The following is a 124,827-nucleotide window of genomic DNA, read 5'->3' on the forward strand; positions in this document are numbered from 1 at the left end:
CATATCATTAAAGTCTCTGTGTGTGTTTGAGGTCTTCAAAGCAGCTTGATTTTCCAGTTAATGACTATTCACTTCAAAAAGATCACACAAACTGTCCCCATCTGTGTTGCATCGCTTCTGCTTCTAAAACACTGTGTGTTTGAGCATGTGTGTGCGCGTATGTTTATGTTTGCATGCATATGGAAAAAAAGTAAGTTCATGTGTTTGTGTGTTTCACAGCGATAGAGCAAAAATCAGAGCAAGACAGCTGCAGATGTTGCAGGACTGCTGAATCCACAATTTAAACACGCATGCACACATGCACGCACGCACGCACACACACACACACACACACACACTTGGTGTACAAGAAGAATAAGTAATTCGAAGGGATAAAGCAGATGTATGGGTGTGTGTAGCTGGTGTGTGTTTATGTGTGTTTGGGAGATTACTGTGAGCTCCTTTTCTTAGTTTAAACTGTCAACAGACTGATGAGCAAATTCTCACTTCTAAATATAGGAAATGTATATATGTTAGCCATAATTTTCTTCTAATGTGGAAAAAATGGAGGGGAGGATTAAAGAAAGGCAAACCAAACAGGAGAGAGGAGGAGAGGAAACGGTCTTTGCTGCTTTATTTTCTCGTTCTTTTTAGAATTTCTGCTTTCTAACTCATAGCCTCAGGGCCAGAGTGCTTTCTCTCACACTCAGACACACACACACAAACACATTCACTCATTAAAATACACACGTACTGACAGACTGGCACTTCCCCTCATTGTCGTGCCATGAATTATTAACTGATTGTCCTGGTTATGAGTGCTATATGATGCAGCATATGTTGGACTTATTGTCTGGCTAATGTTAATGCTTCAAAGCAGTCTTAAAATTCAATTCAATGAGCTCAGGCTCCCTTTGTAGCCTCCCAGTTTGGTAATATCAGTCTTTGCTCTGTTGCAAATGATGCTTTTGTGTGACACAGCTTTATGTTTCAAAACAATAGATGCATAAAATATATTTTACAAAAAAGAAAAGAAAAAGGGGAAGCATTCCACAAAGGAAGGAATATCTTCAGCAATAATTTCTGAAAGAAGCTGGCAAATTTGCCAAGTTTCCCAACCCACATGTCACTTTAGACTCTCAATAAATTTTGGCCGGTCTAATTGCTTCTGTGGTGTGCAGACAGGTGCAGGTTTATGGCACCTGCAAGCTAACCAGCTAGCTTGCACAGAATGGAACAAAAAAATGAAAGTTGATCAAGAAGGTAGGTGATTTCAAGAGAGGTGAAAGTACTTCTTTTATCTGCTTTTATTTGCAACAAGTCAAAATAATATTTATTAATAATAATAGTTATTGGAGAACCACAGTTTGTTATCTGCAAAGATTGTATAAAAATGTTTAGGTTTTTATGTGTTAACGGTTTCAGACCAGAAAACTGGGTAGCTCTGGGACAGGAGACTGTCATCTTGGGGGCTTTGGTGTAGCATAAATTGTATAAGCTGCTTCGTGACTGGGTAACTGAATAGACAACTTCCACTGCATATGATGACCACAAAAATCTCACTGGGTGATGGATATCACATATAATTCAAATAACCCTCTTCTACAAAGGGGTACTTTTCATTCAGCTAATTATGCTACTTCTTGTCCTCGCCCCTCCAGCCCATGACCCAGGAATCAGCTGGGGTCCGCAATAATCGAGGATTTTCCAGGAACTTAAATGTGTTTCATAAGAGAAGAGGAGTGAGGACACTTCCAGTAGAATGTGGAGGCTGAAGTTTTTGGGGAAAAAAAGATAGCACCCAAACCTGATTCCTTCTTCAGCTTGACGGCTCATACAATGTTTGAACTGACTGAGCAATTGTCAGCTTAACTTGTATAAAGAAGTACAGTGCAACTGCAGAAACTAGCAGTACAGTCATTATAAAATAATTTCATGATCGGAATACTACATACTGGACCAACTACCTGTGGAAAGTGGAAAAACAGCACCAATGAAACATTTAGAATTATTAGTGTTTATTTATAAATTAATAACCTTCAGATGTCCAGTAACCAAGAAGAATTAAAAAGCATCAGCTGCTGCTTTTTCTTCAGTAGCCAAAAGGAAATTTCTTGTTTTCTTCTGTTATTATTTTCAGATCAAATTCAAGAAAAGCCTGTCCAGATATATATTTACACACAGTCATGGTTATTTTACCCATCAGTCTCAAGGTACTAACTGTCAACACAGCCTTAAGCTAAAAAATTTGGTAATTTCACCATTTCCATTTACAGTAAATAAAATAGTCATATTAGCAGTGAACTTTATTTTTATTGCTCCTTTTAGTAATAAAGCTGTAAGGTGCTTTACATAATTAACACAAAAAGTGCATTTAATCCATAGTTAAGAGATGTGAGCGTGGGAAACGTTCCTTTGCCTCTTCAAACTCACTGATTATTGCTGGCTGCCATCTCTGTATCTGAGCCCCCATTTTTGTTAAAGCTCCATCTTCCAGTGGCAGATAGTTTAGAGAGCAAACTGCAAAAATATTTAACCAAATGCCAGGTCAGGTCTTAGGACACTACTAATGAGCTGCATATCGCATGTCTTCTCTATAATAATCCCTTTGGGTTTCATGTACATCTATGAAGCCAATTTGATACTTTGTTGATGTTTTGGACTCTAAAACAGTGTCAGTACAGAAGGCAGGAACTTTAAGTAGCCATAAGTTCTTCATCTATATGTCTATTTAAAACTGTTACTTTTACCAGTTTGTACTACAAGTTGCACATTGATATTGAGCACACTAAGTAAGATTTAATTCATCTTCATTCTAACCACAACTTAATGAAGTAGACTTATTAACAATCCACATCACACAGTTTATGCCTTTGCTGACTTTCAAACCTGTTTTTTTTTTCCCTCTTTCCAGTAATAAAAATGAAAGATGTTTAAAACAGTCTAAACAAGAATGCCGGGCAATAACTGTAAACAACACACATACTGTATCATTTCTTCCTGTAGTACTCCATAAGCAATGACATGGCTGAAAGAAAGTTTCTACTGGGACACTAACTGAAGCTTAGGTTGGTCATAAGTGATCCTGCATGAATATTACATTTCCTGCTCTATATTTTCCAATCTGCCCTTTAATCCTTAGGCCAGAAAATGTGTTAGCACAAAGTCTATCTCCATATTTTCCATGTCATAATTTTATTAATTCGTCTAATTTGGTTTCCTACCACCAACACAAGAAAACAAAACAATTCAAACAGCTTCTGAATTGCTTTAAATTATATAGATAATCTAAAAATATCATCTATTACATACAATCTAAAGTACATAAAATTACAACAGTATATTGAATTACATTTTGGTCTCTTCAACCTTCATCGGGTATTTGATCATTTGACTCATGAACATCTTGCATACATTTTCATCAGCAGTCAACCAAAACTATTTTCAGGATACCAACCAAAATCTAAAAGTTTACATCATTTAAAACCTACCAAAATAAAACTCATCTTTCTCTTTATAACTCTTCTGTTCCATAAAGGATCTCACGTTGCCTTTTTGCTTCCATCCTGTTAATTACTGCCATCTTGTGCCCACTGTTGGCCGTTGCCTCTGGAAGCTAGCTCGACTACAAGCTATTGGAAACTACTTGCATAGTTTCAGTCATTTTCATGGGCCTGTCCATGTCCCTCTAACAAATGCTGTCACTGTGCAAGGCACTTTTTTGGTTTGATTGTGCATGTAACTGTGCATAAATCTGTGGGAGACCAGTGTATTAGATAAGCTACTCCTGGCTTAGCTTTCACTGTTAGGATAGACACGTCATGCAAATTAGGCTATGATTTAAAATTAGGTCCAGAAATATTTGGACAATGGCGCCATTTTGTTTTCTTTTTAAAGTTTTTTTTTTTTCTTTGAACATCACCACAGTGGATTTTTTGACTGAAGTGAAGACTTTCAGCTTAAATTCACGGGGCTTAACAAATGTATTGCATACATGGGAATTTCAGTCCCCTATTTTTAGGGACTCACACAGAAATCCCCCACCTGACAGTAGTCACATGAACAAACAGATGACTTTACAGAATATGATGCATTAAACTGATAGATTAAACTGTTCTGTCTGCTTGGCTTGACCTTCTTTAAAAGTCACCACACACCAATGATTCATACTATAGACAATTCAAGAAACTAAGAATTGAGCCTTTATGCACTAAAATACCAGGAGAATGAAGGTAAATCAGGGAGTTAAAACAGTGACATTTGTTTAACTGAAAACAGAGCATCCTCATCTGCACTTACTCTATTTAGAAACTCATCTTATGTCATTTCTTCCTGTTATGTCTTGAATTGTCTAACGTCATCTTTACAAACATTTGAGCAGTCATTTATGGAAACTAGGTTTTTCCGTCCTTGAATAGTGTTCCTTACTGTCCAATTGATTATTTCTATGAATTGATAGCATAGAAAGCACTGCTACTGCTTCCCTGCTCTACACCCCTCTGTTCTTTCCACATTCCCTTCTCTGTCTGCCAGACTTTTCATGCATAACAATGAGAGGACCACGTTTCTGTTCCCACCACTAACCCCTTTCTAAAATTTATGCAGACTTTTTTTCCCCCCCTTTTCTTTGCTTCTCATTCACCAAATCCCCACACTGTATGGATATTAAAATATTCGTTACAAGAATGAAAGAAAGCAAGAGAAAGACAGGGAATGAGGGAAAGAAAGGGAATGACACAAGAATGTGTGCATGCTTATGACTGTGTGCAAGAAACGAGGAGTGTGTTGAAGAGTGAAAAGAAGAGGAGAGAGAGATGGTACGTGCTTGAGATGGCCTGTTGGAGACAGGATGTTTGAGTCGAGGAGGCAGAGGGGGAGAGGTAGACAGCAGACTCAAACCGAGCTCAGTCCTCCCTTGCTAGCTTGTTAATCTCCCTAGACTTGACATTTGAAAGCCTCCACCCCTCTCTCCTCCCTCTTCTCCTCTTCATCGCCCCTTATGTCCCCACACCCTCCATACTCTCAGCGCACTGATGTGTGTAAATCCAGCACTACCACTGAATACACTAAACTTCTCCTTGGCTCTAAATCCCTTTTGAAACCTGGTAGGACAACTATTTCTCAGTGGTAAAATTCACCTTGAACAAATGACTCTGGCTTTACATGGAGACTATGATATTATAATAGGACAAATTATGGGCCATGGCACATAGGTAATTTTTGGACATGAGCGGTGTTGCCTCCAGTCCAATGTCCCTAAGACACATTCATACTGCGGGTTCTGCATGATGTAGTCTGCAGTTTACATAGCAAGACAGAAAGAAAGGATGTGGAGGATGGGAACGTTTCATAATAGCTTTCACGCTGAAGATCAGAGTTCTCCTCCACCAATAAAGCAAACCACTAACTAACTTTGTTCATCTCTTTAATGAAAACTTTCCATAGATTTGTAACATCTAAATAAACATTTAAGACATCCTAACTTGCTGCCTGCTTTTCTCAGGAAGGTCATTTTAAAATCATAAAACTTTTATTTGATGGACAGTGATGGATGATGTCTACAAGCTAATAAGAAGAATCGGTTATTGAAAACCAGGTTTAATTATGGTAAAGATGAACCTGTTGTCTAGTGCTAACAGAAACATTAGAAGTCAGTGAACCACAGTGTGTCAGCAGAAGCTGTTACAACCATGAATTATAGATTTTTAAAAATAATGAAGCCACTATAATATTGGCTGTTGGTTTTGCTCTTGCCACATTGGGTGAGTTATGATGGAGCTCATGAGCTAACACTATCACGCTGAGAAAGATGCTTTATTCACTGTGATCTTTATTGGGATTTGGCAAGTGTTGGACACTGAACAAATGAGGCGTGTGTGCTTCTTCTTCTTCCCCTCCTCCTCCTCCTCTTCTTCCTTAAGGGTCACCACAGTGGATCATCTGCCTCCATCTGACCCTATCTCTACCATCCTCTTCTGTCAGCCCAACCATCACTACATCCACGAACCTTCCCTGTTGTCTTCCTTGTATTTTCTTTTCTTTGTCTCCACACTGCTCAACCTGAGCTGTCCCTCTGATGCATTCATTTCCAGTCCTGTCCCTCCATCTTCAACTCTGCTGTCTCCAGCTCCACCTCCTTTTTGTCACTTCCGCTGTCTCCAAACCATACATACATCTTGTAAACCTTCCTTTTCTACATACACTACATACACAGGTATATATAAATTTTCCACTGTCAGTGCTAAAACTGCTGAACGCTGACGTGTGTGTGTGTGTGTGTGTGTGTGTGTGTGTGTGTGTGTGTGTGTGTGTGTGTATACAATGCTTTTCAGCAACAAATAATTGGGCAGAATGACTAAAGACTGCTAAGCTTCACCTGCTTGTTATTAAGTGCTTTGGGTTTTTAGAGGTTAATTATTTACCACGTCAGAGTCTCAACACCACAAACTCTTAAATAGCCAACATATTCTTCCAGTTGTCTAACACCAGTCCACAGAGACCTAAACCACAAAGCACACTGTGTTTTACTTACACTTAGTAGCATCTCTATTGAAAATATCTTTCTGATTCCACATCATTATCAATATGTAACCAATATATTCTCGTATTACTTTGCACTGATCAACTAAAGCTAGACATTATATAGAACAGAGGGTGGACACACACACACAAAAAGGATTATAATATAAAAAATTTAATCTCAGCACTTGAAATATGGATGTAGTCTATCATCAAAGATTATACTCCCTCCTCAAGCTCATTTCCTTTTAACTATGACAGTGATTCTGTAACAGACACAGTCTGATCTCTGCAGTCAAGGACAAATTACAATCACCCTTTTTAACTTGCACTTCATCAATGTTTGGTGTCACTGACATTTCTTTTTTTTAAATGCTGGCTGTCTAATTTGAAATTAAAAGCTGTCATGTGTTGTCAGTGTATTGCTCATTACTCCTGAATTAATTTACAGAATCAATTGCTGTTAGTCTGTTGGCACAGTTAAATTAACAGACTCTGAACATCTCCTGCCCAGAAGTTTAAAAATGCTTTGCATAGTGCTGAGGTATAAGACTCTGGGAAAAGTTCAATTGTAAACAAATTATGATAAAGGAAAATACTGATATGCAACTTTAAAAATTTGAATCTATTGTTCAGGCTTTTATTATACAGTAGTTACTGGCTTAGCTTGGCCTTAAGATATAACAATATTGCTTTTTTTGTCCCAATACAAACCTAGTATCCCTATTCAGAATTAAGACTGTGAACTTTGTGCACAATTCTGCTCACATGTAATGTTTTTTCCTTATGCCAAAGGTCTTCTGTGCGGGAATAGCATGAATGGCTTGTGTGATTGGAATTTAAAGAACTAGTGATCAGAATCCTGCTGTACATTCAATCAGCTCAGTGCTGTGGTGTGCTGGAAGAAGTGGCATTCAGACTGAAATGGTCCCATAGGTTTTATTTACGTGTGTGTGTGTGTGTGTGTGTGTGTGTGTGTGTGTGTGTGTGTGTGTGTGTGTGTGTGTGTGTGTGTGTGTGTGTGTGTGTGTGTCAGTCATCTTCAGCTTACAGTGACCTGGTTATATAAGCACATGTAACCGATATGGTAGAGACTGTCTGAATGTCTACAATGTGACTGCACTCACACGACAAGACACACACACAGACACACACGGATTCCAGATGTTATTCAGGAGTCAACCATATAATTTTAGAATCCATCCCAAAAAATTGGCACTGCTGTTTCTGAAGTTACAGACTGGATCTCATTTACATGTGTATTCCAAGCTTAGCTTCTGCTGTGATTTGAACCTCCCCCTGTCAGCTCAAAGCACTCTGGCCATTCTCTTCTCACCTCTGACATCAGCAAAGCATGTTCACCCAGAGGACTGGTGCTCACTGGATATTTTCTTTTTTTTTTTTTTTTTTGGGACCATTCTCTGTAAACCCTAGAGATGGTTGTGTGGGAAAATCCCAGGAGAGCAGCAGTTTCTGAAATACTCCTGTCTGTCTGGCACCAACAACCATGCCACATTCAAAGTCACTTAAATCACCTTTTCTCCCCATGATGATGCTCGCTTTGAATTTCAGCAGGTCGTGACACAGATAATGTAGTCTAAAGCGCTTAGTAAGAGTAGAAATATGCTATATAAATGTCAGTTCATTTATTTAATGCTAAAATAAAAAAGATTTTAAAAAGTTACAAGCGCTAGAAAGCAATGGCCATAAAGAACCACAGATATGTACCATTTTATCTACAATTGTTTAACTGATACCCATTATTATATGGAACTAAATAAAGTAGGCTAAAAGTTTCGGCATGAAAACGAGAAAAGTTTCAGCATGAACAGATGACCCAAAAGCACCTGATGCGTTTCTCTCTTGCTCTCTCCTCTTATGAACAGCAGTGTGTCTGAGCAGGAGAGAGCTGCACTTACGCTGTTCAATAGTGTGATGTACATCAAACACCCGACCCTACCTCTGCATGCCTGGCTGCAGCCACTGGTTCTAACCCTCAGAAGTCCTTTAAATTGAAAAATAATTTTAGCTTCCCTCAATTTTTCTGAACATGGAGTATTATATTTCCCCAACTTGCAGGCACCGATAGCATTAACATATACATTGTTGGCTGCATCAGTAGGTGACTGCACAAATACTCTTCATCCTCCAGATTTAACACCATTACTGCTACATGTAGCACTAATATATAGAGCCGAATATTGCTGATTTGCACTGTGTGTCTTTCTGTCTCTCACAGTCTGTATGTGGTTTTTATCTAAGGCAGCTGGATGCCAGCTGTCATTCACTTAGATAACTGGCCTGGCCACAAACACACACAAACACAGGACCACCCAGGGCCGATCTTTTAGTGTGTGTGTGTGTGTCCCTGTCTGTGTGTCTGTGTGAGTGAGAGAGAGACAAGCCAGTTGTTTTCCATCCAGCTGAAGTCACTGGCCCTCACCCTGAGCCATCCATCACTAGACAGATAAAGATAGAGATCTGGCCAAACATAGAAAGAGACATAAAGAGAGTCAAGGGCTACTAAATGCTTGGACAGAAGGAGGGTGTAAAAAGAGGCAGGGGAGTGAGCCAGAATATGAAACAGAGACACAAAGCCAAAGAGTGAGAGTGAAGTTACTCAATGGTTTAGCAAGGAGGACAGTAAGAGAGGAGACTGAGGCGGACATACCAAGAGAAAACTGTGTGTTTACACAACCCTTCTTCAATTTGGGGACATGCCACTGAGCATCAAGCATGTTTGTTTTATAATTAAGAAGTCAAATGCCAAGAATTCCACAAAGCTATAATATAACCCTCATTCGTGTGTTATGTTCCAGCTGGTGACTGCAAAAATAAAATCCAATGTTGTAGGTGAAAAAAATAAAAAACTGTCTTCAGCATTTGTGACTGTATTAGAGTTTCTTTTCTTCAAATTTATTTATATTATAGATTATACATTCCAGAAGATGACAATGGCTTAGCTGCTGTTTTCTCTTGTAATGGCTCTCCTGTGTATGGGCTACATTGTAGCAATGGTGTTATCAATTACAGCAACATAGCTGAGAATCTAAATTCTGAGCCAGAGAGAGGCAGGCAGCAGGATAAGCCTCTGAACATGTAGATGTGAGACTGATGAAAACGTCAGTCATTTCAGGATTTCGGCAGGTGAGCCAAAGTGACAAATGTGTTGCAACAACATCTGATTATAATGTGATACAGCACTGCTGAATTTCTTTTAAGCAGTCATTTTACCCAGGATATGCCCCCATAATAAAAAAGTACCTCAATCCAGACCAAAAACATTTCCCTGGTCTTAATAAATTACTTACCGTACGACACCAAAAGCCTTCATTCACCCAACACTCACCTCACTCACCAGATTTAATTCATCCATCCTTTTCCCTAAAACAAAATTCTGCTTTGAAGGGCAGCCATACATCCTGGGCACAGAACAGGACTTCCAGGAAGCAATCTAAAATTAGCAGCCGCACTGAAAAGTTTCAGGTGTGCAGAAGAAGATAACCTTGAAAGGGGCACTGGCCAGATCTAAATCAGGTAATGCTTGTAATTTTTACCATACAAGTCTTGGAATTTTGTAATCGCTGCATGCTTTTACTGAAAACCACACTGCTCTGCAGCGTCCTGCATGTCCCTTCTTCAGAGATCACTCACTGTAGCACCAAAGCCCTGGTGGAACCATGTTACTTACAAACAACAGTGATATACTCTCAGTTATCTAACTGACCCATTTTCAGCTATAGAGAAGGAACCACTTTCAAACAAATGCAAGACTTTTTCCTGAAAAATAAGGTCTGAAAAAAATGGGGTGGGGGTATCTTTTATATGAGGAATATACAATTACATTCTTACAACCTACAGAGAGTGTTGAATTATGTATTGTAGCCTTATTGTTGCTAGGCAAATGAGTGCTTTCAAGTCCATTTACAGTGGGCCTTTCATAGTTAGTCAGCCATAGAAGCATTTCATTAGCCTAGTTGAACCTTCAGGAGTTTCTGAAGGTCTGAAACTTTTTTCCTCCTTTTTTTTGCCTGCTACAACCAAGGAAATAAGTTCATGACGAATGAAAATTACTTCACGTAATCTCCGGTCATCTGTGCTGCAGAAAAGAACAAAGGGTAAAATCTTTGAAACAGACCAGAATTACATCTGTCATTGATCGCAATCAGGAGGGACCGTCAGTATGAAAAGCTAAAAATTACTAAAAGATTATTTCTCAAAAGTCACATGGTTTTCTTACTTTTTAATTTTATTGAATAACATATAAAGTTTCTTTTTTGTTTCCTTTTCCTGGACACTTTATGATAACATATCCACTCTTAATATAATGTGTTTGCCATAGAAATTGTCTCTTGTTCTGTTTCTAGTCCTAAGACGTGTCCAAATCCGGACCTTTATCTGCTAATTGTTATCAGTGGTAATCTGAAAAAAGATACCACTATGCACAACTTTATTTTGATGTGTTTAGTTGTCCTGCTTTGGTATTTCCACGGTCTGCAAACAAGCAGCCCTACAGTGGTTAGTAAGCCCAACAAATTACATGTTAACTGCATGTTCTGAAATTTGTGTTTAATTATAGATTTTAATGAATAAAAAAAATACCCTCAAAGCCTATTTTAATCTGGCTCATGTTATATTTAAATGAGTGGGTCTTTGTCAAAATAAATGATGCAACTTTTCTGGGGCACTTTCTTCACCCATCTGTTGCTGGTGATGCTGTTGTTGAGAAGCAGACAGCAGCCAGCCATGGTTGGAGACACATGTTTAAAACTGCTTACTGAAGAGACGCACAAAGCTGTCAGACAAAAACACTTCAGGTAAATGGGAGACATGCACATCGCTGCTTCTATCACACCTCATGAAGCTTGAAAACAATATCAACTTCTGATTCGATTTTCCAATTGACACCCATGCAATTCTGGCATTTTTCCTTTAGCTGTGGCTGTCTGACATTTTCTCACAGTCACTGAGTGCAGTGAGAGGGATGAATGCTAATCATTTCAACACTGCACTGGGATAGTCTGTGTCTTAGACAAAATGTCGACACAAAGATGAATTCTAATGGATTAAAATGAATAAAAACGGCTGACTCACTCCTACAGCCTACATTCTTCTTTTCATTTTTTTATACTTAAAGCTTTCTTGAGGGTCTGAGCTTTTGTACAGAGGCGTGCTCTAATGATTTCACATTGTCCTGTCATCTGATCAGTGGCCTGTGGCAGGCTCATGTACTCAACATGCCACTTTTATTTATATACTTATTTGTGGATATGTGTGTGTCAGAGGGAGAGAGTGTGACTTCTTATGGGGTTCTACACAGCAGCTTCATAACTCAACCAATTCCAGTGGGTGGCTGTGTTATGCTATTGTGTTACAAACATGACAAATCGCAAACGCACTGCTCGCTAATTGTCCCTTGAGCCTGGAATACAAGTGCTTGTTGTGAGCTAATTGTCACCCAAAGGGAATGCACAAATCCGCTGAAGTGAGTTGAAACAATAAGCACATGGCTAAAACACTGTTATTAAAGGTAAATCTATAATAGATTACTTATCACCTGCAAACAAATTTCAACCATTAATGCACAGGAGATCTCATAGATTTTTCAAAGCTCTTAATGTAATGCAGCTGGTTTGATTGTACTGACCCTCAAAAATTAATTGAAGTAAAGTTCAGCTGAACAGTTTCATCTAATTTGCACTCTCATTCTAGTCATCTAAAGTGGCAATTAAGTGCTGCCCATTGGGAGATGCCTCATTGGAAGTAGGAACGGTTGACTTCAACACTTTATTCAAACAAAAGCATCTTATCTTTAACATAACCCTTAAAATACTGGATCCATGCACAAATCTACATACAGTATCTTCAATTTTGGTTCCTATCACAAAGTGGAATTCAGTATAAACTGGAGGTTGCTAAGTAATGCCAACCTATTCTAATTCTTCAAGATCACAATGGGTTATTGTGCATAGAAGTTCAACTAATTTTTTAATTATAACCTTTCTGCTTATCTAAACTTTCACCTGGATGCATCCATGAGTGGCTATTACAAGTCCCTTCTTCATCTTCATCAATTAAATAATCAATAAATCACACATAAGCACAAACACATTGAGGCACACATAGAAACATGCTAACAGAGTGCAATATCCTTAAACTTTGAAACAAAACAAAAACAAAAAAGAGGTTTTACTGGCAGTTTTTAATTCATGGCTGTTTTTAAGGTTTCTGACAGTCTTTCTCACACTAATGCAGTCCATACTTCTCTCTCATCCATCCATTTTCTTCTGCTTATCTGGGGCCAGGTCATGGGGGCAGCAGCCTAAGCAGAGAAACCCAGATCTACATTTGCCCAGCCACCTTCTTCAGTTTATCTAGGGGAACACAGAGACCTTCCCAGGTTCCCAGATATAATCTCTCCAGTGTGTCCTGGGTCTACCCTGGGGCCTCCTCCCAGTAGGACATGCTCAGATCCCCTCAACCAGGAGGCACCCGCGGGGCATCCTAGTCAGATGCCCAAACCACTTCAAATACCTTTTGATGTAGAGGAGTAGCACCTCCTCCCTTGAACGCCGACCGACACACACTACACCCAACTCCTATGGCACCTCCTGAGCCCCTCTCGAATGAGTGCACCCTTCACCCTATCTCTAAGCGAGAAGCTAGCCACCCTTTGGAGAAACCACTGCTTGTATCCACGACCTTGTTCTTTTGGTCACTACACACAGCTCATGACCAAAAGTGACAGCAGGGCTGTAGATCGACCGGTAAATCACCAGCTGACACGGACCGGTACAGCATTCAGATCACGCAGCTGCTGCAGTCAATCTGTAAATCTCCCACTCACCTCTCCCCTCACTCGTAAACAGGACCTCGAGATACTTAGACTCCTCCACTTGGAGCAGCAACTCAGATCCAGAGTGGGCACCGCACCTTTTTACAGTTGAGGACCATGGCCTCGGAAATGGAGGTGCTAATTCTCATTCCCATTGCTTCACACTCAACTGCAAACTGTAGGCCACAAGCCGATGAAGTCAACAGGACTATATCATCTGCAAAAAGCAGAGATGACATTTTGAGGCCAAAAAGGTGGAACCCTTCTGCCACCTGGCTACACTTAGAAATTCTGTCCATATAACAATTATGAACAGAATCGGGGAGAAAGGGCAGCCCTGGCGGAGTCCAACATCCACCAGAAACGAGTTCAACTTATCGCCGGCAATGTGCAGCTGCAGTTGTACAGGCTCATAACAATGGGGGCAGACACCCCATGCTCCCAAGAGACATACTCAAATGCATTCTCCCAGTCCCACAAATGTAGACTCTCACGCACACAATCAGGACAAAAACTGCACTGTTCCTCCTGAATCGGAGGTTCAACAGGTTTCCCAGTAAGGCTGAGTAGGGTGATCCCTCTATAGTTGGAACACATCCTCTGGTCCCCCACCCAGCAACTCCAAGAGGGCTGGGTAACAACCTGAAGGCACAGCAAAACAACCGTTTTGTCCACTGCTGAAAACTCCAACGTACAGGCAGCAAGCCGAGGTCATATAAGGATACCCATCCCAGCCTGCCCACTCTCACCAAGGGCAACTCCAGCCTGAAACAGTATCCAGCCCCTCACCAAGAGACTGGTTCCAGAGCCCAAACCATGCATTGAGGCCCGACCATATCTATCTGGTCTATTTCAGCCTCACAATCTGGCTCAGGTTCCTTGGACATCAGAAAGGTGATATTCCATCGCCAGCCTCGATAGCTGAGGATAGGTCCACCAAGGCCTCCACCCTTGAACACTGCCCGACACACATTGCGCCTGACCCCTACAGCACCTAAAGGAGGGTGGGCCCCTGTCTCCTCTTTAGGCTGCGCCTGACTGAGCCCCATAGGATAAGGACCGGCCAAGAGCACCTGGTGGCCTCCTCTCTCATCTGAATGTAAATGTTGATTTCATCCCAGAGATCTCTTATTGTTTGTTGTTCTTAATAAGTGTTATTGCCTATTTATGCATGTGTGAGTGTATGATTGTGTGTACGGTTTGATGGTTTCTTGCTGTAATTGCTCTAGATGTGAAAATCAGAAGGTCTGTGTTATTTATCACTTCATTAATAATTCTTTGCCACACAGATGTCCATCTTGGTAAAAGTGTGATTCTCAAATTAAAAAATAAAACCAAACCACGGGGCTGGACTGAGAAGATTTCTGAGGGTGCAAACAAAGCTTTCAGTGGATATCACACTAACCTATCCATCACTTTATATGTGGAGAAAACCTTCTCAATCTAAATCAGTGCCACATTATTATTCAGATACAAGGCCAAAAAAAGTTCATGACATGGTCCTACATAATCCTTTCATAATATTCAGGCCCCAAGACACGAGGCACTGTGACCATAGGCGGTGCTATAATCATCAAATTTGCATTTTAGCTCATACAATTAGGTCCAAATTTTTTGGACAAAGACACCATTGTTGTAGTTTAGCCTCTACACACAGAAGTTTTTAAAGGCTAAATTTTTGTGAAACCCCTTAAATTAAAGCTAAAAGTCTGCACATCAATCACATATTGATTGTTTGTGTATTTCTCCAACAAATTATGAACCTAACTGTATCCTTTTCATTGAAATGTACTTAAGATTTGAGTTTACTGAAGTTGGTTTTACTGCCTATACTAATATGTATAAACTGTGTGATACAATGGGCCAAGCATCTGTAGCTTTAAAGTGATATTTACCTACAGAGATGAAATAATACTCATAATGATTTAGATGAAGCAGTCTGTGGTCTGTGGCCAAAGACTCAGGGCTGAACTCTTTATGAGTTTCTCTGTTTGTCTTTTAACCATTAAGAGAATTCTGCCTAACCACAGGTATTAGAATTATCTGGCTGAGAAAAATGTGGGTGGGAAAAATGAACAATTAACATCTAAGTGCGCTTGAGCAAGGCAACACACCAGTGCAGTTGCTTAGAGGCCAATAGGAGTAGGCGGTAGTTGCACTGAACAGCCCATAGGGCAGTGATCTGTAACTTTACTCTCTGCCAGGAAAAGGAACTGTGTGGTAGAGAAGAAAAGGCATAAATGGGCTTTAAACTAAGTGTTCATGAAGTGAGACAGTCAGACAAACAGAGAAGCAGACAGTTTAAAGGAGGAAGTGTAGCAGCTCTGATGGATTTTAGGGAGAGGGATCAGGGTGCCTGTGTTTACTCATTCATTTCTTCTTTATCAGCCTCTCTCACACATATGCAAGAATGCGCCACTCAACCATCAGTGAGGCATAAGATAATGACAGGAGATGGACAAGAGAGGAGTCCTGCTGTGAGAGGAGATGCAGGAAAAACACAGGAGATTCTGTGTGAGTGTCTGCCCTGTTGGGCCTGTGCTCAGCAGGAGGTTACATCTAAAGAAAACAGAAATGGTTTTCACACATTAGCCGGTAACGTACAACACACGCACAAGGAAGCACAAGGAGCCTTCACATGTTAACTAGCCTAGCGGAAAATCTGATTTAAAGGGACAATCTGATGTGTAAAAAGGTAAGAAATGCAGACTTTGCCATCTTTTAAGTATACAGTGATCTCAATGGAGGGGGGAAAAAAAACGTGCTAGATGTCTATACTAATGTGGACTGGCTAATGTGTTAGGAATGAAAGGATGCCACATGGTTTCATGGAAATTAAAATTATCAACCTATAGAGGACTGAATTCAAGGACATCCCAAAAATCAAGGTGAAAAAATGATGTGGCAGGCTAGTCCATTTTGCCAAAATTTAATTGCAGCAACTCAGAATGGTACTCAGTAGTATGTAGGGCCTGTATGCATGCTTGACAACATCAGGGCATGCTCTTAATGAGACGACTGATGGTGTCCTGGAGGATCGCCTCCCAGATCTGGACCAGGGCATCACTGAGCTCCTTCACAGTCTGAGGTGCAATCTGGTGGCACTGGATGGTCCAATACAATAATGTCCAGAGGTGTTCTGTTAGATTTAGGTTAGCCAAGTGTGGGGACAGTCAATGTCAGTAAATTCTTTATACACTAAGATTAATTTTATACATATATATATATATATATATATATATATATATATATATATACTGATTAATTAAAGTTTATTTCTGAATTAGTTTTGCTGTTTTTTTTAGAGAATCTAAAATTACAACATCAACAAATTGCCGCCCCCCCACTGAAAACCAAAACACAGCTTTCACACCCTCAAACTGATTGACAGAGAGTGATAAAAGACCTGCTGGTGTGTGTGACAGCTTAAAGGTGTGTCTTCTATATTTCAAAGCTAGCTCACCAGTGTTGGCAAACACTGTAAAGTTTGATTTTAGCTGCTTGTTATTTATTGATGAAGGTAAAGAAAACCTCCCCTGAAGGGAAGAGTGTCTGGGCCTTAGCATGAACCTCTTTGTCTCCAGGCTATTTGTGATGGTGGGATTCATAAATACTGACTTGCACTTATGTGTGGTGATTTACAGTGTCAGCTGAATGCCTGAAAAGCAAATTTGCTTACCATCAGCTTAAGCCTCGGCTTGAACAGTAAGCTATACACTTGTGCCCTAAAAGTTGTAGCTTGCATTGCACTGTGCAAAACTTAATGGAATGCTTAGCAGTATTCTATTATTATTTTTGAACCACACATAACAGTTAAATTATTTTATCTGCCGGTGAATCACATACTAGGGTAAAGCAATGCCTGTCTTAATGTATTCAAACATACACTCAACACAGATCTTTTATCATGTTATGTCAAAGTGAGGAATAAGTTGGTATTCGTGCTGGCATTAAGGCACTGGCAAAAGTTTCTTTTTTCAAGGTTATGCAGAGTATCAGCAGGAATGAGCATTTCCACAGGAATTAGGAGTTGCCAACTGTGGCTCGATCAATTTTGGAAAACATTTACATCTAGTTTGTTTTTGGATCCCCATTGACTCCCACTAGAAAAGTGCCAGCCTCCTGCTGAAAGCTAGTATCCTTTAAATAAGTTAACCTTTGTTGGAGAAATGGAACAACTGAAGAGAAACCAAAGAGTGTAAATGAAACAGCTTGCATGCGGCTTCAAGAGCGAAACACTTTGGTTCCCTATCGACAGTGACTACCAAATGCAAATTGTCCACTGCTGCCAACATCTCAAGCACAACAGCGTGAAAATATTTTGTATGTCTAGAAGAGAAGACTGGATTTAGTGAGGGCGGGAGTCAACATGGGTAGAGATCTTTTTACATGGACTTCTAAACATACCCCCAACCCATTGCATAATTCCAGTGCGCATCAGCAGCAAGCCCCTGTCAATATTTTCTAATTGGGATGAATTGAGGTATAAAATGGTAAAGGTCATGCTGTGTCTGTGAATGTGAGAGGAGCAAAGGGGGAGAAAAAGTCAAAGGCAGACAGACAGAGAGAACGACAGAGCAAGCCGAGGAGAGAAGGAGGGATTAAGAAGGGAAAGAGAGTTGCTATGCAGAGAATGATACTTAAACTGTGAAATCCAATTGCCAATATTTTGTCAGAAGTCTAATCTCCCATGTCTGGTGAACATGTGAGGATCTCCTTTTTTGGGTAGTGTGGTGTGTTTTGCTTGCTGTGTGTTTTTCTATGTGTTTGAATGCGTGTAAAGAGGGGGGGGGGGTTGTTTATTATGTCTATGCTTCTGCTCTCCCTCTAGGATTTTAGTTGTATGTTGTAAGAAAGCCAGCTCTTGTTATAACCCCTTAGAAGGGAAAAATCTTGTAAGAAATTTTATTTTATACATATTAATTAAATTAACCATATTAAAAGTGTGAGATTTGCACTGTGCAATACTTTTATCTGTGCAAATGTGTTAGAATTTAGAAGTATAGCATATTGTTGTTTGCTGCATCAGAAATCACTGGCCTCATTCTCACCACTGTCTAACAAGCCATTACAATAAGAAGACAAGAGTAGAGAAGAAACCGACTGATGAAAACAAAGCAAGTGTACCCACTGACAATTTCCACAGGAATTAGGAGTTAGCAACCGTGGCTCGCTCAGATTTTTGTGCAGAACAAAGCAAATTTGCTTGCTGAGGTGCGCGAGTTAAAGAACGCATTCCAGAGAGTTGAATGAGAGCTGAAATGCATTGAAACTGTTTGAGTTTATTGGCACTTAGACTGTAAACAAATAGCTCCTGCTGACTCACACTCTCAGCAATAAAGTCATGGTGACATTGACCTTTGACCTCCAAAATCCCATCATTTCATACTCGAGTCCAAGTGAACATTTCTGCCAAATTTGAAGAAAATTGTCCGCGGTGTTCAAGAGATGTTGGTTGAAGAATGGTTTGGAGAAACAGGCATAAAAATGCTAAAAACAGGTCAAAATTGTCAAAGATTGTAATCAGATTTGTGTAATCAGACTTATAAGGGCTTAAACATTACACTCCTGTATCATGAACACAGGCTGGAATTTAGAGTGGGTGACTTAAGCCGGGTAATGTGTGTTAATACAGCTTTAAAGATTAGCCAGAGATACTGTATGGCACTTAACAATTGAAGAGGAAAATATATCTGTCAAAAGGTGATAGAGACCAAAAACAGAACTCTGTCCTTTAAAAGCCCCATTTAACAGTTTTAATCTGTATTATGTATTATAACCAGTATTTAGAAATTGTGTTTATTAACTCTTCCCACTGCTATGGCCATTTGGTTCCTTCTGTTTATGTATTCTTCCTTCACTTCACTTTAAAGTCAGCCCCTCATTCAACTAGTAGATATGTTTTAGTAAAGAAGAGCAACAAGTCTTTTCTCTCTGCCCGTCCTTTTCATTTTTTTTTAACACATGTCCCTTGAAATCCCACTTCTCTCCTGCCCTTTCACTTCTGCAGGCACTGATAAAAAAGACTTACACACAGTTAAAGTTCTTATTAAAAGAGTCTAGAGTGTAGGAGGAGAGTTAATGTTTAGCGTTGTCTGTCTGATTAAAGCATAGCGAACAAGTGATTGCTATGCAGCTCTGCTCCTCACTGCTAACTCATACACAAGGCTTCTCTCTGTTCTCTCTCTCCACATCTCTCCATCTCTTCATCTCTGTCTTTAATTCTCTATGTTTGCTCCTCTGCCTGGCTGATTCTCTTTGTCACTATGATTTGCTATCCCTAAAAAGAAAGATTCATTTCCATTTGTCCATCGCTGTTTGCTTTTTTTCTGGGGATGAGATGGAGCCTCTATGAACTTGAATAGAAATTTTTTAAAGCATATAGACTATGGAGGGGTGGCTCTTTTTCCCCCTCACCTTCTCTGTTACTACTCTGTGTCTTCCTTCTTTGACTATCTCCAAATGAAACTCCATCTCTCTCCATTGCTCTGTCTGCTGACAGTCCCAGCTCCCTCAATTTCCCAAGCTCAGTTACCATGCTGGCAGCCCAAATTCAATTACTGCAAACTGTGTGATAATCCCAGGCTACTGATTGGTCACTGCAGGCCTCCATTAAGTTAACACAGGAGGGGATAGAGGGTTAACTGAAAGAAATTGTAAGTAAGTAAAATGTGAAATTTGACAGAGAAGGAAATAAGGAAGGGCAGAAGAAGGGAAAGGGTTAGAGTTAAGACATTGGTTAAAGGAAGAAAAAAAGATGCATGTTCCAGTCTTTTGTTTTTATCCCCTAAAGCTCCTGGTATCCTTCAGGCTCAAGCTAAAACAAACAGCCTTGCCCTTAAAAGCCCAGTCCATAATCCCTCTGTAATCACTCAGGTGGCCTCAACATACATAACCAAAACATAAGAATAATAGAAAACACAGCCATACATCTGTGTTTTTGTTTCAAATAAACTGGCTAGATTCTACATCAAAGACAGAAAAGCTGAAACATGAACATTGGATGCAAATGCAATTAAAAAGCTGCAGTTTCTTTTTGCCTGTAGCATTTACAAAAAAAATCAAAAGAAGAAAAAAATCTGAAAAAAAAGTTATTTAAACTATAAAGTTGTAAGAAAAAAATACAAAAGCTTCCATCTATGGGAAAGTCCATAAATGGATAAGGGCATCATCGGACCTACTTCTAAACTGGGAGCACACCATTACTATCCTTCACAATGTGGTCACATTTAACAAGACAAAACTCTGATTTTTATATAAATTATAATTAAAAAAAATGTGGTTTTCATCCATGTCACGGAACACTGGATCAGCTCTTTACCCTCTTAATGACATTCGAGTGTGCCTGGGAGTTCGCCCATCCAGATTACATGCGTTTTGGGGATCTGGAGGACTCATTCGTCCGTGTCCCTTGGGCTATCCTGTAGGAGGTGGTGCAGGAGTATGGGGTGTCTGACCTGTTGTTATGGGCTATTCAGTCCCTGTACATCCACAGTCAGAACTTGGTCTGCATTCCTGGCAATGAGTCAGACTTGTTTCTGATGGGCATTGGACTCCACCAGGGCTGCCCTTAGTCACAGATTCTGTTCATAATTCAACATAAGTATTCATAAGTGAATGTCTAGACGGAGCCAAGTGGTGGAAGTCTTCTGCCTTGGTGGCCTCTGAATCTCATCTCTTCTTTTTGTGGATGATGTGTTCCTGTTGGATTCATCAGTTGGTGGCCTTGATCTCCCACTGGAGTGGTTCACAGCTGAGTGTGAAGCAGCAGGTATGAGAATTAGCGCCTCTAAGTCTTAAGCCATAGTAGCTGCTACTCCTCCGGATTGAAAAGAGCCAGTTGAGGTGATTCGGGTATCTAACTAGGATGCCTTCTGGGTGCCTCTTGGGTGAGGTGTTCCAGGTATGTCCTACTGAAAGGAGGCTCCGGGGCAGACCCAGCTGGCCAAGGAATGCATCGGTGTTCCCCTAGATAAGCCAGAGGAGGTGGCTGTGGAGAGGGAGGTCTGGGTTTCTCTGCTTAGGTTGCTGCCCCTGAAACCTGACCCCAGATAAGTGGATGGATGGATGGATGGATGGATGGATGGATGGATATTGTTATGTTGTTTTTAGGTTAAATTGTGTTTACAGAAACCACTCAGCACTACTGACTAAGTTTTTATTCAAAGAAACTGAAGTAACACAGATAACTTTGAATCTAATTCCAACCCAAGACAAAAATTTGATGAAGCTGGAGGAGAAAAGAAGTAGCAAACTTAAAAACCTCATTAGAAATGGTCTCAGTGGGAGGTTATCTGTCAAGAAGCCATTCTTAAGGAAGGGAAATGAGGAGAAAAAGCATAAGTATGCAAAATACCACCTGGGCTGAAAATCAGGTCTTATTGAGTGACAAATCCAAATTTGAAATCATTGGTTCAAACTGTTATCAGTATGTACGGAGGAGGTCAAGAAAGAGGTACAACAATGAGTGTCTACAGCCATCTGTGAAACCCAGTGGAGCTTCTGAGTTGGGGCTGCATTTCAGTCAGAAGTCTTGGGTATCTGTTAATTTCTGACCCATCATGCAATACCATCTGGGAAGCTTCTGGTTGGCAACAGATTCATTTTTTTAGCATGAGAATGATCCCAATGATCCTAGTTTAAGCTCTGTTGAAGAATAAAGGTAGTCATACCAAATTCTGACTTTCAAGCTCATTGTAAAAACTGTATTTGCCTTATGTACTGTATTTCCATGTATGTTTGCACATGTTACAAAAAATCACTGCACCAAAAAACAAGGGGTGACTCAAAACTTTTGCACAGTACTGTGTATGCTCGTGCCATTGCATTTGTAAAGTTATTTCAGTAGTCATTCTCTGCAGCAGTGCAATTAAAACTCACTTGTCCTTGAACAGTACACATATTTTTGAAAGTAAGCTGCATGTCCAAAAATTATCAGGACTGTATTAGCAAGACTGAGGCTTAAATATACAGACATGACAGAGTCAGGCCTTTCCACATAAACATACATCAACCATATTGCTGTTTAATACTTAATACTCCTTGTTTATTATTTCACAGCAAGATAACACATACACACCTGCCGTCAAACACACAAGCACACGAGCATTTACTGGCTCTATTGTGCTATCTATGGGTGAGAAATTAAACTAGAAGACAGCATAAAGTGGTGGGCCAGCTGTGAGACAGCTTCAGTGCACCTTTCACACATCTGTGAAAGTCTTCCAGAGGAATGATTCACTATTCTTCCTTATGATATTCCCTCATTTTAATGATTGCAATAGAGAGTGCTGTCTAACACAGCAATTTATCCTGTTCAGCATACCCAGGGTAATAATAATACTGCATTTCCTTATAGGAAACCCTGATTACACTAAAATCGGCAATCAGGCTAAGCTGTCACACGACGAAGGTTAAGTCAACCCAGGGTTTCCTAATCTAACTATGAGCGAATTCACCTGAACAGAAGATAAAATTATAATAGTGTAGGTTCTCACTGGGTAAAAAAAAAAAAAAGGAATTTTTACTGATGCTCATCAATGTACTGCTCACATTCTGAGGGATCTTCCAGAAACAGTGATCCTAATTTTCTAGAAAAGGAATATTTTACCTGGTAATCTGTTATCTCAAACATAACTTGCTCTGGAGCAGGTTAGGTCTGTGGCATCTGTTACCGTGGCGATATACTCTGGTAAGAAGTAACCCACCTTCATAACACTGAGGGCTAGATTTGAAGTTACCTCACTAAGCCCCTAATCCTGCTTCATAGTACGGGGCTCCCATGACTGCAAAGGCCATAACATATGTTTCACATCATTTTCACACTCATCAAATGAGTCAGTGACCCCTGGTGCCCTTTGGATTGGGGAATTTTCATCCTTGAAGAGACCACTGCCATCAAGATAGAAATGTTCCATGATAGGATAAAGGTGATAACTCAAAACAACTTTGTATTGATTTGCAGTGAACTGTTCCTCTAAGGCAGGGGTAGGGAACTCCAGGCCTCGAAAGCCTGTGTCCTGCAGGTTTTACATGTGTCCCTGATCCAGCACACCTGAATCACATATAGAAGTCATTAGCAGGACTCTGGAGAACTTGACTGCAGACTAAGGAGGTAATTCAGTCATTTGAGTCAGGTGTGCTGGATCAGGGACACATCTAAAACCTGCAGGACACCAGCTCTCGAGGCCTGGAGTTCCCTACCCCTGCTCTAAGGGAAACAACTGCACCCAAACCATGCCAGCAAAAAGGCCCCAGTGTTGCCTTACTGTAGGGGTCAAACATTCATGTTTTTCATTTAACTTACTGGGCTGCAGCTCTGTGTTTTAGTGTGTCACCCATTTGTGTCCTCTGTGTTTATTTTGCCTGCTCTTGCATTATTTCCTTGTGTCTAGATTGATTTTTTCTTGTGTTTCTGTTATTTTCCATAAGTCCAAGTGTCTGTTTATTTATATGCATCTTTGCATGCATGCATGCGGGTGTGTGTGTGTGTGTGTGTGTGTGTGTGTGTGTGTGTGTGTGTGTGTGTGTGTGTGTGTGTGTGTGTGTGTGTGTGTGTGTTCATCCTGAGGGTGGCCCAGCTCACAGTGAATAATCCCTTACTGTTTGGGGTTTGTGGGTCGGCACGTACAACAACACACATCTTTTCGTCGCCAGACCTCTCAGAAGTGCTGCCTCAGCTGAATGTTTGCAGCACAAGACTACAGGCTCTCATTGTGGCCACTTACATATAGCATCACTGTACTTATGAGCAATTTGTTCATAAGTTTTAATTAAGTTGCTCTTCATGACAATCATTTAACATAAGCACCATGCCTGCTTAGAATCAGCAGTCACTTAACAAACAAGCTTGCAGACTAAAGGTGATATTGAATTTCCAGGTAGATGTGAAATTCTATTTCATCCATGTAACCATCGGTCTGATTTCTTGGATTGAAAAGACACTGATTAGAAAATCAGTTCTATCAGTAGAGTTATTTTACAAAATGCTTGCCATTGTCCATCACTCCATTATGAAAATCTGGTAAGCAGAGGCTCTAGAAAATCAGGCCTAAAGGCAATCAACATTTTTTTTCCACACAATGATACTCTAACAAGTCAGGTTTTTATTTAATGACAGTTTACCCCTGATCCGACAGCCCTCACTATATATTGCATTATTTTTACTCTGCTGTGCGTGTTGACAGCTGGCTGAAAGCCACTGAGTAAACAACTACATGTCAAAGTCACACTGAACGATGCCTTAAAACTGTATGAGAAACATGTATGTGTCATGGTAAGGTGAAAATCCGGTGTGACAAATTGATGATGAGCTGATTTTGGTTAGAAGCAGTAATTTTGATGATAAGGTTCAGAAAAGGAAATGCAGAGACTGAAACTCTAAAACACTGGGACCATATTTAAGCTTTGCTTTCATTTGCTGTTTTCTTTTTTTTTCCAGTTTGGTTAAGTTTAGACAACAAAACTAATTAATAAAAGATAAGAAATGACCATAATTTGCACTGAAGCCATCCATACTCCATCCATCCATTATCTACTTGCACTCATCCAGTTCAGAGCTGGAGGGGGGCCTGGAGGATATCCAAGCTGTTCTCAAGACAAAATTGTGACTTCTTCTAACCCCACCCCTCTAACCACCTTATAATAGACTTCAAAAGCAGAGCATCTAATATTGCTGTGGTCAATAATTAAAGGTCAGATTTCAAAAACTGCATTTTTTTCATTACAACGACGATTTCTGACAGAATGGCAGTATTTGAAACACCAGGATAAGAATGTGTTAGATAAAAATATAACATTTTATGATGTTAAACGCATGTTATAAAAGTCTGTTTTCTCTGTTTCCAGGGTGACAAGTTCGTCCTCATCTACCACGATCGTCCCCTCATTAGAGGTGGGAATTAATGAGTACAAATACTTCATTGCTGCACTTAAGTAGAATTTTTAGGTATCTGTACTTGGGTATTTATTTTTCTGACAACTTTTTACTTTTACATTTTCAAAACAAGCTCATTACTTTAGGTTTAAGACATCTGAGAGAAGTTTTTATTTCACATCACTGCGCGCCTTCAAACATCAAACCCATCTGAGTCTAAATGGAAGGAACAATAACACATGAAAGACAATCCTATTGATGTATCCATCACTGGGGCTTATCGCATACAAAGAGATGAAAGAGGCAAAAGCATATCATTTATGGATAATTTATAGAACTGTATTGGGGGTTAAATTGGGCCAGAACGCTCTGGAACAGTGTTTTTGGTGCAGATGTCCGTAAGCTGTGGCCGCATTACTTTAGCATCTAGCTAGCATAAAGGGAGTAATATATTTTAAGTGATAGGTCATTTAAAATGCAACGCTTATACGAGCTCAACAACTATCAGCTAACACACACTGTATGCGTGCAGTTTGTCACACAGTGTGTCTGTCTGCTAACTGAAGGTGCAGCTGCTGTATTTCCCGGGGAGAGAAAAGAGTGAGAGATAACTTCACTCAGAGATGGAGGTAGATATAAGAAAGAAGAGAAAATAAGGACTGCTCAGTGACTGGAAATTTAAAGCATACATATAATATCCTAATTTTCTAAATCAGATATTGGATCTGTATAGGATGTGATGTTTATATATATATATATATATATATATATATATATATATATATATATATATATATATATATATATATATATATATATATATATATATATATATATATATATATATATATATATAAATTTCCTGCACCACAAATTGAGGTATACTAATTTTGTGTCAGTATAAACAGTATACTGTCAGTGTAGGGAATGGAAATCAGCCAAGATAGCTTGTGAAACATCAGGTTTCATCTAGTTGAATTCAGTTGTGTACATCCACAAAGAGTAACAGCAGCAGCACAGGTCAGCTGACCACAATCTTGTACACAAAGAAAATCTACTGTAGAAATGATTCTTGTCCCTACGCTGAGCCACTACAACCTATCTTTGGGTTTCACCACGTGACAAATTTCACTTTCTGTTTAGGTGTGAAGTCAAAGTCCAAAAAAGTTTGAATTCCCATGTACTAATATTATCATTATATTAATATAGCAGATAAAAATCTCCCTCAAAGAGTTATTTTTAATTTCTTACTTTCAGTGCATTTCAAAGCCTGTACTTTTTCATTTTTAGTTATGTAAAGAAGTTGAATCAGTACTTCAGCTTTTACTGGAGTATTTTTAACAGGGGTATCTGCACTTCTACTTAAGTAAAGAACATCTGTACTTTTGCCACCTCTGCACCTCATCCTCTAACTGTACCGACACATCACACATTCTACATGCATTTTTTTCACACAGTCACTGGAGGTCACTTACCTTACGTCTTATATCACTTTTTACAGCACAAAAGTCCTGAAATACCTCAAATAATGAACTTGTGTCTTTCATCACAGATATCTCACATGTACATTTCCAATGCAATCTCATCTCAGGGAATAACATAGTGCAGTTTCAGCAGATGTCACCTGCACCACTCTGTTATGCACAAGATGTTCATTGTGGTTGTGACCCACTATTGTTCATCTGCATAATCACATGCGCCATAGTGCGCAATAGTGGGTCACAAGCGTCTCTAGCAGACACTCCCCACTGGGGTTTAAATACCTGGGTTTCTCCACCTTTTGGTTTGAGAACTGAAGAAGCCTTTTGGATGAGAGGTGAAACGTCTTCAAGAAACTTAGAGAAGTCCAGTCACCCTTTTTCAAGCTCCAGAGACTACTATGGCCTGGATGACTGAGAACCTCCACAGACATATATGTTTAGGCTTGTTTTCACTGTCTTTTTACTTTCACTTTAAGCCACTGGTTTGGATTAGGCACAAAACAATATTTGTTTATCTTTCAGTTCTTGGTGAGGTTAACAGAGAACATCTGCCAACTGATCAGCAGTTTTTTTCTAGCAGCCGATGTTTGCCAGGAGGTTGTTGACCAGTCTTCTAGGTTAGTGTGAGTGTGACCTCAGGCACTTAATTTTTTTTTTTTTTAGGTTTAGGAATTTACAACTACTTTGTTAGCATTAGAAAAAAAAAAGTAGTTTATGTGAAGTACACCACTTCACTGCAGTAACCCTTTGTGTGGATAAAAAAATCATTGGGAGTGATATCCACATCTCACTATACCATTAACATATAACATTAGTGTGATGGACACTCCGAGTGTACCTGAAACACAGAAGCAGCATCACTGTATGCCACTGGAATGAGAACAGCCTGATATTTCTTGTCGTTAGCTTGCTAGCCTTCTCACTCTCCAAACTAATGAACTACCAAGCTCATATCAAACAAACTGCCTTATTGTTTATAAAAATAAAGATTTCCCAGATGAAATTCTGAGATTTTTACAGCAGCAGGAAACCTTCAGAATACCTAGCCAGGGCACCAAACAGACTATCCAATGTGTTCCAGAAAGAGCAGATATCCCTTGATTTCAGTTGGTTTACAAATCTTTCTCTACACTGAGCTGCTCAATTAAGAGTACAAGTGAAAACATAAGAAAGGACTCAGATAAACTGTTTTTGGTTTGGTTTGTTTTCCCTATACTTAATTATGTAAAGAAAAATCAGGCTACAAGCTTCACCTTGAACAAAGAAAATAAATCAAGATTTAAAAATTAAACACCAATACATTCTGGCCTAGATCTTTTCTGTGCTGAAAGAAATGGTGAAAAAGTTTTATCCTCACTCAGAAGCAGTGAGAAAGGGAAGAAGAGGAAAAAAAAAATCCATTTCTTTCGTAGCATCTCCTCACTGTCCCTTGTAGCCTGTTGGCATGGAGAAGGCTGGGTTTTGAACCAGAAGACAGAATTTTAAATACATTCAAAGGCTGACTTATTTATTGAAACTAATTGTAATATGTCAGTGCACCAGATTGGCCAATGAAAAATTGTGTGCAAAAGGCTGCAGCTGTTTACATGTTCACTCATTATGGCCAAAAATACCCTGTAATTAAATTTGACAACCTGCCCTTTATCTTAATCTAATTATGTCATTTTGCATCCAAAGTAATAAAGGCCTGCTGAATGCTATAATGAAAATATGCATTATCATCTACTGCTCCCCACTAGGGTTTAATCCCGGGATCCGGGATTCCCGGGAAATCCGATCAGAACCATTTCCCGTTTCCCGGGAAACGTTAGACGGGAAACCGGGAAAAAAGTCGCGCGCGTCGATTTGACTTTCAGAAAGAAAAGAAAGCTTCAGAATGTTAAATTTAAGGAAATATTGAGAGAAGGGTTCGTTTAATGCGAAAAGCATTACTCTTCATTTCAGGCATGTTCAGCCTCCGTTTAAGGCTTCAGCCTTCATCTCAAGCGTTTAATAGAGGTATTAAACAGTTGTACTTTTTTCCTCTTTAATTTGTTGAAATCGTAGGCAATGTGTTTACCCTAAGGTATTTTGTATTATATAATTTTATATTATTATATATTGTTATATTGCATTATATAGCCTATAAAATATGCCTGCCCTGAACAATAAAGAAATATCTGTGTAACTTCGAGTGTTTCTTTTCCTCGTTTGCAGCCGCTTACTAACAATCATGAATTAGGATACGGGCCTAATGTGTGAAGAAATTATCATGAAATACATTGCTTTAACATATTTCGCTTTTAAAATGGAGTTGAGTAAAATGTATATTTTTTAGGCTATAATGATTGGCCAGTTTTTCAATAGACGATTCACAGCGAACCTACTTTAACCCTCATCGCTAGGGTTATAAATTTGCTGTTGCCAGAATGGCAATGAGCAAGTCGTGGTGCATTACTCAAGGCCCTGTGTTATGTCATATTATAGTGTAGTACGGTAGTTAACTTTTCAATGACTATTACAGCGTTTCACTGGTGGAGATATAGTGCAACAGATATCGCCACGACAGCGTGGCTGAGCCTTTATCAATGCTGTGGAGATGAACCGTATTGTTTTGCACCAGCAGTTGTAAAATAGCTTGGTATAATTCCATGTACAATGGAGGAATATTCGAATTATATTTGTTAAGGGAGTGTTGAGGAACGATACAACACCGCATAGCTCGAGCACTCCAATGTACAGATGTAGGTTTTATTGCGTTAATCAAGCCGACGTTGCCCCCTACTGGGCATAACAGGACATAGCTGGAAAGCTACCTCTACAATATCACAATAGGTTAAGGCCGACACAGGCTACAGAAGGCCTAATTAAAATAAAAAAATAAATAAACTTTTTCCCGGGATTCCCGGGAAATGGCTCGTCATTTCCCGGGATTTGATTCATGTCATTTTCGGGAAAAATATTAAACCCTACTCCCCACTGAATGAAAACCCCTGCAAATGAGCCATGTTTGTGAGCTTTTTTTTTTTTTTTTTAACCCATGCCATTAACGCCCAAAATACGTACAGAAGTTTCCAACTGGGGGTGCTTTGAGCCACTGATAACTGATACAGACATCACTTGTCAAAGGTGTGGCTATGATTTTATTAAGATTGGCCAAATACCTCGATTAGGCTTATGGACATTTTATGGTTGGGATTTAAATAGAATGAGTCCTGTGAGAAAGATTAAAAAAAAAAAAAATACTGGAAAATGTATTCACATAAAACTTGAGGGCTTTAAATGATGAGTCTTGAATGATGCGACTTTTACTCGTTTCAGATGAGAACTGAGACTTGCTTCATTCAAGCAGGTTTGGAACGTTTCAAAACATCAAAACACAAAAAATGACATTTAATGGTTTAGTGTAATAGATGGACACTACCTATTGTCATCCGTGGCTAAGTAATGTCATAATAGCTTATGTTTAAAAGTGTTGCTTTACCAAAAACTTCTTCAGACCACTGATACTCGATTTTTCAGAGTTTTTAACTTTTTTTTTTTTGTCTTTTTATAGGCAATGATTTTACATTGGACCTTTGTAGCCGACACTGTCAGGTCCCCTCCACCAGCCCTGCCTTCACATTCCCCTCCTCTCCTTTCATTGGCTCTCTGTGCCTTTCTAAATCTCTGCTGGTAGCAGTTGGAAGCTGCTCTCAGCCAATGAGGAAATAGCAACTGTTGCATTCAGTTACCCTCCTGCAGGGCTTCTTCTGCTGCAGCCTCTCAGGGTGGATTTTGATCTGGAAAGGGTATACACTGTTACAGTACAGATAAATATGTAATGCGGTCTAAACTTCATTAAACACCATATCCTTCTCAGCACAAATGCTTTTTGCAACCACTGTTAAAAATAACTAAACAAATTATATTTCTATTATAATAAAAATTGTTTAAGTGTTCCGAGTTTTTTTTTTCCCCCGCTTGATTTTGCCATTTGAAGTGCCACTTATTTAATTCCGACGAACAACCAAATTACTACCGATACAGGAGAAAATAAGAGGAGAGGGAGGATTACCAGTTTCCTACGCCCTCCAACGGCAGCGACACCTCTCTCTCTCTCTCTCTCACTCGCTCACTTTCTCTCCCTCCCGTTGTTGCTGCTGCGCGCCGTTCAGTTTCCCTCACACCGCTTCCGATGCTCCAGGAGGGAGGACGGATAAACGGCGCTGACGGTACCGGATTTGTTACCCGAAGGAGGGAGGGATGCTACGGTGATTTCCTCTCTTTTTTCTCTTCTGACACCCACCTCCTCACCACCCCCTGCACTCCTCTCCATCACTTCAGTGTCGGAACCTCATCAAGACGCGCGACTGCTCTTTAATTTTTTTTTTTTTGTCCCCACTTTTCAGTTTGCCTTTGAATTCGCTTGGTTGGTTTGGTATTTTTTGCTTCTGCGCTCAGCGGGAAACCCACTTGGCTCTCCTTTGATTTTCACCCAAGCGCACGCAAACATAAAAAAAAAAAAAAAACTGGGCTTTTTATCAGTGGATGTGTTGGACATCTGGTAAAAGAAGCAATACTACTTAAGTCAAGTGACCGTTTTCTACTGGCTTGTACGTATTGAGGACACCTGGGTAAACGAGCTGCGCACGGAGTCCCTCACTTCCAAGGTAAGACCACTGGAGTTTAAGGACTGGGATTTTGCCGTAGTTACATCAACATAATCCCGTGCATCCCCACCCCCCTCGCATGTCCCTCTCTTCACTATCCGTGCGTCGCTTCTGCAGAGGCTTTCCTGGGCGCAAAACGGAGGGTAGCCAACGAAGTTTAAGGTTTAGGATCCCGGGATGCTGGGGAGATTCTGGTTAGACTCTGGATTAAATCAAGCTGTCGCACAAACCCTGCGTATACATTACAGAAAGATCACTCGGAGGGGATATCGGATTCTGTTTGATTAACTGTGGGAAATCTCACAAAACCCAAAGATCCTTTGCGCGTAAAGGTAACACTCGGTTTTATCTGTTGTGCTGCTGCAACTAACAGTGCAGACTTTCATTGGTCTTTCGGGCCACTGGATGACGGTTGAATCCGTGTGGTTTTCGCATAACAGAGCATGGATTCACTAAAGTTTCTGTTGCAGTGTATGTCTGCATATTTTCATTTATCTGGGGTGCGAATGTATCCAACTGCGTTTACATATTTGTACGTCTGGCCACGTAACCTAGAGTGGCTAATCTAGGTCTAAGCTGCCTTTCGCTGGCTCCGTGTCTCCCGGCGGCTCCGCGTAACAGCGACGCACAACTTTTCCTTGGATCACTATCAACAGTCTAAAGTGTAGGGGGTTTGCCGTCACATAATTGGGTAAAGAAGCGAATTATCTGCGTCCCTTCAGCATACCACTGGAAAGAAGTTGCTGTGTTGTAGTATATTTCTTCCAGAAGCCCAACTTGCCATCCTCCCGTTAATTTAAACCTGGAGTCTTTTCAGAGTTTAAATTCTCAATCCCAACTATTTTCTTACATCTTTTCTTTCTTTCACCCTTCCTCGTTTTCTGGTCTGTGTAGGGTCGTCACTGCTTTGTGAGCTAATTAAGATTTTTAGACGTGAATCCGCGAAGATTCCACACAGCTTAGTATTCAGCCCGTTCGAGTACTTCAGCCGGAGCGGCGTTCTTGCCGTTTTGCTGTGCGCCAGCGCCGGTGAAACTGCATAAAAAATGCAAACAGATCACTTGTCCGTAGGCTCATTCAGGCTCATTCTGCACTCAATTAGGTCCGTGCGTTTGGCTTATCATCCCTGCAGGGCCATATTAGATCATTTTGTAAATTGTTGCATAGGCATCCAGTGAAATCTACTCAGCAGAGGAGATTTCTCCTTACTGGTTGGGTCTCTGTGTGTGCGCTGGTCTGATATGAATAATTACAGATGGATGAAGAACTGAGCTGCTGCTCAGCCGTTTTCAGCAGAGAGTAAGAGAGATATCGGTGTGTAGTTTTGGGCATCTGCAATTCCGCAGCGTTTTCAATGGGGGAGCAGAGAGAGAGAGAGGCGTTGACTCCAGGGCTGTATCTTTGGTATTCATGGCACAACTCAAGATTGCTGCTCTCAAGCAGGCAATAATCTCTCTCTCCCTCTCCCCCCTTCTGTCTCCCACACTGTTGCTGTATAAAATGTCTCCCCTCTCTCCCTTACTTCTGCTTCCCCCTTTGCATTTCAACCCCCACCTACTCACCTATCTCCAACTCACCCTTCTCTCGCCCTCCTCTTTCTCTCTTCATTTCTCAGCACTGTAATCTCCTCGACTCTCTCTGTGCGCTTCAGTCTTGTGGGAGCCATTGAGAAAATCATTTGCTGCTGTTGTATTTATTCGACAGGGGGTTCCTACCAGCCAGGCTCGGCTGGTTTGTAGATGTTTTCTTGTGTTGCCACAAAAAAAAAAAAAATAGGCTGCAGTCAACAGTGGAGCAGAAAAGATGCAGAGAAAGATGGACTAAATCCAGTGTGTTAAATAGGGGGGAAAAAACGGGAAAAAAAGGGTTTGTGTTATATTTTTCCACAGGCAAAAAACTTTAAAAAAATTTTTTATTCCTTTCTTAGAAGTGTTGCTGTGGTTTTTCCCCCCACACTCCCTTTTTATGTGGCTACTTTTCAGAGAGCGCTTCCCTGTTTATTTATTCTTTGCCAATTAGCCTAAAGACCAGCTCTTGCAGTGAAGAACAGCAAAATTCCCCATTTTCCTTTTTAGTTCATTGTGGCTCACTTGCCACTTAAAAGACACATTACACACACACACACACACAAAAGGTCCATAATTTTGTAGTTTAGAATTGCTGCTTCTTATGTTCACTTAATGACAGCTCAACTTCAGAGCCTTCTGTCTCTGGCTCCACAAAGGGTTTCTGTAAGTAGCACAACAGTATTACCCAACTTGTGCTTTTGGATGTTTTCTTAATTCACCAATTAATTCTCTGAGCTATAATATTTCACTCCTACAGTAATATAGTGTGGGCAGAGTAAAGGAGAGGAGAGGATCAAGAGGCAAAAAACAGGAGCGTGATAGGAAATGAGGGGATACAGGATGTGGTCTGCAGGGGAGATTAGGTGCAGAGCAGAGAGGAGAAGCAACTGGGCAGCCGATCGGAGGAGCAGCAGCTGAGCAGAAAAGAGCACGACTCCTATCAGGATGTGAAGACGAGGAGAAGGAGGCGGAGGAGGAGAGGAGGGCGACGTGACTTCTATCAGCAGAGTAGCTGGTCTCATTCTTCTTTGAGAGCCATTGCTGTCTGAGGTGAAATGAGACCTGCAAGTAGAAACCGCCTGTCTTCACTTAGCTATCTCAGGAATGAACAGTTCCCGCAAAAATGTGGTTTTATGTCTGCAAAAGTGATTGTATACCTTAAAAGCAGGGCAGACACACATAATTCCCTTGTACCGGTACATCTTTGTGCTATTTAGGGTGAGCACTGTACAGAAACCTGGCTTGGATGACAGATGAAAGCGGGGTTGGTGAGGTATCAGATTTTTCCCTGATGTTCAGCCAACAAATTGCACAGAAACTGACACAGAAATGTCGTCAGATTTGTTGGTTTTTAACTGAAGTGGTTTCAGAACCTGGCAATGGAAATGCTGTGCATCACAGCTGTGCTAGTTATAGTAAGCAAAGACATAATTAAGCTTAAGAAGCTTTAGCATTCCTTCAGCAATGTGTGAAAGGACACAGGAAGGTCAGTGAATACTTAGGTTGAGTTCAGACGCTCTAATTCAGGATTGGATCTGTGGGAACTTCCCAGTGAGTTCCCACAGATGCAGAACACATAACGCCACAGATTCTTCAGATCAGTTTATCTATTATGTCTCTATAGACTCAGACCAAATTAATAGCAACAATACCACATTGACTCTTTTTTCTTTATGCTCTCCACTTCAGTTTTTTTTTTTGTCATTTTTCAGGGTTTCACAAAAAAAGGGGGGGGGAAATTAGCATTTTGAAAATTAATTTAAACTAATTGAAAATTATGCTTTTTACTTATAAGTCTAATTTTTAATCAGCTTTGAGCTGCTTTTAAAGATTTGATGGGACTAGTTCTATTGAAGTTTCCTCATTCTTGAAAATGAGTAAGAGACGAAAACAACCTCGCCTTCTGGAATGTGTTTAAAGGCATCTCCCTGCAAGCACTGCTGATGTAGCACCCCAGGGAGGAAACGAGATAGAGGGATTAATTTATTACACTGTAATCATTATATTTATTTTTAATTAGGCACCAACTGCTCATTCTCGTAAGTTATGTGATTGTAAACTTTTTTTTCCAAATTGCGTGAGAGAGGCTTAAAAGATAGAATATGGTGGTGATGTTGCAGATAAAGAAACAGGACTCAAAAAGAAGACAGTAAAGGGGAGGATGAGTGGAAGAGCTACTAGACCCTTTCCAGGTGACGACAGAGGGAGCTGTTGGGCTTTGCTGCAGCAGCGGCTGCTCTGCTCCTTTTCCTTCTTTCTGCTCTTTATTTCTAATTCTTTTCCAATCTCTCTCTTTTCTCCTGCTCTGTCTGTCTCTCTCAGGGGGCCAGTCAGAGAGATGGAGAGGTAGTTAGGCTCCCCGGGGATACAGGATTCAATCTGCACGCCCCTAACAGACACACCCGCACGCACGCACGCACACACACACACACACACACACACACACACACACACACACACGCACATGCACAAATCTCGTCTGTCCGGATAAGCATGTCCACTGTGACTGGTTTCTCTTACCTTCACATTCACATTACCTCCCAGTGAGAATGGGTTGGGGGGAACATTGGTGGAGAATTGAGTTCTGCCTTCTGATTCTGGACTCTTATTTTGTTTTCCTCCAGTCTCTTGCTCCACGGGCTCGATGGAAAGCAGAGTCAGCACACACAACTGGTTAAACGTCAGCCTTTTTTTTTCTCTCTTTCCTTTAGATCGATCTTCATCTATTTAAGACAGCAGAATGTGAAGCCAGATAGATGTTACACTGATATATAATTTCCTATGCCAGTGGAATGGGATTATAACTAATCTTTCGTGTCAGCCCGATTAAATGGCAGTCAGTAATTAGTGTCTTTGACCTCTAATCCCTGTACTTGCCCTCTAGAGAAAAAAGAAAGGGGCTGATTTGTCTGCATTTGATAATTTCCTGGGTATTGGTGCCCGTGTAGAAGAGTGAGACAACACAGGTGGCTTAGTGGTGTTGACACAGTTCCCTTGCAGCATAACATACTGGGTTTAGTTTCCTTGGCCTTAAGCATGGAGTTTGTATGTTTTTTTTTCCTTCTTCTTTCTTGAGCTCATGTGGTTTAAATTATTCCTCAATTGGTCTACATGCCAGTGACTTTAAATTACAGTGCACCCGTTCCAGTTCAAGCACTTTAGTTTGACTCCTCTCTGCTTTGTGACCCATTTCCCTTCCTTCAACACAGCGCATGCTGTGTTTTGATTCCATTCTCTGTATCCCTAAAAAAGGATAAGAAAATGAATAACTTAAATATTAAGTTTAAACCACTAAATTGGAAAATGTTTTCAATTTCGTGGACCGAAACAAACTAACAAGCAGCGTGATTCATGAATGTGTCCCGTGCTCTCATTATTTGATAAGCAAAGTCACATTGAAGTAATTTAGGCAGCGTAGGCTAAAGCTGGATGGGATGCATATAAGTACTCAGAGACGGGAAACTGCACCACAAGTAATGCCACAAAACAACAAGGACACCGCTTAGAGCAAATAAACAAAAACATGTGGCGGCACACAAAGACTACAGCATCAATTAAGTGTTCACTTTTGATCGCCCTCTCATCCTGTGCACCTAAAACCACATGCTGCAGCTGTGCTGGTTTTCAATATTAAAAGCTGCGTTAGCTGAATAGTGATCCTATTCAGCTAACAAAGCAGACCCCGTATGGTCGACCTTTTCACTCCTACAGGAAAGAGCTGAGCATGAGCAGAAAGCGCCGCTTGAATTTACTGCCAGGTGATGAGGCTGCGGTGCAATTGCGAAAATAGAGTTCGGATCAATGTTAATTCAGGATTAATGAGTGATTTCATTGATTTCACTACTGATGATCAGAATACAGGGTTGACACAGATATTGATTGGATTACAATGAAAATTGATCACCCCACACAGGGTTCTATTGATCGGAGCACCTTCTACGGTATGTGTATGTGTGTGTAAGCACCTAAGCTTCCCATCGAGAATATACATATGTACATATATATGTGTTTCAATTTGTATAGATTTAGGCGCACACATTGGTGTGACAGAGAGCGGACCTGAAAAATATGTGTAATTTGTTTTCTGTGACAGTCTTTTCGTGCAGTCAGGTGGTCCGCTGTCTCGTGGATGGTAGTCATGTGAGAAAAAGAAAATCAAAGCAGTGTTTTTTTTCTTCTTTTTTTAACAGCCAAATTTAACTACATTTCTGCTCTGATAGGTAACATTTCACAGGGAGAGACACTGAAAAAAAAAGTGAGGGGAGGGAAAGACGAAATATGGGATGAAGGTCAAGCACAAAGTTCATCTCAATTATGAATTTCAGGAGATTTTCTTTACATTCTGCAGTCACTCTGGTACAAAAGCACTCTGGATTGGGGTCAAAGAGAATTTTGGGCTCTTTATTTAATGCCAATTAATAATTTACAACTGAAAAGGCGTCTGGTTTGACAAGTTTTGCATGAGGTACAGCGGAGTCAGTGAGAAAGAAAGAAGGAGAGGAACAGTGGCTAGTTTCTTGTGCGGGTCAAGGAGAGATTTAATGAGTCATTTGCTTCTCATTATTCAGGATAATAATTAACTCTGTGTGTGTGTGTGTGTGTGTGTGTGTGTGTGTGTGTGTGTGTGTGTGTGTGTGTGTGTGCGCGCGCGCACTTGTCCAGCTATCATAGTGAGTACCAGCTTGAGTTTTAGAGCATTGGCATGAGGACATTTTGGAAAACTGAGGACCTTTTGGGTTGTTACCACTTTGTGATAGCTGTTCAAAGGCCTGTTTGAAGTTTAAGACTTTAGGGTTTATGTTGGCATAAAAGGCTCGGCAGTGCATTACATCTATGTCAATGAATGTCCTCACAAAGAAAGCTATTACGTATTGTCACAAAGACTGTGTTTGTGTGTCTGTGTGCACTATATCATTTTCTCTTTACAGCCACCAGTCAAGTGGTCATTCACAGTGGGCTTGCCCACTTCTCCACCCTGGACCCATTTTTGGCAGCATAACATTATGGCAGCCTTATAAGTTCGTATGCTTGCCATTGATTAATATGTTGTAATGCTACATGCATTACATATATGTAAAACAACTCTCATAGCCTGAAGCGATGTCTTCAAATTACTCTCAGGTATTTTGTTTAATCAAGAAATTAAACAATTAATCGCTAATTAAATTTTATTTCATTTTAAATTGCCTGTCAGGCTCGGGGTATCAGCCTCTTTCCCCATCTTTTTTTCTCTGTCACGCCATCATTTTATCTCGCTGTCATTTATCTCCACTAAACTTGTCAGTATGTAAAACACACACGCGCAAACACACACATTTGAGCGTGTACCTGCAGAGGGTGTGTTGTTGATTACCATAATTAACACGGTTATGTTAATTGTAGCAAGTTAATTTTGCTGATGGAACGCTTTTATAAAGGTGAACTCTATGGACAGCTAGCTATGGCCTCGAGCTGCAGTGTGTGTGCGTGCACGCTCTTCCGTTTGCATCTTGTGTATACTTTACACATGTGAGAATATATGCATTCTTCTGTGCATGTTAGCGGCTGACAGATCAGTTCAACGCGTGCTCGCAAAGACACAGCAAGTGATGTTGAACAGAAGCTGAATACACACTCAAACACACAAAGTGTCAGTGGGCAGCCGAAAAGGAAATACTGCATGGGGCTTATCTGATTATGAGCAGGGTTAGATAGAGGACTCTGCATCGGATGGGGTGGTTGAAGAGACATGCAGATCAGACTGATAAATAGTTTAACTAAAAGGTGGCATCTCGGTGGCTCTGCAGTCTAAAAACCATGTTACTGTGACCTCCATCTGGCCAAGAAAATTTATCATTTGTCCCTCCCTGCATATATTTCTGTTGTTTTGCTACTGTTTAGGCTAATAAGAAAGTGAGAAATGAAAGTGGATGACACAATGCAAGCACTGTATAATAAACTTTCAGAAGATATAGCTTCAAGGCAGCATGCACAAAAAAAGTAGTTTGCAGTCTGATGTCATTGTGAGAGGACGGGCTCTGGCACCTATTTGCATAAACAACCTCTGTGACAATAAGTAGCCTAATGATCCTGTTGAACACCTTCACTTATTATTTACCTTTTTATTTATGCCATATCATATCATATCACATGGCATCATATACTCCCACTTGGAGAGACAGAATCATTAACAACACCCAAACAGAAGTCATCGGTTTACACAGCTTTCCTTTCAGTCAGGAGATATCGGATTTATTTATCAGTAAAATTGTGTTCTATTTTGAATTATTAAAAAAAAAAAAAGCAGTCATGGAAACCAGTTTTTCAGGCAACAGATTGGCTGTTTGTCCTGTCGGCTGGCATATGGAGCTATTTATGATGTCATTGTTTTGCTTGTATTGTAATGTAAATGATGTGGGGGTGTTTGGTAATGGGATTTTAAACCATAATTTACCTATCTTTAAGCCACATTAAAGCCATTAGATGGAGACAGTCTGAATGCATGTAACTGTTTACGCTTGGACAGCTGCAAGACAATTAGATCCAACCATAGGTAGTTAAAATGTTTATATCACATTAATCTCACTGTGTAAGTCCCCATCAAGTGGACAAATATAAGAAGAAGCTTCGCAGCCACACATATTCTAATATTTCAAAGTGTGTGTGTGTGTGTGTGTGTGTGTGTGTGTGTGTTTCTAGCATTAACCAGTCAGCACGCTGGCAAGGCCTGCATTTGATGTCAAAGTAATGCTTTGATCACACTGGGACTTATCTGCAGCTTCTCATCCAGTCCTGTCTCATCCTCTCTTGTCCTCTCATTTCTTCTTTCCTCAGTCCTCATCTTTCTCCCCTTCCTTTGCCTTTTTCTTATCTTTCCTCTCCTGGCGTCCACATTTCATTCTCCCCCTGTCCCCGTTAGTATACCTCCCCCTCCCCTCCCCTTCCCTTCCTCTCCCCCTCCCCATCTGTATTTATCCCCACTGTGCTGTAGATGAACACAACTGTTCCTCCCTCAAAAATTTCCAAAAATACACCTGGCTAGGAAAAAATGTGTTACAGAGTTTTATTCACTTATATACAACGTATAGCAGCTTCCTGTGTCATTTTATACCAAATTATTCACCATATTAGAATGCATGAAAGATCCTTTTTTTTTTTTCTTTTCTTGCTGCATAATTTGTGAGTTTACTAATGAGCCACATTCGCAAAAACCCTGAACTTCTTCAGAATCCTTACTGATTCAGATTCAGTGGAGATCAAGGTGCGATCGGAGAAATGAAGGTGCATCTGTCTTCTGCGCGCCTTCACTCACACTGTTGCTGCAGAAGAATCCATGAGATTATAAAACAAATAGAAAGCTAAGTAAAACCTACATTTCACCAGCTCTGCTCTGTGACCGTGTAGTGGGAGATGATGGCTCACTCACATGCACATATAGAGACATGGAAAAAAAAAAGAGAGATAGCTGCATATGTGATGCTGACACATATTGTTGTCCTGAGCCCACAGACAAAAACCCTGTTTTCTTTTCTACAAGACAGAGCATTACTGCAAGCTTGACCTCTTTAGCATAATAAACTCTCTTCATTTGCCTCGCACTGTCACTTCATTCTGTTTGTTTCATTATTATTTTTTTATTTGCTGTTCTATCTTTTGCTAAAATCCTGCATTCCTTTTTTGCATCTTGACTCATTTTTTCTGTCCCTTTCATTCATTCTTAATATCTTCTATCCCTTTCCTATACTTTCTCTCCCCTTTTCCTCTCCCTTTCCCTAGCCATGCTTCATTGACCATGACACGTATAATAGTGTAATATGATTGAATATGACTGCAGCTTCTTCATTGGACACTATTAATTTCACTTTTTTCCATTTGACTGGTTTGACTTCAGTATATTTCCTCCTCGCTCCATGCCTTAATCCCTGACCACGGGTCAGTTTTATACAGCAACATCATCCCCCCCCCCCCCCCCCCCCCCCCCCCCCCCCCCCGCCATCTCTCCTCTCAAGCTTTCATTTTTGCTTCTCTCTTCTTTTACCTGTCTCCCCTGTTCTAAATAGTTTACATCTCTCACCCTCTCACTTCCTTTATCACTTTCTTATACTTTGTGTTTATGTTTCGGTTGTGCTGTGACTACATTGACCTTTTCAGTGAAAAGAGGAGCGGTGAGCAAAACATATTGCCTCTCCTAGGACTGACTAATTGTTATTGCGCTATAGAAGGCCGTGGCTATATATAGGGAAAGGTACAAGGACTGATACAAGGCAGATCCTCCCCCATCCAGCCACTCACTATTTTTCTTTACACTTCCACTACTCCATGTGTGAGATGTACTGTACACCTTGAATTCAAGTGGAGGATGCTGAAAACAAAGTTCACCCTGACCTTTAAGCCATGAGCAGAATTTATGTGCGTTTAATTTCAACATTAACCAAAGATGTGTTGTGTCACTAGAATATCGCACTGCCTGGACAGGTTGCAGATTTTACATTTTACTAAATATGTACAAAGCCACACCTATTTTAAAATATCTACAGTTTGTTAATTGATATTAAAATGGCAGCCACTGCACTTACATTACATACATACAGAAAACCCAGCTGAGGTTATTTTTAAATCCAGTGAAGTAGCAGTTCCTCAGAGCCATTTTCAACTATTGTGTTTCCAGTGTTGATGTAGGATGACATCACATTTGTCACAGCCATGTTTTTTTTTTTTTTATTGTGATATTATGAAAGCAAATGTCATCAACTAGTGGCTAGGTTGAACAAACAAGGTCACCGTGTGTGTGTGTGTATCTGTTACTCCAGTGTGTCCAAGCATGTGAGTTTTTTTCAGATATTATCGCTAAAGCTGACCACGCAAGGTCACATGATCTGTACATCCGTGTGTCCATGCCCTTGCACCTGAGCATCACCATCAGCAACAAATAAAAGTCGTTTCAGGCAGTCTGTCTGCATGAGGCCATGTCACCTGAAAGGTGCAAGGTCGCTCGGTGTGTATGTGAGTCTCAGTGTGGATGTAAGCATGCTGCCCGCCTTGCTCTTATCTTTGCGGGAATCACGTGCCTCCGAAAGCGTAGAAAGACTTGGAAAATCCAGATGAAGTTGAAGCTTTGAATAAAGTCCGCTGAGATTTTTGAAGTAATGCAGCATTAGGTTGAGCAGTGATGGATACCGTGTGGATCAGGAGTCAAAGTAGACGTAGTCTGCATGAAATCCTTACAAATATACTGTAATAACAAATGCTGTGTGTGTGCACGGGGGTAGGTATACAGGTGTATAGATCACTTCTTGTGTAGACACATGTTTTGACCTTTGGGTATAAGAAAATACTGCCGATGTTTTATTCACTGAGCATGTTTATATTTTACTCAACCAGGCGATGCAACAATCTTTAAGAACTGTTTAGAGCAATAGAGCTGAATGTCACCTGGTTTCACTCGGAAAGATGAAAAGAAGTGTATCAAAGGAAATATCTTGCTGTGACATTTTTGAAGTGGAAAATAACCTTCTCATTTATTAGGATTTCCATTTTCAGTTTCTTTTTTTCATATTTCAGGTGGAGTAAGTTTAATGCTATTCAAAACAATTTACTTTAGCAGGTTTTCTGAGTTTCACAAAGAGGTTTCAGAATCCTCAAGGACACAATGGAAGTCTAAATATAATAAAGAATGAATCAGAATGAATGGCTTAAATTATTTCAACAGAATTGACAAAATTATTATTATTTTTTTTTTTTTGTTATATGCAAAAAATTTCTTACTTTATCTCTTTGCACTTAAGCCAATGTTTGGCCATGAGTTAATCACATAAACCAACACATATCAGTTTAGGGGGACATTTGGGAAAAAAGGATAACTCTTGCAGACTTGTTCAGACATGTGATTCATATGGGAGTCTTTGGCTGGAGGGAATTTTGAGAACCAACAGTGTAGGCTTATTGAGGTATGAGATTGCAACTCAGAACAACAAAGGGCTCTCTGTGCTCACCTAAAGAAATACGGGGGTGGACTTGGCCTCACCAATGTGGGAATGAAAAAGCAGGGTTACTATCACATATTCAGCTTGTCCATGTCCTGGTTTAGAAAACAGAAACTGGTGAGGGTGATGAGAATTGAGCAAGAGAAAAGAAGGGATCTTTTAGCGGGGGTGGCTGTTCTGGCACAATGACCCTTGTGTCTTCCAGTCTGTCACTGAGTCAAGTGGTTTGTGGGTAATGGGTGGGATATATGATTCAGAGTAATAAGGGTCATTACACATGCACAGTAGGTGTAATGGTCTGCAACACTGCTAATCAATTTCTACCTCTTACCTCCATGACCGCTCCTGTTTCTGTCCACTCGTTGATCTATAGACAGTCAATTCCAAATTAAGTTATAAATCATTTGAAAAATCTGAGTAGAAAGTGTGTACATGTTCAAACCAAACAACTACAATCTACTAATCCCATCATACTGATTAGGGTGATCACCTTAAGGTGATCAGGAATCAAACCATACTGTAAATTATATATTCAGGCTTATTGTTTTAAAGCACAACCACATGAAGCAGAAATGAGCCCTTCTGCTTTCTGCTTTCTGTTTTTTTTTTTTTCTCATTTCTACTGTTATTAAATGTTAAGGGCACTTGACACTGAGCAGCTGACATGAGAGAATAACTTGCTAATCCATATTTGCACATTACCATTACGAATAAAAAGTTCGCCAAAGATCTAAACCCACTAATGTCTTCAAGGTGAACAGATCATGACCTGCCGTTGAGTCAAAACGTTCAGCCTATATGGTCTCCGTGGGCTAATTTGAATGTAAACAGTGTGTGTCAGTTACTGGATAAATAGGATGGGGGAAGTACATCCAAGGCTGAAGGGTGGTCTTTAAAGGCTTAGTGGTATCCACTAAGACCTTATGTTCTGCCCCTTGCCTCCTCAATAGTGCAAAGCTAATCTGGGGCTGCTTAGGGCTGCTTTTTTCATCTGTTGGGGTGACCATCTCCCTCCCTTGCTCTTGCTTTTCCATTTCTGCCTAAGAGACTCAGCGTCTCACTCAAGGACACTCCCGACTGGGCACATGCTTGCTGATGCACATGTATCGCAGTGAAAGAAGTGTTCACCTTTGAGCCAGGAATTCATCTGTCAAACCACTTGGCAAAAACCTGCTGTTAGTGCACAGAGGTCTCCATCCAACTGCCTGTTTATTCTGTCACGTCTACACCTCTGTGCACACTGTGGAATGCAGGTAATGTCTCCCTGTCACTACATACCAAATCTGTTTAAATTACTAAGTCAAATTTTATCTTGGAACTACAAGAAGACTTTTTTTTGTTCAGTTTTACCCATCTGAATGATTCAAGATTATTTTATTCCAATGAAAATAAAAGTTGTGTCATGTAAGTGTATACTTTATCCCCCCCCCTCACTCACTGGTTCAGCAGGGTCACAGTGTCAGCTGTTGGACAATAGGACAGCTGTATCCAGATCAGCTAAAGAGCCACAAACCCCTGGGGGTGGGATTAAGCCAATTAGTAGCTGTCAATCACCATGGCATATCACGGACAGCTAGATCAATACTTGGATGAATGGAGGGAGGGAGGGTATGGGAGAAGGAGGGACAGACGCATGGGTGTAGGCTGACAGTGAGGGATGCTGGGTGCATGGATAAACTAAGCAGCAAGTGTGGCAGGATGGAGGGATAAAAAGGGTGAAGAAAAAAAGTTGGGGGGGAGGGGGGGCAATAGAGACTGGAGGGATTGTTGGACTGAAAAAGATTAAGGCAAGTCTGGATGGAGTAATGGAAGGAAATATAACTCTGGAAAACCAGTGCTCATTTCCTTAAGCTGTGTATTACACAAAAATGAAACCTAGAGACAGTGTATTGTTACGCATGAAGTCACTGGGATAAAATGCTGGGAATGATTGATTTAATACACATAAATGTGTATATCTAACCAAAAATATATATCCATAAAGGAAAACTGTAAAAATGATTGTTGTTTGAGTGAAAAAGACAGAAAAATATCCAGAGAGATACATAAAGACGTGCCTTAAAGCTTAGCCTCAGCTTAAGACCACAAGAGATGTAACAAAAAAAGAAGAAGAAGAATAGGTGTGCAAATCGGTACCGCCTGTTTTTTTTTTTTTCTTATATCTTTTCTGATCATCACTCTCTGCGTCCCATCTGTTTTGATTTCACCTATTTGTGGGTGTGTGCTCTGTATTCCAAAGAGGTTTGCAGGAGACAGAATTTGTTTATTGTGGTTGGGGACATCAGAAGATCCCATCTCCTTCTGACAGCTGAAAGACAGGAGAAAAGGCCCCAGCAGAGAATCAATAGACCTCAGAGAAACAATGACAGGCAGGGAGAGAGGAGGTGGAGGAAGTGAGGGGAACGGGGGGGACTGATGCAAGATAGATAGATAGATAGATCGATAGATAGATAGATAGATAGATAGATAGATAGATAGATAGATAGATAGATAGATAGATCGATAGATAGATAGATAGATAGTTTATTGATCCCAAAGGAAATTAGGGTGACGGAAATGAGAAAAGGGAGAAATGGAGATGCAGATGGTTTTAATTTAAAAAATGTCATCTTATTCAAGCAAGGTTTGGGAATGATGTGGAGGATGCATCTATGCAGTCTAAAGCCTGTTAAGTCAATTAACTCAAAAGAGACCAAAGAATTAAGAACATAATGATAGACTAGCATAAAGGGAGACAGTAAGAGGAGTGGAAAAGGAAGGATGACGATATTAAGAAAACCTTTTTTTTCCCTTCTTGCACATCTGTCAGACCCAGAATATAATGAAATAATTGTGAATGGGTATGCTTTCACTAGTAAAAGGCTACTGTTCCTTTTTAAATTTTCAGCTGATTGAGCTAAAAGTGAATGGACTGTTGAGCTAGTCTATAGGGATGCATTGATAGAAAAGGGATGGGGCGGAAGAGGAGAGGAACTGAAGAGGAGCTGGATAGGGAAGGGGAAAAGAGACAGAATAAAGGGAAGGATGAGAAGATGGTTTACAAACAACCAAACAAATTGAAGATGGAGAAGCAAAGGAGGGGTAAGAGTGGAGGATGCCAGTGATACAAAGATAACAAAAACAGAAATGGAACAAAAATGGAGAAAAGGGGGGGAAAGACGGGCCCTATAAAAGCAATAATGATGGGTACAAGGATGGGAAACGAAAATGGCAAGATTAAGAGAGGGTTAGAGGAGGTTCTGTAAAGAAAACAAATGAATAATAGGCCAGATGAATGAGAAAGGGGAAATGGGAAACGAGAAAATCAGATAAAGGAAACAGGGAAGGAAAACAAGAAGAAGAGGATGTTGCATGAATATGGAGCTTGGAACATCTGGTATGACTCAAAAACCTCTACGGCCTTGTAGAGGTTTTTTTTTGTGTATGTGTGTGTGTGTGTGTGTGTGTGTGTGTGTGTGTGTGTGTGTGTGTGTGTGTGTGTGTGTGTGTGTGTGTGTGTGTGTGTGTGTGTGTGTGTGTTAGGTGGTGGTGGTGGTGGTGGTGGGGTGTTAGTCTAAAGCAGCCGTGCACACAGAGCAACACCAAGCAAGCCTGGCATACTCACTCATATACGCCTGGATGGATATAGAAAGAGAGATCAAAGCTTTAAGAAAGGAGAGGGCTGGCTAGGAGACAAAAGAGATGCTAGATGGGAAGGGAGATGGATTGAAAGAGGGACAGAAAGAGGGAGGAGAAGGACAGATGGAGGGAAGGAATGGGGGGGGGGCAGACAGGGAGGGAAGGGTTTTTGGTAGAGAATTATTTTGATTGATTTACTTTGGTCTCCAAGGCCACCGAGTCATGTAATCATCGGGAGGATTTTTGATTGTCTCTCTTTATGGAAGGGATGTGTCATTTCATTCATGTCTCTGCTCGGAGGTGACACACAGGCTGTATTTTCCTTTTCTGACATTTAAAAAAAAATAGTACTCATCACAATTCTCAGCTGTTCATGGAAATATTCTCCTTTTATAACAATGTAGAAACATTTTAACGCTCTCTACTTTTAATTTTGTTTTTGGTTTTACTTGCTTTTTTTAAATAACCTCAGGGAGTTGGGATTACGTGTTCGTTTTGTCATTCATTTTGTCCTTTAGTATCTTATATATTTAATTATTATGAATTCAAATCTTGACAAGTGATTTTTTCCGCCTGTTTTCACTCTTAACAGAAGCACTGAATAATTCATGTAGCATATTGTTCTAACTTTTGAAGGACAAAATACTCATCTTTCATTTCACTTTGAAACCTCGTCCACACGCTGCATCTCTTACAACCAAAAAACTCTTTATGATAAAAACCAAAACAATTTTTTTTTTTCAGAGATTTTAAAATTTTCTACCCATTTTTTCCCCTTTCACATTTTTTTCCTCTCTAAAAGTGTGTTCTGTCTGGTCTTTGAGATCTTAACAGGCATATTTTCCGCCTGTTTTAACCCTTAAGGAGGCGCTGAATAATTCATTGGGTGGTGCTCCCTCTAGTTTTGCTAACGAGTCAGTCACAAAGCCATACATTTGTAAATGAGAGTAATCTACCTCTATGAAGCCCCGTGCATGTGTGTGTGCTGTGTGTTTAGACGGGTCAGGTTTTAAGACAAAGAGCGTTTTGTCTGATAAGAATCGTGTGTGTGTGTGTGTGTGTGTGTGTGTGTGTGTGTGTTTTAGCTGCTGAGTCCTGAGGGCTGCCAGGATTTGTAGCTATGCTACCACAATGACCCTTTCATCCGAAGAACCATCTGATTGTGTGTGTGTGCGTGGTCGTGCATGTGTCCACGTATAAGGGAGTGATTTTGTGGGCCTCTTTTCTGTGTGACCCAATCTCTTTATTTGCCCAGAACAATAAAAGATGGAAGCCTGAAGGCACAGACACTAATAGAGAAAGGAAAGACACAGACACACAGGAGGATGAGGAGAAGCAGACAGACAGACAGAAGCTTAACTTCGATAAACTGAGGTGTTTAATTCAGGTCACTGGCATGGCCTAAACACACATCATTTTAATCACAACATGTCAATGCATGAACATCTGCTTCCTTATGTTCTCATAAACTTAGATGTCTTTAAATGAAAGCACTCCATTGAGTGAAAGATCAAATTTCAAAGAGGAACTACACAATCTTGCTGAAAGCTTTGGGGGAAAAAAAAAAAGAAATCCTGTCCAGAGCATGTGTTTTACATGAAACTGACACTGTCACAGCAATAACAGAATATTGTAAAATTCATAGATTACAAACATCAGCAGCACTGAGTACTGAGGAGTGTAGTGAGTCAGAGCCACAGGAGGGAATCGAGAGCAAAGCAGTGAAGTAGAAAAGCTTTTAGCTGCAAGATAAGAGCATATTAGGGCAAATACAGGTGGGAAAAGACAGGGGCTGAAACACTTTATTAGTTCTTGATGAGGCAGGTTTTTAACCAACAGGAATGAGTGACGAATGAAATGAATAACAGGAGATGTGACTGGCAAGGTTATTTCCACCTCTGTGAAGCTAAAGACAGATTTGACTTAAATGGTATCGACTCAACGCAGCTTTGGTAAATGCTTCAGATGGATAAATATATAAATGTAAGGGGAAGAGGAAGAGAGAGAAACAAATATATATCTAAAATGGGGAAGGAAATGGTGGACTACAGAAATGGAAAAGAGAAGAGACAAAGAATAGAATGATGCAAAAAGGGAACAAAGTGCAGGCACTGCTCGATCACTGGACATCTGTGTGTGTGTTTCAGGTTTCCAAGTTATAAACAGCTCTGTTGAGGCGAACCGAGTCTGAAAGCAATCACACACTCATGCTACCTGCTTTGAGCTTTGAGGGGATGCCATTTTGACTTTTTTTTTCCCCTTCCTTCTCTGCAGACGTGTTCTTTGGCCCTCTCAGACTCTAATTTGACGAGTTTTCCATGGCTGGGGCCTCCAGTTCCTCAGCTTGCATGAGCTTGTGTGTGGTTTTGGATAATGATCAAGCTATTTTTGGCATTCCTGATTGGTTGGACATGCTAAGCAAAGTTTATTCACCACCACTGTTTCTCATATTTCATATAGTCTCTTGATTTGTTTTTTTTTTTTTACGACTTCTTCTCTTGTGTCTATTTGACTCTCTCCCATTTTCTCAGTTTGCTGAAATCTCCACTTACCTACTTTTAGACTCAAAACACAACTATATACAATGCAGTGAAAGAAGTGGCACATGCTTTTGTTAAATGATTGATTGTACCAAATTGAAGCACATACTCCATGAATGAGGAAAAAAAAAACCCTATGAATTTAATTAATATTTATGGGTTACTGAGGTTTTTGTTGTTGTTGCTGATGTTTTCCCCCCAAAACCAGAAAAGCTTTCAGAGATGAACTGAAGTCATCATGTTTTTTTCATTATGTTGGGTCGCATTAAAACCGTAAGATCTTAGATACTGCGCACCGCTGGTGTCATCGCTGTCACAGGATGTTCACCGCAGCAAGAAAATGAAAGAAGCTTGTTGCAAAGTTTGCCGTCTGATGTGTGGTTAATGTTGTGAAACAATATATTTTATTGTAAACCAAAGCTAATATTTTCTAGAAGCTACAAGGAGTTTGGTGCCTTAACCTAACCATAATGAAGCAGAAAAAAAAATAAAAGGTCCAAAACAGGAATCTAGAACAGCAGGATTCACCTCTTCTGGGTGGAAATCTTGCAGCATCCTCAGTATCGTGGAAGCTAATGCTAAAGGGCTGCCAGGTGCCTTAAAAGATGACAACACATACCTTGACCAAGTATGTGCGGAGCTGGAGTATATTTTTACCTCAAGGTTTCATGTTGGCTCAAAAAAATGTTCTAACATTTGCATTCACTTTGCTACCATGTGTTAAGAAATGTCCCAGTGGAGCACTGTCCTCATCTTCATTCGATCAGTGTGTCACACTGTCGTCCACTGCAACAGAAAATCACATGTGCGACGACTTAAATGTGAATATAAGTCTGAAATCCTTCTGATTTTAGCAATAGAGAGGCATACTTCAAACTGATGAATGGAGTCAGTGCAAGTCTTTATGAGAACTTTTCAAATGCCAACTCTGATGTCATCTAATTAGATTTTTGCTCTCAGGAGATCATTTGCCTTTTCAGCATGCCTTAAAGAAACACTGAAGCTTTATGGGTGACTGACCTATTGGTCACCTATCCTGTTATACACTAGGAATAACATCATCAATGCGCCTCCAGAGTTCACAATGGCAGTACGAGAAAACAGACACGTAGAAACTAGAAAGTATTTTGGCTATGAGCAAACTTTAGAAAAAAAGTTTGAGTGCACCAAACCAAAAGAGCTGGAACTTACTGGACACTGAAATGTTATTAAGTCGGTGATGACAGTAGAGTGTGGGTGGTCTTGGAGGAGGCAGGCTATTGTTATGGAAACAGTCGTTGGTTCAGACTTCCTACCAATTCATTATTAGTGAAGGATAGTTATTAAAGAGAAAGCAGTAAAGTAGGAAAGAGCTTGGTGTGTGAAAGATGTCACTCATTTACATAACACTACTGCAGCTGATGGGACACTTATTTTAATGGGGTGTGTGTGTGTGTGTGTGTTGGACCCTCAGGGACACACAGTAGGAGGTTAGAGAATACAATACGCACCCGCACACAAATAGTAAATGGCTAACAAATGAGTTGACTGTGATGTAAATGGTCGTCCTTTTCACAGCCTTTTCATGTCTGTTTGTTCCCGTTGAACAGTCAGCAGCAGCTCACCCTGTTTCCTTTGCCATTCAACCTTTTCACCCTGAACCTTTCCCTCCACAGTGACAGAGAAACAGAGAAGAAGCCAGGCTGTCTCCTCTCTAGTGCATTACAAACATGGGAATTATTTGTTTGTCACCTATCGTGTTGCAACACATCAGGAAAGGGAACTTCCTGTTGTATCACAACACACTGGGATGCAGATTTGCTTCTATTTAGCCTCAGTTTTACCAACCAAACAGAGAAAAGAAAGGCCCCGCTGTCCTGCACCTGTTCAATGGACGCTGAATAAAAGAATTCAACCAATGCGTATTTTACAACCCATAGATATGATAGATCTACAAAGCAGATGCTCTCATTGCTGTATTGACAAATGGTTTGAGAATTGGACCTGCACTTGTGGAGGTACACTGAAGTCTGGACTTCTTAAAGAAACAACAAATCAATTCAACAAATCAATCTCTCCACAGCAAACAGTGGAATCACCCACTGGCTTGTTTTAAGGTAGATTTTACGGCATATTATTCATCAGTATTTTGTTTAAAGAGATCAGGAGAAAAGCAGAGATGTGAATAGATGGGGTATTGCATATGGATGTCATCATACCTACTTGTGCTCACAGGTAATGATGCTTCTCCCCTTATCTGTGTCAGAGATTTATGACAGAGGAAGACAAAGTAGCCTTGTTCTACACATATAAAACATTTCAATAAAGCATTTGTACGCTCACAACAAGGGAACCAAAGAAAACAGTGAGGTGTGTGTGGGTGTGTGTAGGTGTATGGGTGGCGCAGATAGCTGAAACTTTGAGTCACATTAAAAAAAACCAGCGTTTCTAATTATCGTGTCCTTGGAGAAGCCATCCGATGGGTCTCTGCTGCTTTTTCCTTTAATTGTTTCACTTTTCCGATACTTGCGTCACATCTAGTATTGTAGTCACAGACAAACAACAAGTTAACTGTGAGGCCATGTTATTCATCATTACAAGGCCAGAAAAATAACAGTCAGTTATTGCTGTGAGTTTTTGTAACCACCTTGACTGGCTCTGCCTTGGGTGATTACATCATTCCGATGTACAGCTCAGCAACTTCAATCCAAAAAAGTGGGTAAAGTGGGTGTTTCATAACATGCATATGGATGAAATGCAACTAGGCAGTTTTTATTTCACCTTTAGTTCCAGACACACAACTAACACTTAAGTCTCAACACTTGGCATGTCCTCCAGGTGTTGCCTATTATCGTGGCTACAAGCTGTCCACTCGCTGGATTGATCAGAGTGGAAGAGAACTGCCCTTGGCTCTGGTTTTAAGACCACAGTGAAGCAAGAACAGCTTGAGGAATTTAAATTACTGCAGGCTCTAAAATAGCTCAAAAACAATCGGCAGGTCCCCAAGAAAAGTACGTGGGATTGGTCAAATATGGAGTGAATTTCCTGTCATTTTAATTTTCTACTACAGGCTGAAAACTTTCTATAAATAAGTTCTAGTGAATCAAAACTTCCTCCTCTTGTGCAAAAAATTGAAACCTTTTCTCCACACTTCTTTAATTAAATAATCAATTAATTAATCAATTAATTAGTCAATTAATTAACATTTTTTACCTTTCAGCATGAGAATTTCTCACTCGTCTCAGGTCAGGCATTTCTTTTCTAAATGTTTGACTTAATCTCCTCATAACCAAACATTATTCTAATTATATTTAACTTGCCTAAAGGAGCCATAAGAAATTAAATGTGCAGTTATCCTTACTATTAGAGTTAAAGTCTAATGAGGTATAGGCCTTTGTCAAATTTTGCCCTTAATGTAAAACCACTGAAGCAGAGCATGAAGAATTTTTTTTTTTTTTGTGTGTGTGTGTGTGTGTGTGTGTGTGTGTGTGTGTGTGTGCATCAGCTTCTCAGTGGCTCCTCATCTGAGTTCAATGTCACTTCCTAGCTGACACAGGTAAATGGGAGCCTTAATTTCAGTGTCTCTTCCTTGAAAAATGCCTGAATGCACTTTGAACCTCAGTTAGATTGGTTTGATCTCTGGTCCTGTCCCTCCCTAATTAACCTCCAACACTTTACCTCAATCAGTTCCTGGAAGGGCTTCATTTCAAAGGGTTGTAGATCAACACAAGCCATCAGAGATGTTATAGGCCACTGTAAACTCACCAATAACCTCACTGCTGTCTCTTGGTAAGGATACGGTTGTTGGTAGTCCACGTGCAAATATGCAAAAATAGTTTATGGCAAGGAAACTGGTATGTTTTTATGACACCAGACTGCCAGCTAATGTCACAATTACCCCTAAGATCTTGTCTAATGACCCACTAAAAATAGATGGTTTTCCTTGAAAACCTGTGAGTGGGAGGAACAGGTGTTTACCCTCCTAGTGTGTTTTGTCCTGATTTTCATTTTCATAGCACAACCTCTCTGTGCTTATCTACAGCCCAGGACACACCCAGCATCTCCGCTCGCTCTCTCCTCTCTTTATCTTTCCTCCTCTCCCTGGATCCCCCGAGGCTGTTTAGAAGGGATCTGTGACAGATTCTGCTGTGTGTGCGTGTAGCACTAGTAGCTCTAGTAGTAATGACAAGCAGATGGGGTTATTCATCACCAGCCAAGTCTCTGCAAGCAAAGCAACCATCCCTCTCTTTCTCTTTCTCTCTCTCCATCTATTTATCTATCTAACTGATGCGTCTGAATAATGATAGATAAAAGAAAATCCTCTTTACTTTACTCCTAAGCTCTTTATAATTTTGTTCATCTTACACGACCTTCTGCAGTCAAAGGATTATTCTAAGACCACTGTAGTTCTCAGCATTACTCTTTTTTTGGTGTACTGTTTACAATCAATTATAAACTCAGTCAATTCCAGACAACCACATGATGGTGGAACTGTAAATTAGGTTTATTATATGCAAAATCCATATGGCACAACTTTAGAAACAATTTTGGAGCATATTTAGTATGTGAGTGCTTCCAAATCACAGATCACCACCCCGCGCCGCCGCCCTCTCATTGTCTATATCAAACACACATAAACACAGCTGTCCTTGCAAACAGGTCAAATCCTTTTGACCACAACCATTCAGAGATCCATTTATGCATCGTGCCTGCAAAACTACAGAAATGCACATTTTCTACACACACACACACACATTCATAGATAGAAAAAAAAACTCCCACACACAGTAATGTACACTTACATGCTTCAGGGCTGCCATAGCGCCATTATTTTTCTGAAGTGCTTTTCAATTCCATGGCTGGGGCTTCAGGGAGTGTGTGTATGTTTGTATGTGTGTGAGATTGTATGACACTGTGAAGGGTGTGGGGTGGGTGCGCAGTGCTTGACAAAGATTGTGACATAAACCATTTATAGTGCTGCTCTAGTGTTTGAGTGCAGGCAGTGCACGTGTGATTGCTATTGACATTAAATCCTGTGTTCAGGTTAGTTTGGCACAGGGCACGTAGAATGATGAGTTTTTTTTAATGGGAGAGGAGAGAAACTGTGATTAGAGCTGGGCAGAAGGGTTTAGGATGGCAAACAATTTCCTGTATTTTGCTTGAAGTGAGGAAAAAAAACGGATACGCCCCACGTGGACCAAAATTTCCCACTGACAAAAACAACCACTGTAGATTTAAAAGAACAAGATGTTTTCTCATTTAAATCATGTTTATTTGTTTAAACAAAGGTAGGCTCATACCTGCTGTGTCACCACATGGAGATAGCTTCAGGTTCCCGTTAAAACTACAGACGGATAACTGGCAGTTAAACTTCCTGACAGCAGAGAGACATGACAAGTGTAGACGTGGCACAGTATAACAGCAGCCAATTAAGTGGAAAAATAGTTGACACTCGCAGTGTGTGTGGACCTGGCCTGTAGCCTTTTGATCAGGCAAATCAGAGAAAACAATTAGAAGCAGTGCAGAATGAAGCTGAAGGACACGAGCAAATTGAAAGCAAATGGATTCCACTTTGTACACAAAGCCTTGATCTGAGCTGCATGATGCAGTAAAATTTATCTTTGACTTTAAATTGCCCTGCTGCTATCTTTTGTTAAATATTTTGTCTATTTGTATATTTTGGGCAGTTCTATCAGAATAAATTTAGCTTAAAGGGATGGTTGCCCTAAAAAGTGGAGAGCTGAAATGGCTTGTTTCACACAATAAGTGAACTGAAGTCTTTTTAACTGTGCATCATACAAAACTACTCTCATAGAGACAAATATTAAAAACAATAGAATACATGATAAAAAATATACTGCTAATACACTAATAGGCCATAACAGGTAAAAGTAAAAGTGACAGGAGAAGAGGCGGAAGCATTAACTGCAGGTACACCCACAGTTATTCATTTAAAAGCATTTGAAGCAGTTTAACAACCTGCGAACACTAAAGAAGCGACTGTTTGTCCTTTGCTGAGCATAAATTCAGGGAAATTTTGTATAACAATCCTTATTTTCAGTGATTTCAATAGACTAAATCATTTGCTGTATATAAACAAAGTTAGGTTAACCCCCGCCATCGCTTTATTTTCTACCATTTTTCTAAAGCTGCATTTTTAAAATGAAAACATATCGGTATGGACGTGGCCCGAGATTCTTCAGTGGTTGATGCTTTGTCATTTCAGCAGCAGTTAAGATTCTAATTGATCACGACGACCCCTATTTTCTAACTGCAGTCTCTTCATTGATCCAGTTACTGCTACTACTCAGCTCTCTCCAAGTGATTCTCCAAGTCATTACTGCCAAGAAGACGACAGCTTCTGCGTGGCTCCAAAATCAACTTTAATGCAAAACCACAGTCGAGTCCTCAGCAATTCTTAGGTGGGGTAAAACAGATCGATCAAAACACAAAGACCTGCTGGTGGTCTTCAAGTTAAACTCATTTAGATTTTAAATAAAGCTATTCTTTAAATAATGATTACATTTTTGCAAATTAATTGACTGAGGATGAACAAGTTTTCTTCCTTTGAGACGCATCCAGAAATGTGTAGATAGCATTAATTTTACTAATGATTTTCTAAGGCAGTTTATGTCTGCCATAATAATTGGAGAATAGAATACAAAACTGTGAGACAGCAGTCATATACTCCCCCAGCATCAGCATCAGATTCTCATGTTCTGCTACTTTCCCTTGAAATCAATTTCATGTTAGGTTACAGTATGTGTGTGTGTGTGTGTGTGCGTGTGTGTGTGTGTGTGTGTGTCCTCTAGCAGAGGTCATAACCTCTACCTGCTGACTGTGTCTCCTTTCCTAAATTAAAAGACTGCATCACATTACATACAACTCCCCAACACACATATTGGAGCTCCAAACTAAGTGCACACACCACATCGTATTACCTGTATAAGGACAGAACTATTGCAGCCGGCACAAAGAAACTCAATAGGCTTTTAACATTCATTTAGCCTGGACAGCAGGGCTTACTGTAGCTATACCAACTAGATCTGATAGCACATTCGGAACGAGGGAGGCAACAGAGATGGATCACAGCTGACTTTACATTCCAGCCTTCTGATGGAAGCTTATAGAGAGAAGGGCTGGGGAAAAAAAAGTCTGTCTCATGAAGGAAAAACGGCTAAAAATGTATCAAGTAGGTTAAAAAAAAGATTGCTGAGAAGCAAATATGTGGTGGGGGTGTAGCTCTGTTCAGTGCATACTCAAAAAAGGCAAAAAAGTAACAGCAAACAGCCTGACGAAGTAGATTTGTTTCCACATTTACTGCACTGGAACACAGTAAACTGTCCTGTTTTGGGCTTTGATGGCTGCAGTGTGGGCAGGCTGGCCAGCTTTTCTCACAGGCTCTTTAGTATCTTTCAGCACATCCTCGCCTACAATGGGTAAACATTATTTCTGGATACATCATTGTGTTTCTGATTTTAATATGCTTATTTCTGTCTTTGTGGAACTGGCTAGTCATGTTACAGCTCCCACTGCAACTTCCAAGTTGCTCCAGTGGCACAGACATCATTATAGGGAAAGATCTGGAGGAGCAATGGAAATACTGGCATTTGCTTGCAGCGCTATATTCAACAGCAGTTTGCGAACATGCCAAATTCAATTTAGTTAGGAGTTTACTGCCTGCCTCGGGTTAGAAGAAAGAGAGGGAGACAGTGGAGAAGTATTGCCAGGAATAGAGAGAAAAGCAGGTAAAGCAAAGAGGAGATCGAGAGTAATCGGGAGAGATAAATGAACACCTATAAATGCCATCCAACCTAGCTGTGCTGCAGTGAGGGGCTGAGTTATAGAACAAACATCTATGCATTTAATGGACCTTTCGCATTTCTGCTGCTTCTCTAGATTAGGACCGAACGTAACTCAAAAATAGCGTGGGCGTGTGTATGTGTCTGAGTCTATATTTGTGTCCAAGTGTATGTTTGAGCATAGCTTTAGATATCAGTTCCAATCTAGCTCGTCTTCATGTGCATGACTTAGAAGAGAAGATTAAAAGTAGGAGGCATGGGTGGATGGCAATGAATAGTATAAGCTCTGTGTGTGTGTGTGTGTGTGTGTGTGTGTGTGTGTGTGTGTGTGTGTGTGTGTGTGTGTGTGTGTGTGTGTGTGTGTGTGTGTGTGCTGAACCATAGCACAATATGAAATGTAATTATGTAGGTTTAGCAAATTGAGCTCTGCATTCAGCATGATTGATAACATAAGAATAACGTTTCTGTTTATAAAATATAAACAGACAGAACACTGTAAACATTCAAGATAACACAATTTGTTACAGTACAGCTCATGACTTTCCACTTTCACATTTCTCATAATTTTATCGTCTGTGTAGTTCCATTGTATGTTTTATTGTACACATATGTAAAAATGGCGCACCTCCAGTTACACACCTACATCTGTTTCTTTCCACTCTACACAATATTACTTTTTACAGATGCCCGCAGAATAAAAATTACTGGTGAAAACAGGATTAGGTCATCTGATTCTGCTTGGCGTGATCACAGACTCGTTTGAGAAATGACTGACAAACTTCTCCTTTTCAAGAGTCTAAAAATATTAAAACTGGGCGCAACTAGTAAAAATAATGTCATGAAAATATTTAAAGTTATCTTTGGTGGTAAATGAAACATAATAATATCGTTAAAATGACCTTAAGATGGAAATACACAACCGAAACAACGCTGCTAGCATGCTTTAAAAGGAGAGAGGACTTATTTGTGGCATCAAAATGACAAAAGGCACAAAAGGCACAAATTCCTTCTTGCATCAATAAGAGTTAATACTGCTCATGGTTGCTCAGCTTAGCTTTCCATTACTCAGGCATGGGGTGGATATTTTTGCTGATTTATCAATGCCACAGGCTTTCAGCGGATCTTAAAATAAATGACTAAGACGCTGTGAGCCTGGAAAATCACCAGATGTACACTAACTTTCATATCAAGCTACTTATTAAGTCTGCATGTTTTCCATGGTCTCAGCTTAGAACAGAAATCCATAAAATGCTTTGCAGCAGCTCTTTTTTTTTTTTTTTTCCCTTTCTCTCCTTTTCTCTCCTCTCCCCAGATGCCTTTTAGAGTTGTCATTGGAGAGTGACCTGTATTATCTATCTCTGACTCTCTCTCCCCAGCTCTGTCTCTTTCTCAGTCTGAATGGAGATTTAGATAAGAGAGTCTGAGCTGCAAGAGAGTGGTCGCTGCATACCAAGAGACAGACCAAAAGAACAAGAGAGAGGCTAGAGTGGAGCAGGCAGTGAGAGCCAGATTTACTGAGCCATTTGCACCTTGTTTCAAACTCATCCTGCGGCTAGAGAGCTTCATTCCTCTGCTTCTTGCCTTAGTGGAGAAATGTGATTATTGGTTGTTTGTGTGTCTCTTTGGCAAGACTACACAAAACTACCATGAAATTTGGGTGAAAGGTGGAGCGCAGGCAAAGGAAGAACCTAAAAAAAATCAGATTGGATCAAAAGCTTCAAAAATTGCAAACAGGGGGGATTGGCATCGGAGAGGATGCGCTCTGCCTCGGCTCAAAGTGCTGCTTGACTATCATCCGCAGATCACATTCCTTGTCATGAGTTAGATGCACCTTTATCTTTTCATTTGCATGCATGGGAAAATTTTGCAAACAGCAGCAGAATATATGATCAGTGTGATTCTGTAGGCAGCTGCATGTAGTGAGTTTTAGTCACTTTGCAATGTGTGTAAATTTCTCTTGCATCCTAAGAGTATAGCTGTAAATAGCTGTTCAACTTTAAGATAAATCTGTGGCATACACACATCAGCAACACAGTGGCAGTCTCAATTTTCCGCATCTTCTTTGCACCCGTATCTGTTATAATATGTGCATGTGTTTAGTAGGGGCAGGTTTTTTTAAACGGATTCTGCGTATGACACACACACACACAGATGCACACACACACACACACACGGGCCACGATTTGAAATGTCCCCTAGGTGATCGATGAGGTAGTGATGGGAAATGTCATCTGGTGCTAATACATTATCATCGCTCATCCAGGCTCATGAATTTCTCCTTTTGGTATTCAATCATTTTTGCTCTTTTACCACGAGACCATTTGAATGCAGTGATTCACAGGACTGTCTGTGTTTTCTCTGAGGAGGCAGAATGCGCGTGCAGGCATCCAGCACTCTGACCGGACTCATTAATTAGTGGGCAGGACAATGATAGCCTGTGTTTACATGAACCCGTGTGATGGGGTGGTAAATAAAAAGCTGGGTATATCAGGCCAGCGATCATTATAAGAAAACAAATACCTACATAAGCACAACTGAATTATAGTACACACTTTCTGTGAGAAACATTTTAGAGAGAAAAAAAGTGATGCATCTGTGGCACGTTACCTTCGAGTGTTTAGTGTTTGCTTTGGGCTAAACTTATATTTGTGGTTTGAAACTGATGGAAAAGCCGACAGGCTTTTGCTGGCAGTTCTGTGGAAAGTTGGGAGCCGTGTTTTTAACTCGTCAGGAAACCGTGTCAGCCACCCTGAATATTTGGGTCATGACCCCACAGAGCCTCACAGATGATCATTTAAAATGATTTACTAGTTGACTAATTATAAACCAGTGAATAAATGTACTGTATGTTACACCTATAACCATGATTGTGAACTAGTAGGCTAAATGACTGCCCTTAGGAGTGGATACTGAATTATGGTTGTTTGCCATTTTTCAAACCTTTGAATCTTCAACACGTCCTCCAGGTGAAGGACACTTGACCAACTGAACCCATAAAACATGTGAATCAGGAATGCTAAGACATTTCCAGGTAAAGCTGTTTCTCCTAAATATGTAATTAATATTTTGTGATGTTATATTTTTCATATAGATGTGATGTGGTGTCAGCAGCAGCTACATTCTGACAGGATTTTAAGTCAGATTTGAGGTTGGTTGATCGTTTTATATACCATAAGCAGAGTTTAACAAGTAACCACACACTACCAAGCTCATGTTGTTGAGAGATTATCATATATTCACTGAGTACGTGTGTGTGTGTGTGGTGTGCATGTGTGTGAACTTGTGCCTGAACTACTATATGAGTAAGAGAGCGTGTCATACAATAACAAACTAAATCTAAATGAAATCATCAACAAGTGAGGCATAACTGAGTGTGCACGTACATACATAAGTGGCCCAGCCATGCAGAACTGAATATGTAAAAAGCATTTTTTTTTCCTCCTAGGTTCTCCTCCTCTTCTCTCCTGACTTCTCTTATCCATCACCTCTCTCTTCCCTTGCTCTTCATCCCTCCTTCTCACCCTGTCAGTTAAATGACTGTTGCTCATTTCTCTCTGTCTCTCTAAGTCAGCACGTCACCCTGCAATGTATCCCTTCCTTCACTCACATCATCACTAGTATACATTTTCATTATTTGTTTGTGTAAGCACTTGCAGTATATTACTGCAGTCTTTGCACGTAAATGCAGAGTAACGTTAGTGTGTGACTTTTGCACGTCACTACATTGTTACCAATAATGGATGTGATCGCGTGGTTGGTATCGGTTCCACTTTGTGAATCTGAGTCTGTAACCGGAGCGTGCCGCTGCCATTCAAGATGCATTTGAGAAACTTAGCATGTATGTGGTTGAGATTAAAATAAATGAAAGCTGGGTGTGGTCAGCACTCTAAGTATTGAGCACTTATATAAAACAAAGTATTGACTTCTCAGAACTCATGGGTCAGAAGTGAAGGCCTCACAGCAATCATGCCTCGATTATTTTCATATTCTGTCAGCAATGCACATTTGCCTTTATGCACCTACAGCACTTATGGAAGCATCCTATTGCCTAGCAATCACCTAACAATGGGCTAAAATGACTATTTTTTGCACTTATGCACCTACAAAACCTTATAATAGAATCTTATGATTTCAGACAAGACAGCTTAAACATAATTGTTTTATTGCTCCAAGTTGCGGATCACTTATTTACACTCTGCTCAGATTCGCTGGTTGTTGTGTTTGTGGCTCCAGACACCTGCTGCCAACAGAGATACAGAAATTATGTAACATCAGCACTCATAACATGATTGAAGAGTATTTCTCCCATCTCTAGTTTACTTTTTTATTATATTATCATATCATTTTCATTTATCGGCTGTTATAAATGCTGATACTGAAATATCAGCCAGTAAATCAGCCTCACCAAATGTACTGGTCAGGCTCGAGTAATAACGCATTTTTCTCGCAGTACAGAAAAACAGAAACCAGACGTTTATCATAAACGGTACTACCAAATGAAAATGAACTGCCTGGTGTCCCACCTTCATATATTCGCCACTCCACATTAACACATAATTATCTTTGAATAGTAAAGCGAGAAAGCTGAGCTGTTGGTTTCTTTACTGTAATTACTCAGTGATATGAAAAAGAGAAAATACCAGTCCAATAAAACGTACAGAAACAATGAATATACACAGAGCAAAAATCATTTTGTCCAGATAAGAATGTCTAAGTGCTAATTAAGGCTTTGTACATTAATGAAAATGAAGAAGTATTGAAATGCTGAGTGTGAGGTGGTAAGGATTTCCTGTTCCTTCAATGACTTTAAAACAGGTTTTTGTAAATGAGCACCTTTACTTTCTCCCAGGTGCAGAACCAAATAGGAGGGGGGAAATCAATGTAGCATCTCCAAAGACAATACTGATGGCTCAGGTTTCAGCCAAATTGCCCATCTACAGTATGTTGCCATCAAATTGCCAGTGCCCCATGGACTTGAAATGTAATTACAAAGTCTAGGCAATAAAATCAGCTCACAGGACAAGTGTCCTTGTAGACTTTCCATGTCACGTAATGAACCTGCAGTGTCATTAAGACACAGTGACAATTTGCTTGTGCAGCCTGGTAGAACAGCACAATTTTACGGACAGGGATGAGAAGTTGGCCCACTTTGGTGGAAACTAATATATTTCGTGTACTTGTAATTGTGCATGCCATGTATGGCATTTGAGAAGAAAGTCGTTACAGGTGTTGTATTTGGCCCTAATGGTTTTTCAGAGTAGTATTGGAGAAAAGATTGTTTTGATACATACCTTGAGAATGTAAAATAAATCAATTAGAGGCTCTGCAGTAAGGCAGTTATTAAAAAAAAAAAAAAAATCAATACTTTTGAAACTACAGAGAGTTCTCCATCTTGTCATGGCTGTTAAGATCAAAGCCTCCTTTTAAATGCAGATGGCATCAATGTGTCTGACAGTGACCTTACACCTGTGCCTGCTGTTCACACATTCTGCAGATTTAGTGTTAGCACTGAGTTAAGCTTTCCAGTGATTTTAGCTTTTTTCAGCAGTTGAAGGGTGCATTTAAATAAGCATTTAATTATATGCAGTCTACTTGTACTCAATGACAAAAGGAAGCTTAGACTCTGATATTTTGTTGCACATCTAAATTAGTGCTCCCAACTGCACAATCGAAAGACTGATTTTGCTGTGCATCGATCGATTGCTCAAAATAACTTGAAGCCACTGAAAATCAAAATTTTGAACTTGGGATTTATTGCTTGCTGTTGGACGTGGAGGAAATATATTGACTGGAATCTTTTAGGCTTATCTAACCACAGAGATAATTCAGAGCAGCTGAAAGAGAAACAAGATTTTTTTTTAGAGGAGGAAGTGGAAAAGTGCACGACTGTCTAGAGCAAGTGTTGTAGGAGTAGCACTAAAGTAGGAGCAGGCCGTCTGAGCTCAAAGATAAAAAATAGACCTATAGTTACCAACCAATCCCCTGCAAAATGACTGCCACCACTTGCACCTGCATCTCCTGTGCAGTGTTTTATTTTAGACTCGGTAATGAGTCAGAGTGGAGGTGTGAGGAAGTGGAGGAGGTGGAGGCGAGCTGGAGGAGGATACCTGCCTGAAGATAAAATATATTAAAAGGAACTGTGCACCAAAAATAAGTTGAAAGAGTGTATATGAAGAAGGGCCGCGTAGTTTACACAAAAGTGGGCACTTATTTTACAACAGGGTCATCCATCCCAGTGCTGCTATTTTTTTTTTTTCATACAGAGAAATTAAGCAAATGAATGTGTGTATGCGTTCAGGTGTGCACTGACTGCTGTATGATAACACATCACCAGCTTTTATGCACTCAAACAATATCATGAGCTTATGTGTGCTGGTCTGTGTTCCCATGCACCTGTGAATGCACACTGGTGCATGTATAATACTGACACAGCTAGGATCCACCAGTCCCTGCCAATGTGTGTGTGTGTGTGTGTGTATGCAGCAACCAGCTGCGTCCACTATGCTGATCCTTAAAGCTGCTATCACATTCTGCTTGCAACATTTCACTGCAGTCATCCTGACAGCATCAAACTTGTGAACACATGCAGTTGCAAGGCCACATTCATGCACATCACTTCGTCACACAAACCCATTTGGTGACATGACTTATGATTATTACATTTCACTTGGTTTTTAAGCCATTTTAATCAGTGCTAGAGGGGAAAAAAGGTTTGTATTTCAGGGCAGTTTGAAATGACAATCCGCTCTCAATACATCCATTACTGTCAAAATGCTTCTTAAACTTTGAGTCAGGAATGTCTTCAGGCTCCTCAGCTGTACCAAAGTTTCCGCATGTAAAGGTCACCTGTTACACTGCCCTATAAAAGCCAGAAAGCAATAGCTGTGTGAAGAGTCATATAGTTAAAAAAAAATAGCTTCAAAGTGTATTTCCTGGCCAGAAATTGCTGCTTTCTTTTATACGACTAAATAAAACCGGTATTTCCTCCAGTTTTGTAATGCTGAGATTCCAGTTGGCTGCTATCATGGAATAAATTCTAACATCTTGATTTAGAAACCACATGAAACACCAGATTTTAATCTGGGGAAGTATAATGTGTTTGGATAGAGCTCAGCTCGAGGACTATAATCAGAATAATTATTCTGGTCTCACTCCAGCTTGAGGCCTTTTAGCTAATGACAGACACAACACTGATGACTCGATTTTAAGCTGTCTGCATCTGTACATGACACGTGTGTGCACATGTTTGTGTCTGTTGGAGCAGTTTGACAGGTCTACGACATTTGCAGACTGTTTGATTTAAAAAAAAAAAAAACTAAAACGATACACTTGTGGTTATTTTCTGTAATAATGGGTAACTGAGAAATGTGTGTACCCTTAAATGACCTTGTTCCTGCTGACAGCTGCAGTCCGTGTCTGTTCATATTGACGTTTTGTTCTGTCTGAACAAAAGCGAACAGGACTCAACATGACAACATATCACAACCAAACACAAAATATTAGATTCGTAAAAATGACATTTTGAGCAAATAATGTTGATGTTTTGCCTCTGAGTGTTTGTTGTGCAGTACAAACAAGCAGTGCATAGCAAGGTTATTGAGTGTTCGATATGTGGTAAATGGGCTTGTTCTTATATAGCGCTTTTCTACTCTACATGAGCACTCAAAGCGCTTCACACAGCATGTCTCATTCACCCATTCACACACTTAAACAAGCTCTTTCTACATCTAAGTGCTTTCTAGCTGACATTCATATTCCGTTGAACGCATTGGGAGCAAATTGAGGTTCAGGACCTTGCCCAAGAATACTTTGGCATGCAGATTGGAGCTGCCAGGGATTGAACCACCAACCTTTCAATTAGTAGATGACCTGCTCTGCCTCCTAAACTACAAACATCCAATATAAAGAGTCTGCTGCACTGAACAGTCCTAATAGGTAGCATGCGGACCAAGTAGTTTGTATTCATTATGGCCAAAATACACAATCTGCACAGCAAAGATACTTTGATGTATGTGGCCATGCATCATATCATCGTTCAAAGTTTTTTTTTTTTGAGTATTATTCATTGCTGAACTAAAACATTACATTCTCAGATACCCCTCGTGTTTATGATCAGAAAAAATCACTCTTCAGAAATGAATGCAATTCATCAAAAATAAATCAATACAAACTATTATCACATTCTGGAGTCCTGTGTGCATGCAGTGAAACATGCACACAACAGAGGTGCTGGCAGTGGCCTACCGATCAATAGGCCGTTATTCAAGCATTTCACATTTCACACAAGAACCAATTCAAAATGTGACAGTATTGATAGTATTGTCTCAGGGTCCCTAGCAATACCGCAACATGGTAAAATCCATTTTCCCTCACATAACGAGCTGTCATTTTACGGCTGGAGTGAGCTCAATCGTCTCTGCATATAAAGCAGGCAGATTTAGCTGGAGAACGATAACAATAGCACAATTGCCATTGGTATAAATTTCCACCATGACATCACACAATAGTGATTAGTGCAAAGCTTCAGAAAGCATGCCTCATTTTAAAGGTATCCCTGGTGTTGTTAACAATGTGCTTCATTGTTGCTTATAACTACATGTGCAGTGTCAGCACGCGTTGTTCATGATACTCTGACAAAAATCCATTTTTCTTTAACAAGGTGAAAGGAGGTAGTTCTCTGCATGCAAAGCAGGTCGCTCTGCTACATGATTATAATGATATCACGATGATGATTTATGCTGGAGGAATATTACCAACACTGAATAATGATGATTTGTTATAATGTTCTGCTGATGATTGTGTTTGTGGCGCATTGGTTATGCTGTGATGCTGATGGTGCTGTAACTTTTGATAGCACCGCTGCTGTCACTTTCACGTAATGCAAACTAGAAAATCTGGTGTTTACAGACAAATGACTGACATATGAGCAGTGGTATTATTATTATTATTATTATTATTAAAAAAGTGTTCTTGAATTTTGAAGTGTTTGAGCAGCATATTGCACAGCTTCCATAATCAGAATAAAATTTAAACCTCCCAAAAATTATGAAATATTCAGATTTGAGCCAAATTAAGTGCACCAGAGAAGAAAAAGACATATTTCTCAAAGTGTGTTACTAGTCCACAATGGATAAAATGATATGCTTTACAGTTATACAGGTCATTGTGTACGCTTAAACGACCGGTACTTTTTAAGGCACCAACATTTTGTCTGTCTACTTTACAAGAAAATGTTAAGTTGAAAACATCATTAAACAGGTGCACTACATTTCTTTTTCCTATGCTACATGTACTGATCTTTTGTTCCTGTGAAAAAAAATATGAAGGAGCAGTTAATTATTGCAGTGTCTCGGTCCTTAGAGCTGTGTGATCTCTCACAGCACATTTATTAAGATGTGGATAAAAGAAATGTGGCACTGAAGATAAAGGCAGTTTTGGCCTTTTGATATTTAGCTATTACATTATAAAATATCTCCCTCACAGTATTTTTCTTCATCTCTTAACCCATGTGCCATCACCCCCACATAATTACTAGATGGAAAGGAACAAATTTAATGTTGCTGGACTGCTGTCTCCTGGCTTTCACCCTTATTCACCCATGAAGGCTTGCACAAATCACTAATTTTCACTTTCAGCAACACTCAGCTTCTCGCTCATGCCAGGGAATTGCACGCATAGCCACTCAGCACCACCAAAGGCCCAGAGGAGCTCCACTGGGACCGGCCAGGGTTAAGTAGCTTGCTCAAGGGCTACTCAGTGGTGGTTACTGATGGCGGTAAGCGCATGTCCCATTCAACTCCCTACTGAGATAACATTTCAGGTGATGTGGGAATCCAATGGATGCATAAAGGCAAGTGTTTTCTTAAAACAATTTATTACCAGTTTTAATCTTCAACCTTGATACCTTCTGGCCCAAAACTCAAAGAAACATTAGCTGACCTGCACTCACTTCAGGACTTTTTGTTTTTAGTACAAATATTGGGGCAGCAGTGCCTCAGGAGGTAGAATTGGTCATCTAGTGATTGAAAGGTTGGTTCGATCCCCAGCGCCTCTTGTCTGTATGTCAAAGTATCCTTGGGCAAGATACTGAACCCCAAGTTGTCCCTGATGCATCCATCTGAGTGTGTGTGTGAATGTGAATGTTAGATAAAAGAAATTAGGCATAGAAAAAAGGAGGGGGCAGAAAAGCGGTGAGTGGTTAGCATTGTTGCTTCACAGGAAGAAGGTCATGGCTTCAAATCCATTGGATGGCTGAGGCCCTTCTGTGTGGAGTGTGGAGTTCTTCCCATCCCTGTGTGGGTTTTTTCAAGTACCTTGGCTTCCTTCCACAGCCCAAAGACATGTATGTTTGATTAACTGGTGATTCTGAATTGGGCATAGGTGTGAATGTGAACATGAGTGATTGTCTCTCTGTGGTAGCCCTGCGATAGATTGGCAAGCTGTCCGGGGTGTGCCCCACCTCATGCCATGTGACAGTTGGGATACGCTCCAACCAACTGGATAAGCGGATGGATGGATGGATGGATGGATGGATGGATGGATGGAATATTAATGGTTTTCACATCATCATAGCAGCGGTATAGTGATCGATGTCATACAGCAATATCAGTTAATATTCTGAAGAGGAAAGCTGTTAGAGAAACAGGCCCATAATAAGGGCTCTTAGTTGTCTGTAGCACTGAGCAACAACCAGGTTAAATGAGGTTGTGGCTACACAGATAAGACTTATAACTACAGTTTTAAACATCATTACTAGTCTCTTTACACTAGTTAGTGTAAATCCTTTTTTAGCAATTTTTATTTTAAGTGCAAACCAAAAGTGAACCTCTACCATAAACATAAATGAAAGCAGAATAGAACCCTGGTCCAGTTATATAGTAACAAAGACACTTTCTAACCTATTGTGTTTTCATCCCAGGGTGTTAAATACTGCCTGTATGTCAGAAGCTGCGGGAGTCACAAAGACTTGGTGTTGATGGTTTGGCTTCAGGAATACTGGATGCAGAGAGCTAACAGTCTTCTTTGAAACAGCAACAAAGTCTGCATAAGGATGTTGGCAGTGGCATAATTCACCAGTTTGTCACATTTAGAAGCTTGGTGCTTTGCATTTTGTTTCTCTTTGTTTTTACTTGCTATGGTTTGGTGTAAATGAACCCTGCAGTCTGGAAAATGACCTGTAACCAGTGCATTTAAATGTAACAGGTCCTGAACAAACACCCATATGTAACAAACTGGGAACAGAATCAGGCTCACCATTGTCACACGGGATGTTTCACAGCACAACACTAAAGGATATCTTGCACACTTCTCTGTACTTTTTATAGTATGTGATGCCCTGCGAAGGAGAATGGGCCGTCCAGCCACATCCTTTTTTACCTTCCCTGTATTTGTCTGTTAGCAGCATAACTCAGATTTTGATGAAAATTTCTGGAGTTGTTGGGGTTGGTATAAGGAATTGATTAAGTTTTGGTGGTGATGTGGATCACAATCTTGTCACAAGACGGTAGTGAGATAGACAAGATTTGGACCCAAATGCAGGACTCAGAGACGGATGTGAACTCAAAACTCAGCTTTTATTGCTGACGCAACAAAGACCAGAAGAAAACTGAGGTATTACATACACACTGGAGGTGATTAGGCAGAAAGGAACGAGCTGGGGAAAACAGAACACAGGGAAACAGAATCTGACTAATGAGACAAGGGCAAGCAAAACCAAACACAATGGACACAGGACAAGGGCTGGTAATAAAACAGGAAATGACGAAAATCCAGACTTGAAAACATGGAGAGGCAAAAACACGGAAAACCCAACACAACTAGATACTCCCAACTGAAGCACTAAAGAAATATTTAAAACTTCAGAACTTACAATAACTTAGCAATCTAAATTATAACAACCTAAGAGACATGACTGAAGGAAACTAAAAATAACAGAACTCAATTCATTACTGGGCAAATGTTTGTTTTTGCTTTTTTTAAATGATGCATTTAGGGTACATAAACTGAATCAAATATATCCAGATTATATCAGCCGTTATCTCTTCATGTGGAGCTCATTTTTAAATGACAATATAAATGTAAGGCTGTAATGTTATGCAATTACAGTCCACTCTGTGATCATACATCACAGTTTATGGTCAAAATGTTAAGAACCATAAGCCAGCTGCAGGCTGGCACACTGTACAGACAGGAAGTGCTTTACAACAGATGTGGCTAAGTAGGGGTGTGCGATATATATTGTCTATGATAATATCGTTTAAAAATCTCTGCATTTAGAGGTTATGAAAGGTTAATTTGTGAAGATGCTAATGCTTAAATTTGTTTAAGGGACTATTTTGAGTTATGCTTCATCTCATTTCTATATTTTTATTCTTATATTCTTATTTTCTCATTCTCATATTCTTATATGCATTATCTTTTTTGTGATTTATACATTGATGCACAATGTGATGAAATATGCAGCACATCTAATGAAAACATATCTAATTACATCATGGTTATAGAATAAGTAATGTCTTTGAGCCCTTTTCTCCCCAGTAAACGGTGGGTCTTACATCTTAATAATGTAAATTTTCTCTCTCTCCTCTCTGGCAGATCTGTGTCACGAAGGAAACAACGCCTTTGTATTCAACAGTGATGAGCTAAAGGTGCGTTCTGACATTTATTTCTCTATTGTGTATGTGTGTGTGTGTGTGTTTGTGTGGTAAAACAAAAGGCCTGTAAAGTACCATTAAGACATTAGCCCCACTCGCCTGTTTAGTATTCCATTTAACTGGCTTCCTTCCTCCATTCCATTAATTTTCTTCCCTTCCCATCTTCTTTTCTTGCTTTCATTTAGACATTTTTGCTGTTTTGCCTCAATCTCTCTCCGTAATGATCCCCATCCTTCATGATTAGTAGAAAATTATTCAAAATTGTTTAGCTTGTATTTGCCTACAGCAGCTTGTTAAAGAGGACTTGTAAAAATTCATACTTAATGTGATCTCATGCCTGAAAATGTGGCTTACAATGCATTTGCCCTTTGGGCACATGTTCTGAAAGTCACTGTATCGCACACCTCACATCTTCCATACTAAGCATTTTTCTATTTGCCTGGAAAAAGTTGAATAGATTAAAGGCAGATCTAATCGATCGTGAGTGTGCTTATCTGTGGCTAGCAGGCTGACAAGCCGATTTCAGAACGGCACAGTCTAATCATTCAATTGCAGGCAGCAGACAGGAAAAAGAGAAATACTCATACAGTAGAAATGCAGTAAAAAACAATGCTTGAAATATTTGATGAAGCCAAAAAAGAGCTGAGATGCCATGGAGCAGTTTGAGAACCCTGATTACTCAAAAATGTTTACATGTTCAGGGTGAAAATGGCCTGTTTGCACTCTGTTTAAGGAAAATTATAAATTTGAATTTGATACACCCATTGTTCTGTCTTTATTCTCAGCTATCAGTATGTCTGTCCATTCATCCACGTATTTGTATCTAATTATCCCTGGACTGCAGTGTGTGCCTGCGTGGTTCTAAAAACCTGACACAAAGTTTTTTTCCTTCATCTGAATCTGTTTGAATTTGCTTTGTGGCTTCCTACAAAATGTGTCTCTAGTGACATCTATTGATTCTCTTAATAAGTCACTATGATCCTTGGTTTCAAAAGGTTTTAGCTATGCTTTGTGTTGATTGGATGTTTAACCTTTTGACCTCTAAATCAGCATCTGAGCACACATCCCATAATAGAAGGCATTCATCTAGATGACCTCTTCTGTCACTGGGACAACTTAGTGACAGGATTCTCCCCTTGTGTGTCTCAGCATTATAAAAATAAATCGAAAAGGAACTAAAATGCTTACCTGAATGATTCTCAGGTCACTTTCACTCACTCTTTGTGTATCTCCACCTCTCGCTCTCAGATTAGTGTTTTCTTCTTCTGGCCTACTGCTGCTAAAAGAAAGAAATACATTTATTGGTCTGTTTTTATATGGCTTTATGTCCATGCATGTGGCTGCCCTGGGCTGTTTTTCAGTTTTTTTTTCATTCTATACCAGTTTCACACAGAGAGAAAGCAGGGAGACATTAGGACTACCATTCATTTTCTCTTTTCACTTGTTTTGCTTTTTTATGATATGGGAAGATAGTTTCTAAATTATGCTTAATTTCAGCTTAGAGGGAGTGCAGCCACAGAGCTTTGCCTTATCCAAAGGCTTGAGGCTTGGTAGAATTAATCTTGTCAGGCAGCAGAGCTGCAACCCTTAGCTGCGCAATCGTCAGCGCAACCGTTTTGGGTTCAATGAGGCACACTGTAGTTTCAAGTGTTACTTCAGATTTCTCATGAGAGTCTCTGAAGTTGATGTATGCTCTGGCTTTGTTTACATGCAGTGCATTCTTTGACTTGAATGCATATTTTTCAAGCAAAAACTAGAACAAAGTGTAATGCTTACAGCAGCATCACTGCAGATGGGGTGTAGTGACAGTGTAACTATCCCAAAATGAAATATTGAAGTGGGAGTTCCTTTGAAACAACAATGTGGTTTTACCAAAGTTCTACAAACTGTATTTAAAAAGTTTTCTGATCAAGTAATGAACTGATTTGCTGTGTAGACTACACCTGAAGTGCATCAATGGGTTCATGATTCCTCCTCTCAGCATTTAAGCCAAATGACTATTGCATTTGTGTATAATACTGCTGACATTTTATCTGGAGAATCTTGATTATTTTTGTCCACCAAAACCATGATCTCATTGTGCAATGAAACTTATAGAAGATGACAAACACATGGATCCACCATCAAAAAAAGAACAAGAAGCTCTACACCTGAATCTTTCTTTTTAAAAAAAATAAAAAATTATATTACTTATTATTTTCATCCATCCATCCATCGTCTTCAGCTTATCCGGGGCCACGTCAGAGGTGCAGCAGCCTAAATGGGGAAACCCAGACCTCCCTCTCCCAACCACCTCCTCCAGCTCATTCTGGGGGAACACCAAGGTATTCCCAGGACAGCCAAGAGATATAATCTCTCCAGCGTGTCCTGGGTAAGTCCCAGGGCCTCACCAGAAATGAGTCCGACTTATTGCCAGCAATTCGGACCAACCTCTCGCTGTAGTTGCCCATAACAATGAGCCGAACACCCCATACTCCTTCATATGCCCGATAGGACTCCTTCAGTTTCATGCTCCCTTCACCTCCAGTGTCCACCATCTGGTTTGGGGATTACCATCATGGCAAGCACCAACCACCTTGCAGCCACAGCTTTGTGCAGCAGTCTCAACAATGGAAATGAGGAATATGGTCCATTCGGACTCAATGTCCTCAACCTCCCTCAGAATGCTGTTGAAGTTCTACCAGAGGTGGGAGTTAAAGATCTTACAGAATGGGACCTCTGCTAGGCATTCCCAGCGCACCTTCACCATATGTTTAGGTGTGCCAGGTCTGTCCAGCATCTTCCCCTGCCATCTGATCCAGCTCACCACCTGATAGTGATCAGCTGACAGCTCAGCTCCTTTCTTCACTTGAGTGTCCAGAACATACGGCCGTAGATCTAATGATCTAACGATTACAAAATCGATCATCGACCTGTGACCTAGGGTGTCCTGGTGCCATGTACACTTATGAACATCCTTATCTTCAAACATGATGCTCATTATGGACAAACTGGTTTGCACACAAATCCAATAACAGAACGCCACTTGGGCTTGGGTCAGGCAGGTGGTTCCTCCCAATCACACCCGTCCAGGTCTCACTGTTGTTGCCCACATGCCTATGTTCCCATTAGAACGATGGAGTCACTGGATGGGGCACCCCACCCAGTGACTCCAAGAAGGGTGGGTACTCTAAACTGTCATTCAGCGCGTATGTGCAGAAAACAGTCAGGACCCATTCCCAAGGTCTTCCCAAGGCGAGGGGATACAAGGATACCCACTCTGCCTGCTGCCTCTCACTGAGGGCAACTCCAGACTGGAACAGAGTCCAGCCCCTCTCAAGCAAACTGGTTCCAGAGTCCAGGATGTGCATTGTGGTGAGCTCGACTATATCGAGCCCGTATCTCTCAACCTCACACCCTAGCTCAGGCTTTTTCCCCACCAGAGCGTGATGTTCCCTGTTCCAATGGTCAGCTTCGATGCGTGCATTGCACACGTGACAATCGCAAGTGGTGGGCTTACAGGAGGGTGGGCCCATGTCTCCTCTACAAGCTGCTGGTGGGGACCACCCCCTCCGGACCGTAAGCTCTCACTTATTATTTCACTTATTTTACTTTTTTCCACAAAATAGGTCAAATATGTGCTCAAAGTAAAGTCTTAACATACGGTTTCTAAAAGAAACCAGACATCAGACAAAGTATGTCCTTAAAATAGAGAAAAATGTAAATGTTAACACAGTAAGCAGAAAAAGTACAAAACGCAGCAGTGTCCACAGAGTATTAACACATACAGTCAGTGGTAGGTGTAACCCCGTATTGATAAGCCTTTCCCAGAGATGTAAAGAAGAGCAACAAAATGCTGCTAAAACTCATTAACTATCAGGCTCATATATCTTTAAAATGTGACACTGATGGGGGTCTGGGAGGACAGATAAGGAGCAGGAATTAGGAAAGAGAAGATTTCTTTCCAGGGATTTACACACACACACGCACACATACATACACACAGTTTTAATGCCCTCTACCAGTATTGATTATCCAGCTGTCTGACTGATTGAGAACCAGATATAGAAAAGCACACATCAATAAAATACCAAACCTGAAGAATTTAAAGGAATTCCCCTTTTCCAACCCACAGAAAAACACAAACAGCTAGTATGCAAATAAATTATTCCTGAGATCTACTGAGCTGCAACAGTGACCGTTTGTGATGTGAGTAAGTCTTGAGTAAACGCCTAAAATCTTCCTTTGACTGGTTCTAAGAACTAGAAGTTTAAAAAGCTGACAAATCAGATATCAATATCCTAGCTGCTCCAAATTGCACTGTCTAGTAAAATATTGGAGGTTTGAGGTACTACCTGTGTGGTACTGCTGTGTGGTTTGAGTTCTGTGGAAACTCTTAGTGTTCTGAATAAGACTATCAACTTAATGGCTGAAAATGAATGTTATGAGCATATATCAGAACTCCTGGAGACAGACTTTTTCGGTTTTTTGAAGATTTCAATTGCACAAAAATGCAAAGTGAGTTTTTTTTTTCCCTTCAGATGACACAATAAGTTGCAAATGATAAAACAAGTGTATGAACTGATTTACCCAGCAAATGGCATAATTGCTCATTTCAGTTTGTGAAAGTTTTACCCCTTTAAAATTTTCTCACTGATGCAGCTCACTTGTTATATAATTTCTGCTTCAGGCATTACGCATTTCCAGTGATCAGAAAAACAGGCTAAAAGGTACCTTACATTTTTAACTTAATGTAATGCCAGTAAACAACACCTTATATAAATCCTGCTTCTCTGCAATCTTGTGAAATAATCATGGCTGTGTGAGAGCTTGCTAAGAAACAAAGACACACCACAGCAGTTTTGTTGGCCAAATAATGCATACCTACTACTGAGGAGCAGTGGGGGTGTTCCTCTGTGTCGCTCTCTGATTTTGCGAGAAAAATCAGACAGCTGATGATTGCTTATAAAATAGTGACACAGGTGATGATGCAATCATCAAAGCTTTGAGGACATTGCATGATGAAATCAGGTAACAATGTTTAATTTTAAAGCTTAAGGGATCTAGTATCAAGAGAAAATGGCATTTCAGAAGAGAGGGAAATTGCTTTTAGGTGCTCAAAGGACGCAAGAAATGGAGTTATCCTTCAATATGAGATTACAGGCTCAGCTTGATCAACCAAGCCTTCCATCACAAAGCTACCTGCACTGGATTTCCACAAAAACTAGAAAAAAAAACAATACCTTGTGATGCAAATGTGGTGTTTTTTTTTTTCTTTTAAAACTTAGATAAACCATTACATGTGGATCAGATGGGATAGGCAGACGGACAGAGGGATAGTTTTATGATTTCGATTTTAGGTGACAGATAAATAGATTTTTCCCGATCTCTTACATACAGGCCTTATATGGCTTTTCATTTTCATTCTGCTCTGCTCTGCTCTGGCATTTATCTGTGTTGTTGTGCCCTGAATTTGTATTCACTGCTCTGTTTTAACTTGCTCAGCTCTTCCTTGATCTGCTCAGTTCTGCATTTCATTGCTCTGTTTTGTTCTGTTGTTCTGTCACTACATTTCACTCCACTCCATGCAGAGATCAAATGTAAATATCCTATAAGCATCATCACACATCTCAAAACACTGCTGAGCAAAAGGAATGAAAAAAAAAGGGGGAGAAGGAACAGAAAGAATGAGCAGATAAATGTGTTTGCGGTAAGATTACCGTGCATCATAAAACCATAAACCTTGCATGGAATCATAGGGATGGAGGGAAGAAAGAAGGATGAGGGAGAAAAAGACAGGGGGGGAATGGGAGATTTAACAACAGAGGAATATGAAAGAAAAGATGCAAATATGGATGATACCAGAGACAGAGGTGAGAACTACAAGTAGAGAATATGATTGGGGCAAAGTGAAAATCAGGAGGGAGCAAAGAGAATGTCAGGAGGCAGAGACAGGGAAATATACAGAGATAGAGAGGGGGAAAAAAACAAAAAAAACAAAACAAATGTAAGCCCCCGAGGATTAACTCGCTCATTTCTCTTTGGGGAAGAATGGAAAAAAAGAGGATTTCCACCTTCTATCCTCTCAGCCTCCCTTTGATATCTCTCTCTTTCTGTCTCATATTCTAATATCTTTAGTCTCTATTCATCATGCTGGAACACTCGTTGAGCTTGCCAAAGCTAGAGCACACATGGCTAACCTAGCTGGACACAAATCCCTCTCTGTTGCTCTCTTTCACCCCCCCTTCCCCCCCACTGCTTGGCAATTTAAATTGATCCCTTCATTTCTCTCTTTTACAATTATGCATTATTTGTTTACTCATAATGCTGCTCGATTCTCATGGACTTGAAGGTGGTATTACTTCTTTTCACCTGCCTCTTTGTTCTCCATCTGCGACTGTTTGGCAGCTGTGTAACTGTTGCATGGGGCCAATAACACACAACAGCACTCATTGCTGTGGTCGGTTTAACGAGCATTCCTAATAAGATGAATTAGCTTCCTGCTGATCCGTTAATGGCAGCTTCAGTGGTCCTCTGCAGTGTACTGATTTACAGTTTCAACTGTGTACATATAAAATTCTGATTGATTTATGATGCAATATTATTAAAAACACACAATCAACAAATGAGAAAGAGTTACCAGTGGAACTAAGAATATACACATTATTTGAATGATTGCATTATTTAGGATTGATGATTATTTAAACTACTTAACAGCAGAGCCTGGCCAGTAGTGCCCGATATTGATATGTATATATTTTTTTCTTTCAGACACACAAAACATAAACAGATTTTGCTAACTTTATTATAGGCAGTAATTTATGTACTCAGTTACGCGCTGCCCAGCTCCCCTCGGATCAGCTGGCTGTTGTGGGGTTGCCAACAAGGAAGCTGCAGAGTGCCCTCTCATGAACAAATTAAATTCATGACGTTGTTGAAGAGTGTTTCTCCTGTCTGCTCTTTACTGTTTTCTTTTATTTTCATTTATCATCCTTTATAAATGCCAATACCAAAAGATCAGCAAACAGCCAAAGCTGGCTGATAACACCAGCTTGCCGATAAATCGCTCTATTGCTGATTGATTGTCAGAGCTACTTTAAAAAAAAACAAACAACTTAATATTGCAAGGTCATCATTGCAAAGATGTGTGCTGTTATCTTTAAGATTACCTTAAGGTTCATCATTATTTGTTTATTGAGTTATTTTCCATTTTGCAGCTTCAGCTTGGTGTGTGTCCTCCTGTCACAGAACAAACCTCAACATGTGTGTGGATTACAGAAGCTGTCACAGTCAAGAACTGGATACTTACACACTGCTGTTGAAAGTGGATAGAAAATAAACAGTTTTGCAGCTGTAGTGTGAAATAGGTTTTAAAGGGAATCTCAAGGCACTGCAGCAGTGTCTCCGGTTACTCACAGTCTCCCCCAATCACCCTTCACCCTCATTTCCTTCACCCAAGTTGTCCTACACATATGTGTACATACATATTTCCTCTTCTCTTACCTTGTTATTGGAAGTAGTTTCGCCTTTTAATCTAGGACATGCTGATTCTTTTCACTAGCATCATGACTGTGCCTTGAGCGCAGCACCACCAACTTCAACAAGTTGGAGATTTGCAAATTCATGTTGAATTTTATGAAAAGGGTCAAATTCTTGTGGCTGGTGATGCTGTTTGAGATCCACTGGCTGAGACATGTAAAACAGTTGGATTTAATCAAAGGGATAACAAATTATCACAGGCTGCAGTCCACCCCAAAGTTCAAAAAAATTATCAAAGATGGTCTTCACACAAAGCCTCACAAAAGTTATCACACAGATTTTGGATTTACAAACAGACATTTATCATACAATGCCTTTAAATACTAAGTCCAGTGTAAATAGACATGCGTTTCAATCACAGCTCCACATATCTTGTATAACTCTTTGTGTTGTTGTGCTTTAAGGACAACAGTTTTGACTCCACTATATTTATGGTGAGCTCACAGATCTTTTACAGTAGTCTAAATCCTTTATGCTGGCTTTGTATCCTCTTATTTTTCTTCTTTTTTTAAACTTGTGGTTGTGTGGCTTCTTTCTCTCTCTACCTTTCTTCATGTCTTCGTGGTCATCCATCCCTGCTCCTCAAGCATTTAAGAATCCAAAGTATTTTATTTTTCCTTTAGCCTCAAATCGATTCCAGACTTCACCGTTTCCTGCCCTGTCTCTCTTCCTCCCCCTCATTTAGGGATGGGGGGGGGGGGGGGGGGGGAACCACACACGCACAAAGAAACAAAGTCAGATAGAGTGAGAGGCACAAAGTCTCAGTTTTGCTTGCTTTTTTTTCCAAGAGCATACATTCCTCAAAGTTTACTCCCTCTTCCATTTCTGTTCCAGCAGTTGTGTATTTTTGCATTTCTATTCTTACAACTGAGCAGAATCTTTTCTCAGTGACTATTCCCTTTTTTTTCTGCTTGTCTTGACACGCCCCCCTCCCCATTGCACTCATCTGTCTTATCTTTGTCTCTCTCTGTCAGATTAAAGGCTACAGTGACAGTGCCGTGAATCTCTTGTGATGTAGATTGTGTCTGACTGTGAACTCTAAACCTCTGCAGATGTCCTCAGTGACTTCTTTTTTGAAGTACTTCAATCTTTTAAACCATATGTGAATGTTTACACACGCAAAACAATAATGTGGCTGTTTGATAGCAGTGCAAGAAAATATTTGGCTGCGTCTGAGGAGCCATTCGCCTGAGAGAGAGATAAAAGAAAACCGGGACAAACAGGAATGAAAATGAAACAAACCTGCGAGGTGCATTTTTAAGTCTACTGCAGTAATTACAGTGTCATTCTGGAACTGTACTGCAAAGCTATATTTTGCTACAATGGATCCTACTGGACTGTGACAGAAACTGGAAACAGGAAAAGAATAAAAAGGACGGCTATAGCGAGTCAAAGCAAAGAAAAATATAGAAAGGAAAAAAATATAAGAAACAATAGCTGAGACAAAGAGAAGGATGTGGCAAGACAGAGAGGAATAATTCAATTGTTGATTAGTTAACATGTCTTTCACAGCCACATTCATAAGGTTATTAACAAGACAATCGTTACACAGTTATTACTACAAGGCGTTTACACAATATTGTCCCCTTTTTTTAAAATTTCACTTTTAGTTCATATGTTGGCTGTTTTGGCAATTACTGAATATCCCTAATACAACATTTCCCATTGTCAGGAGTAAAGGGACTCGGACACAAAGTTAAAGCCTGGAAAGGGCATTCCCATGCAAACCAATAGCCAATAAACTGTGGTCAGCAGGCTAATTGGAACTGCATTGTCTTGCCTCGAGCTTAAATGCATCTCATCAGCTCGCCCGTTGTTTTACTGTCTATTCTGGTTGCTCATTTGGAAGAACACAGAGCGCTGATTGGTTGAGTCATTAACTTCTTTTCATCCCGAAGGATTTCCTTATGAATTTAAAGGCCAAATCAAGAACAGCAGAATGACGCACCCCGCTGAAACATTCACCCATTGTCGGCTTTGTTTATGTTGCCATTATGATTTCTGCTATGAATTTGGTGTTTTGTTTTCTAAAAGCTAGATGTCAGCAGCACTTTACAGTTTTATTTCTCTTTGTAAATTTCTATTACAGCGTGCCCATAAAACTATGAAGTCATTATTTAAAGTGTGAGGATGTGTTTAACAAAACAAATGATTAAAATTAGAACAGCACCGCAGTCGGCTCTTTGCGAAGGAAATTCTTGTTGCGTGTTGCAGCCGAGCCATCTCTTGATGAATGCGTGCTGTGAAATTATGAGGCAGCTGCCATCATAGAGCTGAACCACGGTCAAATGATTTAAAGCAGCAGAGAACAGTCTGTTTAAATGCACAGAACACGCCATCTAACCAACGTAAAAAGCAACCTTTCTTTAATCACCAAAAACAATGTTGTGATTGCATATAATTTCTAATAATTTTCCACACAAATTAACATGATACTGAGGAAACGTTGCTGCTAATCAAAACAAAAATGTTCTCATAATATCCATGTAATTTTTATGAAATAAAATACTTTTGACAGAATAAATTAGCTCTGGATGTGAATTAGAGTTCCCAAACATAACAGTGACAGAGTTAATTAGATGCTATCTAGATGAATACAAAAAGAAAAAATAAAATGCCAAGGCTGTCAGACATTGTCTTCTTCTTCATTTTCAGCTTTATTCATTTAGCATTCTTGAAATTAACACAAGATACCGCAACTTAGCTGTGTATAGCTTCCAATTTATTCTTCTAATTCAATTAATTGTGTTACTTCAACTGTTACTGTAATAAACATAACTGTGCTACTGCTAATTTAAAAAGTGGATCTGTGTCAAAACACAGAGTATAGCTACAAAGTAAATGTATCCGTGTCTTTATATGCAACAAGCTATCCACAGAGCAAAGCTAAAAAAGGCCCAGCCAGGCTGAAACAACAATCTGCTGCCCCCACCACACTGCTCAGAAAACTCTACATCAAAAATACGTTCCTCTATAATTGGTCCAAACTAAGATATGAGTCAGCGTTACCCCCATAAACCTATTACTGACGTCTGGCGCAGAAGTGTTATTGGGATCCATAAAACAAAGATTGGACACTTTGGCTGCTGTGTCTCTAAATGATGATGAAGACTGGTTACAAGTTTATCTCTGCCGATTGCTGGATTTATGGTACGGTGTTGATGTCCGTTTGCACGGCTCTCTGGCTACACAGAGAGAACCCTCATGGGAAGAGTTCACCAAAAAGAGAAAGAAACACACACACAGAAAAAAACAACAACAATCAAAGATGCACACAATGTCTGAAGTGGACAGTTTTTTAAAAATATTTTTAATCACTCTACTACAAATAAATGATTTAATATTTTGACTTTTGGCTTCTTTGCAGCTAAAGAGCAAACACCAGAACAAATATGGACAAGAAAAAAAAAACCCATATTACTGATCTTTTTCTTACATACATCACAACTGTTCCCCAAGAGCCACATTGTTTAATTCCTTCTAAACTAAATGAGCCCACATTCATTCACAGTGACTCAGCTCTTTCCAAACAATGGCATCAGTGTCCTTGTGGAAGATGTTTTTGTCTTCCAAGAGGAAACAGATCTGCATCACTGTGGAAATTGAACCTCTTCAGACTGTTCCCTCCATCAAAAACCTATCAAAGCTCCATGACAAGAAGCACATTACCTTCACAGAGATGGATAACAGGTGACAGGATTTGGTTGAGACTAATGCTTATCCTTACCAAATCTACTAGCAGTGCATTGATGCTTGTTTTTCCACTGTGTCATGCACCTCTAACAGTGGAATTATCAGCATCAGCGATTATTCCATGTGTCACAGACTTGGGCTGCACGCTGTGTGCCACTCACTCATTAAAAGGAAAAGTAGCGCACAAGATCAAATCCAAATTGTCACTCTTTGATTTGTGTGTTTGTGTCTTTCATTCTCTCCCCAGTTTTTTCTGTTAAAGCCAAATGTCTCAGAAAGTAGAAGTATCACAAAAGTATAACATAAATTACATTGTTAATGGGATTCCATAATGATTCAATTAGCTAATGATTATTATTTAGATAGCCATGTCGTAGATATAAAATAGGTCTGGGAGAGTCATTATTTTATTCTTTTCCAAGTAATTTATATTAAAGGTGTTGAAAGGTGGTTGATTATAGATTTTAAAGATTTGTACATAAGTGTGTGTGTGTGTGTGTGTGAGTGTGTGTGTGTGCGAAAATAGTAAACGTGGGCCCTTGTGGGTGGTAATTAGCACTTGAATTTCACTAATAGCTTAATAGAAATCTGCAGCCTCTACACATACAAGCAGGCACACAAAGACTGTGCGTGTGTGTGTGTGTGTGTGTGTGTGTGTGTGTGTGTGCACACGTGTGTGTGAGAGAGAGAGAGAGAGAGAGAGTTGTTAGCCTCTCATTAATACCTATTTTTGTGAATGCCGAGGAAGCTTCGGAGCTCTTTCTTTGTAATTGCTTCACCACACACACACGCACACCTATTAGTTCCTCTAATTGAAAGGCAATTAAGCCTCAGGTTTCGTGGTGTGAGCTAAACGCTGGGTGTCTGTTTTCAGCACCGCTCTGTTTTTAAGCTTTTAACAGACCACAAAGACCCGGTAACCGAAATAAGATCCCCAAAGTGAACTTTAATACACTGACTCTCCGTCTTTGTACCTTTTAGTTTTCTGTGCCTCCACCTCTTTGTCTCTCACTCACTAATCTGTAGTTTCCACATAATCACGGTCTCTATCCTACCTAATGTATTTGCATATTTGGGGAAAAAAAATATGAATGAGGGTTAAATATTTGCAATATCTCAAAAGTTTGTGTTGACAGTTGGACTCAAACACAAACACTGTTTATTTCTGTTAGTTGTTTTCCCCTCACTCGCTCTCCGTCTTCTGTGTTTGCTTCATCTCATCTATAACTCATCTTATCAAATCTCTCCTTGTTGAATACGTCACTTCAAGGAGCCACACTTTGCAACAAAAGAGAGAGAGGAAAAAAAAAAACTTTACTGTACGCAGCTTTGTGTCTGCCACAGAGTAGTGGAGGGATTTGTTTGGAAGAGTAGGAGTACATTTTTACAGTCACAGAAAATCTCATTTTAAACCTCCCTTGACCCCCTTTCTCATCCCAGCGTAAATGTGGAAAAAAATGTATCACATCTGGTTTGAATAGTGTGTAGGGTTACAGCGGGGTCCAGCGGTTATAGCTTGGCTTTGGCAATAGTCAACTGTTGTATTTTTGTGGTGTCCTTGAGTGGACCTCCTCAGGCAAGATCTTAAACCCATATTGGTTAATTTACATGGTGCAATGGTGACACATCAGGGTAAAGTCACATTGATACTAATGTCTGTAACACAGTTGACAATCAAACAGGGCAGAAACTGTGTGAATCTAAAACAAGGAGCATCTTAAATGAGGCACAATTGTTTGGCTTTATGAAAAATATTCTAGTTTAAAACAATGAAACGGCACACAGTTCTCTGCATAACGCAACCTTGTTTTCTGTCAGAAGGCTAAACACCATGGCGAATGGCACCAACAAGGCAAGAACTAACAATGACACAGTATCCGCGAGAACACAAAAGGGACAAATGTCGCCTTCGGGCTGTGATGTGGGAGCGCACAGCACATTCTGCATCCGCTTCTGTTTCACGCTGGCTACTTAGCTAATTCAGATATAATCCTTTAGTGTCGTAGCTCGGGGATGGCTGCTGTTGACCGAGGTCAATCCGAAACAGTAAGGGCAACATGCCGGATGTGTGTCGGCATCTGGATTACATAAAAGTGGCACGAGCCACTGCAGCCATAATGTGCTAAAACTTTAATCATCCTGTCGCCAGTGTTTGTCATGGTCAACATGCATCGTTTTTACATACATAAATCATAATAATAATAATAATCTAAACATGACTGTGACTCTGAGAAGCTTTGACCAGTGTGAAAAAAGGAAGGTGAAGCAAAAGAGGAAAAAAATACAGCAAATATAAACCCATCTCATGCAGTCTCCTTCATTCCTTATATATGTCTTACTCCTTTTGTACACATTTTTCACAGGAGCCACAGTGAGACCATTGTTTGCCTACACCTCCCTGACACAGGCAATATGCGGCGAGACGGGCAAAAAGGCATGAAAAGACACACACTGTCAGCTACATGCACAATCACATACTGTGTACCAAGCTAGACAAAGGTATATATCAAATTCATACATGAATGAATCACCTTTATTACCACTGACCCCTAGAGAGAGGAGGAGAGAGGGAAAGTCTGAGAAGAGAGAGAGAGAAAAAAACGTGGGGTCAAGACTATTTCCCCCTCCTCACTATACTTCACAGGCATTTTCCAATGTTCTTTTAATGGCTGCTGTTCAGGGTTTGGCTCACAAAGGAAGGAAAGCATTGAAAGCCCAGTCCAGAGGAACACAATGACACGGGGAGTGTTGGAGAGAAAGGCAGAGGGAGGGAGGGATCGACAGAGGCAGTGACAGAGAGAAAGAGAGCTTCATATTCTGTTTTTGTTTAATGGTGGCATCACAGAGGCAGGTCTCCTGTGTCTCTGAGCAAAACAGTGATTAATTACAGTGGCTGAAAGCCCTGTTTTTGGGGGAAATGTTTAATGAAAAGGTGTATTTGTCCTGCTTCGTGTTGGCATTTTTACTTATCAAAGTCCAACAGAGTAGTACAACACCTTTCGAATGACTCAATAAAGTAACAAGCTTTGATTTATTCATTTACTTAATTATTGGAGAAAAGAGGCAAAAAGTTTCAGATTTCAGCATTGACTGGAGAAGGTAAAGTAATACGTTACGTTTATAATTATAGAGAAATTGTCTCCAATTCAGTGATGCTTACTTGGTGGAAGTCGTTTTTTGGCTTTGTTTCAGTTCTGGCGGTCCTCACTGTGATTCCAGTACGCAGCCATTACAGCGACTCTGACTAAAGAGACGCAGCGTGAAAAACAGCCGGAGATCACGGCAAAAGAGAAAAGCATTTTCAGCATCTGCTCAAACTAAGTTTTACTGCAGACCCAAACTGCCAGTCATCATACAGTGCGCCCTCTATTATTATGAATTCTGGTGAAAAGCAAAGAAATATAAATATTAAAGAATCGAGTCAGATTACGTGAAGTCGGTATCAGAAGTGGGACAATTTTCTCAAGAGCAGTTTGTCCAGCCTCTCACTTTACTCGCTGTCAGAGAAATGTGAAACACACTGAGGTTTTCATTCCTGATAGCCCACATAAATGAGACTGCATAATCACAGACAGTCACATGCACAGATGCACATTCACAGCACACCCTTTCATATAAATACAAACATTTTTAAAGACATATTCCAAATCTCTCAACTGGGCAGACATGTTTTTTTTTTTTTTTCTTTCCATAAACATATACACACATGCTGTGTGACTGTTGAGTGAGGACATGTCAGCCTCACGCATGTCACACTGATTTATTTTAACCCTATGCTCTGACCTCTGTGTGACACACTTGCAACACACACACACACACACACACACACACACACATAGATGCACGCAGTGTGTGTGGAGCTACAATCTCATGTTAGCCAATGAATCACAGTAGCCTACTCAAACACTTGACTCATGGATTAACAGCATCTCTACAAACCCAGAGGGAGCGGTGCATATGCATTCCCACACAGACACACACACAAAGTCAAATATGCTGTTCGCTATTCTAATGTGACTCTTGAGTCATGTATTCAGACATAGGAAACAGTCTGGCCAAAAGGCATGCTTTCCCTGGGGAGTCATTATCACTGTCTGTTTCAGCGCTGTGAGAGAAGTCAGTAAGACAGTCAGAGAATTCTGCTTTCAGCACAACTTTGTAAGCTTTGGTTCTTACGCTCTAGTCCTCTACTGTGTTAAATGTGTGAGAGTAACACTTTTGTACACTTTTGAGAGTAGCGCTACAGGATTGTTTCACATCTGTTAACTTCCTGATGAAGGTGTTTAGCATACGGAGCAGCTTTTGTAAACACTGTTCAATGGATTTCTGTGTCTAGTCTGCAAACAATGTCGGGTTTAAGATGCTGAAACAAGCAAATTTTGGTTTCTGAGAAGCAGCATTTTCTTGTCTCATGAGAAACAGCCTGTTTGGTGCTGTGTTTACAGATGTGTGGCCTTGCAACCATGCAACATTTTTAGCACCAGCGCCTCCTTCCAACTGCTTCGGTTTCTCTAACATTGAGCTGATTTTCATTATCCCATTTGTCCCCGATAGTCGGGTTTCATTGGTTAAATCTACTAAGAGGGAGAGTCGCAATTGGATTTCCATGTGTGTGTGTGTGAAAAAAAACAAAATGAAATTTTTCATATAGTAAGCACTGACAGATGGATGACTGCAGACAAGTTAATGAAGCTCCGCAGCTTTGCAAGCTATCGACATAAGGATGGAGTTATTAAAAAGTCGTGATGTCTAATTGATTTCTTCAGTTAATTCGAAGGGAGTCTTCTAAGATACTCATCAAAACTCACCAAATACTGTACATATCAAAACTAAATCAAAGCTGTAAAAATAAATGTTTAAATTCAACAGTGGGGTCACTGCTTTGTTATCAAGCAAGCCTCACAACAATCATGCTCGCATTCACACTGATTATTTCTGAGCTGTCACTGTCTGCTATCAATCCAGTCTATTATTATTATTTTTGACCTCACACATTATTAAGAGAAATAACAGAGGACCTGTATCAGGGAATCTGGATACTGGGGAAAGCAATTTATTTTGGACTTGATTTATTTTTACTCGTTAAATAAAACTGACACTTCATTTGACACATTAATGACAGTTTGAGGTCCTGTTAATAGATTCTGCATAGCAGGTGTCAGCTCGCTGCACAACAAGTGCAAATGAGAGTTTATAATTGTTTTGAGGTTGTTATTTTGGCTGTTTTTTAAACAGCAACTTACTCGCTGTTAAAATATCCACAAGTGAAAATATCTATTTCTGATTTTATGGCTATTTATCACAAGAAAAAAACAGCTCTGAGGCTTTTTGCACATGAATGATCGACAGGCACAAACACAAATATGCATGTATACACCCACCCATAGATATGTGCCTCAATCAGGGGACTCGAGGATTATTAGCCAGATGATGAGCCGGCATGGGATTAACTGTCAACTCTTCCTGGTTGGCTGGTCGTGTGGTCAAGATGAGCCAATGAGCCCTGGGGGAATTTTCTCATCTACTGATCTATTGAATACTAAACACCAACGCACAAACACATACAAAGATGCATATACAAATTTTGCTCAATTGGTCCATGCCAAGAAAAAAACAGCAGTGTACAGAAATAAGAAAATTAGAAGATTACTAACACCTCTAGTTCAGTTATTTCAATGTCTCACTGGTCTGTACTGGCATAGCAGAGATGAAGTAGAAGGCAGCGCAGGCCTACGTGGATTATCACACGGATGATGTGCACTTGTGTCACAGATCGCCTGTCATGAGTGCCAGGTGGCTCACTCCTATTGGCACAAATGATGCATGAACATGTAACCACTGGCTAGGAAAATAGTGATGTTACCGTGGTTCAATTCAGTGATTTTATTTTCTTAAGTGAGGGATAATTAGACACATGTATTCGCACATTTGCACTTGAGAAATGAAGTAAACTTTGTTGTCTTTTGTCTGACCTTTTTTTTTCCCCCTCAAAGTTTTACCTTCAAAGGCTTCATTGTACATCTCTCCCTGTCCTGTCACACTGCGTGGCCTACGAGGACATCATGAAACAAACTGAAGCCAGTAGAAAAAAAAAAAAGGAGCTATATTCATCATCTATCTAAAATGATCATTTCCTCTTGCATTCTAGTGGATACAGCTTTTCTTGTACAGCAGCACGAGTAAAAGCAGAGTGGTTTGGTTCCTTTTTACCAAATACTTTCACTTACCTTATCCAAGTAATGTTAGCTACAATCTTTAGAGTAGCAGATAAGGAAAAGAACAAAACAGCATACAGCTCCAAACTTCCAGTTTGTTGGTGCTAAAAAGTACTGGAACACTAGCCAACTATGTTTATATAATTATAACTGAAGCAGGTATTAAATGCAGCAGAGCAAAACTTGTGACTCCCCACGCTAGATCCAGTCCTCTAGATTTAATACATTCCTTTACTGCTCTCATTAAATGTACTTTACAACATACTCATATGCCGAGATTTTTGATTAAAACCGCACTTTATGCTTTCCACAGACATTCATCAAAACTTTTCTTGTAATGCGTAAGCAACTGTTTGCTTCACAGCTCACCGCTACTGACGGAGAACTCAAAACATGCATCACTCCTGCTGACGTGAAGACGCCTGAATCATCACCTGTGCAGCAATCAGCGCACTATTTAACAAACTGAACACGATGCTTTCAGTGTGTCAGTGAGAGCTGTAAATAATGCAACAAAGTGACCAGTTGCTACATGAGCTGTCCAACTGACAATGAATCAGTCTGTGTCTAATTGAATTAAGGCTAATGGGTTTACTGACAGCACTGTCTGTGTAATTAGTACAAAGTTCTAATTAATGCCAAAACCATTTAGTCAGATCTAAATTTATCTGTTAGGGAGTTTTAATAAACCGTCAGACCATTTTTGACTGCACATATTTATTATTGTTTGTTTTTATTACTTTTGTGTCACTGACCAAAGCTGCCCCCCCCCCCTCTCTTTTTCAGGCTCTTTGACACGAAGAGGCAAACAGAGAGCAAACTGAGGGAAAAGGAAGACAAAAGCAAAGAAGAAAGACAGAAACGTGGCAAGCTGGTGATGAGTATCTGCAACAGGCCCCATTTCAGCTAATGAACTAGGAGGTTCATCAACAACATTTTGTTAGGAAAAGCAATATACCACCTCAGTGGGAGCAGAGCTCCACTGAGAGGAACCAGAAAGTCGGGGGCAGAGTGAAGCGCACAGGTTCAAAGATTGGGCGAGATGGCGACGCTGACGATGAAGCGGCAGGGCTTTGGGCTGCTGAGGGCCTTCCTGGTGTTGCTGGGAGTTTCTGCACTTTGCAGTGTTGCACTGGGAACCCGGAAAGGAAATGCTTCTTTGGATCAAAGGGGCCACAGACACAGACATCCAGGTATGGCTAAACAATGTTTCCCATTTAGCACCTGCAGCATCATAGTCACAACTGTAAACTAGGGATGCACCGATCCGATATTCAGTATCGGTCCGATACTGGCCTAAATTACTGGATCGGATATCGGAAAGAAAAAAAAAAATGAAATCCGATACATTAAATAACGTTTCGCTCACATTAGCTGCATTACAGGACGCAGTCATCCTCTTCTTCTTGTGGGTTTGCGGTTGACCAAACCAGCTTAGAGCTGCATTACCACGACCTACTGGAATGGATCAGGAGTTAGAAAACAACCCCCTCAGATCCTCTGTCGCTGCGACGGCTTCCCTTTGACACTGAGCGATCATCGCTGACATGTTTTTCCGCCTCCACCGCTCTCTGCCTTGTTTGTGTGTTGTGCTCGCGGTGCTGAGAATCAGCTGTTATTTTTTTTCTCTACTTCAGCTCCCGGACAGCCCCTAGTTTTTCACGTGAACACTGATGACGCAATAGCAGCAATCAGCTGATTTACGTGCAGTCTGTCTGCACAAGCGGAAAGAGGCGGAGCCGGCGCGCTCAGATGGAGCAGAAGGAAATGTTTTTCTAGTGTCCAAAAGCAGCCTTTTCGTCCCTGTAACCTCCATTAAACCTTTACTGGGAAACAGCCGGAGATCCTTCATCAACCACCTGATCAATAAGTGAAGAAATCCACCCTGTTTGTTTCACACAGGGAAAAACTGCAGTACGGAAGTAAAATATGCAAATGAACTGTTAATATGAAAAAAAGTATTTCTTATCCAGTTACTTGGGTAATCAATATAAATAGAATACACAATTGCTAAAATAATCAATAGTTGCAGCCCTAATGAAATTTGCAACATGCCATAAGCATCACCTTCTCACACAGAAGCAACAGGATTCAGGTGATAGTTATTGTTGTAAGTAAGTAAAGTTTATTTGTATAGCGTTTTTCACAGACAGAAAAGCGCTGTACAATAATTAAAACACAATATCACCCCCCACCCCCACCCCCAGAAAACACTATGTTAAAAACGTAACATTACCATATTAAAAGAAACAGAAAAAAAATAAAGTCAGAAACCAGAAAGCCTGGTTAAACAGAAAAGTTTTCAACTATTTTTTAAATGACGCCACAGAGTGAGCTAAATGGAGCTGGAGTGGTAAACAGTTCCAGAGCTTTGGTGCCACTGCCTAAAAAGCTCTGCCTGCCCTGGTCCTTAGTCTTGTATGTGGGAAAACTAAAAGACTTTGATTTTGTTGTGTGAGAGACTGTTGACTTTTTTTAAAAAATGTTTTATGTTTTTAAATGCCTTGATCAATTTTAAATATCGGATTTATATCGGTATCGGCCGATATCCAAATGTAAAATATCAGTATCGGACATAAAAAAGTGGTATCGTGCCATCCCTACTGTAAACGCCTGAAAAACAGCTTTGCTCTTACATTTAAGAGGTCCCATGTCTTATGTTATATGTTATTTGCACATTTTTAAATGATCAAATATTCCTTCTGTCAGAATTTTACTTTCTGTGAATTTCTTCACGTGCTACTTCAAAGTCTTGGCAGTGTTGGTGCTGGATGTCACCATCCAGATTGTTACTCAACTATCTCCTTTTACAAACTTAACCATTCTTTTAAAATGACATTTGGAAAAGCATCGCATTTACAGTTTACTCTGGACTGTTTCCTAAATAGTTTGGATGATCGAGTCTTCATTAATATATGTTTGTCTTCTATCAAGTTCCTCCTTGGTGTCATTTACCTTTTAAAGATCATATGTGTCACAGTTCCCCAAAAATGTTCCTTCAGTGTTTTAGCTTTGAATACACACAAATTAGCTACTCTGACACGTGAGTATATACATGATTTCAGCCTTGTTCCAAATTAGCAGCTTTAAATGCAAATTAGGTACTGCTGTCCATCGCCTTTCCAGCTAAGAGAGAGTGTCTTTCCTGACTGTGATATCCCTGCAAAAACAAGGCGAGACCACATGGCAGCTGATATAAACTTGAAAGAGTGTCTGAGAGGAAGAGAAAAAAAAATCAAGACATTCTGATGCTTCTAGCATTTAATCTGAGGAACTTATTTTACATGCAAGTTTCTCCTAAATCACAGCATACAGTAGTTATTGTCTTGAACTGAGGTGCATGGGGAAGCTGTCAGATGACAAGGTTGTTATAAAATCAGCATTCCAGCGGCGCGGAGCAGCAGCTTCGAAATAATGGGGTGCATTTTAGTCACTATTTCAGACTTGTTCTGTTATCTGTCAACAGAATCTGAAAACTATGCAAATGGGATCAGCTTTATTTGAATTCAGCTGTATTAAATATGAGTAAATATGAGCAGAGAAAGTAAAAAGAGAACAAAAAACACAGGGACTGTAAAGTCGGCTGAGTTTGATCACACTACAACTCTCACTCAACTTTACAATAATCAGACGGCTCTGGCCTGTGAGCATAAAAATACAGCTGATGGTCCTGTTATCCACATTAACCAAAATATCCTTATAAGTGTCGTCCTGTTGTTTTGGGTATATTGCATTCCCTCTCTCTCTTTTTTATGCATCTCTAGACAGACTTAGAACATGCAATTATGTTCAAAAACAATGAAATCCCTTTAAGATTTAAATATTAATGGTAATTGTTCCACCAAGCACCCTCAAGTTACAGATGTTCAAACACTGCTGCTGATCAGTGCAACCACAGCCTGCTCCTGTTAGCCTCTGTGGAGCTTCACTGCTACAAAAGGAGGTTAAGTGACTTGCTAAGATTCCACATAAAAAAAAAAATAAATAAATAAAACCTTTAAAGCCTGTGTTCTTCAGACAATCCACCCACATTTTTTCAGCTGGGATTTGAACCAATGATCCACACCCCCAAAACAGGCCACTCTGTGTACTGCCTCTCACTGACTTTTAAGCTTACTGAAATAAACTACTGGGAAAAAAAAAATATAACAGCTGTTGTGGTGATAATTAATCCATTCAACATACCGTACAAAATGTGGCCTTTCATTTATCTTCTAACAATTTAAAAGTCTTTATTGCACCCCATAATAGACATGTTGTAGACTTTAATTAAATTAACTTAAAGCACTGGGGTATAATTGGATAAATATGGTAGTGGTTTACATGTATTGGTGTTTTTGTGTTTGTAGGTCATTTGTCACTGCACAGACACAGACAAAGGGTGGGAAAAGAAGGCCAAGTACTCCACAGGTCCAAACGAGGATGGGTCTGGAATCAGTTCTTCGTCATTGAGGAGTACACTGGACCTGACCCGGTGCTGGTGGGCAGGGTGAGTATAATATAGTGCGAGTTAAAAAGAGAGTGCTTCTTCAAACAGAATTAGCCCCTGAGTAACTGTTTAATTAATAGCCACGTTGCCCTCCAGTGGCAGTCGTGGTGTGTAAGCTGACAGCAAACTCCAGCAGGATTTAAATGTGCTTTTAGCATTTATCAAAGAGAGCGAAAGATAGAAAAACGAAAGAGGTCATGTTCTCATCCAAGGGTGAAGATGATTGGTAGCACTCCTCCAGAACAACACCATCACTCAAACTGAGCAGCGGCTCTCATAACAAACAACAAATGATGTTTACAGAGAGCCATATTTCAAAGTCTAGGAGCGGTAAAGGAAGAACAAGAGTTTAATTGAATGTTGAGCATTCTTCATTTTTATAATAACATTTTCAATTTATTGATGTGTGCCCATCTAAAACATAACATTTCTAGTCTCACGCTGCCCTTAGTCTGTAGACTTGGGAAATAGCAACGTCATCTGACATCTGCCAGACAGCCGAGCTACTCCCCGTCTTCCAAATTCGCCTTTCGACCAGACTGCCCTGCTTAATGTGGAACCACTAGCTTGTCCTTTTTTTTCTTTAAATTTCATGCACATATTCAAGCTGAACTCTTTTTGTCTTAATCTTTTCAGCTCCACTCAGATGTAGACTCAGGCGATGGAAACATCAAGTACATCCTGTCCGGTGAAGGCGCAGGAACAATCTTTGTCATCGATGACAAGACGGGAAACATCCACGCCACGAAAACCCTGGACCGCGAGGAGCAGGCCCAGTACACGTTAACAGCCCAGGCTGTGGCGAGAGACACTAATAAGCCTCTGGAGCCTCCATCAGAGTTCATAGTGAAAGTTCAGGACATCAATGATAACCCTCCTGAGTTTCCACATGGGCCATACTATGCCAGGGTGCCTGAGATGTCCAATGTTGGTAAGTAGTGAGAGAAACAGTAAGGGAAACGTAGGGGGAGGCTAAGTTTCGTGTTGAGACAGAGGCAAAGAAAATGGGGAAGGGCTTTTGTGAAAGCCTAAAAGAGCCTAAGATATGAGAGGTCGGTGAGAAGAAAGTAAAACTACACACAGGAAAGGTCCACAAACATTTAGTATAGCTGCCCATCATACAATTATGGGGGATTCAAAGCTTATTCAAGCATTATCTGAAAAATATTTGAAGCTTCAATGAGAAGTGAGGCGTGATGACAAAGAGAGAGCATGGACAACTTAGAGTAATGCAGTTAGTCCCAGCTGAGCACCTTTTACTTTAGCAAACAGGTTCTAAGATGACTAAGTTTACAGTTAACATTTGCTTTTTCAACGTTTTATTGGTTTAGGTGCCGTTTACACGAGACCGTTTTCATTTTGAAACGGTGTCGTTTTGATGCGTTTCGGCCTTGCGTTTACACGACAACGGTGTCGTTTTGATGCGTTTCGCCCTTCTGTTTACACGACAACAGAGTGAAAACGATGTGTTTCAGAAACGGGGTCCTGAGTGGAGCGTTTCAGAAACGCACCGGCTTGCGTTTTCGTGTAAACACTTGAAACCGGGATGATTTGAAAACGCTCGACTCGCACATGCGCACTATGGTTGCTACGGCCACAGTTTTTCGCGCACGCGCAAACTGATAAACAGTACTCGCGGATTCACGAGTGCTTCTTATGCTTTTCCTGTGTTTTTACCGTTTTGTAATTCAGTGTTGTGTGCAGCAGCGATCCAACCTCATCATCGGTCCACACAAAACCTCTCACATTGGCCGTTTTGTAAGTAATGAACAATTTGCCGCACTACCTACTGTGTCACTCCACGCATGCACGTCTTGCATAAACAAACTTTGCAAAGAGAAAACCAACGCCAACTTGTGGCCTGGCGTGAGAACTACATCGTTTTCATCGTTTCACATGTCCTCGTGTAAACGCGGAACGTTTCTGAAACGGCTTCGTGTAAACGAAAGGCTGAAACGCATCAAAACGACACCGTTTCCAGTGAAAACGGCTTCGTGTAAACGGCACCTTAGTTTTATGCCCATCATATTCCACTGTCCCAGTTTCAAATCATATCAAGTCACTTTTTTTAATATATAAAGACAACAGGAGTTGACCTCATTCACTTGATGCAAATATATTAATGTTTTCGCTATACAAAAATATAAATACAAAACAAAAACCCCAAATCCAAGGCAAAATATTATAATAAGAATAAAAATGTAAATAATAAATGAATACATTGATTGTGGCCTTATCCTGTCACCTTTGCACTTTTAACAGGTATCTCAGAGGGAGGAACATATGTCATATGCTGTGTTGTCATTTTTAAACACATTGTGTGCCTTTGCTAAACTAACTGGGAGGTTTGTTTTTAGTTTTTTAGTAGTAGCTTTGGTAGTTTAACTGAAAATGCTCCTCTTTATTTAATTCTACCCCTCTCTTAAGCAGAAGTACATATGTGAAAGTGACCAGCAGATTCATTTTCTTTCCACAGATAATTTGGCGATGATTCACAGGAGTCCATTATTAGCAGAGAAAGGTTCTCTGTTTTACAGTGATTGACATTTACTAACGAAGTCACAGATGGAGTTGCTTCCCAGTATTATTTGTCTACTATCAACATTTTCATACTATATTAATAACCAAAAGCCTGAAAAATCCTCCTTCTTTTCTTGCATATAGCTAACGATGGCTAAACCGCAAGCAGAATTCTGGAATTATTTAGCACCAGATTGGCACAGGCAAGAGTTTCTACCATATCCTCAGAGTCTCCATATTTAGAGCTTTTGATCTTGATAGATTTTCTTTCCAGATATTATGTGGCCTTGGAGTGTTTTCAACCCTTGGATGCTGACCTGAAATGAACCACGCTGGCAGTGGCAATGCCCGAAACAGTGAAAGCATAAGAAATCCCTTCCCTGAATGGACTGGACTTCTGAGGAAAAAAGTCTGCAAGTTTAGCCTGTTTAGGCTTTTTTGCACCCATCCGCTACATAAACTGAAACCTGAATGCAGAAGTCTGGCAAAGAGAAACCACCAGCTGCCATGAGCCACAACCACAGAAGCTGAGCAGAAATAAAAGCTGTAATTTGACTAACTGGGTCTGTGTAGCCTCATGGATATCAACCTTAGAATGGATAGAAAACCCAGTTTCTTTCAAATTATCATTCTTGGTAATTTATCACGGTATACTTATAACCACATTGGAATCCAGGCTGAATAAAATTTGATTGCAGTTTTCAGTTATACAGAACCTGGATCATTTTGCACGGAGCAGGATGGTGGTGCTCACATGGTTGCAGCTGGAAATGTAAATATTAAAATAGAAGATGTGGTGAATATAGGCTGAAAAGAAGCCAAATGAACAATTTAGTACAGTATGACTGATGTGAAGCTCCTAATGGCCCATACAAAAAGATGCTGTTGCAAGAACTCAGTAACCTCCATTTTGGGCATTTAGTCCCAGATATAAATCATTTCTACATGTACTACAGTTATTTCATTATGGAAACACACCTACATTTACCTATGTAAACGTTTACAACTTTAATGTTTTCTAGATAGATCTTGCTGACCAAAAGCTTTCCGTCTATCCTCTGAGCTCAAGCTGAACTGTGAGTTTGAGCTTTAGTTAGTTACTAGAAAATACTAGAAAAGTACAAAGTTCTTATTTGAGTTGCAATGAGGGCCTTCATGGTTGCTTCATGCAAAAAAAAAAAGAAAAAAAAAAGGAGGCTGTAATCAGATTTATCTGAGCCATAAAAGCTCACATGTGAAATTACTGATTTATTACAGCAGCAGATTACAGCTGGAGATTGATGCCAAGACTCCAAGCTTACTACTTTAGCATAGAAATATGAGGCATGTAGAAATTGGGGAGTGATGAGTAAAAAAAAAAAATCCACCCTGGAGCCCATAGATGGATGCTGGGGTGGTGGCGAAGTTGATACAGCAGCAGGTAACGAAGGGCAGCAGCGGCACTGACATGCCAGAGGGAGACATGGGAAATATTGGAGTTTAAATACAACACCAAATTGGAAAGTTGTTCTTGGTAATAGATAAGTGCGACATATTGCGGTGTATTAGGGTGCCTGATCTAGCTCACTCGACACTCCATTCGAGCAAGAAAAAGAGAAAAGGGTACAAAAATTCCAAATGAAGCTCAAAACCACAAAAGTAAAAGTAGCAAGTTAGCCTACATTCTTCATTTGTAGCTTCAAAGAAAGTAAAAAGAAAAACACTTTAGAAAATATAGGTTTGCAGTCAGAGGCTAAACTCAATTTAACCTGGGTGTGACTGAGATAAAAACATCTAAATAGCAAAAGTGCAGCTGGAACACTCATCGCCTGTTTGAGGTTTTTATGAAGCTATTACTTTTGTTGCATGGAGGTGGTAATGACACAGGTCTAAACCACTGCTAATACTACCTTTCTGTAGAGAGCAGCACAGGACTGGCAAGAACCACAAAGCAGAAAGAGTAGTTGTTTTTTTTTGTTTGTTTTTTTTTAAAGTTACAACAGTTTTCTGAGTCTCATCAGAAAAGCGAAACATCAACAATAATGCAAAGTTAATAGAATTATTTCACATTTCTGCAAATTTAATTTACTTGGTCTATTTGCTCAGCTTAACTGTGTTAGTTCAGTTAACAGAGATTTACTGGACGCAGATGCTACGGGCAAAAACATATCAGTGAAATGTCAGTTTTTTGGGGGGGAACAAAATAAACTGTCATGTTTCAAGCCCAACACCCATGCATTTTTTTTCAGATTATCCAAAGGATTTTTGAAAGGTTTTCATAAATCTAGGGGGTTGCTGAACTCTGTCAGCACATGGAGGAAATATAATGTTTTATTTAAAACTTGAAAATCACCAAAATTGGAGACCGGATATTTCCACCAGACAATGATGAAATGTAGAGAAATAATAGTGGGGACCAGCCCCACAGGAGCCCGTTCAGCTGCAGTGTCTGTGAGACAGGAGAGTGTTTTTCATTCCTTTTCCCATCCGGCTGGTACAGGCAGGTGAATCGGAGCACATTTTTTGTGACAAGCTTGTTTGTCAAACCATTCCTGAACCGAATCACTAAGGTAGAGCTATCTCCTGACTTTTCTGTCATGTCTGTGTTTCTGTCCTGTAGGTACGTCAGTGTTGCAGGTGACAGCTACAGATGCTGATGACCCCACCTACGGCAACAGTGCCAGACTGGTGTACAGCATATTGCAAGGACAACCCTATTTTTCTGTGGAGCCTCAGACAGGTGAGGCTGCAAACAAAACCCTGAACTAGGTCTATAATCATCTACAACACAACACAACACAGCGGCTCACAGGCCTTGATGCAACAGTGATGTAGCGTGCACGCTCGTCTACAGGTCGAAGATCAACTACAAAAAGAGCTCGTTGTGTATGATACAACAAAACATTTTCATTTTCTTTCTCTTCATGTTCCAGTGAACTTTGTTTCACTTAGATTTAGGAATGTGACTTGGGGTGGGCGAGACGTTAACGTAAACCATCCGTCCATCTTCTCTTCTGCTTAGGAAAAAATAATCAATAATAGGAATGGCTTTATACTCTAACACTGTAGACCAAAACCCTTGAGTGCTGTCTGCGAGGCATCTCATAGAAACTGGTTGTTGCAATGAACAAACTCAAAACTTTTTTTTTTTTCCTTCACAATTTTCATCTTCTACTACTCTTAATGAAAAAAAAGCAGAGAACTCGGTGCTGCAGGGATCATGTAACAACACATCCTTTCCACTGAAATTGCTGAAGAAGAGAAGGCACTGCTGCAGAATGAGGTCCCCCAGCGGACATTCAGCCTGGTCCCCGCAGAGCTCAGGCCTAATATTTGGGTTTGCATTAAAAGAAGAAATTGGATGTAAGGAAAGAGGTTAGGGCAAACACGGAGCTGTGCTAGGTCAGAGAGAGTGAAAGAGAGCTGAAAGTGAGAGGTTAGGGTAGAGAAGGGGAAAAATTGGTTTAGAGAGAGAGAGTTCATGGAAAGAGAGTGGTTAGGGCACAGAGAGGCAGAGAGATTTGGGCAGAGTAAATCTGGCTAATCAAACCAGTGTTGGGTATTTGACTGGCTCAAATCCATAGCTCACATTTCTAATTGGTTTGGAGATTATCAGCTTTCCATGCTGTCACAGACATACGCACACACTTTTGGCATAATATGACAGCAGAAAGCCTCTCTGACACTGCAGCTAGACATGTGGAGAAAGGAGGAGAGAGATGGAAAAAGAGTGGTGGGTGATGAATTAAAGAGGGAGAAAAAAATCACTGGGGCTTGAAATAGATAAAAAATAAGACTTCACAAATGTTCTACTAGAGTTCTTATTTATTCAGATGATGAGTGATGTTGCGTTTTCTTACAAAATGAAGTATCTTAAAATAAACGCCTTGTCAATTGGAAGCAACTGACAGTGTTTTCCAAGTGGGATTTGTTTAACATTTTAATTTATGAATTGCAGTAAATATACCATTTTAAAATGTAATTCTTAACAGTTTGTAATGATGTCATGTAAAATATCTATATGATATACGTGGTACGGCATAAAACACAGGTAATGTATACAACACTGGTGCAGATATACAGACAGACACCCGCTGTCTTTCTGTCATCGTTATAACATTTAAAAAGCCGTAAAACCTCACCCACAAGGAAGGCATACAATTTTATCTGAACTTTAATTTCATGTTATCACTCTGTTTGCTCAGGTATCATTCGTACTGCCTTGCCAAACATGGACCGTGAGGCCCGCCAGGAGTATGACGTCGTCATCCAGGCCAAAGACATGGGCGGTCACATGGGAGGGCTGTCAGGGACCACGGAAGTTAAAATCACCCTCACAGATGTCAATGACAACCCTCCAAAATTTCCACAGAGTGAGTGAACACCTATGGTGTATTCTAGCTATTGTATGGCCGAACGTGATTTTCCTCTGGTGAGACATTCCCATTAGAGGTGTGAGCGTGTCAGACCTTTTACCAAATGACACAAGAGCCATTACACTCCATCTGAACTTCCAGCCTGCAGCTTCCTCTCTTTTTCTGCACCATGCAATAATCACTGGACATCAATACACAACATGTGCATCATTCTGTGTGTATGTAACACCTACAACATGTCAGCAGTTTGCAACATACAAAGTTGTGAGGTAAGTGTAGACACAAAAGGGGTCTTTACTGGGATCCTTCAATGTCCTCCGGCTTGTGTGAGTGTGTGCACTTGGATGTGCGTTAGAAACTAACCAAGGGCACTGGTTGAATTACATATTTGCAGTGCAATAAAAAGTAGAGCTCTGAATTTGTGAAGAAGTGTAGATTTGATGTGAGGAAATGAGGCAGAGACACACAATTTAAACATTTTTTTATTCTACTTTTTTTTTATTTTAAATGGGTACATTTTTATGAGAAGTATGTTTTTTTTTCTGGAGGGATTACTCTGTATGACAGATGATACAGAACTGACAATATTTCTATCAAGTGAAAAAAATAATCATTTTCGTATTTGGTCCTCTGCCTCAAAATAAACAACCAATACAATGATACTGATTTCTCTACTTCCATTTAATGCTGCAAAAGTTCTGAAAATGCTTCACACCTGCTTCATATTCACTGGATATGAAGCAGGTGTGAAGCATTTTCAGAACTGCTTCATATTCACTGGATATGAGATGTTGGCACTGCTGGATCCCTCAAAGTGATTTAAATCTCCACATGTGGATGAAATCATGGGAAGGTAAATATGGTGAGTGGGGCAAGTGGTGAGCAAAGCTTGTGTGGTGTATCCAAAAGACTCCTACATATTCAATGGGCTCTGTGCTGGCACATAATGGCACACTGACCACCCCCAGATGCCTCAGAACAATACAGCAGAACTCTGTGTTGACAGTCTCACCCCCAAGGAACCAATTATCGGTGTACATCTCTGTGAATGTTGAAAAAATGATAAGCATTCACACAGTCTTTTTCCTCACCCAACGTGCTGCCTTCAGGCTTGGGAACTCTGGACTTTTCCATTGAAAACTGCTTAAGATCAAGTTCTCATCAGCAGCAATGATCTTCCATAAAAAATCAGATCAGTTTGAGAGCAGAAGATGTTCGCTCTCTGTTTAGGTTTGAGGTCCACGGTGCAACAGCAGAATGCACAGTATGAGTGGTAATAATGGGACCTAGAGAGGACCTAGTACAATATTAAAACAAAATAAAAAATTAAAAAAAAAAAGGCAGCCATGCTGGAAGCTCTCTTCCATGCTGGAGAAACAGTTGAAAGGGAGACTGGACAAATTTATATCAGGTAAGGTTTCTGAACTTTCTGGTCACACCTCACACATCGCCAAAAAGCAAATATTCAACAAAATATTTAAACTCTGGCTTTCCTCAAACAGAAACATCCTAAACCTCAAAGATTCACACCAATGTTTTTTTTTTCTTTGCAACCACTCTCCAAGTCTACCTTCACTCTGCACCCCACATCTTTGCCATTTTGTGTTCTGCCTCTCTTATCTTCCTTGTTGTGTCCTTCCCTCCTATAGCTCTGAGCAGAAGGACTCCTGGCAGAGATTCTGCAGAATAGCTTCAGGAATGGATGGAGAGAAGAAATGGGCAGAAAAGAAGAGATGAGGGATCAGGATTTAGCCTGTGGAGAAGCTGAATAGGCAAGATCAGGATGAGACATGAGCAGAAGCAGTGAGGGACATAATGTAAAAGACAGGGAGATGCAGGGAGAAAGTCAAAACCACCGCTCTGGTTCCTGTATATTATAACAAGCTGACAGCTGTGTTGCAATGCAAAACTGAAATGTGATGCTGTAGGCCACAACAAAAGGACATGTGAGGGAATTTAGATGGAGAGTTTTACGAGCAGTGAAAAACTGCTCGTTTTCTTCAGTGAGCACGAGAAGCATATATAGAAGTTTCCATACTGGCATGTGCGCATTTCTTTAATACTGCCACATGCTCATATATATATTGACAGATGGTATAAAAATGAAACACATGACGAGAGAGCCTCAAACCTTAAGTGGCTGATTTAATAACCCAGTTTTGTGGGGAAATTCTGAAACAATGGACTTTATCAACCGTGGAACACTTTGCAGTCCACGTTTTCTTCTGGGCCAGGTGGAAATTATCTGAACCCAACTAAGGCTGGAGGGAAAGGATCAAATCACGCACATAGCCAATTACTAAATCACCACATTTCTTGCCTGTGCATCACTGGCAGTTTTACATCTGTAATGCAAGACAACGTATCAAATAACAATATGTTGTGGAAGTGGGCACCCTTGTCAAAAATAAATAAATTAAAAAGTAATAGCATGACAACCACCTGCAAGAAAATTCTCCCAGATGGTGTGAATGAGGACAGTGATTACTTATTTAGTAGCTGGGCAGAGTGAGAGAGCATAGGAAGAAAGAAAAAAATGGAAATGAGATAAGAGTCAAGAAAGAAAAACAGCCTGAGAAAAGCTCAAAAATGGCAAAAATAAAACAGATACAAAGACAGAATAAAAATAAGAAAAGATAAAAACACACTGAAAAATAATGCATATATATATATATATATCTATGGCACAGCTAGAATCTCTCTTGTGTTCTAGCAGTTTTTCAGTTTCCAGTCAAGCTGCTGTATTTTTTTTTTCTTTCACTCCGAGGCTTGATGTCTCTTTCTCTCAGAGACTTTCTGTCCCTGCAATTCTCTCTTTTCACCTCATTATCAAGCGTCATTCGTTTGTAGCCTTGAAAAATCCATCACAGCACAGACAGGAGTAGGAGCAGAAAAACAAAGGCAAATAGCAATTGATTGTTCTTTAACTCTCTCTCCGACTTCAGTCTTTATTAGGCTGACATGACAGAGACGGTTTTGTTAAATACTGTTAATATATGTCAGCCGCAGCGCTGCTCTCTCATTCTTGTTTGAACAGGAACAGTGGAGAACAAAGCAGATAATAAAAAGGAATTTGAAGCAGTGAAAGATCTTTTGGTTGATATCTATTTGCACATCATTTACCTTCAGTGACTTATATTACAGAACTGTCTTTTCTCATAAATCTTGGAAAATTAAACTCACCTTAGGCCTTCAGTTTTAGTTCTTCCCCCAGATTTAGGCAGAATAGTAGCCATACACTTTGCCGTAACTACTTGTCCAATGTGGAGTTGCAGGCTGAAGGCTATCCCAGCTAATACAAGTAAAACTGTATAGAAGATTTTAAACTCAAATGGAGTAAAGCCAACAAGTGATCTGGTTAAGTCAGGAAACTACGGCCTCCTCACGTCCCATCCCGATGTGGTGGCCTGTTTCAGCTGCAGAGTTTCCCTTCCTTCCCTCCACCACCCCAGCATCCACCTGTAGGCTCCAGGGGATATTATACTTATTACTTAATTACTTAATTTTATAGGTAGCATATCTGAGTGATGTCCAAATACTACCTGTATTCTGCCAACACTGGTCCAAACACCAGTAGGCGGAATTACCGTTGAAATGATTTAAAACTGCCATATTTCAAACTAATAGGCTGTCTGCACTAGCTTTCAACCCAAGCTTCATATACTCTTTAGGCAGAGCGTGTAATACCAAAGTCCGTCCACACCCACCACAATATAATTAACACACCGCAGGCATATTAGGTTTTCAAACATCAAGCTCTGCTATTGAGTTTAATTTTAATATATCACAATACATCAAAATCACAAGTATGAGTAGGAAATTACAAAGTAATAAAAGACATCATTGTTCTAGAATCAGCCATCAGATAAAAATTCCTGATCTAAGAGATTGTGGTCATTACACAAATTACATTTATTAGAGTTTTCATTAGTGTTTATATCTGAATACGAGCTTATAGTCTGTGGAAGTAACTAAAATCTCTCTCACTCTCTCTAGCACGGCAGACTAACCAGTGCAGGACTTTTTGCAGTAGTGAGCTCAGTGAATTCATATTTGGTTCCACTGTCATCTTTCAATGTAAATATACGCTTCCTGTAGGTGCTGTGCTTCATTTTAGCCTGTAGCCACATATACCGAGCTGCCTGTGTGTTCTGTCATACAATGTTTAACTCAGCTGCCAGAAGCCATTGATGTTAAGCTACTTAGAAAAAACAAGAATAGAATGACAGGAGAAGGGGGGAGGAAGGGGGGGGGGGGGGGGGGGGGGGGGGGGGTGAAAGGAGCTTTTAACCAAAATGGGACATAAAAAGAGGAGGAGAAGAGGAGAGACGGGCATGGGAGAAATAGAACGATGAGGGAGGAGAGGTGAGGATGAATGACAAGATTTGTGAGGATGGAAAGGGGAGAGGCACATGAGAGATAAAGAGGGCAAAGATCTTAGCGAATAGAGTCAAACAGCACAGAGGACTTTAAAAGGCAGGGACAGAGATGAAGACGAAAGATGGAGAGGAGGGATTTGGTGACGATCGATGGAGATGTGAGGAAAAAGTAACAGGCTGGAGGGTGGCAGGACGGATTTAGGCTGAATGGATCAAGTCCCGTGAATCGCTCGGAATCCACATGACAGACTGATTTTCGTGATTCACAGGTTTGCTACACCTGGACAGGCGGGATAAACACGCTAACGGTGTACAACCCATGAATGACGAGTTTACTTTGTGTTGAATGCCCAAATTGTGGTGTAGGAGGAGGAGGCAAGGAGGCATTGGGAAAAGACAAACAGGAATAGGGAGCTGCAAAAGAGATAGAGGAAGGAAGATTTTTGAAAAAGAAAATAAATAGGATGATGGAACTAAGAAGAGAGAGTTCTTTTATGATAAAATAAGCAGAGGCTAAAGAAAAATGAGATGAAATGGGGAGGAGTGGTTCAGGTAGAACTGTGGGGAGTGATGATAAGAGCGCAAGAAAAGGGAAAGAAAAAACAGGGGAGAGAGCAGACATATGGTCATACTGTTCTCATTCTGAAAACCAGGTGTCTGCTTGTTCACATGCTCACACACACACACAGACACACACCTGACACTACAGGGGATATTAATATCCTTTGGGCCATATGAGACAGATGGTATAGTTCATGTTAATCCCTCACTGCCCTCCAAAACTGACCCTGCCTCAGATAGTAAACACAGTGGCAACCAGCCAAGGAGTGAATAGTGTTGAATACAAAAGCAAGCAGTGACCAAAAGTCATCACTATCATCACCAAGAAGCCGACACAAGCCTGATAAATGTTCTGCCTTTATTTTTATATCCCAGGTGTGTACCCCATGTCTGTGTCAGAGGATAAAGTCCCAGGAGAGGAGGTGGGCCGTCTTAAAGCTAAAGACCCCGACCTTGGAGACAATGGACTAGTGAACTACCGCTTAATCGACGGAGATGGAATGAACATGTTTGAACTGACCACTGACTCGGAGACCAGAGAAGCTGTCATTAAACTGAGGAAGGTAAGAAATGACAGAAAGAAAATTATGAACTTAAAACCACACCTCCTCCCTTGGGTATGTTCCACCAGGCAAAAGCCACTCACCATAACTATTTTACCTTTTTTTTGGACCCTAACTCCTTCTTTAGGATGATGCTAATCATGTCTGCTGTTTAGGACAGTGTAGAGTGGGGTTTTTAAGCTGTAACATTTTGAGCTGGACAACCGAACAACATGCTGAAGCTCACTTTGAAGCTCAGTGCATTCTCAGATGATTTCCTGTGGATTTATAAGTAAAGCCCTATCACTTTATTCCATTGTTTTAATGTTATCACTTGATAAAGCACAAAGTTGGGGTACAGGGATAGGCACAGTCAGCAACACCACTCAGGTAGGCTGTGGCGTTTAAACTATAATCAGGTGGTACTAAGGGACTCAAAGCGTGCCAAGAAATATCCCCCACATCATGACGCCACCACCAGCAGCCTGAGCCATTGATACAAAGCAGGATAGATCCATACTTTCATGTTGTTTACACCAGATCTTGACCCTGCCGTGGTTATAACGAGTGGTTATTTGACAGCTTGAAGCAGTCTGGCCATTCTCCTCTGACTTCTGGCATCAACAAGGCATTTTAATCCAGTAAACTGTCGCACACTGGATATTTTCTGCTTTTTTACTATTGTCTGTAAACCCTAGAGATGGTTGTGTGGGAAAATCCCAGCAGATCAGCAGTTCCTGAAATACTCAGACCAGCCTGTCTGGCACCAACAACCACACCATATGGTCGCTTAAATCACCTTTCTTTCCCATTTTGAAAATCAGTTTGAACTTCAGCAGGCCACCTTAACCATGTCTATATGCCTAAATGCACTGATTTGCTGCCATATGACTGGCTGGTTTGTATTAAAAAGAGGAAAAAGGACAAAATACAGCAACTTTTGACACTCCAACGCCTGCATAAATTAGTCAGTATTAATTGCGCTTTCACAGAAGAGCTGCAGTTAACCAAAGGAAATCTAGGTCGACTGAAATCGTTGGCATTTTTCTACCAGTTATTCCAGGGGAATAGTGGGAAAGCTGGAGCACACATAATATCCTAATGCAAGAAAAATACTTGCCAATACATTCCATTTTTCTGGTTGCTGAACTATAATATGCAGAATTTAGTCTTGCCTTTGGAGCGACATACCTGTGGCTTTTTAACTAAACTAAAGTAAATGTTAAAAAGTTAGATGAAGCATTTTTTGTTTGGTTGTGTGACATAGTCAGGTAGCCCGTCCCTCCTTCAGTAGAGCAGCTCTGCAAGTTACCCATTCCACGTGCACTAATGCACCCCCGATACCATCACTGGTGCTAGATGTTCAAATGGGTGCAGATAACAATGCAGAACATCCCTGTCCCTCTCTTCTGTAGCCCAGAGTAAGTGTCGTCCATGATTTCCAAAAACAATTTCAGATTTTATTTTACAGTTGGACAGTTTTCTACTTCACCCCAGTTCATCTTCGATGTATTCTTGCCCAGATATGGCAGCAGCATTTCTGGATATTATTTATAAATGTTTTTCTTTGCATGGAGGAGTTTTAACTTACATTTGTGGATGTAACATAAAGCTGTTTGCTGACAGTGGGATTCTGAAGAGTTTCTGATGCCATGCAATGATTTCCATTACTGAGTCGTGCCTGTTTTCAATGCAGTGCCACCTGAGGGCCCACAGATTATGGCTATTCATTATTGCTTTTTGACCTTATCCTTTGCCTACAGAGATTTCTCTTGATTCTTTGAATCTTTTAATGATATTATGTAGTGTAGATGATAAAAATCCCCAAACTCCTTGCTACTGTTATTAATAAATGTTCTTCTAGAAGTATTTAAATCTTTACCAGTGCAGTCTTTTGCAGAGGATTTTTTCCTTTTTAAAAAAAAAACTATGACTGGCATTAAATTCCAAATGAACAGCTGTGTTTTGGAAAAAGACAATACAGTTTCTCGTATTCAGCACTTGATGTTTTATTTCTTCTATTTTCAATTAAATACAAACATTTAAATGATTAAAAAGTTATTTTGTTTTTGTTTTACTTGCATTTTACACTGCAGGTTATAGTAATGAAAGTTTGGACAAAGTTCTGTTATTTGACAATGGCTCCTTCAACAGTTAGCTCTTATGGAAACTATGTATGCGTCATTACGCACTTTTCAGTTTGCCAGCAGAGAAATGTAGATGAGACAGCACTTTTTCTATAGACAAAGCAGTTTAATGTTAGCCTCAGCCAACCCAGAGTTAAACCGCTGTCCATATTTGTGTGCTGAAGTACTGCGTTAAGAAATAAGTGAAGCTGAGTGAAAGAAAAGAAGAAATAAAAACATCAGGCAAAGGCTAGAAGCAACTCAAAAAAATGTTGTTCTGTTCCATTCTCTGACGACCTCTGCAGTTTTGTATCGTTTGACCACCAAAGTCCATGGTTGTGTATAAGTGAGTGAGAGTGCATTAACTTTCATGCTACCCTAGGCCACAGAGCTCATCTTCTGCACTATGACTGTAACCCACACATGAACACACACACACACACACACACAGTATAACTGTAGCTTTCTGTGATCCAGCTCAGCACACACAATTACTTTTTCTCAATCTCTCTAATGCCTGCACACAACCAGTCCCTTATTCTCTCAACTATACCCTGTCGGTCCCTCCATCAGAAATGCACACAGTGCTGTGTCAGATACACAGAATCTCACTCATTTCTTATTTTTCTCTCTTTGACGAACACACACACGCAGAGGCATTGTTGTATGTGCAGCTTCAGGTCAGGATTATGAGCTGAATCTTCCACTGAGCTGTACTAGTCTGCTTCTCCCATCCGACCCCTAAATCTGTATATATGTGTGTGTGTGTGTGTGTGTTATGTGCTTGCTTGCGTGCATGCGTGCATGTAAATAGAAATTAAATGTACACTCAAATGTGTCATGGTGCAGAATGGCACAGGAATACTTTTTTTTCCATATTCAGTAAAAGACTCGATATTCAAGTATGTAATTATAGGCCTGGATGATGCATGATGCCATTTGTGGTAAGATGCATTCCCATCCAGACAGCAATGACGTTGCTTAAAAGAACAGCCACCCTTAACCCACAGTTCGCTTTTACTGATGCTGTGGGAAAATCTCTCTGCAAATAAATTGGTACTAGTCAGTTTCATGTTTTTTGGGGGTTTTTTTTGTTTTTTTTTTTTTTTTTGGGGGGGGGGGGGGGGGGGGGGGGGGGGGGCTTTTTTGGGGTTTTTTTTATTCCCTCCCTCACAATCATCTGCATGAGTGAATCCTTTCCAAATCAGAACTCCAGCATGGCATTAAGACTGCCAGGATTAGGGCTTCTCTTCCCCACTAGGACTGAGCATAGAAATGAGTGAGTGATCATTCTGCCCTCTCCTGATAGCTACCTTTCGTGTTCCCTGAAGCAAGGCAGTTAACTCACAATTTAGGCACAACCTAATAGTATACAAGTATGGTTATGCTGGAAAGCTCTCATGGGGGATTATTACATTTGAAGAGGAACAGAAATACAGACTGGAACAGTTAAAATACTGAGACTTTAAAGCATGAGCCCTCAAAGAAGTTGTTAGAAGCCACTAGCTAAGTGGACTGATTAGGAAAAAAGCAGGGGATTCCAATCAAAGAAATGAGATCAACTGATTACACTAAAATGGGGCACTGTGTTTGTGTGGGTGCACTTGGGTGTGTGCAAGTGTTTGGCTTTATCCAACAAAAGGCAAAAGAAAAAGAAAAACTGTGCTTGAGAAACGCTAAAAGCAAGTGTAAACATCTTACGCTTAACTCAACAGAGCTGAAAGTATACAAGACCAGTGAGCTCATTGTAACAATAGTGTGACACGCACACACCCGCATGAGCATGCATGTGTGCAAGAAGCAGACATTCAGAATTTGATCTTTTTGGAAAGAACTGACACTGAAATAAAAGGCTTACTTTAAATAAGTCTAAACTTTTGAGGGCTTTACTCATATTTTCATCCGCGCATACATTCCCAGGCCAGATGAGATGCATGATTTAGAGTGGGTTGATTGTCAGGTGTGAAGACATAGGCAGTTAAGTCAATGGCTGTCAAGGCCTCATCTCTGCTAATGCCAGGAACTCTCGCTCATATTTATATAGTCTGTGAAATTAGCCCACAAACAGCGTGGTACAATCCATCCAACCAGTCTGTTTCTGTTTTAGTGAGTGAAATTCTAGTATTTTATTCTATTACTTTGCACTAATTAGTGGGTGTATGTCTCTGCGAATTGCACCCACACAGTTTATGAAGCAGCAAATTGCTAACTTAGCACCCAACCCTGTGATCTAACTATGGTCACTTCTGGTTCCAACAGCCAGTGCAGTGGCAGCCAAAATGCTAATGTTGAGGCTTCAAAATGTGGAGTCACCGTGGCTACATCAATCTTTTATGTACAGTTTGTAGTTTGAGGTGATTATAGTTCCGTGCTGATTTAAATGCTGCGTGTGTTTGCGTGCAAGGCCATTGACTGACATGAGAACCCTTTATCACAGATCCATGTGTCTCTTGGAATAACAGCCTAATAGCCTGATGGTGATTGAAACTGAATGTTAGGACAAATGAGAGGTGCTCTCACCTTGCTAGCCTCATTTATCCTCCTCTCAATCTGATGATGGCACCGCAGCTTGGGTTTGTGCAGTATTTTGTGTGTACGCATGTGCAAGTTTGAGATTATTGGGTCTTGATGCCTCTCGGGGGAAATCAATGCCTTTTGCCCCCTGAAGGCAGTGCCACGCAAAATTAAAGGCACTCATTTGCACACACAAGAGCACGTGTGCAGACTCACGCATCAAGAGTAGCCTTCACTAATTTCTATTCTCTCACTCTCCTCTTTTCTCTCTCTTTCTCACACACACACACACACACACACACACGGATGAGCTTTAATCAGCTATTCTCTTTCAACTGTGTCCTGACGAAACCAGTCCACAGAATATTAAGAAGCTGTGTGTGTTTGCTTGTGTTTTCAAGAAGGCAATGGGAAGGAGGGACATTATTGTGAAAATTATTATTATTATTACCTCACGCTGATTACGCAAATGGGAAGCGAATGAAGATACTGGATCTAAGGACTGGGTTATAGGAAAGAGAGAGCGCAAATGAGAGTGTGACGAAAAAGGGAAAATGAAAGAACTGGGTCAGATCTATTCTACTACTATTGTACCTGTCATCACACTAAACACCTTTACTGACAACAGCAGCGGAATACTGCTGCAACTGAACGAGTGGGGAACGATCCACTGAGAGAAGGTATTACCTACCTGCCTCCATGTTGGATTACAGACCACACTTTGGGTTTTATCCCTTCAATGTGATATTAGATTCAGTAATGTATCAGTGATAAGTTGGACTGCCTGCCTTCAACACACAGTAACGGATAATCATTTCAATCAGCAACTTTAATCCCTAATATTTACTTTCAGTAGACTTGTTTGGCATCCAGTTTGTCAAACTCATAAATCTCTAGTAGCTTCTCTCTGCTTTTTAACAGTTCTCACTGCGCTCATGAGCCCTCTCCCACTGGGATTTCATTAAGTGTTGGTAGCCTGCAAATGAAAATATCAAGCTTGCTCCTGGGACTTTGCCAGTTTAACATCCCTGTACCAGCTGGAAAAAGAGTAGAGAGGGAAAGTGGTTATTATCTGGGTTTATAACCCAGCGACGGTACTCAGAAGAGTGTTACTACTACGAATATGACTAGGATGGGGCTGCAGATGAAGTCGCAGCCAAGTGCTGTTGGCAACACACGACACCTCGTAATCATAGCAGCGAGAACCCCTCGGGTATTACGGCTCTTATACGATGACTGCCAATACATTTGTTTACTCAGAAGTTTCCCTTGCAGTAGTGCGTATCCAGTGCATAAGAAAAGGAGTCACTAGGAAGAGGAATATTCATTAGATGAATACCATGAAGCAAACTGTTTGGATGAAGGTCAGGGCTTTATAATTGATGTGCTAATTTTTTTTAATGACTGAATGGAAATGCAATGAGAAGAAAATGTGTGCTTTTGATGATACCTCACAATACCTTAAAGCACACACTCAATTCAAAACCAAGACTGTTAGAAGTGAATGGGTTTTCTACCAATACTGAGTAAGTGAAGTGAAGCTCAGTTCAATAAGAGCATATTAAACCTGAGGCTTTGACACTGATATTGTAAATCTATGACAGCAACTTTAACTGCTAAGGTATTCTTAAGTTACCTCTCTCCATTTAAAGGATAGATATTTAAAGGGGAGATTTTACAGATACAATAATCCAGCTGTCACCAGGCTGCTATTCTTTTGGTCTTGGATTGAAGCTTCATCTCCCGCTTTCCATTCTCTTTTATCATGTGGTGTCCCAAACTCCCAAACCTAATCCCAGCTCATTAAATGCAGACAGGTATTGTTTTCATCTGGTGATAAAAAAATGAAAAAAAAAAAAACAGCCAGAAAAGAAACAACCCAATGATTCATTCTGGTCCCAAAATAATCATATCACATCATGCTATATCATGCAGTACAAACCATCTGGAAATTAAAGTTGTCGTTTGGGTTACTTCTACTTTTGCTCATCTGTAATAGTGGTAGTAATACGACTAACAATCTGCCTCTTTTCATCCATGTAGCAACAGCTCCCCCTAGCACAAGACTTTAATACTGCACAGTGCTGGGCATGCATACATTTCAGAAAGCAAATAATGCAACGTGTGTTCTTCTGAGGATGCAGATATGACAAAGCAAAAGACCAAAAACTGTTTGCTTACAGGGATTGACTTTGTTTTAACACCTGTTTCTCGTTTCTCAGCCAGTGGACTTTGAGACAAAAAGGTCGTACACTTTGAAGGTGGAAGGATCCAACCCTCATATTGATCCCCAGTTCCTTGCCTGGGGTCCTTACAAAGATGAAGCCACAATCAAGGTACAGATATAGACAACAAATATGTGACCTGAGTTTGAGAAAAAAATGTTTGGATTTTTTTGTAAGTAAGACAAATATCAGAGAAACCCATTGTAGCTTTTTGTTCTTGTGTACTTATGTTCATAGATATCAGTTGAGGATGCAGATGAGCCTCCTGTTTTTGTAGCACCCAGTTACACTTTTGAGGTCGAGGAGAATGCCCCCCCAGGCACTGTGGTGGGACGAGTTCATGCCAAGGACACCGATGTTGCCAACAGTCCTGTCAGGTAACAGAAATGCTCGTGGTGTAAACACACTCAGATACGTTCAGTAAGAAAGGATTGTAGCAGTGGAACAATCTGGCTTCTCATACTGATGTAATTTTTATGGAATATAGCCAAAATAAAACAAACTTTTAAACAGTGTTGATTTAGCTTCACTCAACAAACACTATGACTCAGAGAAGTTTGGCTGTAAAATCATATTTTCTTTAAATTATATATTAAAGAAGTTTCAACAGAGTAGGGATGCAAAAAGGGAAAACAAAGGCATAACAAGGCTTATTTTATAAAACTCAAGGATAATTTCATTCTTTCACAAGCAGTTCCCCCTATAAGTAGTATAAAACAAAAACACTGCATGCCTTTTCAAATTTACAACAAGCACTAAATGCACGAGTGTAATTTTAAAATCTATTAGTTCTCATGTATAATACCAATTATGCACGAGTCTTAATTTTCTGTATAGGTACATGATCCCTCGGTACACAGACGTAGAGCAGTTCTTCAGTATAAACGCAGAAGACGGCATGATTACCACAGCAAAACCACTGGACAGAGAAGCACAGCCGTGGCACAACATATCTGTGTCGGCCACAGAGATCGGTATGTATGCACTCTCAGATATGAGACAACTGGGACTGATTCTGATGTGTGGTAAACGAGTCTCTATAGAGCTGTTAAATATTGCCTACAAACACGCTCTAATTATCATTATGTGCATAGCACAAGTTTAAAAAAAATTATATATATATATATATATATATATATATATATATATATATATATATATATATATATATATATGGACTGTAAAACAATAACTTTCAGGCCATAAATGGACATTTTACTTTATTTGCAGCTATTCCAGGAGTTGATGAGGTTCTGTCTGTTTTTGATCTCAGCTTTTATGTCATTTCTGTTACGAAACCGTACGTGCTGATGTAGTATGAGGAGAAAAAGCCGAACAAGAACAAACAGACGGAAAATTCCCAGATAGCCACCAGGCTGTACATTTACTGGCATCCGAAGCCCAGACTGTCATCCTGCGGTGCTGGATACACTCCATGACATCTTATGTACAGACTTTAAGTGGATTCAAGCTGCTGGCTGTAATTTTTTCCCCTCTTGGTGGGACTGAAGTTTAACCCTTTTGCAAAGATTGTCAGTGACAAACTGCCTAAATCTTGGTAAACTAATTAAATGTTCGGAATCAGAGGGGATGAACTGACTTCATACAGAATGTTTTACAGCTGAGGCTTAGTGGTATTAATCTGATGAATGTACACAACTCCTGGTAGTTTTCAGTGGATGGCGTGTAATGTTAGTGCATGTAAGGGGCCAGAAAGCTCTGTTATATTGAGTTGGCTTTTGATATTAATTGCATAGGTGGAAAAAAGCAAGTAGGTAGACAAAAGAAGCACCAACAAGATCTTAGCTATAATATACATAAACTGGTTTAAAGTTTAAAACTCCACTACAACTTTTAATTACCAGCTCCACCCCAACAGTCTACTTTACTGAATACGTGGGGAAAAAACAGGGGGAGATGCCAGTCAACCCACAGGCCCTCCGGAGCTTTCCCTCCCTGGCTTTAGCCCCACAGACCTTCCCTCAAGCCACAGTGGCCCCACCCTGGTATTCTGTGGTTGGGGCTCAAACTAGCAGAGTGCTGCGTGGTTTCCCTGTGGTGTGCTAGACGCCAGACGGACAGATGGAAACGGACTTGCCGCCCACAAAGCTAGGAGCATTGCAGGCTATGCTAACCACATACAGACCCTGGGAAGCTAAATAAATGCCTAGTAATGACAGGGTAGTGGAAAATCACACTGACTAAAATTACAAATATGCAAGGCAGTACAGCACGGAAATGGCTGGTTTCTTTTAATTTTTTTTTTAAAGATGAAAAGTGCACTCCATCTTTCTGAGTTAATATTTTGGATGTCATATTTTCTGTGTCTATTTTGGTTGTTTAGACATCATTCTGTCTACATCACATATTTTTTTTTCTCTTCATTTAATCTTCAGCAGGCATAACTTGACATTTGTGGGAGTTGCAGCTAAATGAGTGGCAGTCTCTTTGACTGGATTTTTTTTTTTTTTTGATGTCTCAGAAACTTGTCTATATTTTTCACAAATCAAAATAATAAATAGCTGAGTGAGTGGCTGATTGACAGGCAGTCTTGCTGGAAAATATTCAGTCTTTCCACTGGATTACAATACAGACATACAGGCAATCACAAATAATTCACACACAAATGACATTCTGTCTTTAATGACTTTGACACTGCTTTGAATATTTAAATGGTGCAGAATGCTGATGGTTTTGTGCTGTAATGTGTGTGTGCGCATGCAGGAGGCCACCACCAAGACACCAAAGTGCGCGTTAACATCAACGTGAAAGATGTTAATGACAACCCCCCAGAGTTCGCGACCAACAACGAGGTCCTCATGTGTGAAACTGTCGCACCGGGGAAGGTAAGGTTGTCTGAGAGGGCGACTGCCAGAGAAAAAAAAAAAATGCATGTTTGGTGGGATGAAGCTAAATGTAGCCAGAAAGAGTATTTACATTGATGTGCCTCCTTTGGATTGTGTTTCTGTGTGTGTGTGTGTGGTTTAGGTTATTGAAACAGTGAGCGCAGTGGACAAAGATGAGATGGCTCACAGACAGCACTTCACATTCAACCTTGCTCCAGAAGTTGCTCACAACCACAACTTCTCCCTCAAAGACAACAGAGGTAGATGACCTTTAAAATACTGTCTTCACCCCTTCCACTTCTCCACTTTCGGTTTCCACCTTTTTCTCCAGCCCGCCTCATTCTTCGTCTGCTGTCTCCTTCTCTCTCTCCTCCTTTCACTCAGATTAGATCAAAGCATAACCAGATGGAGGCTTACAGTACCTTGTAGAAATCAGCAGGTGCTCTGAATTTCACACGCACACAAATGCACACGTCCTGCGGGCTGTATTAATTGCAGTGGGGTCTCTGTCCGTCTGTACATACATCTTCGGGGGCCGGCTGATTGAATTAAGTTTTGTTAGTACTGGGAGAGAGATGAGGAAAAGGAAGTGAGAGCACTTCTATAGATCTGAGCTGGATGATATGAAGAAAAAAGAAATAGACATTGTGCAGAATTGTTTCAGTACACTGCAATAAATTTTTAACAGATGGCTTAAGTACTTATCACTCTCAAATAATCAAAGAGATTTTGTAGGGGAGAGCATGTGCATAGAAAATAAAAATACTTAGTTTTCACTCTTAAGACCTTTATTTAATTGCAAAACAACCTTTATCACAAAAACTGAAGAAGTCAGAGTGTTTCTACAGTTGAGTTAGTCTCACTTGTTCAGAAGCGGGGCCATTTCCTCCTCCAGTACCACTTTGTGTGGTGTTAGCAGTGCACAGAAAGCCACTGAAAGGTGGAGGCTCACCGCAGACCTGTAATGTGTAGCCCTTCATCAGCTGCCTCTCTAAATAGAGCAGAGGAGGGATGCAGAGATAGACCCACTCTGGATGGCAGTGGGAAAGCAGGGAGAGTGGGGAAGAGAGAGGATGGGCCCATCTGCCTGTCCCTCTCAGCAAGGGAAGTGGAAGGAAGGAAAGGGCTTCAAGGACACCAGCGCAAGTGAGAGAGGCAGCCTCTGCACCCCACCCCCCACTTCCCAAGTCTCAACCTAAATGAACCCCAAGCCCTGGAGGAAAATAACCGGGTCCAATCTAGATTCACCTCACAGGCCTGTTACATTTCCTTTACAGCTAAATTTCCCTTTTCTGTGATTCGCTCCTGTTCCTCGCTCATTTTGCCCGGTGTAGACGATGCTTGCACGTTACTCACTAGCAAACTAAATTTTGTAAATACAATTTCAAAGATAAACTTTCTACAGCTGAGAACCCTTAAATTAAGCTTATGTTACATCAGATATACTTAGCTTGTAGATCTTGTTGATTGGTAATGGAAACTGAGACGCTGCAACATGCATTTTATTTTTCCTTCATTTCATTGCCGAAATTACATATTGAGCAGACCTATTATTTATAGGAGACGCTGTAAAACAAGTACAAAGCAATAACCAGTGGAAATGTATTTAAATGTGTTGAACTGAGCTTTATATTATCAGCAGGGTTTTTAAAATGAAAAGCTTGAAATGTGTATGATTACTATCATTGAAAAACACTGCAAAAGGGTGACTTTCAGAACAGGATTGTTCAAAATGTACCCAAAAAGAGCCTCTCAGATCCACACACGCACACGCACAACCACACACACAGCTTTCAGAGAATAGCTGTGTTGGCAGGAGGCGACAGATGACAGTAACATCAGCACCTGAAAATAATGGTTCTGTGAGGGGGTGGAGTTTGGAGTTACCTTCATTGCCTTTGGGTAAAAGTGCATTAATTTTCTTATGGGAGTGACATGTTTTGTGCTTCTCTCTTTTTTTTTTTTGATGAGCGGAGAGCTTCATATTGTTTTCTATTCTTCGTTTTTATGATACACACTGTTTTCTCAGCAATAAAGCTTCTGAAACGTCTCATATACCTTAATCCTTTGTTGCCAATAAAACTTACATGAGAAATAAACAGTATGGGAGGGGCAGGAAAAAAAGGCAGACAGAAAGGGTACAAAGGCAGAGCTAGCTAGTTTGTGTTGTAACAGCAATAATCATGGTCTTTGATTACCTGTGAACTGATGAATGGACCCACTATTAAACAGAAATCTAAAGTCATGCCTCATTGGCTGCTGTGTTGGGCGGATGACTGTGTGTGTGTGTGTGTGTGTGTGTGTATGCAATGTTAAAGAAGAGCAGTATGTACTTAAATGTTGTGTTTTTTTTTAAATATACTCAACAGTCCACTGGAAGTTGAACAGCTTTCCACGATTACATCAGATTCACCATCGTATTTCTCTCTCTATCCACAGACAGCACAGCCAGTATTTATGTGCTCCGTAAAGGATTCAGTCGTCTAACCCAGGATGTTTACTTCCTTCCCATCGAGATAAACGACAATGGAATTCCCGCTATGAGCAGCACCAACACCCTGACCATCAGAGTGTGCTCCTGCGACAGCAAAGACACGATTCTGTCTTGTAACGTGGAGCCCTACGTCCTACCTGCTGGTCTTAGCACCGGGGCGCTGATAGCTATCCTGGCATGTATTGTCATTCTGCTCGGTAAGGATCAAAAATAAAAGATTACTAATTAACATGATTATTTATTGCTGGATCAAATTTTAGGGTATCTGCCCTAAAATTTACAGGGTGAGTTTATAGACCAAGTCATTTAACCACAAACTTGCCAGGTAATACCAAACATGCTTCATATTTACTTTATACCGAGGTGAAACATCAAGAACTGAGTCAGGCTGCCTCCTATTTTTGAATCTCCATTCAGATTGCACCCCATCCTTTGATCTTCTTAAGAGTAGAGGTCAAGGAATCACTTATGTATAAGCACTTACAGAATCACTCTCATACTCCATCCATGCATAATCACTTAGTGTGGGCTCACATATTGTACTTGGAAATGTTGCAGTACCAGGGCTTGACATTTACTTTCATCCCCAAGGACCACAGGTGCTCCCAGTTGAAAAATTTGGTCGCACATGAAGGACTTCAATGGTGTAATAAAAAAATAAAAATGTATCAAGCAATTCATTAAAGTAACGCGAATCATTTACAACCAAATTATTTAATTTATTTCAATTGTTTTAACCATTTATGACTCAAACTGTATTTTTTTATTCAACTATAAATTAAACAGTACACACAATATGAACTTTATGAACACCTATCAGGTAGATGGGAGAGCTTCAAAGTACCACTATTGTTTGTCAGTGTTTAAGCTTGCTGAAAAGGGAGTTTGGTAACGGCTCTTTACCTGCTAAGGTTTTGATTGTGCTTCCAAGTAACAAGCGTAGCTGTCAACTCAAAAAAAAAAAAAAAAGTATCTTTCACTTCAATTGGTCTCCATTGCCGCCTCTTTGCTGCCTACTGTGTGTGTCAGACAGAGAAGCTGCAGCTCAGTCGTAAGAGAGCAGTGATAGTTACTGTTGTGTTGTTATCCTTTATGTTGGGGAGGGGGAATAAAAAAAAAAAAGAAGCACCACACATGCACGCACACACGCATATGTGCACCTATTTTTAGCCTCATATCTAGCCCTGAAAATGCTTTAAAAACTGAAAATGTTTCACAAGCCATTAGTTGATTCTTCAGCCTTAGTTTTCACTGCATTTTACATACAGCACGATCAATCTGAAAACCTTTGCCAAGTCTGACATGTTGATAACTTGTGTGTAGAACATAATACATTATATAAATTAAAATGTCAAAGATGTAACCTTCTACAGTGCATACTAATTATCTAGTATTCACTTTTCTACTCACTGCGATCGTGAAGGTTTTTGTATGTGTTTATTAAATGCAAAACCCCTTTCAAATCGTGCATTTTTGTTTTGATTTGGCAGCAATAGTGGTGCTGTTTGTTGCACTGAGGCGTCAGAAGAAGGAGCCGTTGATAGTTTTTGAGGAAGAAGACATCCGGGAGAATATTATCACTTATGACGATGAGGGAGGCGGCGAGGAGGACACTGAGGCTTTCGACATCGCCACGCTGCAGGTAAGGGTGAGAGGACGAGTGGCAATAACCATCTTGGTATTAAAGATGAAAGGATATGGGGATAAGAGGAAATTGGGGGTCCGCTGCTTCAGCCCCAGGCAGGTCAAAAGCAATTTGTAACTGTCAGTTTCTGCTTATGCATATAAACATCTCACTAAAAACCTGCAAGTACTTAAATTTTGTTAATATTTCAACTTATCTGCCAGCAAATGAACATAATTCCTCAGCCATTTTATTCTCTGCAACTTCAGACATCTTCACGTTTTTAACTGACTGTACTGTCCTTTCTCTCTTTCTCCAACTTTTCAGAACCCAGATGGTGCAAACGGTTTCCTGCCAAGAAAGGACATCAAACCAGAACTTCAGTATCCCATCAGGCCCGGCATTGGCCGTCCCGCAGCCAACAGTGTCGATGTGGATGACTTCATCAAGACTCGAATTGCAGAAGCTGACAGTGACCCAACTGCACCTCCTTACGACTCCATTCAGATCTACGGCTATGAAGGCAGAGGATCATTGGCTGGGTCGTTGAGTTCCCTTGAGTCTGTCACAACAGAGTCTGACTTGGATTATGACTATCTGCAGAGTTGGGGGCCGAGGTTTAAGAAGCTGGCAGATTTGTACGGGACCAAAGACTGCTCCATTAATGATGCTGATGATGGTGAAGACTCTTAACAGTGGTCTCACTGAGTGGACGTCTCCCCGATTTCTGATTTCTTGATTCCACGAGGATTTGTTAACTGAGGGTTAACACTCCCCAGTTTCCAATTGTTACCAACTACCAACTGATTAGTTCATGCCAATTAGTCGACAAATGTTAACACCCCCCCCCCCCCCCCTCTCCAGTCCTCCAAGATGATTTGTTAATGGACACGTAATGAACGCCTGGACATGAAACACTCCCAGCTTTCCCAAATCTTCCTTCCTGTGTCTCTTTCTCTCCGTCTGTTTCTACAAACTTGAACATTGCAGGGCTGGCAGATTTGTTATGTCAGCAAATTGTCTGTTTGGGAGTAATTTGATGGAAAAGTTGTTGCTGTATGATCAAAATGACTTGCTTTTAGCAAAATGTTTAGTTTATTAGAGGTTCTATATACTTTTGTGGACTGGATTCACATCTTTTATGGTTACTGAGGGAAATTTTATTCCCTTAAAAGGTTCCTGAGTGGAGTATATTCCCTTTGTTGATCTCTCAAAGACAGAGAGGAAGAAACTAATAAATTAAAGAAAGAGTTTGTTTGGATTGCAGCAACTGCCTGATGTTATTAAGTAGAAGTCAAATGTACAGATCTGTTAGTAGGAACAAAAATCAAATGAAATGATTTTTCAGATGTGTTGTGTGTGCCGAATTCAGCACGTACTGTCGTTTTGATGGCATGACCGACTCTGGGTTGTTGATACTTTGAAGATGCTCACAGCATCTTCACAGTATGGTGGCCTTATAATAAATAAACAACAACTCCAGGGGTAAAAACACAACGAGAGTAAGGATAGAGAATGCTATCTTCAGTAGCTGTACGCAGACAAAAGGAACACACACGGACTCTGTGAAAATGCTACACAGATACAATTTTTCTAATCTCAAAAAGAGACAGACTCAACAAGGATTCAATTTTCAAACTGTGGATGATTCTTTGTTTTCATTCTTCACTGCAGAGAAGACCTGAAAAGAAAAGCTGCCCTTCTTTATGCCCACTCCCTGTGTCCCCCCCCCACTCCTCACATCAACAATCACTTTTCGTACCGAGTCCACCAATGAATGATCACTTCCTCATTTGGACTCCATTGATGATCATCAGTCACAATGAGTACAAACCTGTGAGCTCTAAAAATCGCCTTAAACTTAATGGACACTCTTGCAACGCAGTGCATTCTCTTTTTTTTTTTTTTTTTTTTTCTCCCTTTGTTTCTTTTTGTGACTTGAGAAGTATATTCAGAAAGCAAACTATTCTCCATGTTAGGTGTGTACAGAGCAATGTGCTGACGTGATATATCACTTCGAGGATCCAACCTGCGCCCCGCACACTCTTTAGATGGGATGTACTGCGTCTGCCAGCACAGTAAATGTAGACTGGTAAAATGCACATCGGGTCTTTTTCCAGTACCATGTATGGCATGTTGGCAGCAACATCTGTTGTATCAACATGTGTTGCTATTTAGAGATAACAACACTGGAAAAATAACACAAGTGTGTTTTCTGAGCCACATATACTGAGGCTGAAACCAGCACATCCTTTTTAAATGTGTAGGTTCTTGTTCAATCTCTTTTTTTAATGTTATTATATTATTATGATTATTATTGTTGGTTTCTATTATTATTGTTATCATTATTATAACTGTTCTTTCATTGGCTGCAGCTACACGGGAACAAATGAGTGTTTAACTCTCTGCAGCTCAGATTTAATGTCCTTACAGCTGCCCAAACATGGAGAGACTACACAGTATCCTAGTTAGATTTTTGGGCAGCTGTAAGAAATTTACTGCTTAAAGTTAAACTTGATTCATGCCTGTGTTCATACAGCTTCTCATTTCTTTTGTTTTTGTTTCTCTTTTCATTGTTTGCCATTTCTTTGTTCTTTCTCCCTGTTCAAGAGGAAAACTAGCAATCTGTGTTTGTTGCAGTGAGAGAACGCCTCGTTTTTATTCTCTGTCAAGTTTTATGGTACCAATTTGTACAATTTTAAAAGTTCTTATTTTAGTATACATGCAGAATATTCCAGTATTACAACAAAAACGTGTTAAGAAGATTAAAAAAAAAAATGTTACAGCATCACACTTATATTTTCTGAACATTGTACTGTTGCTTTACTATGTGCTTCAATCTCCGAAGCAAAAAAAAAAGAAAAAAAAACTTTGAAATAAATGCTCTTTTTATAAAATGATACTGGATTGTGTGTGGGAGTCAACTTTGTGTTTGCTTTGGGCTCTGCAGTGCAGTCCTGGATGTTTGAGATGCGCACATCATAGCGCACCTAATAGCCTAGTGACAAACTGCCAAAAAGTACTTTAGTTTTCAAGATACCCCTACCAGAGGTAGAACTAAACCCAACCATGTTTTTCCTCATCTCTAAGGTCTCCTCTGTGTGAAATGGATTCTTGGACAAAAATATTTTACTGCCAAGATGGTTAAATTGATAGATATTGTTATATACCCCAAAAGTATAAAAGAGCTCAAGTACAGCCTTTCCGCATGGAGGCTAGCACACAAAAACTGATGAAGATTAATAACACAAGGCCTGAGAGCTTTCAGAATAGACATGTATGTAGTCAGGATTGTGCTTTACCCACTAGAAAAAACTGGATGTGAATATCTTAAAGTATGGGGTAGATATAGACCTTGGAACACATACCTAAAATAGGTGGACATGGAAAAAAAATATCTATGCAAAATGGTTTCATTTACTTTGTAACTGCTTTGCCAGGGATTGTCATAGAAACATATATGATGGCTTTTTGGAAAGGTGAGATTGTGCTATTCTTTCTATTCTGAAAGCTTGCGGGCCTTGTGTTATTAGTCTACATCAGTTTTTGTGTGCTAGCCTCCATGCGGAAAGGCTGTACTTGAGCTCTTTTTTACTTTTGGGATATATAACAATATCTATCAATTTAACCATCTTGGCAGTAAAATATTTTTGTCCAAGAATCCATTTCACACAGAGGAGACCTTAGAGATGAGGAAAAACATGGTTGGGTTTAGTTCTACTTCCAGTAGGGGTATGTCAGAATTTTGGGGGCATTGTCACTAGCCTATAAAAATTTGTTGACATGAGTGAAAAATTGCGTTCACACGTCACTGTGTACAGCGCACCTGGCAGCAACCTTTATGATTGGGCAATCATCAACAGCAATCAGCCAATCACATTGAGTGAGCACACAAACATATATCCCTACAGGGGGGGGTGTTGTATTGAAAGAGGTGGCCATGTGCTCCGGTGTAGTAGCATGCTTTGTAAGGTGATGCACGATTGGCTGTTCTGCAACATAAATTTCTGCTTGAACCAATCAGGAGCGGCCTATTACCGGACAATCCCGCATCAGCGATCGCAGTAATAGTTCAATTTAAATGACAAATTAAAATGGATCCTGAGAATAAGCGGGCAAAATAGAATACGGCCTGGCTCGACAAGTTTTTGGCCTGGAAGGTGGACAACACGATCAGCTATCGAAGCGTAAAGGAGACGGAGAAAGAGCTTGTTACTGAGGTGAGTATTCAACCTCAGCCCCCCAGACCCTTTCACCTTTGCCTCACACTAGGCTATAGCAAAAATTCACACTGCTCACCTAAAGCTGAGCAGTGTAAATTTTCACACACCTGCAAAAGTATAAATCCAGGACTGCAGTGCTTTCTATTTTGACCTTAAGGGCATGTATTATCCAAGGTGGAAATAAGGTGGATCTCTGGATCTATGAAGAAACACAAAAAAGGAAATAGGAAAATCATATTCCATGTGTGGATGCAGTTTAAATCAATACATAATATTCAAGTTTTATGCTAAAAAAAAAAAGTTTCTTTTCATGAACTCATAATTGTTTACTACTCAACATAACTTTTGATAATGAAAGTACATTATCAAAAAAAAAAAGTTTAGATTAACCGAAGCCCTGTTTTAATAAAAAATAAAATTAAACTGTTTTAGTGACATACCTGAACCTGGCTCAACTACTGACCAGCAAATATATGCAGTTACATAATAAGTCTGATAAACAAGCCAAACTGTAGATGTGAAAAACACACTGCACAAACACCACATCTTGTATTATTTTAACTTAAGGACTCAAGTGTAATATCATGATAGGAACTCTGTAAGAACACACACTGGTGCAGTGGTGCTTGGGGCTCCACACACAGATCGCATTTATTATTCTCAGGATTTGGTTGGTGAACTCCCATCCTGAAGCCTCAAAGTCCACTCTGGCCTTTGTCAGCTTAGGGCCACATTTACTAAGCAGGCCAAATTAGCATGACGTCCCAAAAGCAGAAATGCACCGATGGGAGAGTAAAGTTCTGTGTGTGTGTGTGTGTGTGTGTGTGTGTGTGTGTGTGTGTGTGGGGGGGGGGGGGGGGGGGGGGGGGGGGGGGCACTAACAATACACTTACTTATAAACACAGACACAGTCACCTCATTTCAAAATGACCAACGCAGTATACCAAGAGCAGCAAAGATTAGGGGGTCAAAAACGAGCAGACCTGCTGAAGAAGCGAGTAATCTGCTAATAAAAATAACAAATTGCATGGTAGTTGAGATCAATGGGAAGCCACCGAAGGGAACTGATGTTCTGATAAAAGGCAAAGTCTTCATTTTCACATTGATGTATACTGTGTGCAGCCTTGGAGCCTGGGGCACACATTCTTGGGCTAGATATGACAGCTCAGATGGAATTTACCATTACTGTTCCACATGCATACTGTGCACATCGCTCATTTGTTGTGTTGTTTTGTTTTTGTCCTACATGCTATTTGAGGGCACAGATATTCATTAAAATAAAAAAGAATTTGACTCACAGCCACAGTAATGGGGAACTATTCTCCCTCTCCCAGCAACACTCCACATAAACCTCTGACACTGAGGGCCAGAAATATGCAGGGCTCAGCTCTAATCATTTAGGCTGAGGACTCAGTGAAGAGCTACAGGACAAAGGCAAAGTTGTGGCACCACACTCAGAGCTTTGAGCCATCCATCCACGGCAATTACATCCTCATTCTGATCATTTCTTGCTCTGGGAATTATCACAGCTACATCAGCCACAAAATAACATGTTTTAACACAAAATAATGCCACAGTGTGCAATAAAGTTTCTACCACTAATCTCAGAAAACTACATTTGTATGATTAATATGAATACTCACCTTCACAAATGTTACACTCCTTTAAATACATATCCAATCACACCATCAGCAAAGATGACCGTGACCATACCTTTCAGTTTAAGTTTTGTGTGCACGCAGACAGTAAATCTGGCCCCTGGTCTTTTAAAACCACATGTAATGCGTGCAGGAATGGATCTGAGTGTGGAACAGAGCTCATGCAAAACTGCCCTCACATATAAACCTGCTTTAGCTTCCTTTTTGACTCTAATGGGGAACATAAATAACAAAATGAACCTCATTTTAAAGCAAACACAACCTTTAGAAAGACTACAGTATTCATTCACAATCAAAAATAAATGGCAAGCACATATACAAACACATAAACACAACATACACAGAGAAACACACAGGGAGATTTCATTCACCAGCTCCAAAGGGAGCACCAGTGGGAAAGGTCAGGTGGCACTTTGGATGAGCAACAATTGAGGTGGCATACTGTGAAAACAGAGAGAGGCAGGGAGAAGACACAAAGGAAGATGAGAATTAAAAGCAGGGAAATAGATCAGGGAATGAGAGAGGCCCACGGGACGGAAAGGTCTGCTACAGAAATGTTACACCTTAGTTGTTGCAGTTTTCTTATAGATAGCTGTTTCAGAAGACTAGAAGAAGATAAAGCATTTACATTTATAAAACTCGTATTTCGCTTACAATACTTAAAATTTTTATTTATTAAAACTGATGAACAAGGCACAAGGAGTAAGTATAAAGGCACCTGTTTGCACCCTTTTCCTTGAGAGACAAATGATAATGAGCCAAATGTGATATGTTTAGAACATGTAATCAGATACTTTAGACGTTTAAACAGGCATAATAAGAGCAGCTCGTTCCCATGCGTAGCTTCAGGAACAAATAAATTTGAATGACCCTGTAGGCTTTCTGTTGAATCGCTTTTTGTTTTCATTTATGAGTTATACCCTTATTTATATGCGTAGTATGTGTGCAGTATGTCCAGGATTTAAAGCTAATATATTTCAGAAGTAAAAACAGACATTAAGGTTGATGTTTTTATATTGTAACTAGAAGGGCACTGAGTAGAGCGCATACCACACCCACCCCAAATTTTCTACAGTATGTGCCGATACTACGCTGCAATAGATGCCACCCAACAATGCCATACTCCACCATTAAAAAACTGTAAAATAGGATTTTATATTTTTATTAAAAAAAAAAAATGAGATCCACATGAACAGACAATGGCATATATACTGTTGTTTTTGATGTATTTGTGTTTGCATTATTGTGAGTATTTTAAATTTAAAATGGAAAGACAATGAACAATGATAAAAAAATAAATAAAAATCCTTTTAAAAATTACTGGATCCAGATCAACACCAAAATGTGATCAATCGTTTGTTGCAAGACCCCCAAAACTCTGGAAATTTTCATCAAAATGCATT

General features: G+C 40.1%; 1 protein-coding gene across 2 annotated transcripts; it reads left to right on the top strand.

Annotated features, from left to right (window-relative positions):
* The first annotated feature begins 30,846 nt into the window (after window positions 1–30,846).
* On the top strand, window positions 30,847–120,421 carry cdh11 (cadherin 11, type 2, OB-cadherin (osteoblast)). Of its 2 annotated transcripts, none has more exons than XM_030747910.1 (16): window positions 30,847–31,320; window positions 69,384–69,436; window positions 87,655–88,061; window positions 91,218–91,357; window positions 91,994–92,288; window positions 96,477–96,596; window positions 98,062–98,229; window positions 103,548–103,735; window positions 110,577–110,690; window positions 110,817–110,956; window positions 111,417–111,553; window positions 113,304–113,425; window positions 113,568–113,685; window positions 115,865–116,116; window positions 117,410–117,561; window positions 117,871–120,421. In XM_030747910.1, the coding sequence occupies exons 3-16, from the start codon at window positions 87,911–87,913 to the stop codon at window positions 118,234–118,236; spliced, it is 2,463 nt and encodes an 820-aa protein (XP_030603770.1). In that variant the 5' UTR covers window positions 30,847–31,320; window positions 69,384–69,436; window positions 87,655–87,910; the 3' UTR covers window positions 118,237–120,421. The 2 variants fall into 2 exon arrangements, with proteins under 2 accessions (XP_030603770.1, XP_030603771.1); XM_030747911.1 differs by having other exon boundaries at window positions 30,853–30,921.
* Window positions 120,422–124,827: the final 4,406 nt, after the last annotated feature.

The sequence above is a fragment of the Archocentrus centrarchus genome, chromosome 15, assembly GCF_007364275.1.
Source record: "Archocentrus centrarchus isolate MPI-CPG fArcCen1 chromosome 15, fArcCen1, whole genome shotgun sequence".
Classification (NCBI taxonomy): Eukaryota; Metazoa; Chordata; class Actinopteri; order Cichliformes; family Cichlidae; genus Archocentrus; species Archocentrus centrarchus.

Excerpts from the sequence above, each read along its gene's own strand:
- cdh11 (XM_030747910.1), top strand. The coding sequence starts at position 87,911 with ATGGCGACGCTGACGATGAAGCGGCAGGGCTTTGGGCTGCTGAGGGCC. Across the intron at positions 92,289-96,476 it reads GCCTGAGATGTCCAATGTTG|GTACGTCAGTGTTGCAGGTG; the intron begins GTAAGTAGTGAG and ends TCTGTCCTGTAG. Across the intron at positions 110,957-111,416 it reads GTTGCCAACAGTCCTGTCAG|GTACATGATCCCTCGGTACA; the intron begins GTAACAGAAATG and ends TTTTCTGTATAG.